The 144179-nt window shown below is 39.0% G+C and overlaps 1 protein-coding gene across 2 annotated transcripts; it reads left to right on the plus strand.

Annotated features, from left to right (window-relative positions):
* Positions 1-16636: 16636 nt before the first annotated feature.
* On the plus strand, positions 16637-118101 carry RYK (receptor like tyrosine kinase). Of its 2 annotated transcripts, none has more exons than XM_045503589.1 (15): positions 16637-17072; positions 48200-48321; positions 61631-61730; positions 63888-64022; positions 66182-66235; positions 71522-71666; positions 75900-76000; positions 79985-80119; positions 81714-81800; positions 87944-88013; positions 93876-94008; positions 95264-95373; positions 95530-95689; positions 114685-114821; positions 115975-118101. In XM_045503589.1, exons 1-15 carry the CDS (start codon positions 16844-16846, stop codon positions 116084-116086), a joined length of 1830 nt encoding a protein of 609 aa, XP_045359545.1. In that variant the 5' UTR covers positions 16637-16843; the 3' UTR covers positions 116087-118101. The 2 variants fall into 2 exon arrangements, with proteins under 2 accessions (XP_045359545.1, XP_045359546.1); XM_045503590.1 differs by having other exon boundaries at positions 79994-80119.
* Positions 118102-144179: the final 26078 nt, after the last annotated feature.

Here is a 144179-nt window from a genome sequence, read left to right on the forward strand (position 1 = left end):
TCGGGGACTGTGAGGGGTAAGGGGAATTGAGCCCCACCCCTGGGCACAACATCTGCCAGCTGCCACTGGGGATCTTGCTACCACCACCCACACAGTGAGTGCCCTGAGTGGACAAACCCTTAGAGCAGCCTTGAGATGGAACAGCCTGAGCAGCACTTTCCACCTCAGAATTTATGAGCAGTGCAACCGTTGTCCCCTCACCTTCTCACAAGGGTAAAGCCAGAACTGTCCCTGATAGCTCCAATCACCCATGGGGGGCTGCTTCCCTCACTAACAGAAGCAGCAGAGGTGGCATCTCCCCCACCCATCCCCGTTTTCCAGTGAAGGCAGGTGCAGAGAGGAGGGGACAATAAACGCCTATTAAAAAGCCACAGACCTCATCTTTCTTATCCATTTATTTTTTTAAATGTTTATTTTTATTTATTTTGAGAGAGAGAGAGAGACAGAGACTCCCATCTTATCTATTTATTTTTAACTAACCTTAGTGGGAGAAACTGCCTGACCTGAAAGGTAAAGAAACTTATTTTGAGTTTTGAATTCCAAACCCAAGACACTACATAGTATGTTCTTCTTGATGGTGAAGGATTAGAGAGAAGTTTGATCCCATTTCAAGAGAACTGAACTATAAAATATGACCACCTCTCTGGCTCCTGCTTGTTGTACCCTGATGGCTCTTTAAAAGTTTCCTTCTCAGACTATGGGCAGGGACTGCTTGGATTGGCATAAATTTCTGTACTTTAGACAAGGAAATGCAACATTCATTTAATGAGCAACTTCGGCTGCTCTGTGACCACACTTCACTCAGAGGTACATCCAGAACACACACAAATCCATCTCCAAAAGCTTGCAGGGTGAGACAGCTTTTACTGAATGTCCTTCCAAAAGGGGCAGTGAAGGGGAAATTATGCCACCCAACACAGCAATCTCTCCCAGTCCCTCCTCTTGGGAAGAGGAGTCGTCTCTTTCATAAAATGGCCTCCTCTGGCCACTGGATCCTCACTGCCCCCTCTTCTTCCTCACTTTCTCAGGAAGGCCTGCTATCAGCTTTGGCCACCTTCCTCTCCACCCCTCATCCTAGCAGTCCTGACTGGTCCTGACCAGAGATTTGCTGCTCTTGAATATTATCAGTCAAAGTGGTGTATGGGCCCACTGTCCCCTGCGACAGGACTCCCATTTTAATCACCGAGGCCCTTTGAGTTTGTATTAGTTTCCTATTGTTGCTATAACAACTTACCACAAACTTTGTGGCTTATGACAACACAAATTTACTATCTTCACTTCTGTAGTTCGTAAGTCCCAAATGGGTCTCAGAGTGTCAGCAAGGCTGTGTCCCTTTCTAGAGGGTCTAGAAGAGAATGTGGCTTTTGCCTTTTCTAGCTTCTAGAGGCTGCCACATTCCTTGGTTCTTGGCCCTCTGCCACCTTCAGAGCCAGTGAGCACATCACTCCAACTTCTGCTTTCATCGCTGTATCTCCTTATATGGCTCTGGCTGTTCTGCTGCCTCTCTTCCACATTTAAGGAGACTTTTAAATACACTGGCCCTGCCCTGATCATCCAGGATATTCTTCCTCTCTTCAAGTCAGCTGATGAGTATCTGCCCTCTGCAAATTTATTTCCCCTTTGCCATATAACATAACATATTCACAGTTTCTGGGGATTAAGGACATGGATACTTTTGGGAGGCCATTGTTTGTCTACCACAAAGTTCAAAGGCTAGTGTGGCTGGTGGTAGCTTGTGAGAGAATGGTCTCCTCCTCCTGTAGCCAGAGGCTATACAAGAAAGCGGTTGTGCTGGGCCCTAAATTCAACTCAAGTGGGTGGCTAAGGGCTTAGCTAAAAGTCTTTCTCCAAGGTAAGCATCGTGCAACCCTTTCTCAAGTTTAGCTCTGCTGTAATCCTTGTCCTTTACCCCCACATTAGGGGTGGTTGGGCAAAGATGGGTGGCAAATGATTTTCAGAAGAAACACAAAGAAACAAATGTTTTATCTCTAATCCAGAGACATTTTCTCTCCATGACCTCTTCCATCCTCTCCTGGAAACCTCTTGGCTCACAAACACTGAGCCATCCAGATTTTGGTGGACATCTTGGCATTTGAATGTCTCACCCATCCCAGGTTAATGCCAGACTAACAATGAATTCTAGTGGCTGACTCAGAGAAGGGGAAGCACTGTCTCCCTGGGGCTCTGGTTTGTAGATGAGGAAATGCAGGATGGCAACTTGTTTTGATCTGGGAGTGACCATCACTCCAGATTCCATGTTTACATGGTTTGGTAAGGTAGTCTCCGAAGATGACTGTCATTAATTCCTTATCTCCTTGAATGTACCTACTGCTTCTCACATCAAGATGTAGAGTCTAATTCCCCTGCCTGGGCTGGCCTTAGTGACTTGCTTTACCAATACAATGTGATGAGAGTGATATTCTAGGTCTCTTGTGGCTAAGTCACAAGCTTTTTAATTGATGACCCTCTGGGAATCCAGCTATAATTATGTAAGCCCGTGCCACATGGAGAAGCCAAATGTAGGCGCTCTGGTTAATAGGACCTGCTGAGTTCCCAGGTAGCATCAGCTGCAAGCCACAGGAGTGAGCCATCCTGAACATCTAGCCCAGTCAGGCCTTCAGCTAACTCCAACCCCAGCTGTTATCTGAATGCAACAGGATTCAAGGCCATAAGTGAGAACCATTCAACTGAGACCAGCCAACTCTTAAAGCAGTGCAAGCAATAAAAATAGTTGTTTTAATCCACTAAATTTAGAGGTAGGTTTGTTACAAAACGATAGAAATTTAGGGTATATCTATACCCTTGGGGAACCCAGAACAAGTCTAGGCAGTGTGACAAATGCTGGGAGGGCTATCGAAAAGTGTCAGATATTGGTAGAGAAGATATAAAATGTGTGATCAATAAATAATAAAGACTAAGTGCTACAGGATTTTGGAAGAGGAAGATATCACTTGTGGGGAGCTGATCAAGGAAACCTTCCCTGGAGAAAATGAGATTTAACCTGAGTCTTGAATCCTGTGTAGGCTTTTAACAGGTGGAGAGTGGGGATAAAAGACAATATATATCTGAAAGAAGTAATGTGGACCAAAATGGCAAATCAAAAGAATGAAGGGTAAATGGGAAATGTGAGTAGATTTGCTGAAAACACTCACCTTTCAAGATTCAGGGCAAGGGTGCTCTCTCCCAGGAAACCTCCTATGCTTTCTCCCATTTTCCTACCTTCTGCCTTACTTGAACTGATTCTTCTACTTTTGTCATAGCACCAGGAATTCTTTGGACTTTTTTTTTTAATACTCCTGTTATGACTAGGCTAAAGGTAAGTGTCTATAACAAAGAGTTCCCAAAATACAGTGGCTTAAATCATGTGGATATTTCTTTTTCTTGCTCGTGTTAGCAGTTTTCAGAGGAGGTCTGCCCCTCATGGTCATTCAAGGACACGGGTCCTTCAAAGTCATTGCTCTGTTCTCCCCTATGTCACTAACTTGCATGATAGAAACTTGGTCACCAGCAAATTCAGGCTCCAGCAAGTCTGGGAGAAGGAAGAGAGGTAGAGGAGGCAGGCCTGACATTCCCAACCTAGAAGTGGCATGTATCACTTTCTTCACATATCTTTGTCAAGAACTTGGTCACATGACCTCACCTAAGCCCAAGGGGGGCTGGGGAAGTATGGTGCAGCTGGGCAGCCATATGGAATACTAGTGCTATCATTAAGGAAGAAGGGGATTCAGGGTAGGCAGTGGCAGCCCGTGCCACAGATGCTCATCCTCCTCTGAGTCTAGGAGCTTCTTGAGGGCAGGAACCACATTTTCCTCAACTCTGGTCCCCAGCACTGCACCTGCTGCCTGACCCACAGTAGTGTTCAAGCCACACCTGCTGAATGGATGAAGCTATTGCAGTGGCATAGGTTGGATGTGATAAAGGCACAAGGCAGTGCCGGGACCTGAGAAAGAGAGGACAGATGTGGAAGCATTTACTAGGGAAATGCACGGGCTTGATGAAGCTTGCCAGAACAGAGAGCTTTCAATGTTATGATCTTTTGTGATCTAAGTTGATGGCTCTTTGGCACAGGTTTAAAGAACTTGAACTGAATACCTCACTTAACAGACATTTATTGAACACATTCCAAATTTAAGAAATTCCTCAACTGTTTTAAAATCACTTTTGGAAAAAGCATGCCTGAGGCTTGAAGACTTTCAGGGTTCTTGTTCAATACTTTCAATACAGGGCTTTCCCCTGGCAGCCATTCCACATCATCAACCATACCTTCCTGGAGTGCTAACAGACCCCCAGAAAGTGAATGTGTGCACTTACTCACTGATGTCCAGACACTATCTCCTTTCTAGAAAACCAGGCTCTGTGGCTGAGTGCCATCTAAACATGTTATTCTTCAGTGTCAGCACAGGTTTTGGAATTAGTCCAGACTGAGTCTGAATTCTGGCTCTGCCATTTACTACCTACTTTGATAGTAGTTTCAAATTGCTTTATCTACTTAAATCCCAGCTCCTTTACCTGTAAAATGGAGATTATAATGGGGCTACATCCCTGGGTGTATGACGATTTAATGAGGTTCTGGGTATAAAGCACTTGGCCCTTAGCACTGCACTCAATAAACAATAGCTCTTCAATTATTAGGACAACTAGGTTTTCAGGCCTCTGTGTCTTCTCACATAAAAAGATACTAACAGGTATAGCAGAAATAATAGCCAGTTATGGCTGTGAATAAAACTCAAGTGTGCAGGGCGCCTGGGTGGCTCAGTTGGTTGGGCAACCGACTGCACTCAGGTCATGATCTCACAGATCATGATTTCGAGTCCCACGTCAGGCTCTGTGCTGACAGCTCAGAGCCTGGAGCCTGCTTCGGATTTTGTGTCTCCCTCTCTCTGCCCCTCCCCGCTCGTGTTCTGTCTCTCTGTCTCTCAAAAATAAACATTAAAAAAAAAAAAAAAAACTCAAGTGTGCAAATTGGAACCTCACTAGTTTCTTGACCTGGCCTGAATTTCTGACGCTGTGGCTCTGTCCTAGCCTCCAGAGGACAATCTGATCCTGGTGCAGGCAGTCCCATCCTAAGATTTCTTGACCACATTTGGGATAATTACCACACTGGAGCTCAGAGCTCCATTTTAACTTCCTCTGCATTCCTCCCTGGTCCAGCATAATCTGAGAACTCATCAGCCTAGTCACCAAGCAGAGGGACAACTGGGTCCCTTTTTGGGTCTCTATGATTCTGGGATCCATGCTTTTGTCAACACTGACATCGTGTCGTTGTGATGCTCTCTCAGAGATGACAACGCTGACAGAGGTGGCAGCTCTAGTCAGTAGCACATTCAATTCCATCCCATGGATCAGGCCCGTCCCTCTTACCTCCTGGGACGAGCCGAGTTCACTCCCCACACCCTGCCGGCCTAGCTTGTCATGCACTCTAAGCTAACTTGTGGCTCAGTACAAGCTCATAGAAGCTCTCCAAGCCATACTTGGTCTTGTGAAGAACTGTGGCCCACTCGTGTCCACATGGACTATGCCATTACCCCTCTTGCTTCCTATTATCAGAAGGGGCAAGACTCATTTGAGCAACTGCAGCTGGAAAACTGAACCCATAAGTCCTCCTTCCTGTTATAATCCCTCACCCTCAAGGGCACTGTTCCTTCTTCCCTCTCCCTTTCTCCTCTCCAGAGAACTCATGCTGAGAGGAATGTCTGACCCCTTACTATTCTGGTTCTTCCTCTCTAGTTCTGCCCCTCCATCTCTGTTCTCCACAACACAAATCTCCTTTCATATAGGTGGAAGGGGGGGCACCTGGGTGGTTCAGTCGGTTAAGCATCCAACTGCGGCTCAGCTCATGATCTCAGGGTTCCTGAGTTCGAGCCCTGCATCAGGCTCACTGCTGTCAGCACAGACCCTACTTCGGATCTCACTGCTGTCAGCACGGAATCTGCTTCGGATCCTCTGTTCCCCTCTCTCTCTGCCCCTCGCCCTGTCACGCTCCCCCCACTCAAAAATAAATAAACATTTGAAAAAAAAAATATATATAGGTGGAAAGGACTTATGCTTGTGTGCAAACACAGACACACACAGACACACACACACAGTAAAAGCAGTTCTTCGAGTTTGTGTATACTTTCCAGACTGTTTTGTCTCCCATCCACCAGAGACCAGAAGTTCTTTGAAATGACATGCTAGGGAGTCTGCTAACAGTCTAACCCTGTTCGCAGGGATTTTTTTTTTTTTTTTTTTTTTTTTTTTTTTTTTTTTTTTTTTTTTTTTTTTTTGTGGTGGCTGAGAGGAGTGAACATGCTATTTGATGTCTCAGCTATCAGTCTGCCACAAATTAATACTTCATGTTGTATCCTGTCTCTTGAGTGACATGGCTTTTTACCAAGTTAATGTAGTCACAAAGAGGTCTACCAGGCTGCTTAATCCACGGAGTGGGCAGAACCCTCTTCATCATGCTCCCATTGGCCCTTCTAATTCCCATTCCACTCTTTTAATTTAATTTTTACAAGTTACACACCTACTTTTAAAAGTCAAATATAATTCTCCAGAACTTTAGAAAAGCAGCAGTCTCCTGGGTTCCTCCGCTGTCCTCCATTCCATTCTCATGTTAGTCCCTGAGCTGTCTTTTCTGATATTTGCCTCTATATTGTTCACATTGGGATCACATTGCCACTTCTTGACTTACAGGCATTATTTGTGGATTTCCAAGGAGGGAGGTGAAGGTATCACTCCCGTTAAAGACTCCCACACATATTTAACTTACCCTCCCTCCACCAATACTTCGGGTTTACTTTGTTTTGATGCTGTAAATGCTAGTCACCAGTGAGCCCTATGAAGCAGTTTAATTAATTGCCTTTCCTTTCTCAAACAACTTTTAGTTTTTCTCGGAGCTAATAAGTGGCCTCTTCCTCTGTGTCCTTCTGTCTAAATTCCTGTCCTCTTCTTGGGGACTTTGCTCCCAGACCCTTCTACCTAACCTTCTGGCAGCTCACTAGGCAGCCCTTCAACCTGAAAGGCAAAGACCAAAATGAACAGGGAAAAAAGAAAAAAAGGAACCTGTATCAATAGAGACAATAACATAGAATCTGTGAGATAAGAACAGGTTGCTTTAAAAAAGAAAAGTCAAAAAGCAAAGAGCACTCTGAAAATAAACTATGACAATAAAAAAATTATAAGCCAGTATAAAAGTTAAAATAAAAAGCCAAAGAAATACCCTAGAAAGTAGAACAAATGTCTAGTGATCCTTGCTTTGCCTTTATTATTTAGGAGCGCAGGGCTAAAAATCTGATTGTTGGTTGGTGACCTTGTCCTAGAGTAATAAAGGTGGAGTGAGCACCAAATGTCTTTTGTGTTTTCTATCTGTATCTTTTGATAGTTTCTTCTGGGCTGCTCAGATTCCCTGCAGAAAAATCTCCAATCTCCCACTGGGTTCCCAGCATCCTGGGAGCTGAATGTAGGAAGGGAACTAGAAAAGAAACTCTGATCAGTATACAGAATTTGACTTTATGTTCCTACTTTTAGTATGGCATCGCAGCTCTCATCAGTACCTGATGTCTTCCAGTCCAAAGACCTCTGTATAAATGTTTCGTTTTGTGCTCATATTGGGGAGAAGACCCCAGGATCTAAATGCTTCTCAATCAATCCTCCTATTCTTAGCCCATCCTGCATTCCCCCATTCAGAGCTACCTGGTGCCTCAACTCCTGACTTAGGTTTTAGCTAAGTCAATTGCCACTGATCATCTGCTTTCAGCTTCCAAAATGTAGTTACTGTGGTCTCTACTGCCATTTCTCTTTGTTATTTGGGTTTATACCCTTAAGAAAGAAATCCCTTTCCTGCCATGTTAGTAGGGGTGGGAGGCTAAAGAGATTAAAATGGTGTTCTATCTGCCATCTTCAAGCAGAAGTGTCTCATTCTACTTTAGCTCTTTCTGGTTTCACTTGGAACCATTCAAGCTAGATGCCATGATGTAGCACTTTAAATATCCTCTACAACTTTGTTCCTTTTTCCTTCCACTGCTCTGGATCTGCATCCAAATATGAATTATTCCACAGGCCATCCTCTTTCCTCTTGCAAACAGAGTGCTCACTACACAGATCAGTATGACCTCAGACACTTTACTTCTCAGTTTCAGCCTCACTCTCAACAATGCCCAGAAGAACTTAAAGACCCCTGGTCAATACTATCTTCCACCCACCTCGCCAGCAACTGCATACATTCAACCCTTTTATCAAACCTCCAGTTCTACACTAGTTCTTGGTGCTCTAATCCAGAAATGACTCTCCTCCAGATTAAAAAAAAAAAAAAAAATAGAAGCAACCAAATGTGGATTTTCTCAACTTCCTTCCCCTATTTGTCTACCCCATGAAGGTATCTGTGTCTGAACCCACCCAGGCCCCCTTTTCCACACTCAGTAGCAGGCTCTGCTTCTGAAGCTGCCAGAGGTGCCCCTCTCACCGTGTTGACCACACTGTGGCTTTCAGAACCAGCTCTTCCTGCCTCTTTTAGACTTAACTCCTCCTAGTCTTTGCATCTTTGACCTCTCTCGCTTTTTGGCACATTCCTCTCAGGTTAGAAGCAACTTACATTTTTCCACTTTAAAAAAATTCTATGCAATCCCCATTTAGATATTATGTTCTCTCTCTCTCTCCTTACTCTTTCACCAGGCTTCTCAAAGGCATTGGTACTCATTATCTCCACTTCCTTGCCTCTCCTTACTGCTTTGACCCGTGCACTCAGTCTTCTGCCTGCTGCTCTCCCTCACTGATGCAACTTTGGTTGACAGATGTGTTGGGTATGCCTCAGTGCTTGGTTTACTCAGCAGTATTTAACATGCCGGGGTCACCACCTTCCTGACATACCACTTTCCTTGGACTACACTACTTTCCTGGTTCTCCCCACTCTCTGGCCATTCCTCTTCTGGAGCTTCTCTTCCTTTCCTGTCCTTTAATGTTGATGTGCCCAGCGTTCCATCTCAGCCCTCCTTTCCTCTCCTTCTCCATAAGCTTCCCCCATTCCTCCCACACTAACCACCTGGTGTCTCTTGCCACCTCATTGTGGATGGATGTACGTCTACTCCAGTTTTTCTGCAGAGCTTGCACCTGCATTTTCACCTGCTGGCAGGACATGTCTGCCAGGATATTATGCAGGAACCTCAAACTCAGTGTGCCCCAAGCTAAAATCACTGTTTCAGAACCAAAACTTGCACACAGTACCTTTTGCTATCTGTGAAATCTTGGGGAAGTTACTACATCCTCATCTGGAAAACTGGATAATAATACATTCCCTATAGGATTAAATGGTCTCATTATGTCTGATGACGTATGTCCAGCATTCATCAGAGTGTCTGACATACTGTCCATGCTCAACAAATGGCCCCATCGTTAGTAGTAGCAGAAGGAGAGGGAGGATGGTGAGGAACATCAGACACCACTTCTACCTGCTCCCAGTCCAAACACTTGGGATCCATCCCAGTCCCCTGCCTCCCCACCCATACCACCACCTCCCTGCCCGTCAGCCAACCATATTCAATCTATCATCAAGCCTACTGATCCTATCCCATAAATATCTCTCATATTAGTTTCCCTGTTCCCATCCTCACTGCCCTGCCCTTCCTGTTCAATCTTCTCTCACTTAGGTACTGAAAAGTCATGCTGCCTGGTTTCCCAGGTCTTTCCCTTTTTCCTCCAGTGCATCCTCTAAATCTTCACCAAAATGATACATCTAACATGCATGTCTGAGGAGGAAAGCTAATATTTAAAACCATAACAGACTGCAGCTGCGTCTCCCCCTAAAGCATGCATTCCTCCTGAGCACAAGGCTCTCTGTTTGGTAAAATACCTGCATACTTGGCTGCAGAAGATGAACAGTTGAGAATATATAATAAAGAGATAGCTTAACTCCTCTGCAGAGGAAACAAACTGGAATTAAAGGTTTGGAAGGGATCTAGAAGGGAAAGAAAGTTGAGGAAAGCCTTGGGGGTGGGGAGATTCTAGCTCACTATCTCAGCAGGTGGCTGGAGAGAATTAGGCTGTGGTGGGGTAGGGCTGTCATGTAAAGATCAGAGGTGACCAATACATTCTCTCAAGCTCTGGACTGTTCTGTGCTGCTCTAGACCCCCTCCTATTCTGCCCTCAACTTCACTGCACTTCACCCTGTGTGGAGGCAGAGTTTTGGCTGGCATGGCTGAAAATGGGGATTTAGGGTAGAGATTGGTGTGTCTAGAGCTGAGCTTTCAGCAAGCAGGGCCAAGAGCTGGCTTAACAATGGAAAGACTGAGCAAATAAGCAGATGCATTCAGGATAATGGGAGTTAGGTTTCTTACTGTCAGGGAATGGATTTACAAATAGGTAATGAGGAAGGAATGGTGTGGGATTGGAATCAGAGGTATTGATATGAACTCATAGATTTTACAAATGTATGTGTATTTGCACACACATAAGTACACAGACATATACATACATAAATATGTTTATTTCCTTACTCTGTCTCCTGAGAGGGCCTAGAATCGATTACATTACAGTAGCAATAAACACAACTAGCTCCCAAATCTTGGTTTCTAAATACCATTCTCCACTAAAAGGAACAGGGGTTCCTAAGAAAAAGGGCTGATTGTAGGCTGCAACAGAAATGTACAAGAGAAGACAGGAATATTGTTGTTTCATAAAGTAAGAAAATGCTCAATGAGTGCTAGAGACATATCAAAAGAACACAGGAACAAGCGGAAGGAGCTCCCACTGGCCAAATCTCAAATACCTCCAAATACATTTTGAGGATGAACATATGAATGATAGTAATAGATTGCAATCCATTGAATACAATAAGAATTCATGAATCTACACAGATAAAAATAAATGAAAAAAGTAAATAGGAGAAAAGGAAAAAGTCTCCCTATGGTTGAATCCAACTAAATATGAAAGGAATAGTAGTAAGAAAATCATCAGTGGGTGATCAAATTTGTGGATAAAAGTTTGAGGACGAACCAGAAATTTACATCATTTCAAAGTATCTCCCCCTCAAATTTCTTATTAATCACAAAGAAAAAAACAGTAACTTTATAGCAGGGAAATGTATAAGACAACACATTAACCAACTGGTCAAAGATAACAGCACCAGTAATAGGCCAGACTGACATCATGTGCCTTTTGACATAATCTACAGAGAAGACATCACTTCAGTGCTTTCCTGTCAAAATTGCATAACCTGAATCTAATCACGAGGAAATGTCAAGCAACACCAACTGAGGGACATTTTGCAAAATAACTAGTTAAGGCAAAATAGCTAGTTAAGGCAAAATAACTAGTTAGGCAAAAGAAAGGTTGAGGAACTTTTAAAAGAGATGGAAAAAAGACATAAAAAGACATGAGAAATAAATGCAATGTGTGATTCTGGATTGGATGCTGGACTAGGAAAAAATAGTTATAAAAGACTTTATTGAGACAACTGATGAAATTTAAATATGGACTGTGGATTAGGAAATAGTTTTTTTTATCAATGTTAAATGTCTGTATTTTGAAAATTGAACTGCGGTTATGAAAGAGAAAATCCTTGCTCTTAGGAAATGCACTGGGAAGTATTTGGGGGAAACAGAGTACAATGTCTCTGACCTATTCTCAAATGGTTCAGAAAAAAATGCATATCTGTCTGTCTATCTACCTACCTACCTAAGAATGTCTTGGAATTTTTAGTATTATTATTATTATTATTATTATTAATTTTAATGTTTTTATTTTTTTTTTTGAGAGAGAGAGGAAGAGAGAGAGAGAGAAAGATAGGGCATGAGCAGGGGAGGGGCAGAGAGAGAGACACACACACACAGAATCCGAAGCAGGCCCCAGGTTCTGAGCTGACAGCACAGAGCCCCACGTGGGGCTCAACCTCAAGAGCCGTGAGATCATGACCTGAGCCGAAGTCAGATGCTTAACTGACTGAGCCACCCAGGTGCCTCATGTCTTGGAATTTTTAAAAGACATCAGATCCAGGACTCTCAATAAATTTCAAGCAAAGCAAATGGAAAGATATCCACACTCATATATATCCCAATGAAACTGCACAATACCATAAAAAAAATCTTAAAACAGCTATAGAAAATAGACAGATAATGTGTCAAAGTGGCACTTAGAATTACAACTAAATTTCCAATGGAAATAATGAAAACCAGAAGACAGAAGAATATGTCTGGAATACATGAAATCTGTAGGGGGTCTTTTAGTTTATCATGCCCTGTGATTAAGGTTAATGGCAAACTATGACAATTCAACCCAGGTAGGATTAGTGATGGCCAGACCCTTTAAGAAAGAAGATTCGGGTCACTCCCACCAGGTAAAGAACTAGGACCAGCTGAGGAAGTGTATGCTGGTAAAGTTTTTAGGAGGTCAATTCCATCAACATTTGTAACTCCTTTTGATTCAGCAATTCCACTTCTAACAATCTACCCTACCAAATATATACAATATGCATGAAGATACGTGTGCAAGGATGTGTGGTCTATCAGAACCACGAAATCTATCATGGTCCATTCCAACCAAAAGAACACCATGGATATGCCTCTGCATGCTCTGTCATGCAAGCATCCTCAAGACCTCAACTTATTTTGATCAGTGAAAATATCAAATCATGTGACCATTACCTTTTGTACAATTTCATTTCTATAAAACTGAAAACATGCATAAACACACAATTGTGTGTCTAAATACATACACATATACATGTATGTGTGTGTAAATATTGAGAGAAAGGGCTTATATATAAGAACATACACCAAACCGGGAACAGGGGGAGAGGATGATGGTTTGTATCAGGAAAGATGTTCATATTTTACTCTCTGAACTTTTGTGCTGCTCAAGTCTTTCACAACACAATGGGTTAATATATTACTTGTGGAAGGAGAACGTTTAAAAAGCAAATCAGGCCCAGGGTGCCTGGGTGGTTCAGGGACAGTTGCATCTGACTTTGGCTCAGGTCATGATCTTGTGGCTCGTGAGTTCGAGCCCTACATCAGGCTCCGTGCTGACAGCACAGAACCTGCTTCGGATCCTCTGTCTCCCTCTCTCTGTCCCTCCTTCTCTCTCTCTCAGAAACAAACAAACATTTAAACAAACAAACAAACTGCTCTATAGTACACAGAGCAGCATTCCCAACTGCTCCTTGCAAATAAAGTGGACGTTTCCAAAACTTAGAGCCACCCCTTTCTAGAGCCCTTCCCTAGTTGGGTGAACTCAAGGTCAGGGTGAGGAGTTGTTTCCAAGGCTCTGTGTGTAGGCATGTATCCTCGAGTGGAGCATCAGACTCATACATGAACACCCAGCCATTTCCATTATCTGGGAGGCCCCACCCAGCAGTGCCCAGTTCCTGCTGGCCCAGGGCTCCCATCCACCCACCCTGCTGCATCTCAAGCCCATGGTTGGCCTTTTTTAGGAAGAGCAAAACAAGCCCTGATGATAGTATTTTCCAGGCTTTCTGAAATTTGTCTCCTGGAGCAGCAAGGTAAGGTCAACCACAGTGACAAGCAAAACCAAGAAAGAGGGCAGTGTGTAGAGTATGGTGATGATTTCGGCTTTCATTTCCTCCAGACAGAGAAACCTCAGGAAGCTGAGGTCAGGGATTCCCAGCATTTTCACTCTGAGACTTATTGGGAAAATTCAAAAGTTTACCCACACCTTGGTGGAGGATTGTGAGGGTGAGGGGTGGACGATTCCTTCTCTAGGGATAGGATGGGGCTTTTGGGAGGATCGTTGTGTGGGAATTTGTTTGTTCTCTGAGGAGTTAAAGTGTTGGGAAGGTCACAATTTTAATTTTATTTAGAGGTCAACATTTGAGTATAGGGGTGCTTGGGTGGTTCAGTTGGTTAAGTGTTCGACTCCAGCTCAGGTCATGATCTTGTGGTTTGTGGGTTTGAGCCCCACGTCGGGCTCTGTGCTGGAGGTTCAGAGCCTGGAGCCTGTTTCAGATTCTGTGTCTCCCTCTCTCTCTGCCCCTCCTCTCCTCGCACTCTGTCTCTAAAATAAATGTTAAAAAATTTAAAAAAAAAATTTGAGTGTAAATTTGAAGAGGTAAGAGATGAAGCCACGTGAATATCAGAAAGAAGAGCGTTCTAGGTACAGGGAATAGCAGTGCAAAGTCCCTAAGGTAGGATTGTGTCTGGTGTATTGGAAGCACAACAAAGAAGCCATTGGGGCTGGAACTAAGTGAGTGGGGGTGGGAAGGGAGAGTAGAAGGACATAATATCAGAAGGGGAAGGAGGAAGGTGGAGTGAGAACTGCCTTGATAGCTTCTAAGGACTTTGTCTTTTATTCCAGATGAATTAGAGAGCCATTAGCAGTCTAAGAATCAAGTAGCAACAAGATCTGGTTGCATATAATAGGATAGTTTTGGCTGCTGCTTTAAGAACAGACTTAAAGGGGTAAAGGAGGAAGGGGAAAGAAAGCATGGAGGCCAGTGAGGCAGCAAGTACAACAGTCCAAAGGAGAGGTAGTAGAGCTGAGGTTTTCTTGACAGAATGGTCAGCATCACCTGGAGGGCCTGTGATGCTCTTTGGGGGACAGGGACTCTAGAGCAAACGACATGTTTATACCACTTCTCTATGTGTTCTTTCCCTCCAAAGTTGATACTTATTAGTCTGGGGTAAGGCCAAGGAATTTCCATTTCTACAAGTTGCTAGGTGAGATAGTACTGCTGGTCTGGGGAACCATACTTTGAGAACCACCAACTTTTTCTTCACAGCACTGATGAAAATGTGCAACGAACATGTGTTTATCATATGTCCTCAAGGAATCACCTTGCTTACCCCTGTGTCTCAAGGCCAAGCATGATGTCTGGCACAAATGCACTGAACTCAGCTCTGGGCTAGGCATGGTGCTGCATTGAATGAAGTTTTTGAGGATCTCTGGTTTGAAGGGTTTGGAGGTAACTGGTGATTAAACTCTTCAGGAAATGGTCATTACAGGGAAGGGATTCATTATAACAACAGTAATAATGGGTGTGACACTTACCCAGTCCAGTGTTGGTCTCAGTGTTTTACTCAACATCTCCAATTAAATCCTGTGAAAGCCCTGTGAATCTGGCATTATCACCCCTGTTTTATGAATGAGGAAACCGAAGCTTGGGGAGTTTAATGTTCCCGAGGTTACACCATTAACCAGAGCAGGGCCAGGCCTGACTGACAAGCCCTGCTCTGTTTACAGCACAGACTACTTCAAGAAGTCACTGATTAAGAGGAGATTGCCTTGAAGACGAGCTTCCTCACTTGGGGACTGTGAACTATTTTTAAAAATGCAGGGCATATGCCATCTTTAAAAAAAAAAAAAATGACTCCTTTCTGAATTGAGAGCCCTGTTCACACAGCACATCTCCAGCCTCAAGCTCTTCTTGACAGAGCCCTGATTCTCTAATAGGTAGCAGTGGCTGCTCCAACCTAAGGATTTTTGCTGACCTTTGTGTTTTTTATGCTTGTCTGGTGGAGCACGTTTCTTCAACTCTCACCCTCTTCTCTGCCTCGTCCTGTAGGATGACAGGCACAACTCAAGGGGCTGAAGCTTGACAAATCGAGGCTGGCTTATCTCTAAATGGAATCCACGGCTCTCCCTACAGAACGAGAGAAATGAAGTTCCAGGACTTCCGCCTCATCAGAACCCCCCCCCCCCCCACCCGCTTCCCTCAAGAGGATAAAAATAGCCGCCTCCCAGGGCCTCTCTGCGGGAGCAGCAACTGCGCTCAGAAACCCCGCCTGCCCCTCGAGCAGCTGGCGGGGGTCGGGGCTTGGACCTGCCCGCAGGGGCGAGGTGACCCGGCCGGGCTAGGACGCTTGGAACTCTCAGCCGAGAGAGGGGGCACTTGGAGCATGTTTGAGCACGATGGTAGGTGCTCACATAAATGCACCCCGAGACCTGGAGGTCCGAGCACGGGTTGCTTAGGCTGCCTTTCAAAAAGCAGAGGCGTATTCCCGATTCTTAACCTCTTTGGGCGACAGGGTCTCGCTAGAACAAACGATGAAACGTACAGAGCACTTCTCTGTGTGTGCTCAAGCACACGCAGAGAAAAACAGACAACACACTACTGCGCACCACAGGTTAACAACCCCAGATAGGGTTGATAACGGGGGCGCACAACGATCATGAAAAATAAAACTTCGTAAGGTTCTAAGAATAAGGTTACTAAAGTTTGCTGAGCAGGATCTTTTTGGAGAATAAAAGCATATAATATTTATACATGGAAACTGACACAGAAATGTTAATGTTACCTCCGATGGTAGGATAAAAGGTGCTTTCCATTTTTCTCCATTTTCTCACTAAGAAAAAGCTGGTTTCTCTTATGCAAACCTGAGCGACCGCATCAAGCATTTCCCTGGAGCTGGGACCCCACTCAGCCGCAGACGAGGCCGGGGCCTGCCTGCCTGCCTGTCTGGACTCTGTGTCGGGGCGGAATGGGGAAGCGGGGGTGTTACAGACAACAGGCAAGGAAACCTCAGGCTGGTGACAACGTAAGGTGGGGATAGGTTCCTTTCAGACGGTGCCCAGAATGCCCCGAGCCCGCGGCGGCACTTGAAAATCAAAGCGCTCCCAGCCCGGCCGCGGCCAGCACAGAGCGGAGTGTGCGTGCGTACGCGCTCTCGGGGGGCGGCGGCGGCGCGCACGGGCGCGCCTCCGCGGCCAGCCCTCCACAGTGGACGATGCTGCCGAGGAGGCGGCGGCGGCGCGCTCCGGCGGTCTGAAGCGGCGTCCGGCTGCCACGGGCCGGCGGCGCGATGAGCTGGGCGACCGCCCCCGGCTCGGGGCTGTGAGGGGCTCGGAGCCGGGGGTGGGTGGTGGCGGCGCGGCGGGAAGCCAAAGCTGCTCCGCGGCGGCGGCGGCGGCGGCCATGCGCGGGACGGCGCGATCGGGGCCGCGGGGCCGGGGCCGCCTCCCCGGGACCCGCGGCCTGAGGGCCCCGCCGCCGCCGCTGCTGCTCCTGTTCGCGCTGCTGCCGCTGCTACCCGCGCCCGGCGCCGCCGCCGCCCCGGCCCCGCGGCCTCCTGCGCTGTCGCCGGCGGCCGCGGGGCCCAGCGTGAGCCTCTACCTGAGCGAGGACGAGGTGCGCCGGCTCATTGGTGAGTAGGGGCCGCCTGCTCCGGGGTGGGCAGGTCGGGCCCGACCCCGGCTGCTTCCGGCTGCCTGCGGCCCAGTCCGCGGGCCGGGGACCGCGAGCAGGTCACGTCCCAGTACTCGGGGTCGTCCCCGGGCCTTGGCCTTTGCCTGCCTCGCTGGCCGGGAGGTGTGGTCCCTGCCCGGCCCCCGCCCCAGGTCAGCCTTCCGGCCTACCCCCTTCGCCCTCGCTGCCCCGCCGCGAAAGACCTGGGATCCACCCGGTTCCGTTCTCCTCACAGCCCCTTCAGCCTTTGGCCCTATTCCGCAGTCAAGCGCCCTAACTTTTCTTCCCTGCCGCATCAAGTTTCTTTGACCATTCCTGATGCGTGTCATTCTAGGGCCCTGGATTTTGGATACCTCGAGTCCACGTTTATTTAGACCAAACCTGCACATTCTTGCCTGTGGTTGTGACTACCACAATACTGTGCTCTTACTTTCTTGTTACCATACTTTTTTTTTTTTTTTTTAAATGAGGCGGGAGGGGGGAAGGGAGAAAGGGCACTACACGTTAGTGGCAGTCTCCAAATCTTGTGACCGAAAAGCATGATTTTAAATGGTGAACGAATCTTCCGGTAGCAGACCTGCTAACTTCTCCAGTATCTTTTTGGTTCTTGTCTTGGATGTGTTGGACTGTGGACTGTTTGTTCAGGGCCTCCTTTGAATACCTTGTAGGGAAAGGAGAACTTAGCTTTGGGTCAGTTGGTTGTTCTGTTGTACGTAATTAGCTTTGTCGTTTGGGGAATTGATTTGAAAAATAATGGTGTTCTTGTGCTGAGACTTTGTGGATTCTGGAAATGAGCCTTAGAGGAAGGTCTGAGAGAAATGGCCCCAAATGGGAAGTCTTTGGTAGTTGCAGATACCTAGACATTTCTTTGTGTGTTAGACTTTCTTTTGTGTGTTGCGGCACAGAATAACATTTACCCCCTCTTCATTTAATCTCGAGTTTGTGGTGTGTCTGTGTGATGGGGGGGGGGGGGGGGAGAATTTTTTTTTTATCATCCATTATCTGTCAGTTTTATTCTTTTTTTTTTTTTTTTTTTTTAAGTTTATAAGACTTTCTTGAGGTCGACTCAAAGTTGAAATGGTATTGCTTGCAGCGGTCTGTTTACACGTTGTTACATATATGGGTTTGTAGTCTTTAATGAAAGAAGAATGCTGAGTTTCTGTAATGTCCTGCCCTTCTTAATCCTCTTTTTAGTCTAGTTGAATAAGCTAAATTTAGTTGAGATGAATTAAAACTGCAAATTAGGTTAGTACTTGGAACATAAAACTAAGATTTAGGAAAAATACTTATAAATCGACTCGTATCACACAATTACTTTTAAAAATTAATGCATTATGCATGGGTTTTAAAGGTTTCTGTTTTTGTTTTTGGTAAAAGCATATACTGCATATGATTTGTGGCTTTGTTTATATATAAGAATACGTGTTAGAAACCAGCCAGGTGGGGATGAGGGACAGGGAACAACCAGAGGCTAACATTGATTGAGTGCCTGCCATTTACCTGCCCCTTTATGTTTTATACACATCATTTCCTCTAATTTTCTTATGACCCAGTTAAGTAGACACCATTATTTCCATTTTAGAGTTGAGAAAAGTGAGGCTTTAAGTAACTTTCTCAAGGTCACACAATTTATAATCATTAAAAAAAATTAAACATAATGTTGACATAGGCCACAAAGTTTTATTAAGGGTAATGAAGATATTGTTTGTATAGAGGTTTTATTATGGCATGGTGGAAAAGAAATCATTGCTAATTAATACTTCAAATGATGTGTATGTATTTGTCACCTGACTGATGAGCATCCAGGTTCTGCCCAGGAATGGGCTGTGGGGAGGAGGGGAGGGAAGATTGCCTCACTGACCAGCCTCTGGGGCAAGAGGGACCTCCAGTAGTATTTTCTTTAATGCAAATAGAGTGGACTTGTTACCGGGAGTTTGACTCTCTTTCTTGCCAGATCCATGTCCATCTCCCTCATCCATTCTACTTTTAAAGTATTCCTTGGCTGCTCCTGGGGGCAGAAGAACAAGTGCGTAGGGTTCAGATCTGTACGAGGCATATTGAGTTCTCAGACTGCAGTTTCTCACAGAAACTCTTACAGTGTTTAAGACTACTTGAAATAATAGTTTGTACCATATTTTTGTATCATGATGGGTTAAATGCCTCTGAACGCTGACTTGGGAAACTAACCATCATTTTGTAATATATCTAAGACAATGAGTTTGGAATTCCAAATAAAAAACTTGTAAGTGAAATTGATAATGACAGCTTTATAAATTGAACTAATTGTCCTTGATATGAGAATAGGTTGTTGTTTTAATCCAATTAATATATATGCACACAGTTAAAAAATCAAATAGTGCTAAAAGGCTTAACATAAAACAGCAGTGTTCTACTCTTAGCCTCTTTATCCTCCACGTCCTATTTTACAGTGGAAGCCACCATCTCACACCAGTTATAGTTCTGTTCATTTATTTTCCTGGTTTTTACTTTCATATTTTGAAATTAATGTAGAATAGGGACTTGACTTTCTAGTATCATAATTGATCACTTGCCCTGTTCTCTCTCAGTCCCTCAGTATAGCTACATAACAATTTTTAGTAAAACCAATCATCAGAAATTACATTATTGTATAAAAATTTATTGCTCACTTCTGAGTTAAATAGTGATGCCAGATTATGTGGGGGTTTTTCTCTGTTTTTTTTGTTTTCCCTGGAGCAAATAATTGCCTTCAAGTTTTTGATTAGTTTTTCGTGTATCTATGGCTACATTCCTCAAACACTCCAAGAAATATGTTCAGTGCCTTTTGATATTTTTTCCAGGTAGCACAAATCATCCCTCAGTTCCACTTGGTTTCCTCTTAGAGACTCCCTTGCTCAGGAGCCTTCCATTCTCTTGCTCCAGTCTGGACAGTAGTATTGTTTTTTTCTGTGATTTCTGTTCCCTTCTCTTCTGCCTTGGAGCCTGTTTCCTGGATCACTTGTTTTCTTTTTCTTGGTTTGCCTCATTTGCTAAAGGGTACCCTCAGTGGCTTCCATGGTAGGTAAATTATTTGAGGCCTTGCATGTCTGAAGGTGTCTACGCTAGATACTTTCTAGATGATTTATAGATGTTTTATAGATGATTAGGCTAAATTTAGAATAGTAGGCTGAAAATATTTTTTTCCATAATTTTGATGACATTTTCACAGTTTCTGGCTTTATAAAGGTTTTTTTTTTTTTTTTTTTTGAAGTTTATTATTTATTTTGAGGGAGCGAGAGCAAGAGCGAGCAGCAAAGGGGCAGAGAAAGAGGGAAAGAGAATCCCAAGCAGGCTGTCACTGTCAGTGTGGAGCCCGATGTGAGGCTTGAACTCACGACCTGAGCCAAAGTGGACCAGCTGAGCCACCCAGGTGCCCCTGGCTTTAACGGTTTCTGATGAAAAATCCAGAGCCATCTGATTCCTTTTATTTTTCTTTGTTTTCTTTTCTTTTCTTTCCTTTTTTTTTTTTTTTTAAATTGAAGGTAAGCATCTTTTTCTCCAGCATTCTGAAATTTTGTAAGTTTTTGTGTGGGTCCTTCTCACCTGTTGTCTATTTTATTTTATAGGCCCTTTGGCCTATAGACTCATATTTTTTCAGTTTTCGAGAATGTCTATTACTTTGATAATTTCCTACCCTTTATTTTTTGTTTTTTCTTTTTGAGACACGTGTTGGTTTGATTATTGAATATCCTGGAATTGATCTTCAGATACTCTTAACTTATGTTGTCTGTTAGTTACATCTTTGTATTTGGATGTGGAAAGTAGCAAGGGGATCTTCTCGATTTTACAGGCTTTTATTTAAAAAATTTTAATGGTGGTGTTTTTAAATTTCAGAAGGTTTTTGTTCTCTGGTTTCATTTCCATTTAATTTCATTTTCTGTTTCCATTTTATTCTTATTTTATGGATATTTTATCTTTGAGGTATGTGTCTATTTGATTTTCATTTTTTCTATATGTTTAATATGTTTTTAATATTTCTTCTGCTCCCTCCAGTGTGCTTATTCATTTCTTTTTATGTTTGTTTACATCACAAACATCTGGTGGTCCTTGGCTGTCTACAATTAAGAATGAGATGCTGGAAAGTTGATCAGGAGAGAGAGTGTGTGTGCTGGTGGTCTCACAACTTCCCTTGGAGTACAGGTAGACTTTTTATGGGGCATCTACCTCACATAACAGTACCTTCACATCCTCCTTGGGACTAGTGTCTGCAGAGAAGGTATCTCCAATGGCCTGCCTCTGGTGTGTTTGGCAATACACTGATTGTCCGGGTTCGGGTTACCTGGTTAAGGAGGGATGGAGGGTGCCACCATTCCCGGTATAGATTTGGACTTCTCTTTATTGTTCTTCTGCCTCTGTGGTTCAGTTTCTTCAGAAAAAACTAAGGTCTCCTGCTGGATCTGGGAGCCCACCCCTTATAGAAGCTCCTCTTTGTTAAGCCTGAGCCTCAGGCTGGCCTTTGGTGCCTGAGGGGTCCTGAGGAGCAGTGACCACTTCTTCACCTGGCTCCCCTCCTGAAGAAGTTTGTTGAAATTTATGATGTGTTGTTGTCTTTTTCCCCTTTGTGTTTGTCTTTGTGGTTTAATGTCTTTGTGATTTCATTAGTTTCCTTTCAGGGAGTTGGGGAAGAAATGGGGATAAAGGTGAGTGGTCATTTCACAATATGTAAATGACAGGATTGGGCTTTTTTTTTTTAATGTTTTTTTCTAACGTTTATTCATTTTTGAGACAGAGGGAGACAGAGCATGAATGGGGGAGGGTCAGAGAGAGAGGGAGACACAGAATCTGAAACAGGCTCCATGCTCTGAGCTGTCAGCACAGAGCCTGATGCCGGGCTTGAACTCAAGGGCCGCGAGATCATGACCTGAGCCAAAGTCGGACGCTTAACCAACTGAGCTACCTAGGTGCCCCAGGATTGGGCTTTGACTATTGAAGAGCTGTTGATGTATAACAGGTTTTTTTTTTTTTTTTTTTTTTTTTTGAATAATATTTAGAAGACTAGTAGTTGACACTTTTTAGATTGCTGCTGACATGTAGCAATCTTTTCCCTCTGTCAGGCACAAAGGTAATTCCTGTTTTAAATATATATTGTTATTTCCATTTTATAGATGAGGAAACAGGCTTGGCGGAAGTATGTAACTAACCCACTTCCTTGATTGTAAGGCATACAGTCCTGATGGAAGTCTACGTGTACAGAGACTCCAAAAGCCTCAGGAGGTTTTACTCTCCATGTGGTGGCATCCCTGTTTCCTCAGGCCTAGTTTCATTGCTCTCATTTACTCTTCTTAACAGGCTGCCATGTCCATTTCCCCATTTTTACTGTTGAGGACTTTGATTTGGGACCCTTTGGTAGAGGGTCAGGTCTTGACTTAGTCATGCCTGAATCCAGAATCCATCTTGCCTCCTTGTGAGCTTTGGAGGAGCAGTGATTAACCAAAAATACCCAAGAAGTAGATTCTGAAAGCCTGCTGCCACATGTTTGTGGTCTTGACTATTACCTGCATCCTCCCATGTTCTCTCTCTAATTGATAATTCTAATAGTACTCAGTTCCCTGGAAATCCAGGACTTGTGAAACTGGCATGTGACTGGGGCAGTGCTAAGGGTTTGGGAATAAAATGCTGAGGGGTGAGCAATATGGTATAAACTGGTTATGGCAGCAGTCATGGTAGTGATAGGGATTTGTAAGGGTCAGGGGTCTTCTAAGAATAGATTCTGCCTTTCACCAATTAGAAATTCAGTTTGGGTAACTTGCTTTTCTTTTAAATAAATACCCTCTGAAAGAATTAAGCATTGTTCATATCTTATTTAAAATCAGTTTAATACAAGATGAGATCAGTGCTCTCCAAATCAGTCCAGTCAAAATTTTTGAAGCTCAACCAAGTACCATCTATTGAGGGAGAAAATAGCAATTCAGAATTATTAAATTCCTTTTCTTGAAGAATTGGGAATTTTGTAGGGGAGACTTTTATATTGATAACTGTAACACTGAGATAAGAGTTATACTGCTGATTGACATAAGTAAGAAGTGATTACTTTTATTGGAGGAGTGGGTACTTTTATATTGTAGGAGTGATTACTTTTGACTTTAGAAGGGGAAGAGGAGAGAGGCTTAGAGAGTTTAGGGAAAGTGTTCCAGGAACTGAGGCATTTGAAATTCATCTTCAGGATGGGTTTGATAGGCAGAAAAGAGGAGCAGTTCACGCCGGGTAGAGAAGATAGCTTGAAAAAGCTATAGATGTATAGAAGCAGATGGGTGTGAAATCAGGAAGTAGGAAAAATCTAATATGGCTAAAATGAGAAAAATTGGCAAAGCCAGGGAGAATATAAAGCTGGGAATTAGGTTAAGATTGGATTAGGAATTTGAATTTTATCTTGTAGGTAATGAGGAGCTGCTGAATTTAGGAAAGGAGAGTGCACAAACAGGACTGGGTTACAGAAAAGATGACTGGCTCCAGTGAAAAGGGGCTTGGAGACAGATAAGCTGGATCTGGGAAATGGGACAGAGTCAGCCTTGTTGTGATAAGAGGGATCAACTAGGGCAGTTGAAGGAGTGGCATAGATTGGTGAGGAATTTGCAGGGAGTTTGGAAAACCACGTAGTGGGGAGAGACCTGAGGGCTAAAGAAAAGAGAGGAGTCACAGAGGACGCTAAGGTTTCAGAATTGGGGTGCTGAACTGAGGGACTCTTCTCTTTTGGGAGGTGGTTGATGGAAAGAAAAATGAGATGAGCCATGTGTTCCACTCCTCCCAGCACCTCTCTTTCCTCTTAAACCTTAGGCCAAGTGCTTGGTCAGGGAGGGCAGTGAGGGTGTCCTCCCTACCGATGGGTCTGACATGACCTGAGGAGGTGTGGGTGATTGTTGTTGGAGTTGAGTTAGCACCCTGAAGCAAACTCTTAGACCTGGGTGTTTTGGGTGTGGTTGGTGGCATCGAGGCAGCATTAATTTGAGTCCATGTGTTCTTCATTGGGAGAGTTAGGCTGAGACATTGTGCAATTGTGGGTTTTGAGTTTTTCCCCCCCTTCTTCATGCTACACATGTGGGAGAACTCTATCCAATTATAGCTAAACCTGTCCCCTGTGAGTCACATCCTGAGTTGACTACTCAATTTTGGAGGTGCTGCCTAAAATACTGTTTGGATTTTAAGGGTCACTTTAGAAACAAATGAAACATGGGTATTTCTTTGAGCACCCTGAATTGAGAAATTCCATAGCATTACTTTTGTGGTTTTAATGCACTTAAGCCAGTGTTGTGACAAAACTTGCCAGTTATACATACTAAAACAAAACAAAACAAAACAAAAACTTGGACATGAAATAGAGCCTTTGGCTACTCTGAAATTGTATTACACTTAAAAACGTATGCTTTTATTGTGTTACCCTTGTTGATGCAAATCAAGTACAATATTTTCTGATCAAAATGTTATTAAACAACTTTGATTTATTGTGGGACCCCTTAAAATCTGATGTGCCAAAACAAATGTGTGTGTATATTGCTGAGTTACATAATATATACTTAGTGAATGATTCTTTGTATTGTGCCCAGCAAGTGATACTGCTGAGTGGTAGAATATTTCTTCTTTTTTTTTTATTTTATTTTTTATTTTTTAAAATTTATATCCAAATTAGCTAGCATATAGTGAAACAATGATTTCAGGAGTAGGTTCCTTAATGCCCCTTACCCATTTAGCCCATCCCCCCCTCCCACAACCCCTCCAGTAACCCTCAGTTTGTTCTCCATATTTATGAGTCTCTTCTGTTTTGTCCCCTTCCCTGTTTTTATATTATTTTTGTTTCCCTTCCCTTATGTTCATCCCTTTTGTCGCTTAAAGTCCTCATATGAGTGAAGTCATATGATTTTTGTCTTTCTCCGACTGACTAATTTCACTTAGCATAATACCCTCCAGTTCCATCCATGTAGTTGCAAATGGCAAGATTTCATTCTTTTTGATTGCCGAGTAATACTCCATTATATATATATACCACATTTTCTTTATCCATTCATCCATCGATGGACATTTAGGCTCTTTCCATACTTTGGCTATTGTTGATAGTGCTGCTATAAACATGGGGGTGCATGTGTCCCTTCGAAACAGCACACCTGTATCCCGTGGATAAATACCTAGTAGTTAAATTGCTGGGTCGTAGGGTAGTTCTATTTTTAGTTTTTTGAGGAACCTCCATACTGTTTTCCAGAGTGGCTGCACCAGCTTGCATTCCCAAGAATATTTCTTAAAAGTAGTTTCTAGGTCCCATGTTTGTTCATAAAATAAATGTTATGTCTTGTTTATTTATTTTTTTATTTTAATTTTTTTTTTCAACGTTTATTTATTTTTGGGACAGAGAGAGACAGAGCATGAACGGGGGAGGGGCAGAGAAAGAGGGAGACACAGAATCGGAAACAGGCTCCAGGCTCTGAGCCATCAGCCCAGAGCCTGACGCGGGGCTCGAACTCACGGACCGCGAGATCGTGACCTGGCTGAAGTCGGACGCTTAACCGACTGCGCCACCCAGGCGCCCCTTATGTCTTGTTTATAAATAAATATATTCTTCTATAAATATGTGTGTTTTAGTATACCTCTTGCTATACCTCTTGTTCACATGTGAGCCAAGTACTTCACATGTGTTCTCCTTTAGTCAGTCATACAAAGTAGGTGGTGGCATTGACATTTTTTTTAAATAGATAAAGCTGAGGCTCTGGGAAATTACAGAATTTGCTGGAGGTCACAGAGATGTCTGGGGCTATGTGACTCCAGAGTGCATGCTTTCTTTCTGTGCTGCCTCTGAAGGCTAGCAGTTTACTTAGTGTTTATCTAACCAGAATCATCTGAGAAACTCAAACAAAATATGAATTCCTAGACCTATCCTGAGCAATTTGTTTAGGAGATCTGAGATGGGGCCCAACTCATGAACTTTTTGAATGCCATGTTTCATTCATTATATGATATACAGTTTTCCCATGTTTGGACATCTCTGAAATTGGAACCATTTTCTACTCAATGGTAAGTATTCAATTAATTGACAGTTCTATTTCTTTCTTAGTGCCGCAAAAAAATAATGGTACACTTTGCATGAAATGAAATATGGTATTGTAAAATGGTGACCACCTTTCCTTTTTTGGGGGGAGGAGGGATACCTGTCCCAACTTTCTTTCAGAGTTGTAAAATTTACTGGTGGTATTTATTATTTGCTTATGGTAATGGCTGTGTAGTAATCTCCTTGCAAGGAAAGCAAACGACAGTGAGATATTACCATTAAGTTTACAAGCAATAGTAATTCAGTTTTCACATAGAAGTTGCTGGCAAAAGAAATATCAGGGATTCTCAGCCTTATTTTGTGAAAGTCTTCAGCCCTATCCCTAGACAAAGGGATGGATACCCAACCATATTAAATTTTGCATACTGTGCTGACTTAGACCTTGGGGCTTTGTACTTTATAGATGAAAGCTTATGGATGCATTTGGGTCCCACAAAAGCTGGTTCTGGAAAGAGTCATATTATATTCTGTATTTCACCCTGGTATTCCTTGACCTCCTACATGATTTTTTTTTTAATTTGCATGCTTTAAAGTTCACTTTATTGTAGTTATATGGGTTTTGACAAATGCATAGTATCATGTATCCACCAAAGTATTGTATAGAATAGTTTTATCACCCTCAAAATTCCAATTTATTTTAAATCAATTTGCTTTCAAAAATGTATTTATTATGGAAAAGTTCAGACATTCAGAAGTACACTAGTATAACAAACCTCTGTGTACCCATCATTCAGCTTCAACAGTTATCAACTCATGGCCAGTTTTTTTGGGTATATACCACTCCACTCCCCAGTCTACTCCTTTGCTCTTACTTCCCTGATTCCCCACTTGGATTATTTGAAGGAAACTCAAACATTAATTTTTTTTAAGTTTATTTTTTTTATTTTGAGAGAGAGTAAGCAAGGGAGGAGTAGAGAGAGTGGGAGTGAGAGAAAATCCCAAGATATAAGGCTTGAACCCATGAACTGTGAGATCATGACCTGAGCTGAAACCAAGAGTCAGACACTTAACTGACCCAGGCACCCCTCAAACATAATTTTATAAAAAAAATTTTACTATGTATCTCTAAAAGATAGGGAATCTAAAAATTTATAATAACCATTATCACACCCAAGAAATTAACAATTCATAAATATCAAGCATCTAGGCTGTTCAGATCTTTCTGATTTATAGGTCAATGTTTATATTAAGAGTCTTGCTTGCCACCTCTTTCCTCTCTTATCCCCCTCTCCCCCCATGTGTTTAGTTCTTAGTTCCTCTGGTGCTAAGCTCTTTCTCACCTTAGGGTCTGCCTTTTATGGTTGCTTTGCCTCACATACTTTCCCCAGATCTTCACAAGGCTGGAGACTTCCAGATCTCAACTTAAAATGTCACTGCCTATGGGGTACCTGGGTGGCTCATTCAGTTAAGCATCTGACTCTTGATTTAGGCTCAGGTCATGATCCCAGGGTCGTGGGATCATTGGGGCTCCACGCTAAGCTTCAGATTCTCTCTCTCCCTCTGTGCCTGTACCCTGCTTGTGAGCTGTGTCTCAAAAGAAAAAAAAAGTCACTGCCTCAGCCTTGCTTTCCTACGTTTGACCCCAAGTACCAATCTGTTCTTATCATCCTGTTCTATTTTAAGCATCTAATACTCGTTTTTGTCTCCCTCTATAGAAAAGTTAATTCTGTTTGATTAAAGACCTTTTATATCATTCCACTCTATATCCCTAGCACCTAAAACAATAGCTGGCATGTAGTAGATGTTCAGTAAAAGTTCAATGAATGAATAAACCAGACTTCTTTTTAGAGGAGATTCACCATCTTATGCCTTTTGGGGGTCATCATTCTCTTTATCATTTCCCATTGTCTGCTGAGTTATTATCCAAAAAGGGAGTTGGACTGGACTTATGCTTATGGATGGGAGTTTAAATAAATTGGTTGTTAATACTTTATTTTCTTTGAGGTTGCCTAATTTTCTCAAGTTTCTGTTCCTTGTACCCTACTCTCTGGATTAAGTATATCCCATCTTGGCTTCCATAGCTCTACATTCTGTGCAAACTAATCAGTATCACTGTACCCATCATATTCTGTCTTTCCCATATACTGCACTAAGGCCACCCCACGGCTTGACATGTGGCAGTCTCTCCGCAGACTGTTGGTCTGCACTACAGTTGAAGGATGTGAAGTATTCGAGAGAGATTCTGGCAGAAGCATTTTCCAGTTGTTAAAAGCTGGGAAATACGATTTCTCATCTTTTCTTCTGAAATGCTTAAGCTTCTATTAATTCTGTCCAGTGTATTTTTTAATCACATGCACTGTAGTTTTTATTTCTAGAAATTTGATTTGGGTCTTTTTATGTCTTACATATTTCTTAACTTTTGACCAATGAAGTACAGCTATAATAATTGTTTAAATGTTTTTTCTACTAATTCTAACATCTCTGCTGGTTCTGGGTTGGTTTCAGTTAGTTTATCTAACATCTATCTATTTAATTATTTATTTTGCTTTTGTTTTGTTTTGTTTTTGCATGCCAAGTAGTTTTTGATTGGATGGGAGGCATTGGGAATTTTACTCTGGTGGGTGCTGAATATTTTTGTATTCCTATAAATATTCTTGGGTTTTGTTCTGGACTCAGTTAAGTACTTGGAAACGGTTTGATCCTCCAGATCTTGCTTTTAGGATTTGTTAGATAGGACAGGAGCAATGCTCAGTATAGGCTAATTATTCCCCACTACTGAGTTAAAGACTCTTTTGTGTACTTTCTCCAGTGACCTGTGTGAATCATGAGGTTTTCCAGTCTGGCTGGTGGGTGTAGGTGATATTCCAGTTACTATGTAAGTAAGATTGTACATTTTATCCTCTCTCTGTTCTCATGCAACTTCCTTATGCATCCTCTGATGAGTACTTAACTGAAGACTGGAGGGCAGCTCTGTGCAGATTTTGGAAGTTTCCTGTGTAACTTTCTCCTCTCTGTTATTTCATCCTGCATGCTCTAGCTGTCCTTGTCTTTGTGAACTCTCATATTTTGTATGGTTCTTGGCTATCTCAGACCAGAGAGTCTGGTCCTATTATTCTATCTTGTCTAGAAGTGGAAATAGCCAAGGATGATGATGATTATTTTTTAGTTTATTGGAGACAGAGCAGGGGAGAGGGAGAGAGAGAATCTCAAGCAGGCTCCACAGTCAGTGCAGAATCTGACGCGGGGCTAGATCTCACAAACTGTGGAGATCGTGACCTGAACCGAAATCAAGAATTGGTCGTTTAATCAACTGAGCCAACCAGGTGCCTCGCCAAGGATTATTATTTTTTGCATCTTTTCTAACTTAAACTATTTGTCAAAGGAGAGAATTTAGTCCAACTTAAAGGAAAATATTTTAAGGTTTGTATATGTGTGCATGCACATGTACACAAATTTGGGAATAAACAATATGGAGGTTCCTCAAAAAGTTAAAAACAGAACTACCCTACAGACCTAGCAATTGCACTACTAGGTATTTACCCAAAGGATGCAAAAATACAGATTTGAAGGGGTACATGGACCCTGATGTTTATAGCAGCATTATCAACAATAGCTAAACATTGGGGAGAGCCAAAGTGTCCGTTGACTGATGAATGAATAAAGAAGATGTGGTATATATATACAATGGAATGTTACTCCTCCATCGAAAAGAATGAAACCTTGCTATTTGCAACAACGTGAATGGAACTAGAGTGTATTCTAAACGAAATAAGTCCGTCAGAGAAAGACAAATACCATATGATTTCACTCATATGGAATTTAATAAACAAAACAGGTGAACATATGGGAAGGAAAAAAAAGAGAGAATGAAACCTTGCTATTTGCAACAACGTGAATGGAACTAGAGTGTATTCTAAACGAAATAAGTCCGTCAGAGAAAGACAAATACCATATGATTTCACTCATATGGAATTTAATAAACAAAACAGGTGAACATATGGGAAGGAAAAAAAAGAGAGGGAAGTAAACCATGAGATTCTTAACAATAGAGAACAAACTGAGGGTTGATGGAGGGCTGGGGTGGGGGATGGGCTAAATGGGTGATGGGCATTAAGGAGGCCACTTGTTATGATGAGCACTGAGTGTTATATGTAAGTGATGAATCACTAAATTCTACTCTAGAAACCAATATTACACTATATGTTAACTAACTAGAATTTAAATAAAAATTTGAAAACAAAAACCCAAGCACATGTGGGAGTATAGTAGATAATGTGGTGTGGGACAATACTAAATTTGAAATCTTCATATTTAAGTTTAAATTCCATCTTAAGATACAGGTGTTTAATTCCTGTTTCTGAGTGTTGGTTTTCATATATAAGATGAGATACTTTTCAACTACAACAGGATGTCTGTTACCACAGTTACTATAATGTATATGAAAATGCTATGTAATCCTCAAAACTGTTTAGTTTAGTTGTTGGTGAGGGATTTGCATGTTTTGGAAGGAAAACCAAAATGATAGAATGTTTGGAAAAGAGGTCACTTAGATATCTGGTTGATTGATTGCCTTTAGTAGCAACACTTTCAATTCTCCAAACAGTTATTTATTCATTGTTTACTAGGCCTTATTTTAGGGGCTTAATATGTTTTGGTGAGTAAAACATAAATATCCCTGCCTTCATGGGACTTTTAGCAGAGAGCTGAATGACTTGGCTAAGAAGAGAATTCACATAGTTTTGGAACTGGATTTCAAGTTAGCACTTTGCAATGCAAGTTGCTGGCAGGGAAAGGGATATTTGTGAGTTCTCCATTGTGCTTTGAGACACTGGACATAACAGCCAGCTCTAAGTTACTAACAGCCTCCATGGCTGACTGAGATCAGAGATCATACTCCTATTGGGAGTTGGCTATGAAAGAAGTTAAATGGTGACCAAATCAAACAGTAACTTACTCCATCTCTATTACAGAGATGTACCTGCAATCCATGTTTGAACTAGTCAGATTGTTTTCTTATTTAAATAGGGCAGGTACCAATGACAAGTTATTTTCCAGAGTATCTTTTGCCAGATACTGGAACATTCTAGCACAATGGCAGGGCATGCTTCATATGTTATGTTATAATGCTGGAGATTATGGGTTGTTTTTGTTACTTACTAATACTTGGATAGGATTTGTGAAGTACCTTTATTGTCTCTGCAGATGTGGCATAAGTCACATCTTTGGGAGAATTCTTTTATGGATTTTTTTTATTTTTTACTTTTTAGTTTTTAAAAGTTTACTTATTTTGAGAGAGAGAGAGAGCATGCGTGAGTGTGAGCAGAGAAGGAGCAGAGGAGGAGAGAGAGAATCCCAAGCAGACTCCTCTCTGCTTGACTTGGGGCTTGAATTCTCAAACCATGAGATCTTGACCTGAGCCAAGAGCAAGAGTCAGACACTTAACTGACTGAGCTACCAGGTGCCCCAAGTGGATTGTTTTTAAGTGAACTATTGATTTTGACCGTATTATCCTGTTTTCTTCCTAAAGTGGCAAAGTGGGGAAAGGTGCTTTGTGATTGCAGATGCCTGGCTTTTCCTCAGGGGGATCAGGAGATTCCCTTCCTTGAAGTTGACTCCCTAGCCTCTGAGGTGGGCCTGCTTGCCTTTCCTTGGAAGAGGCCAGTCTTGGGCAGGAGATGAGACGGCCTGGCCAGGAAGGGGGTGGAGGGAGAGGGGCATATTTATATTGTCTTCTGTTGTCCATTAGGCATATCGTTTTTCTCTTAAAAGCTCACTTTTATTCTTTTTATACTCTCTGTGCGTACATGTATATGCTCTCAGCTAAATTCTGTGGAGATGCTTAAGGTTATAGGAGAAAGTTTGGAGGAAAATGGTGAATTGGTAGAGGATTATATGAAAAATCTTACTCTGTAAGATTATTGTTTGAACAGTTATAGGAATTGAAGATTTATGTGCTTTTTCTTTTTTAATTATGAGGAAAGAATGCCTCTTTCCTACAGTCTAATATTTGTAAATTCTTTGTCTTACAATGCAGTTAAACAGGTCTCAGCTAATTTTCTAGTTGTAATTTGATTACAGCTAGTTTTATTAGATTCTGATGGACTTACTATTATTTTAATATTTTACTTTTAAACAATCTCTGTACCCATTGTGGGGCTCAAACTCACAACCCTGAAATTAAGAGTTGCACACACTACCAACTAAGCCAGCCAGGACCCCTGCTGGACAAATTATTTTATTGTATCTATTTCAGCTTATTAGTTTCCGTAAACTTGGATATTTGAAATAAGATCTTCTTATTTATTTATTTATTTTCAGTGTGGATTAAAATACGGAGTATTTAGTGGTTTTATACATAATAAGTGATGTTGGCTTTTTTTTCTCCTGGCTCATGTACTACACTGTACTAAGAAACTGGAAGATTATCTTGACTAAATAAATTTTTTACTTAAGTTTTGACTAGCATTTAGAAACTCTGGATGATATCATAGAATATAATAGAGGTTTGGCTGACATTTGGAAATCATAGATGATATCATAGAATAGTAGAAATTTGTGGCTGGGGAAGGACATTAACATCATCTGGTTTAACTCTCTTGTTTTATTAGTTGAGAAAATTGATGCCTTGAGAAAATAGTTAAAAAATTGATTGCCAAAGTTCACTCAGTTACTTATTAGCAAAAACTCTGCTTTAGTTCTGTTTCCACAACATCACTTTTGTTTTTCTGCCTTAACTGATTCCTGACAGTTTCTTTAAAATACCATTTCCCTTTAGATTCATCTTTGATGTAGTTGATTTTTCCAACAGGCTGCCATTCATGCATCTAACATTTGAATAGCTACAAATATTCTAAGACCCTAGCCCTGCTGTGAGGTGTACATTGTAGTGGGGAAGACAGACATGTGAACAGCTTCCTGGAATGTGTTTTAAGTGCTTATAAAGGTGGCTCTTTTTATAAAGGGAGATGGTTTGCTCATTGGCACTGTTCAACCATTGTTGTGGCCTTGGGAAACCAATAGTTAACTTTTAAAGTCATCTGGAAAAATTTTTGAACTATTGAATTATTTGAACTTGAGCTAAACAGGCCAAAACATGTAGGACACGGACCTTGAATTAAAGTTTGAACTTAAGATTGTATAGCGAAAAATGAAATTTTCTTGATGGGAGTTGAGAGTTTTGGGGAACAACTTTGGTTTTTCAGCTTTGAATTTGGGTTGTTTAAAAATAAAATTATGAGCAAATGTCATATTTTCTAATAAGAACAACATTCCTAGTTTGCTGGAATTGGCAGTGAAGAATTTAAGTCTGGTTTTTGTAGTCGAACAACTGAAATGTTTTTCATCCTTTGTTAGAATAGGAAAATTATACTCATTTGAATAACAAAATACTGCCTTTTTTCACTCTGTGGTTGTCCACTCTTGGTCCTGTCCACCTTCCAGCAGAACCCCTCCACCCACTCTGCTTTGCCTGCTCTGTGCTCTTTTTTGCTGACCTTTTCACATTATCTTGCAGGATTCCAGTTCCAGTTCGGTCTTGAGGTCTCTTGATTGTTTTCATAATCTCTTTATCTCTTTAGCTTAATTGAGACTTGATTTCTCTTGTAAGTGATAATTTCCTCATAATTCTTTCTAGTCACTGAAAGCCAATTTTATTACAGTCCCTTCCCCATTTACAGGGCAGAGGCCAGCTTTTTCTTTTCTTTTTTTTTTTTAAATGTTTAATGTTTATGTTATTTTTGAGAGCGGGGGAGGGGGAGCACAGAGAGAGGGAGACACAGAATCTGAAGCAGGCTCCAGGCTCTGAGCTGTCCACACAGAGCCTGATGCACCGTGAGATCATGACCTGAGCCGAGGTCTGCGCTTAACCAGCTGAGCCACCCAGGCACTCCTCTTTCTTAAAAATAATTTGTTGAGGTGAAATTCATGTAATATAAAACTATTTAAAGTGAGCAATTCAGCGACATTTAGTTGTGTATGATGTGCAGCCACCACTTCTTATTCCAAAAACATTTCTGTTACTCCAAAGTAAAACTCCTTACCCATTAAACACTCTTCTCCCCCTCCCTCAGTCTCTGTCTGGCAGCCACTAATTTGCATTCCATCTCTATGGATTTATTTATTCTGGATATTTCATATAAATGGAATCATATAATATGAGACTTTTGTGTCTGGCTTCTTTTATTTAGCATAATGTTTTGGAGGTTCATCCACATTATAGCATGTATCAGTACTTCATTCCTTTCTATGGCTGAATAATATTCTATTCTATGTATATATCAGGTTTTTTAAATCCATTTATCTGTTGATGGACATCTGGGCTGTTTTCACGTTTTTACTACTGTGAATAATGATGCTGTGAACACGGGTAAATGTGCTTGACTGAGTGCCTTCAATTTTGGATGTATACCTAGAAATGGTATTGTGGGTAATTTTGTAGTTAACTTTTTTTTTTAAGTAAGCTCTGTGCCTAATGTGGGGCTTGAACCCACAACTCTGAGATCAAGAGTTGCATACTTTACTGACTGAGCCAACCATGAGCTCCAATGTTTAACTTTTTGAGGAACCACCAAACTGTTTTTCACAGTGGCCGAACCATTTTGCATTTTGCATCAGTAATGTATAAAAATTCCATTTCTCCACATCTTTGCTAACATTTCCTATTTCTGTTTTTTTGTTTTGTTTTGTTTTGTTTTTGCTTAGAGCTATCCTAGTGAGTGTGAAGTGATACCTCATAGTGGTTTTGATTTGTATCTCATGACTAATGATGTTGAGTATCTTTTTATGTTTCTTGGCCATTTGTGTATCTTCTTTGAAGAAATGTCTACTCAATGCCCATTTTTTAACTGATTTGTCTTTTCGTTGTTGAGTTGTAAGAGTCCTTAATATATTATGGATACAAGACCTTTATCAGACACGTAATTTGCAATATTTTCCTCCATTCTGTAGGTTATCTTCAGCTTCTTGATAATGTCTTTTGATGCACAGAAGTTTTAAATTTTTATCAAGTCTGGTTTATCTACTTCCATTGCTCATGCTTTTAGTTACATATCTAAGAATCCATTAATAAATCCAGGGTCATAATGATTTATTCTTGTTTTTTTTTTTAAGAGTTTTATAGTTTTGGGTCTTATATTTAGGTTGCTGATCTATTTTGATTGTTTTTATATGGTATGAGCTAGGGGTCTAATTTCAATCTTTTGTTTGTGGTTATCTAGTTGTCCCAGCATAATTTGTTGAAGAGGCTGTTCTTTCCTCATTAAATGGTCTTGGCATCCTTGTCAGAAATCAGTTGGCTAGAAATATATAGGTTTGTTTCTGGATTCTCAGTTCTAGTCCATGGGTTTACATGTCTGTTGTTATATTGGTACCACACTGTTTTGGTTCCTGTGGTGAGTTTTGAAATTAGGAATTGTGAATTCTTCAGCTGTGTTCTTTTTCAAGATTGTTTTGGCTATTGGGGACTCTTTGCAATTCCATACTAATTTGAGAATCTGCTTTTCCATTTATCTAAAAAAAAAAAAAAAAAGGTAGCTAGAATTTTGATAGAGTTTGTACTGGTAGATCCCTCTGGGTAGTAATGCCACCTTAACAATAGTAAATCTTCCAATCCATGAAGATAGGATAACTTAACGCTTATTTAAGTCTAATTTACTTTCTTTCAGCAATGTTTTATAGTTTTCACTGTTAAGTCTTTAATCTCCTTGTTTAAATTTATTGTAAGGTACTTTATTCTTTTGGATGCTATCATAAATGGAATTGTTTTCTTAATTTCCTTTTTGGATTGTTATTAAGGGACCAGTTTTTATCATGCATGACATCCTTCCTTTCCTATTTTGATTGTTTTTCCCCAAGACAGTGACTTAGCATCTTCTTCTCTTTTGACATCTGTGATATTTACTTATATTATCTTTGACTTATTGGGGTTGTTGTAATCACCTGACCTTTATTAGATGATCCTCCACAACTTCATACCCTGAGTTGCTTATATTATTTCCCTCCCTTTATCCCTCCTTTGACCATGCTGGTATTCTAGTTCCCAGGTCTCTTTTCCAAATAAGGCACTTATTGAAATGGCCACTGAGACTTGGTCTTCTTCTTAGCCCTTGGAACTTCCTTTTTCTCACCAGGGCACCCCAATCTTCTTTCTCAGTCACTGTCCTCTACCAAAACCAGTCTCTGTTTCCTGGTCTCCTAAAGAGTTACCTATTTCCTGGCTTGCTGCAGAGTGGCTCAGTAAAGCATTACTGAATAGATTGTCTCCCTTATTGCCTGTCTAACCATTCCTCATTGCCCACTTCACCTCTTTGGAGCCTACTTGATTTGGAGTGGTAATACTTCTTCCATCTACTACCCTTGCTTTGAGGCTGCATTTAATTGCTATGGTCATATTTGAAACACTAATAATTAGTAGCAATTAGAAAAGAATAAATTATTTAGATCCCATCTTCATTTGTCTTTTACTTTTTCTTTAAATCTTTGTTTTGTGACCATATGTTGGGGAAGGGAAGAGAAAGATTATATTCAAAACTAAAGTATGATATTTCCACTGATTTCATCTTTTTCAAAATATCAGCTTGTTGAAAATTCTTTTTATTTTATTTTCTGATTATCAAGGTAAAAACATGCTTATTTTAGGCTATTTGGAAAGTGTATAAGACCATAAAGAAGAAAAAATACATTATTTAATCATGCATTTATAATTTTTGGCAAATATCTTTCCAATATTTTTTCCATGTTCTCACTTTTTTTTTTTAATGTAGTTGCACTCTTATGAATAGGTAACTTTTTGAGGTAGATCATACTTCAAAATCTGTAGTGTTAAGTTTTCCCTCCCTCCCCAACTCCTTCCCACTGCCCTGTGGTGAAATTGTGGCTTGTACATTTTCTACTTTAAGAAACTGATTATGCTTTTCTAATGGCTGATCACTTTTTGATAAATCTCTTATAGATGCTTTCAAAGAGTTAACTTTCTTATAGAGTGCTATCTTGATGTGTGATTATCTACCATATTAATTATGGCTATGTATATATATAAATTATATCCTCTACATGCTAGCATTAATCATAGACTGATAGTTTTGTATCATGATTATATAACTTACATTGGGTTCTCTCCATATTTCTAATATTTGGGGAAAATTGTATTTCCATGGGGTTCTCTTTGTGTTTCTAATATTTGGGGGTTTTTGGACTTTTTACATTTTGATTTAGAGCTGTCAAGATTGAAGATTATTATACTTCCATCGTGAAGTATACTTCTTTTCAGTATAAAATGCTTTCTTCTGTTAAAAATAAAAGTGTTATTGATGTCGCAGAATGTTTTGAAGTAACTTTTTGGGGGAAGAATGCACAATTGGTATATTTTCTGAGACCTGAGAATCTGTCGTTTTTACATATGATGAGTTTGGGAATACAATTCCTGGCCTGCTTGCTATTCCCCTGAAAAATACCACTTTATTGCATTCCCTGTCATCTTCAGGGTTTCCTGTGTTATTGTCATTAAGATGGTGAGCATGGATAGTCCAAGAATTTTCTTCTCATTTAGCCCCAGTGTCAGTGTGGCATGTGGCATGTGGAAATTCTTTGATGTTGTCTTTTCAGTTCTTAGTGTTTTGCCAGATTTTACCTTTTTTGGTATACCTGGGTATTTTAAGGGAAGGTTAGAGGAAGGTGTTTTAGTCACTAATAAGTTATCATTACTGGTGTTAATATCGGTATATCAAAGATACTATCTTTACCAATGTGATTTTTATTGAATTTCATTACTTGAGGGCATTCTTTCTAGCTCTTATAGGCCTTCGTGGATTACTTTAGTCAGTAACTGGATTTTTATTTAGTGAATTGCTGAGCTTTTATGCATATTTCTTTAAACATGTTTTTGAAAATGATTTTTTTCCAGTTAATTTTTGTAGGAAATTTAAGAGAAGAAAAAGAATAAAAGCATGCAATAAAAAATAATCCATAATCTACCGTTTATAAACAGCCACTATTAATATTTAATATTTCCCTTCTTTTCTGAGAAATGGAGCACACATCATGCATATACATACACATTTAACTTTAGTCCACTGTACATTTATTGAACACCTGTTATATTCATGATGTATTCAGGTGTCAGACATTGTTAAAATTTACTGTATATGGTTTGTATCTTGTCTGCTTTTATGTTATAGTCTAAGCAAAACCCAATTTATTAAATTTATTTGTAATAGTCCTTCCTGTTCATGATTTCATAGTCTTTTTAAGTTCATTTTGATCATTAAAACCTGTCCTCAAAGGTGAACCTCAATCTATCACATAGATGAACAGGGAGAGATTTGATTGAAGGGGTATAATGGCTTGGGGTACCACCTCTGTCCTCTAAAGAAAGAGAAACTCTTGAAACTTACTGTTCTCTCTTATGGATGTACAGTATTATAGTTTATTGATTACAGATTTGTTGGTCATTTATCTTGTTTCTTGTCTTCAATTTTAAATAATTTTGATTAAAATCCTTATACACATAAATTTGTATCTATATTTGATTTCCTTAGGGTGGATTTTTAGAAGTGGAATGAAGGGGGTCAAAGAGTATAAATATTTGTAAAACTTTGATATATATTCACAAGTTGTTTGCTTGCTATACTCTAACATTCAGTATTATATTTAAAGAATATAAACGTTTCTGTTACAACATCAAATGCATTCCTAAAAAAAAACATTCCAAGATTGCCTGTTCCCTAAAAGTAATAGGACTTATGGGAAAAATAAGGTTAAGGGCAAACCACTCAAGACCTCTGCAATTTTCAAACCAAGTACTAACAAAAGCATAATTGGTACCTTATGAGATAACTTGGACAGCCCAGTCAAACCACTTAGCACAGCTGAGGCTGCCTCAGAGGATAGTTAAAGATATTAAAATGTAATAAGATGGAAATCGCTGGCCTGCATGATCTTGAGATAGCACAGACGTAAGTAGATTTCTAAGTCAGTGGAGCTGCCATAGAGGAGGGCATATGAGGAAGTACAGCTTGCTGTGTTCCAGGAACCGTGTGTAGGCTGGCGGTGCTCCTCTGAGCAGGAAGCCCTGGTTGCAGGTGCTCATTTTTAGTTTTCTTAAAATAGGGCAGAGAGGGGGGTGACTGGGTGGCTCAGTCAGTTAAGCATTGGACTCTTTATTTCAGCTCAGGTCACGATCTCACGGTTTGTGGGTTCCAGCCCCATGTTGGGCTCCATGCTGACTGACAGTGTGGAGCCTGCTTGGGATTTTCTCTCCCTCCCTGCCCCTCCCTCACTCATTCTTTCTGTCCTTCTCTCTTTCTCTCTCTCCCTCTCCCTCCCTCCTTCTCTCTCTCTCTCTCTTTCTGTATCTATCTCAAGAATAAATAAATTAATTAAAAAAAAATAGGGCAGAGAGGGTTCCTGCCTGACAGTAGCTGAGCCTGAGTGAGGGTCTTTCCTTTCCCACAGAAAGTTACAATTCTTTACCTCCTATTTCAGTTCCCCTTGGCTGGGAAAATTCAAATGTAAGTCATAATTTCTGTGTTATACTGGCATTGTTATTTTATTTACTAACCACTTATAAATTAATTGGTGTTATGGGAAACTGTCTTGTGACAAAACAGACTGTTTTTGCTTATCTGATAGGTGAAAATTTGAATCTCACTTTTTAAAAAGTGTATTTATTTTGAGAGAGAGAAAGCATAAGTGGAGGAGGGGCAGAGAGGGAGAAAGAGAAAATCCCAGACAGGTTCCGCACTGTTAGTGTAGAACCCCATGCAGGACTCGAACTCATGAACCATGAGATCATGACCTGAGCCGAAGTCAGATGCTTAACCAGCTGAGCCACCTAGGTGCCCCAATTTGAATCTCATTTTAATGGTTTCTTCAGAAAATTTGAAACCCTTTCAAACTAGGTATAATTACCTTAGTTCATAAAGAATGTCTATTTCAAAACAAATATTTTCAAAATCTGTAGTCAGAAAACATCAACTCTGTTTAATAATTGTATTAGAATTTAAACACCTTAATCTAGAGTAGTAAATTTCAAATTTCCAATTTATTTTGGTGGCCATTAAGTGTTTATAGATATGGATCACAGGGATCCAAACTATCAGCAGCTTATAAATATTAATTTATTTGTTGAGAATAGAAGTCATGGTTTTGTAGTGACTCTCATTTTGGGGAATGGCTTCATCCAAGAATATGCAGCATTAAGTTACAAAACCAGAGAAGGCAGAGAGTAGGGGAATCAAGTCAGTTCAAGATTGGCTGTTTTGGGGTTGGGTAAGCCTGTCCAAATTAGTCTGGTGGGAGAAAGTTGAGCGTACTAGTAAAGTAACTGAAGTAATTGGGGTCAAAGCCAGCAAGAAGAAAATGAGGAAATGATTGGTATAATAAAATGGAAGAAACAAGGATTTTGGACATTAGAGATTGAATGAGCCCCGAAAACAGCTATTGTAACAATAATGGGGACAGAGCTGGAGAGCTACTAGCTATGGAGATATTACAGTTCAAGATTTTGGAAGTAGAGCAATTTATATATTGCTGCTGCCTATAGAAATGGGTTGCTTTGGTATATGTGAAGGTTATTGTTGGAGTTGAGGAACAAAAGGAACATTGAAGGACAGATTGAGAGAACAGTGGTCTCAAGGACATTGGGAACCTGCCATAACAATTACAGAATAAGGATGTATAGAAATTATATAAATTGGTTTCAGAGTCCTCAATGAATGAGGTAATTATGATACTGGGAAAATTATGATGTGATGGTATATATCTAAAAGGAAACAGGACTTTTGATAAGGATACTTCAAGTAATCATCTGAAGTGGTTATAGAGATTCGGGGCAGTGCCCACTGAGGGTGGGAGAATGGTTCCTTCAAGGTCTCAGGGCCAGCTATGTATGCTTCAAGGGGAGTGGGTTGGTGGAAGTCACAGTGGTATTAGGGTATAGAGAAGAGTCCTTGAAGAGAGGGGGTCATGGATGGATGAACAGGGTAATAAGCATGCTAGCATAAATTGAGGTCCAAATGGGTTTTAGAACCTTGATAAAGTTAGCAGAGGCCAATCTTGGCTCAACCTTTGTTGGAATGTTGTGGAGAAATTGCTGTCGTGTTTTCAAAGAGGGCGTTTTCTAGTTAGGAACCTTGGTTTCTGTCTAGAGTTTGAATTGGTAGAACTGGAGAGATCTTGAGCAATTTGGAGAGAGGACAGATGCCCCTAGGATATTAGAAAGGGAATTGGCTATATCCCTCAGTCTCATCTTATGAGAGGTAAGAACTCAGAGAATTTTTAGTAGGACTAAAACCACAAATTATTAAAGACTGCATGCATGGCTCGGATGTGTTTGCTTTTTTGTTCTTTCTTTTCTTCTTTTATAGCCCTTTTTCATCTGGTTTTATAGGGAGTTGAATTTACGGAACCCCTAGATGTTTTTGATACTTTGAACTATACCTAGAATACGTAAGCATTTATACATTATTGTTATTATTACCAGTAATAGCATTATAGCTGTTATTTATTAGGAACAGAGTTCTTTATTTCCCTATGAAGGATTTCTTTTTAAATTTTTAATGTTATTTATCTTATTAAATTTAATTTATTTTTTTAATTTACATCCAAGTCATTTAGCATATAGTGTAACAATGATTTCAGGAATAGATTCCTTAATGCTCATTTAGCCCATACCCCCACCCACAACCCCTCCAATAACCCTGTTTGTTCTTTATATTTAAGAGTCTCTTATGTTTTGTCCCCCTCCCTGTTTTTATATTATTTTTGCTTCCCTTCCTATATGTTTATCTGTTTTGTATCTTAAAGTCCTCGAATGAGTGAAGTCATATGATATTTGTCTTTCTCTAATTTCACTTAGCATAATACCCTCTAGTTCCAACCACGTAGTTGCAAGTTGCAAGATTTCATTCTTTTTGATTGCTAATATTCCATCACATACACACACACACACACACACACATATACTACATCTTTTTAAAATAATTTTTTTTAATGTTTTATTTATTTTTGAGACAGAGAGACAGAGCATGAGCAGGGGAGGGGCAGAGTGAGAGGGAGACACAGAATCTGAAGCAGGCTCCAGGCTCCGTGCTGTCAGCACAGAGCCAGACTCAGGGCTCGAACTCACAAACTGTGAGATCATGACCTGAGCTGAAGTCGGACGCTTAATTGACTGAGCCACCCAGGCGCTTCTACCACATCTTTATCCATTCATCCATCGATGGACATTTGGACTCTTTACTTTGGCTGTTGTTGATAGTGCTGCTCTAAACATTGGGGTGCATGTGTCCCTTCGAAACAGCACACGTGTATCCCTTGGATAAATACCTAGTAGTGTAGTTGCTGGGTCGTAGGGTAGTTCTATTTTTAATTTTTTGAGGAACCTCCATACTGTTTTCCAGAGTGGCTGCACCAGTTTGCATTCCCACCAGGAGTGCAGAAGAGATCCTCTTTCTCTGCATCCTCGCCAACATCTCTTGTTGCCTGAGTTAATGTTAGCCATTCTGACAGATGTGAGGGTTTTCTCATTGTGGTTTTGATTTGTATTTCCCTGATGATGAGTGATGTTGGCCATCTGGATGGTCTTTGGAGAAGTGTCTGTTTTGGAGAAGTGTCTATTCATGTCTTTTGCTCATTTCCTCACTGGATTTTTTGTTTTTTGGGTGTTGAGTTTGATAAGTAAGTTCTTTATAGATTTTGGATACTAACCCTTTATCTGATATGTTGTTTGCAGAGATCTTCTCCCATTTTCTTGGTTGCCTTTTAGTTTTGCTGTTTCCTTCACTGTGCAGAAGCTTTTTATTTTGATGAGGTCCCAATAGTTCATTTTTGCTTTTGTTTTCCTTGCCTCCAGGGATGTGTTGAGTAAGATGCTGCTGTGGCCAAGGTTAAAGAGGTTTTTGCCTGCTTTCTCCACGAGGATTTTGATGGCTTCCTGTCTTACATTTAGGTCTTTCATCCATTTTGAGTTTATTTTTGTGTATGGTATAAGAAAGTGGTTCAGGTATTTCTGCATGTCGCTGTCCAGTTTTCCCAGCGCCACTTGCTAAAGAGACTATCTTTATGCCATCGGATATTCTTTCCTGCTCTGTCAAAGATTAGTTGGCCATATGTTTATGGGACCATTTCTGGATTCTCTGTTCTGTTCCACTGATCTGAGTGTCTGTTTTTGTGCCAAATGTTTATTTATCTTTGAGAGAGAGAGTGTGAGAACCTGCTCACGCACATGAGCAGGGGAGGGTCAGAGGATCCAAAGCCAGCTGTACGCAGCAGAGAGCCTGACACGGGGCTTGACCCCCCAAACCACCAGACCATGACTTGAGCTGAAGTCGGTTGCTCGACCAACTGAGCCACCCAGATGCCCCTCCCTATGAAAGATGTTTTAAGTTTAAATTCGGAAGTTGTTGATCACTTAAGATTAATTATTTTTTTCTGCAACTCATATGTTAGTGCTAGTGACATTCTATGGTATGCAAGCTTTCTGAGATTAGAAAAGAGAGGTAAATAAAACCTATTGACTTTTTTCTTCCTCTTTTGAAAATTTTAGGGAAATGTTTCATATAATGAATGTGCAAATTTTAAATGTACAGTTGATTGAGTTTTGAAAAATGCATATAGCTGTATAAACACTACTCCAATTAGATATAGAATATTTTTATCACCCTAGGAAGTTCCCTGGTGCCCCATTGCAATCAGTTCACCAATTTCTCTCCCACCCCCTTTCCCAGGCAACCACACTGATCTGATTTCTATCACCATAAATGAGTTCTGCCTGTTCTAGAATTTTCTATAAATGAAATTATATAGTATGTAGTCTGTGTAGCTTCTTCTGTGTAGTTTGTGAGATTCATCCCTTTTGTTACAAAGTCTCAACAGTTTATTTTCATTGCGGAGTAGTATTCTATCCTATGAATGTACCACAGTTGGTTATTCATCATGTTGGTGTACATTTGTGTTATTTCCAGTTTGGGTTCTTCTGAATAAAAGTGCTATCCACATTCACGTACAAATTTTTTTGTGGACATATGTTTTCATTTCTTTCGGGTAATTACCTAGGAGTAGAATTACTGGGTCATAGAGTATGTATATTAACTTTATACAAAACTGCCAGTTTTCTGAAGTAATTTAACATTTTTATACTCCCAGCGATGTAGGAGAGATGCAGTTGCTCCAACATGCTTGCCAACATTTCATAATTCTTATAGCTAGAAATGGCATCTCATTGTTTTAATTTGTAGTTCTCTGATGACTGATGATGTGTAGCACCTTTTCATGTACTTATTGTCCATTTTCATATATTTTCTTAAAAGATATCTGTTTACATCTTTTATCCAATTTATTTAATGGGACTATATTTTTGGTTTGTAGGCGATCTTTGTATATCCTAGAAGCAAGTCTTTTACTTATTTACTTATTTATTTATTTAAAATGTTTTTATTTATTTTCTGAGAGAGAGAACATGAGCAGGGGAGGGGCAGAGAAAGAGAGGGACAGAGGATCTGATGTGGGCTCCACGCTAACAGGCTGACAACAGCAAGCCCAACATGGGGGCTCGAACTAATGAACCACGAGATCATGACCTGAGCTGAATTCCGACATTCCACCATCTGAGTCACTCAGGTGCCCCAAGTTTTTTTTTTTTTTTTTTTTTTTTTTTTTAAGAAAGATGTGTTGTGAATATTTTCTCCCAGTTTGTGACTTGAATTTCATTTTCTTAACAATGTTTTTCGAGGAGCAGAAGTTTTTAATTTTGATGATGACCAGTTCATATGTTTTTTTCTCTTTTGATTCATGTTTTGGGTGACCATTCCAAGAAATCTTTATGTACCCTAGGTTGTGAAGATAGTCACCTATATTTTCTTTGAGAAGCTTTATAGTTTTAGCTTTTACATTTAGGTCTATAATTGATCCCAAATCAGTTTTTGTCTGATATGTAAGATAGGAGTCAAGACTTTTCCCCCTATACTTTTATCCAGTTGCATTAGCATCACCTTAACTCAGTTGCCTTGGTGCCTTTGTTGAAATTCTATTGGCCCTGTATTTGAAAGTTTATTTTTGGATTCTGTTCTGTTCCATTAGTATGCCTGTCTTTATGTCAATACGACACTGTCTTGATTACTATAATTCTTAATCATGTTGTAAAATCAGATAAAGGAAGTCTTGCAGCATTATTTCTTTTTCAAGATTGTTTTGGCATTTAAATTTCATTTTAGAATTAATTTGTTTCTTAAAAAAATCTGTTGGGATTTTGACTAGGATTACTTTATATCTGTAGATCAGTTTGAGAAACTTGACATCTGGGGCATCTGGGTGGCTCATTTGGTTAAGCATCTCACTTTGGCTCAGGTCATGATCTCACAGTTGGTGAGTTGAGCCCCATGTCGGGTTCTGTGCTGACATTGAGGAGCCTGCTTCGGATTCTGTGTCTCCCTCTTTCTCTACCGCTACCCTGCTTGTGCACATGCGCTCTCTCTCTCTCTCTCTCTCTCTCTCAAAAATAAATAAATATTGGGGCGCCTGGGTGGCGCAGTCGGTTAAGCGTCCGACCTCAGCCAGGTCACGATCTCGCGGTCCATGAGTTCGAGCCCCGTGTCGGGCTCTGGGCTGATGTCTCAGAGCCTGGAGCCTGTTTCCGATTCTGTGTCTCCCTCTCTCTCTGCCCCTCCCCCGTTCATGCTCTGTCTCTCTCTGTCCCAAAAATAAATAAAAACGTTGAAAAAAAAAATTAAAAAAAAAAAAAATAAATATTTAAAAAAAGAAACTTGGCATCTTAAGAATATTGAGGCTTATCTAAGAGAATGGTGTCTCTCCACTTATTTAGGTCATCTTTAATTTTTCTTAAAAACAATTTTTTTTTAATGTTTATTTTTGAGACAGAGGGAGACACAGCGTGAGTGGGGGAGGGGCAGAGAGAGAGGGAGACACAGAATCTGAAGCAGGCTCCAGGCTCTGAGCTGTCAGCACAGAGTCAGACGTGGGTCTCAAACTCACAGACCCTGAGATAATGACCTGAGCTGAAGTTGGATGCTTAACCGACTGAGCCACCCAGGTGCCCTGTTTTTCTAATTTTTAAAAGTTTCGTTCCAGGTGTGCCTCTTGTAAACAGCATCAGTCTAGACTAGAATAAGACATAGACTTTAAAAAAAAAATTATTTTTTAATCTTTATTTATTTTTGAGAGAGAGACAGAGTGTGAACAGGGGAGGAGCAGAGAGGGAGCGAGACACAGAATCCGAAGCAGGCTCCAGGCCCTGAGCTGTTAGCACAGAAACCGACACGGGGCTCGAACTCACGAACTGTGAGATCATGACCCGAGCCGAAGTCGGACGCTCAACTGACTGAGCCACCCAGGCAACCCCCCTTTTTAAAAAAAAAAAACAAAAAAAAACAACAAGCACATTTAAGCAGTTTACAATTATTGTGATTGCTGATGTTTTCTTTGTACCCAGCTTTCTTGTTGCATTTTCCCCTTACCTTTCTCTCACCTTCTTACCTTCCTTTTTCCCCTTCTCTAATACCACCAGTTCCTCCTCCCAGTGTTTGCTGGCAGTTCTTGTCCTGCTAGCAGTGAGGGTCTTTTGCAGAAAACCTCTAATTTTGTCCCATTGCATTTGGTATCTCTACAGAATAACTGAATAAAGCAGTGTTACCCAGACAGTGCTCCTTTCCCCTATGTAAGCTTCAAATCTCATTTCTGGATTAATGATTTGTTTAGATTCAGTTCAGAAATGAGAAAACTAATTTTACAGGAGACATACCTGTAGCAGAGTTATTGGTTTCTGTATCTATATCATAGAAGGTGTGGAGATCTCCATATTGACCTCTGCATCAAGGTTTTAGGCCCACAGTATAGACTTAGTAAAAATGAGATTTACATTTTGATTGGTCTCTCCTGTACCCTTTCCTCTAGCATATGGAATATATATGTCATGCAGTACTAGAGGGACACCTAGATGCAATTTAAATAACAATAAATCAATTGAGTTACCCTGCTTTTATTCATTCAGTTCTTTTGGGTTATCATGAAAGAAAGCATCTGTTTGATTCTTTACTTTTGTCAAACACTTGCTGATAACCTCCCTCCTTACTTTTTTGTAAATAGTGAACTGGACTTAAGTTCACTCACTGCCTCCTTAGGCACTAGTATTTAGCTAGAATTTAGTAATACCGTTTTGTTTTCCTTTTAAGTGATTTCTTTTTGTTACCTTGTATTTTTTCACAATAATTACTAATTTCCCATTCAAGATAATGATTAAATTTTCCTTTAAAATTTTTGTTTTAAAAAATTGAATCAATTTCAAAGAAAAATGCTAATTTGAGAATGTGGTATATGTTGGGAGGTTAGATGTGGCCCTGATGGAAAAGGTAATATGGGAGTGAGTGAGATTTGGGAGTTGCTTCTCCAGCATTTCTCAGGCATCTTGGTTATTTCTGCTTTATCTGCAGAACTAACTTGTTTAACAGTTATTTACTGAGCATCTGCTTTGTTTAGAGAACTGTTCTGAGAATAGGAGGAGAAATACGGTGTTCACCTTGTAGTCTAGGTATGGGAGAGGACATGTGTTGATGTGGCAGCTAATGTGAGTGTATGATGGTAAATGCTGTCAGAGTGGCCAGGACGTTGTGCGGATGAGGAAGTGGAGGCCATCTCTGGCTGGGGTCTTGAGGCTTTGGCTCAAACTAATGTTTTCACCTATGTACCTTTCTCTTTTCCATTTTGAATCTCTCTTCCTAAATCCACATCAGTTTTGCGGAGAGAAGAGGCTCTTGTGTGTAGGCATTACTCTGAGAAGGATCGGGTCCAAAAGGAGGAGTGTCACATTGGTCCTCAGGAGACAGAATGTCTTCCAGAGTTCTGGATCTAACACACCTGTGTTTAGCTGGATAGCTACCTAATTGTTTTTAGTCCCATCTTCTTCATCTTTATTGATGATGATGAAACTCATTGTCCTACCTGCTTCATTAGACATCATATGTGAGAGACATTCATGATATACACTTGTATATCCATATTATTTTATTAGTATTTGAAATCCTAATGGTTAATGATTTTGACTGTAATTTTATGTGTTTAATTCTTTTCTCTCTATTTTTTTTTTCTAGGTCTTGATGCAGAACTTTATTATGTGAGAAATGACCTTATTAGTCACTACGCCTTATCCTTTAACCTGTTAGTACCCAGTGAGACAAATTTCCTGCACTTCACTTGGCATGCAAAGTCCAAGGTAAGAGAGTAGTCAACCAAAGATGTCAAGACAGGACCACTCAGGCCCAGATGCCAATGCAAGGCCTATATCTGAGGGATGGACTGCCATCTATACAAAAGGGCTAGTAGGTGGTGGGCTGTAGCAGTACTGAGTCTTTTCAGATTTATATTTTAAGTCTTTAGCCTATTCCTTTAGACTTTCTCAAGTCCTATAAAATGAAGGTAGCCACCATTTATGTCAGGCTTATGACAGAACGTTTACATCCTTTCGGGCTTTTCAAGCAGGGATGCAGATCTAATGTGAAGAGAGAACAGTTGAACTTGCTGATGTTCTGATATTTTTTAATTTTTTTAAATGTTTATTTGTTTTTGAGAGACAGAGACAGAGAACAAGCAGGGAGAATCTGAAGCAGGCTCAGGCTCTGAGCTGTCAGCACAGAGACTGATGCGGGGCTCGAACCCACGAACTGTGAGATCATGACCTAAGCCAAAGCCAGTTGCTTAACCGACTGAGCCACCCAGGTTCCCCTTGACTGCTGTTATTGTGAAGCAATAGGAATGGAGGATGGGGAAGTTGTTTTAGGCGTGTTTGATGTAATGGATATAGTTCTGCCATTTATGGAGAAATGGTAAAAGTAGGGTACAGCAGATGCAGGCACCCACGTGTGCTGTGGCCAAGCTCCTTTAACTGTAATGAACCTCTTGCCTGGCTTACTTGTAGCTGAATTCTTCACATTTTCTCTGACTGAGCTCCACGAACATGAAAAGTTTTTTCATACGTCAAAAGTGGGAAGCTGAGGGAAGAGCCCACCTCCTCCAATCAACTTTAATTTCTTTTACTAGCATTATATATGAACTGAGTAGGATTTTATTTGGGAAATAAAAATAGTTTTGCTACTAAAATCTCTAGCAGAGTTTTTTTTTTTTTTTTTTAAAGTATTACAAAGTGATATTTGTCCTGATATTTGTTGCAAGTCATTTAAATTTGGTGACTTTAATATAGATCTTTTTATCTACTTAGAAACAATAATGAGTACTAGGAAAACCAAGTATTAATAGAATTATTTAAAAAACTACCAAGACTTTGTAGATCTATACCCAGAAATTATTGTTTATAGTTTAGTATACTTCAAACTCATTTTTTAAAAATGTTTATTTATTTTTGAGAGAGAGAATGAGAAAGAGAGAGAGAAAGAGAACGTGAGCAGGGAAGGGCAGAGAGAGAGGGAGACAAAGAATCCTAAGCAGGCTCATGCTGTCAGTGCAGAACCCAATGTAGTGTTCGAATCCATGAACCGTGAGATCATGACCTGAGCCCAATCAAGAGTCAGATGCTTAACCCACTGAGCCACCCCCACACTGCCAAACTCACTTTTTTTTTTACCTTTTTAAACAAAAAGGGGATTTATGACACCTATGTTGTATAGTATTTTCCCCCTTACCTAATACTGTCTTTTGGCATCTTTCCATTTCACTACTTACAGATTTAACTCATTCTGTATAATGGCTTATTATAATATGATATTGTATGGATGCATGATTATTTCTTTTTAGTTTATTTTTATTTTTGAGTGAGAATATTTTTAAATTTAAAAAATTTTTCATCTCCTTTTCCTTATTTGTTTCTGGTGACCATGCTGTTCAACACTAAAATGGAAAACAACGTACAAAAAAGGAAAAGGTAAAAGACAACTTTGACAATTATCTCTACACTGGATATAGTGGCAGAGAATATAATATGGTCAGATTCTAGTTACTTTTAACAGCTTTACTGAGGTGTGATTTACGTACAATAAAATTCACTCATTTTGAGTACGTAGTCCAATGATTTTTTTGAGTTTGTGCAGAGTTTTCCAGAGTTGTGCAGCCATCACCACAATCCAATTTTTGAACATTTCCGTCACTCCAATAGGGTCCCTTGTGCCTGTTAGCAGTCACTCTTCAGTCCTACCCCCAACCACAGGCAACTACTCATCTACCTCTGTCCTTATGCATTTGCCTGTTCTGGACATTTCATATAACTGGAGTCATAGAAAGTATGGTCTTTTGTGACTGTTTTCTTTCACTTAGCAAATGTTTCTAAAATTTATCCACGTTGTAGCATGATATCAATACTTCATTCCTTTTTATTACTGAGTAGTATTTCTTTAAAAAAAATTTTTTTTAATGCTTATTTTTGACAGAGACAGAGCATGAGTGGGGGAGGGGCAGAGAGAGAGAGGGAGGCACAGAATCCGAAGCAGGCTCCAGGCCCTAAGCTTTCAGCACAGAGCCTGATGTGGGGCTCGAACCCACAGATCACGAGATCATTCCCTGAGCCGAAGTTGGACGCTCAACCGACTGAGCCACCCAGGTGCCCCGAGTAGTATTTCTTTTTAGTGGATAGACCATAATTTGTTTATCCATTCACCAGTTGAGGAACATCTGGGTTGTTCTGTTTTTTTTTGGGGGGGGGGGTTCTACTTTTTGACTAGTTATGAATGATGCTGCTGTGATCATTTGTATACAAGTCTTTGTGTAGGCTTATGTTTTCATTTCTCTTGGGTATTTACCAAGGTTGGAAATTGCTGGGTTGTGTAGTAAAATTGTGTTTAATTTCTTAAGAAACTGCCATTTCTTCCAAAATGGCTGCACTATTTTACATTCCCATCATCAAAGTACAAGGGTTCCAATTTCTCTACATCCTCACCAACACTTGTTATTTTCTGGGTTTTTGATTATATCCATCATAGTGGGCATGAAGTAGTATCTCATGGTGGTCCTGAGACAGTGAGAATCTTAAGCAGGCTCCACACTCAGCACAGAGCCTGATGTGGGACTCGATTTCATGACTGTGAGATCATGACCTGAGCTGAAATCAAGAGTCAGACGTTTAACCAACTGAGCCACCCAGGCACCCGAATGTATGATTATTTCTTAAGTGCCTCGTTGACACATGTATTTTTAATAGCATTTCACTATTTCAAACAATGCTTCCTTTCTGTGTTAGAGATAGTTTCCTTCCCTTCATCTGTCAGGCAAAATCCATAGTACAGAGATAGTGAAAACAATTGGTAGTTCATCTTTTGTTACTGTTTCTACCTTTGTTATTGTTGAATATAGAAACACAGAAAAAATATGTGTGTGAATGTGTACTTGGGTGTATATATATGTGTGTGTGTGCATACATTGAGAACATCTTTGTTCAAAAAATTTTGTGCACTTGTGGCATAATTTTTGAATAGTAAATTATCACCAAGTAGTGAAATGGCAGGGTCAGAGTGTTTAAAGTTTTGATTAACATTGCCAAATTATTTCTCCTTCCCTCTCCCAAGATGGTACCAATGAACCAATGTTCCTTACCAAATGAATAGGGGTGTTTGTTTATTTCTTCAATTCACTCCTTAACACTAAATATTTTAAGTATAGTTGTTTGCTAATCAGTGAGTAAAAATGATTATATAACTATCCATATATTCCTATTATTATTACAGTTGACCCTTGAATAACGTGGGGGTTACAGGGTACTGATATGCTCCCCCTGCAGTCGAAAATCCACATAGAACTTTTGATTGCTTCAAAACTTAACTACTAATGGTCACATATTTTGTATGTTATAGATATTTAAAAAAATTTTTTTAAATGTTTATTTTTGAGAGAGACAGAGCATGAGTGGGGGAGGGGCAGAGAGAGAGAGAGAGAGAGAGAGAGAGAATATGAAACAGGCTCCAGGCTCTGAGCTGCCAGCATAGAGCCTGATGTGGGGCTTGAACCCACAGACCACAAGATCATGACCTGAGCCGAAATTGGTTGCTTAACTGACTGAGCCATCCAGGTGCCCCATATGTTATAGATATTATATACTGTAATTCTTACAAAAAGTAAGCTAGAGAAAGAAAATGTTAAAAATAATCATAAGGAAGAGAAAATCCATTTATAGTACTATACTATAAAAAAAAAATCTGTGTGGGACGCCTGGGTGGCTCATTCAGTTGAATATCCCACTCTTGATTTTGTCTCAGGTCATGATCCCCGAGTCATGGGATTAAGCCCTACATTGGGCTCCATGCTGAGTGTGGAGCCTGCTTGTGGATTCTGTCTCTCTCTCTGCCCCTCTCCCCTACTTGTGCTCTCCTAAAAAAAAAAAAAAATCCACATAAGTGGGCTTGTGCAGTTCAAACACATATTGTTCAAGGATCAGCTGTATATATACTCAAGCATATGTTACAGAAACATTATATACACATATACATACAGGCATTAAAATATAAACTGCAGTAATGTGATTAAAGTTGACTTAGCTTGGATTCTGAGTAAAACATATGTGCCTTGTTGGAGCACCTCAACTGTCCAACACTGTTGCCTTGGGGTATCCAAACATGGGCTGCTTTTTTAGCAGTAGATAGGTCTCTTTAGGGTGAAAACTGCAAAAACAGAGGTCAAGAGAGAGAAGTCATGCGAAACAATTAAGAACATGTAGTAAATGGTAACCTGGATATGCTGAACTGCCAAAATAAATGGTACAGATAATTCAGAAAAGGTTCACCTGAGACATTAAAATTTTTTTAATGTTTATTTATTTTTGAAAGAGAGAGAGAGAGAGACAGAGCACAAGTGGGGAAGGGGCAGAGAAAGAGGGAGACACGGAATCCAAAGCAGGGAGACACAGAATCCAAAGCAGGCTTCTGTCAGCACAGAACCCGACACAGGGCTCAAACTCATGAACTGTGGGATCATGACCTGAGCTGAAGTTGGATACCTAACCAGCTGAGCCACCCAGGTGCCCCGACCTGAGATATTTTAATATGAGCTGTGTCATTTTCAATGAATAAGCATCTGGACTCTTCAAGGAAACTGGACTAACACATTTTCCAGTATTCTTACATAACATTATGTGACCTTATTATTTAGAGGTGGGGGTAACTTTTAATTATATGATTTCAAACATAAAGGAAAATTATAAGAACAGTACAAATAATTCTCATATATCCTTTACCCACATTCACCGATTATTACTGGTTTGCTTCATTTGCTTACTTTATCATTCATTGTTTCTTTCCCTCCACTCTCATGCACACACCCTTTCTTCTTGAACTATATGAAAGTGAATTGCAAGCATCCTGCCCATTTAGCCTTGAATACATCAATGTATATTTTCTAAGAATAAGGGCTTTCTTTTTTTTTTTTTTTTTTTTTTTTTTTAAGAGTGGGTAAGGTGCAGAGAGAGAGAGGGGGACAGAAGAACTGAAGCAGGTTCTGCACTGACGGCAGAGAGACTGATGTGGGGCTTGAACTCATAATCCGTGAGAGCACAACCTGAGCTGAAGTTGGACACTCAACCAACTTAGCCACCCAAGAGCCTTAGAATAAAGGCATTCTTTATAAAGCCTAAGTACAATGATCAAAATCAGGAAACTAAACGTGGATATAATACTGTTATCTAGTATCTAATCTGTAGTACTCACATTTCACCAATTAACATGATGATGTTCTTTATAGCTCTTTTTTTCACCTGATTCAGGATCATGCATGCAGTTGATTAAGGTACCTTTAATCCTCTATTAACCTGGAACATTTCTTTGGCCTTTCTTTGTGTGCTTTGACCTTGATGATTTTGAAATAAATAGGCCAAGTATTTTGTAGAATGTCCTTCAATTTGAGTTGTCTGAGGTTTCCTCATGATTAGATTCAGGAACGTGTCTTTGCTAGTAACACCACAAAAATGCTGTCCTTCACAGGACACATGATGTCATCTTATCCTATTACTGGTGATCTCTGATCACTCAGTTCACTAGGTTTCTCTACCAAAGTGTTCTCCTTTAGGATGAGTAAGTAATTGTGGGGAGATTTTGTGAAATTATATTTAAAAAATTCCATTCCTTCATCACCCTTTAAACTACTAGTATTTGCATCTGTGTTTAGAACTAGGTTTCACTTTTTAGCCAGTGCTATTGATGAGTAGTAAGTTTCCTCTCGCTGGAAGAGGTCAGATCTATACTGGGTAACTATTTCGTGGGAGTGTTGTAGAGGGAATTCAAGGATTTGTGGAGCAGTGGGTCTTGAATTTTAAGTTCCCTTGCAACTCTGAGATCCAGTGTTTCTGTGAACATCTTTTAGGCAGAGAATCTTTTTATATTCTCCAAAAAATTGATAATAAATCCTTTGTTACTTTTCCTACCTTTAATGTTGGTAAATATAAAAGCAAATAATACATATATTTTAAAGTAGCGAAAAATCGAATGAAATAGTAGAGAATCTATTCTAGTACTCCACTGCTGTTGAATAGGGTGTGATTATTCCTGGGCCTACTTAGGAAAAAATAATGATCTAACCTGGGCAAGTATATGGTTAGTGACTTGTGAATAAAAATTGGCAGTGTGCCATGTGGCAGTTATAAGTGAAGAGAATTAAACTCTCTTAATCATTCTTTTTAAAAAATACACATACGTTAGATGTTTTTTATCTGGAGGGAGTTTCAGGGATCTGACATTGCTAATAGTGGATGTCTGAGGACTTTTAAAGCCTGTCACAGAAGGAAGTTGGAGTGGAAGAGAGTAGATAGAGGTAAGGGTTCAGATGAATATATATATTTGAAACAGTACTTGGCCTGGGCACATGTTGGGTCAGGAGGAGCCTTGGCATAGCTCTTATGGTACTTCCATATTCTTCACTCATAAATTCTAAACTACTTCTGTGGCAGGTTTTAAATACCATCACTAGTGCACATTTGGGCTACTGTTGCTGATAATGATATTCCTGGGAGGGCAGAAGTTCCCTGACTTGTTGGAGGGCATTGCCACCTGTTTACATATCTAGGACAGAAGCCTAGAAGGGGTCCAGTACTTCTTCTCCTGCACTTGCCAGGTCCAGTTGATTGTCTTTCATAATTATACCTTAAATTCATCTCCTACCTCTCTCTGGACTTAATGCCTCATCTGTAGTTTGGGCCTTTTTTGTTTCTTAACTAGATGGGAAATAGTTTTCTAACTAGTTTCCTTGCCTCTGGACTGACTTGTTGCTGCACTCCTGCCCTGCCCTCACCCCCTACTCCCACCCTCAGAAGCAACTCTAGGGCTCCCAGTTGCCACCAGAATAAAGTTCTGATTTTTTAGGAAGCCTTTATGATCTTGTCCCTGCCTTTCTTTTTTCCTTCCTCTCCAGCTAGTTATTTAGTGCCATTTTGTTTGGCAATTTTTTGAATGGCCTGGACTCTGTTAACATTGCTGCTGTTTATATTGCAAGAAATTCCCTTTCTCCATTCTTTATTTACCTCACTAACTCCTGTTCGTCTCATAAATCTCAGAACTGGTGTCACCTTTCCTTCAACTGTGTCAGGTGCTTTCTGTACCCACGGCACCTTTCTCTTTCCTCCCTCATAACCCTTAGCATAATCTAACAGTATTGTGGTGGTTGATTTTCTTTTCTGTCTCCCTCCTAGATGCAAAACACTTCAAAGTGAGGAACTCCTTTTCGTCTTTCTCTGTGTTCCCTGTATAGCACTTGGTACTTACGCTTGGTTACAGGTGCTCTTTTACTGACTACAGAAGAGATGCATAGATAGAAGCCACAGGGCACAGCTCAACAAATGGGGATCTTCTGAGCACTTAGAGCTTTTTAAAGTTGGAATGTACTGCTTTCGGAGTGGTGAATTTCCTGTTTCTAGAAGTGTGAAACATAGCTGGGTATACTTGACACTAGTTGTCCATCTGGGACTTTTCACGTATTTCACTATGAATAAAGTTGTAAATTTGGAGGAATAGATGAAATTCATAGATTGAATATATAGCAAAACTAATTTCACAAGTTCATGTGTAACAGGGTTTAGAATTTAGGGGAAAGTAATCATCTTCTATCTTATAACGTTTTATAATAAAAAACTAAGGAATATGTTTGTATTCAGTTTCAGGCTTTGGCCACCAATGCAACTCCTAATTCCAGTTTTAGGTTATAATCTCTTTGGTAATTAATTTAACTTTGCTTATTTTAAAATTTAATCTTTTGAGTATTCAATTTATGTATATGGTACAGAATTCAAAAGGCATAAGGGAAGGGGTAAACAGTGAAAATTAAGTCCTCTACACCTTCCTAGTACCATCCCCAAACAATCCAGCCACCGAGTTTCCCTTCCATTGGCAACCACTGTTACCTGATTCCTGTCTTCTATTCTAAGGATAGTCTGTGCATGGATAAGCACATGTGTATATGTATGTGTGTGTGTGAATATATATATATATATATTTTTTTTTTTTTTTAACAAGTTATACACTGCGTACTTTCTGCAGTTTGCAGAGCACTGAACAACATATTCTGATAAAGGTTCTCTGTCCCTGCATATAGACTTGAACTTTTTTTCCTTCAAATCACTAAAAAATACATTAAATGGTTGCACTTTGGTTTATTGATCACTTACTATGAAAAAAAAAAAAATAAGACCTAGATTTGGAAGGAGACTTGCTTAAGGTAGTATTGGAAGCAGAAGACACAGGAAGTAGAGATGACTTCAAGTGGGAAAGTCATACAAGGGAGCAAGAGAGACATGACTTCTTCACCTGGGGAGATACAGAGGGTTCTTCACCTAATCTTGTTGGCTCTGAGATGCGATCGTGAACTTTCTGGAGGAAGGCTGTGGCTCCTACACTCTAACCCTTTATCAGAATTTCTCAGTTCTTGCTTTTTAAGGTGAGCCAGGAGGTAAAATATTCACTTCCAAAAATCTCAAGGTTCTCCTTGATATGTCCGTTCACACCATAGATACTTTAACGTTAGTTTTCACACATCAGAGCTTTTGCTAATAGTGTTGTTCTTCAGTGTTTACTTGGCTTTTGTCTTGCAAAACAGACTATGGTCTTCTCAGAGGCTGAAGCTGTATCTTATTCTTGACATCTGTGTCAGATTGCTTTAGTGAGTGGTTGTTAAATACCATTGGTTAATTGCATTTCCAGGTGGGATAAAAACACTGGTAATTTCTTCTCTTTCACAAGGCCACGTGGTCATCAAAAAAAAAGCAAAGATTACTAGGTGGTTTTAACAAATAATTAGGTTCTTCTGTATTCTGGAACATTCTCTGATATCTAGGGGAAAAAAGCATTCCATTGCATCTATTAAGTGTCTGTAGGTATTTTAGAGAGTTGGAAGGCAAAAATATACCAAAATGTAGCAGAATATTCCTCCAACTCACATCCACTCTGTATCTCTTCTCAGGTTTCAGGAATTCTTCATCATTGTCAGGTGGTTTTGTAGGGAACTTGTCCAGAGTTCCTGCAGCAGCCCAAGGGAGAGCCAGCAGTATCCCCTGCAGAGTGGGATTTCTATGAAAAAGGAGCACTTCTGGTCAATTCAGAGAAATTAAAAGGCTATCCAGCTGTAGGCAAATGTATTCGCTTTAAATCTGTACTGTGTTCCAGAAGGAAATGGCTTTACTCATCAGCTGCCTATTGGCAATTGCCGTTTGTTTCCAAGTAAGGGAAGATTACCAAAAATGTTTATTTTTTAGCTTATTCAAATATTTATATTTTCTCTAGCTTCTTTTCTGAAATATTTTGGCTCCCTCTTTTTTCTGATAAACAACTGCTGTTCACATTTTCTTTGTTCTACTAGTTTATGAATGTTAGCTTTAGAATGGATCTGTTTCTTCAAGGATCACTGGAAAGTGAGATTCCACGTAGATCGATACGTGGCAAAGTAGAGAAAATTTACAGTTCTCTGACCCCAGAAACTGCAATTTAAAAATTAATATCCTAAGGATTTCAGAGGGAGAAGAGAACCGCCCTGTGAATGCCTCACATATGTAGATAGTCCCTCAGAAAGGGAGCCAGCAAATGGCAGGCTTCTGTGCTCTCATACTCCTTGTTCCTCCAGGCTGCTGTTCTGGCCAGAGGTCAGCCTTCTCAAACTTGCTACCCAGTCCCTTTGCCACCTCTCCCTAGCTCCACTCACAAGCTCATTTCCCTTCCCCCTTACTTCCTTGAGATACGTAGGTGTTAGTCTTGCCCCCTGCCCTCCACATTGCCATTAGGGCCTGTGACCCCATTTGCTACTCTCTGCTTTCTTAGAAGTTCTGGTCTCTGGTTAGCTGTGCCTCTGCTTACGATAACTGAGACCTAGAATAAAAGAGATAGCAAATGTGGGGAAACATACATTTGGCTTTGAATCTGTTAGATTTGAGAGCTATAAGATTATTAGACATATATGTCTAGTAGGTAATTGCACCTATGGGAGAGATTGAAGTTATAGGAGAGTGAGAGACCAGTGGATGATACAAGATCCCATCGGTGATGAAACGGGTTAGAACCTAATATACTAGGAGAGGAGTGTTTATTATTTGGAGAGGAGAATATGTCTTTCCTTGGGGCTGGAGGGCAGAGGTTGAGTACTCTAACAGATCTCTCTGGTGCTGAAAAGAAATGAAGAAGGGGGGGGGGTCCTTGTGTGCTAGCTAAAGGAGATAAGAACATTGAGAGTGAGGAAGTGGGGAGGGCAGCAGGTAGTGAAGTGGTGAGGTCCTGTGACATTTGGAGTGAGTAGACTAGGGAGAGAGAAGAGGCTGTGAGGAAGGGCTTGCTGATAGGATTATGGGTCTGTCTTGAACTTAGGGGTCATTCTTGTGTAGCAGCACCCTTTTCTCCAGGAATGGATTTCCTCCATCCATGCTGGGCAACATGAGAGTGAGAGGTGGTTAGGGTGCTGGTGCGGCCCTCTAAGAGTATGGAGGGGAATGAACCAGTTATCATGTCAGTAACCTTGTAGTCTTCGGGGCATAGTCTGTAGGAAAGTGAAACCAGGCCACTGGCTGGATCAGAGAGAAGGGAAATAGCTGAATTGTCCACTGTAGCCCAGTTCTGTACACCACCATTGGCTTACACATGTGTTTCATAAATGTTGGCTGAATCAGTGATGGAGACAAAGTTTTATAGGAATCAGAGGTAGTGATGGGGTCTTTGATAGGGTGGGATTTTTGTGTTTGTTTTGGTTCTGGAGTAATTCTTTGTCATGTAGGTTTACTGAATACTGTAATATTGAAGCCCACCCAGGAAGGTGACAGGAGACAAAGTGAGCCAAGGGCCAAGGCCTCTGCAAAGTTTTTGTCTGTTGTTGATGTTTATGGCATGAGAAATAGCCATCTTGAGTAGAATTTGTGAGCTTCAGGGTATAGGGGATTTCTCATGAGGGAAGGATGTCTAGAAAGGACCTAATGACCCTAAAAGAATGCAGACCCTATTGTCTAGACCCTAAGGGTTAGGTGTTGTAAGAACTAATGATAGGCAGGGAGAAGAGATCTGAGGAAAGCCAGGTTGTAGGAGAAGGTGGAGAAGACATTTGTGAAAAGGCTGAGAGTGTAGGGGGCTGTTTAGAATAGTGGGGGGTCCCAAGATGGAGGACAAAACAGAAGGACTGCAGCACGTTCTTGGCAGAGCACTGGAAGGCTTACTTGTGTCAATCTCTGGGGTTAGTAGTAGGCTGGTGCTTATAGGGGAAGCACAATGGGGCAGTCGGGTAGCTACTCTGGAATGACAGCTGATGCCACTGCGGTCTGCATTTGTCAGGGGACCTGTGCCAAGCTGACAGGTGTATTGTCTTAATTATCCTCTTTGATCCTCATAATGTGTTACCTCATTTTACAAAAACTGAAACTCAGGAAAGTTAATATACCTAAAGGTCACACAGTCTCATGGTTCCTATCCAATTCTTACTGATTATACTTAATTTCTTTTGTGCACTTGCACTTCATGTATTGTCCTATTCAAAGACAGCATAGATACAGGAATATAGTCAATGCATTCTGTAGTGTTATAGTTAGTGAGTGTTGCTGGAAAGTCTGCTCCTTCTTGGCCCAAACACAACGGTGTAGGTAGCTCTCTAGCACCCCCTGGTGGCAGTGACAGAAGTGTAGTGTGCTAGGGTAAGAGTGAACACTGACTAGCCTGAGGTACCACAAAGTCAGTGATAGGCAGCAGCAAGACCATTTTCTTTGTTGTGAACATGGCACTTCCCAAATACAGCCTTTAACAGTTGTTTGTCTATGTATCTTAACTGTAAGGTAATAATATGATTTATACCCCTACAGTGTTTAGGGACATTCAAGTATGAAAGTGTGAAAAGACACCCACAGTGAGAGTTAAATCCATTGGCTTGAACCCTTCTTATCCGTTGATAAACACCCTTTGCCCCAGCCAATGTCCAGGTCCATCCCTTTCCTTATAAGCTAGGATGGTACTCTCTTCCTATTTCCTTTCATCTTTATTATGTCCCATTTCGTTGGCTTTTTTCATTAGCATATGAACACATTTTCATACTGCCCATTGAAAGAAGAAAGAAAAGCTTTAGAATCTGTCACCTCTTTCTCAAACCACTCCCAACCTGGTTCCATTTTTCCTAGTTAAATTTCTTAAAGAATGGTTTCATAAACCTCTTTCCTATCACTCTTTTCCCAATCCACTGCCCCTTGCCTTCTGCCAATTCTGTCTCTCCACCAAAACCACCCATGTGACCAGTGAATGGGAGAGGAGTACCTGTTCTTACCAAGACCCCAGTGGGCTGTTCAAAGAGTAATGTGAAATATAAGGCCTCATTGAAGGTCTTGAAGGTGGCAGCTATTCTGAATTTCAGCTATTGTTTTGCAGTTTGAGTTGTTTCTTTCATGACTATCAATCTAGCAGTAGGGCTGTATTATTCGGGCTGGCTGGTTATGTTAAGCCCCCAAGTAGGCCAGGTATCGATAGTTAATATTGGTGTTCCAGTGATGCCTTCATAGTCACCTCTTTTCCTTTCTGGATACCGACTCACTTGAAAAATAGATTCAGAGATTAGATGGGTATCCAAACATAAACTTTCTTCATGGTGAAAGCTGGACTAGAGATACTCTGTGAGAAATCTGTGCTTTGTAATCTTGTGTAGTGAGTGGGTCTATAGAGTAGACCTTCATCCACCAGCTACATGGAAAGCCTTAGAGCCTGGCACTTATTAATTAGAGAAGACATTGGTGACTAGTCAGTGGTCTGTAAATTACACATCTCAACAACTTGGCTTTTCGTATCTGTCTCTCCAGGGCTCTTCGGTCAGTGGTAGTGTAGTCTTCAGCAAGATTTCTGAATCCTAGTTGGCAGACTTTATAGGAGAATGGTGGTACTGTTCTGGACATGAAATAGAGGGGTGGCTTCACTGGGTTGAGTTTTTATCCAGTTGAAAACTCCTAGGACTGTTTCTGACAATTTGGATTTTGTTAGAGCTAGATTTGTACATAATAATAAATGCTCATGCATTTATTAGTTAATGAGTTAATCAGTAAAGCCAAATTGTTAGTGTCCTTTCTGTTACCACAGATTCAGTTTGTTTATTTCTACATTTTACAGGTTGAATATAAGCTGGGATTCCAAGTAGACAATTTTGTGGCTATGGACATGCCCCAGGTCAACATTTCTGCTCAGGGGGAAGTTCCACGCACTTTATCAGGTGAGTCTGAAAGAGTGAACATACTGTTTTCAATTGTGTCCCCCATATCCCAAAAAGAACAGCTTAACAATTGACATATAGTGTATTCTACTTGATAGGCATAGATGTATAAGTACTTTGAAAAGTAATTTTTGAAAATACTGATTATTTGCACTGTGTTTTAAACCATTCCCTCTTTTCCATCCTTTTCAGAACTGTCTATACTCAGCACTTCCTTATCTCCTTTTTCTGCATTGCTGGCACTGGCCTCCACATGGATCTCTGTGTCTGGTCTTGTTTGTTTTTGACAAATTCCCACACCATGGCCTGGATGATCACTGAACACTCCTATCTGACCAAATGATATCAAGCCCATCAGGGCCCCTTACTCCCATCAACTGAGTCCACTGCAGACTCTCCAGCCAGTGTGCTGTATGTTTATTCTGTCCCCTTACCTGCCTGTCTAGCTGTGTTGCTGCATTTGCCCCAGCATTCCAGTGGTGCCATACTACATGCAGTTTTGACATCCTTGCCTTTGCACGTGCTTGTCAGTATATTTGGAACTGCCTTTTCCTCTTTTCTGCTTATAAACTCCTACTCATACTACCCTGCAGGATCTTGTTCTTCCTACCCTGCAGGATCTTGTAATTTAAATGTTTTTGAACTGATCACGTTATCTTGTAATTCTTTGTGCTTGTCTCTCCCTGCTGGCCTGTGGTTAACCTGAGGACAGGAGCTCTCTTTTTCAGCCATCTAGCATTGGTGCCTGGAACAGCATCTGCACAGAATAGTCACATAATACCTCTGACTAAATGATTTAAGTGTCATATATATACCAGTTTAACTACTATTGAGCCAGCCTTTTGAGAAAAGCTCCTAAAGATGTGAGATTTTAAGAACAGTGAACTTCTTAAAATTTGAAAGGGTAAGCCATGTACTTTCCACAATATTGTGGAACTTTTTCTGGCAGTCATTCATTGTTATTGGTGACATACATTAAGCTTTAGGAAAGCATAGGGAGGCTTACTCATTTTTATGGGTCAGTAAAGAAGTTCAGAAATGCCCATATTTTTCATATGCTCATACAGATAGAATGATATTGTAGGGGCACCTAGGTGACTCAGTCAGTTGAGCATTCAACTCTTGATTTCAGCTCATGTCATGATCCCAGGGTCATAGGATTGAGCCCCACATTTGGCTCCATGCTGAATGTGGAGCCTGTTTGAGATTCTCCCTTTCTCTCTCTTCCTCTTCTTCTACCCTGCTTAGTGTGTGCTTTCTCCCTCTCTCTCTCTGAAAAGAAGAAAAGAATGATACTCTAAATTTATAGGAAAAGAATCTTAAACTGAAAGATTGGAAAAAAATGGTGTGCACCAAAGTCTGTTACCTCATTGCTACAATAATTGATTAAAGTCAGTTTCTGTTTAGAAAGGTTTTTTTGGGGGTGCTTGGGTGGCTCAGACGGTTAAGCATCAGACTTCGGCTTGGGTCATGATCTCGTGGTCTGTGAGTTCGAGCCCCGTGTGGGACTCTGTGCTGACAGCTCAGAGGTTGGAGCCTGTTTCAGATTCTGTGTCTCCCTCTCTCTCTCTGCCCCTTCCCCGCTCGTGCTCTGTCTCTCTTACTCTCAGAAATAAATTAAAAAAACAACACAACACATTAAAAAAAGAAAGGTTTTGTTTTGAAAGCTTTGTATTTTTTAAATTCACAGTTGACTGATTTATCAGGTTATCAGTTTATGGGTTTATATTTAATCTTTGTTAAGAGCAATACATAATTGCATTTTGGTGATAAATTGTCTTTCCTTTTTATCAAGTAATTTTTGTTATTGCTGATGTGACTGGTAAGGTAGCATGGTTTGCCTTATTCAGTAGCTTAACTATATTATAATGAGAGGACTTATGAGACAAAGTAATCTATTAAAAATCATGAGAAAAAGTTGAAGATAATCTCTTCTTTTATGTCTTGGCTTGTTCTTTAATGTTTAACTTTTATATCTATAATAAATGAATGATGTCTAAAGGTATGTAGTCTGAAGATAAGTTCTCTGAAAATTTTAGTATTATGTAAATATTCTTTTAGTTTTATGCAACAAAAATAAAGAACTGTAAAATACTAGGTATTAATGTTGATTTTTTAGAAAATTAAAATATTTTTTCTTTTTTGTTTTTTAAACAGTGTTTCGGGTCGAGCTTTCCTGTACTGGCAAAGTAGATTCTGAGGTTATGATACTAATGCAGCTCAACTTGACAGTAAATTCTTCAAAAAACTTTACAGTCTTAAATTTTAAACGAAGGAAAATGTGCTACAAAAGTAAGGAATTTATTCACCAAAGTATGTGTTTTATATAGATGTGATAAGGTCAAAAATACATTTTGTCATCTTTTTCTAGATTTGTGACCAAATCTTGATTATAGTAGCAAATGAGAAAAGAAAAAGCACTAACAAATGAAATTCTGAGAAAATTGCCTGATAGCTACCTTGTTGCCAGGAATCTCACTCAGGCCCTGCTTTCTCAAAATCTTTTATCAGAATTGCTAATTCCATTAAGAATGTGAAATAGTATTAAAGAGGTAAAGAAGTCAAGTAGTTCTGATAGGGGCCCCTGAGTAACTCAGTGTTAACTGTGTTTGTCTTATAACAATACTATGGCTCAGTTGTCCTGGGGCTGGATATACTTGGCAGGATATTGGGACAAGTTGTTTAACCTAGGTCTCAGTTTTTTCAGTTGTAAAATGGGCATGATAACCTGTTTCAGAAGTTGTTCTTATTTATTTTCTTTTTGGTTAATTGAATCAAACCTAAATCTTAGAATACTGTGTATGGGTACTTAATAAATGTTAATAGCTTTGGGTTTGAATAATCTGGTACTCAAGAAATGACAGTGGCTATGAGAATTCCCATGGGCAATAGATGAAAGAATTTGAGAGTTTTCCTGAAAGATTGTCCAATCCATTCACTTTAAGTTGCACAGAGGTAAAGTGACCTGAATTTGCGCTTTCTTTCACTTAATGTACAGATGGTTACTAAGATGTGGGGTGGGGGGAGGGAACTAAAATAAAGCCCTCTAAAATTGAGTGCCTCGTACTGTGCATTTGTACTATGTTACAAGTGCTTTTACATGCATTGAACCTATTTAGTCCTTGTGACAATTCTAAGCAGCAGTTTCTGTCATTATCTCCATTTTCTGAAGAGGAAACTGAGGCTCAGAGAATCTGACCAACTTGCCAAGGTCAGACAGCTAAGAGGTGCAGCTGCATGCAAACTTGTGCTCTTAGCTCTGTTGTTAAATTCTGTCTTAACACATTTCCTAATTGAAGTTAGTGCTAAGGGTTAGGAAAATACTTGGGGCCAGCAAGTGAGTTATCATGGCTAATGTCGAGATAGATGCCAATAAAAGAGCTGTACTGCCTTAGAGTGGACATTTTTTAAATGGAAAGTTAGCAGGCACCTTTTATTTTCACTGTTTTGATATATTTTATAGTTCTAGTATATTCGGTTATGTATGTACTTTCACAGAATTTTAAAGCCAAAGAGGACTTTAGAGACTAGTTCAACCTAGTCATTATATAATTGATGTGAGGAGACTTGTCCCTGGAGAGGCCACCTAAGTTTGCACAGCCAGTCAGGAGTGTAGAAGCCTGGTTCCTGATGCTTAGGGAGGGTGTTCTGACTGTACCATGGTGCTTCATCTCTTAATATCTAAAGGCAAAATGATGGCCAAATATGATGTGATCAATGGAGCCCACCACTGTTAGTATCCACGGAGGTTAATGGTTAGATGACATTCAGAATGATCTCATACTTTCTCCATTTTCTTTAATGTGTACATGAAAATTAACATTAACAGCATAATTTTCTATTCTGTTTTAACTTAAGTTTAATATAGTGCCACCCTTTTCATTTTGTCGTCATACTTCTGGCTACCCCAGTTATCCAATTTATGACTCTTACTTTAATATGTGATCCTAATGTGTTTGTGTGGTTTTCCACCTACTACATTTAAAAAACTGCAACAGAAAACATATCTGTACTATATCAAATGCTAATGGGTGTTACTGGCAAGAAAATGTTCCTTTTTTATGTGAGAGTGGGGACCGCTGGCTCAGATAAGTTTCATTACTTAAGCATTTCTTAGAGCCTTTATACTCTGCTAATGTGAATTGTGAATCTCCACAGATGATATAATACTTGGCTTTCCCCAAACTTCTTGACCACAGAAATCCTTTTTCATTGAGCATCTATAAACAACACCCATAGACTAATGATTGGTGATTAGAGTGATGATGATCAGAATAGTAATGTAGGATTTATTATCTTGCAACAAATACCTTGTTAATTAGTTCAGGCAATGTTCTAATAGAACTAAAACTATGTTAGAGAAAAATTCAGAAAGTGTATTTTAAGTATTTAAGGATTTCCATGGAAAAGAAGGAATTTCTAAAAGCATCTTTTATCTTTTTTAAATTCAGAACTTGAAGAAGTAAAAACTTCAGCCCTGGACAAAAACACTAGCAGAACTATTTGTAAGTGTTAATGTATTACCTTTCTCCATCATGAGGAATAAAAACTGCCTGATTGTAAATGTACATGATTGTATGAGGCTTGGAGGCCTAGTAGTGTCCAGTTTGCCAAAAGATACATGAGGCCTTGCTGTTTATTTCACTGATTGGTATATAGTCAGATGAAACTGTTAGAATATTGAAATATTTGTAAAGCAAAATTCATACATATTTTATAACAAATGATCTAAAAATTTTTTATAGGCAAGAATTTATATCACATCATTTCAAATGGTAATAATTAAAGTATGAACATGAAAACGTATGTAAGATCCTCATCTCAATAGCAGAAGGTTAGAAAATCTGATTTGTGGCCTGGACCGGTTAACCCTCAGCTAATTTCATCCAGGTGAAAATGCAGCTTAAGGATACTTAAAGATACTTACTTAAACCTGCAGAGCAGAAACTCAAAGTAGATTTTTATTTTCGTAATGGTTGTGTTTAAATGGTATAACTTAGACTTCTTTTTTAGTTTTCTGATGTGGACACATTGAGTCCTATTCTTCCTGAGAGAGTTTTAATAGCACTATCTTAAAAGGATACTAGATTCTCTTCAAAAAAGTAAACTTTAAAAAAAAAATTGTGGAAGGGAAGAGTTTCAAATATGCAAAAGCTGAGAGAATGCACTGATGAACCTTTGTTCATTTGTGTGACCATTACCCTCCTTCAGTAATGATCAATGTTTTGCCAGTATTGTTCCATTGATTTCCTCCTCCTTTTCTGGATGAGTAAGTGGGGTGGGGAGGGTTGGGGTATTTTAAAGCACGATCCAGGCATCATTTCATGTATAAATATTCCAGTATGGATTTCTTTTTAAAAAGGCAATTAAAAAAACAACCCACAAACACCCAGCACCTATTCACTTATATTTGATTTATCACAAAATTAACAAAATTAACAGTAGTTCCTTAATAAATTATTTGGCTAGTTCATGTTCACATTAACCTGATTGTCTCAGAAATATCTTATACTTTCTCCTCCACAGTGGGATCAAATGAAGCCCACACACTGTTTTGTTGACAAATATTTTATATTAATCAGAGATCACCCCTCTCCCCCGTATCACTTTTTGTTGACAAAATGGAATCACTTATCACATAGAATTTCTCACTTCTGCATCCTTGTGGCATTATTTAACATATTTTTCTTTCTCCTATAAACTGGTATTAGATTTTGTACTTGATTAGATTTAGGGCCAACTCTTGGCAAGAATAGTTCATAGATAGTAGTATGTGCTTCCTGTTTTATCTTTTTCTCACCTCAGGAGGCAAAGAATATCTGGATATCCCAACATACGCCTTTTTTGAAGATAAGATAATATGAGATGTTGTCTACTTTTTTAGAATATTTCATTGGATTTATCTCTGAGAAGAAAGAAAACCATTTTTTAAAATATCACTGCTTCTCAAATTTACTTTGAAAATTCTGGTGACTTTACCCATTTCTTTTATGTTAATAGGATGTTATTTCTAACAAAGAGAATAGAATATTGCATATTCTTGGTCTCTGGCTCTTTTTCTTGATACCTCTCTCCTTCCCTCCCTTTCTATCCATCTATCCAGCATTTTTTGAGGATGTGTGGTACGCCAGGTGGTATGATTGGAGGCAGAGGATCAAACTGTGAGCAAAACAGTCCGTGCCCTCAAGGGCTTATGATGTAGAGGATGAGATGGACAAGGCAATAAGGCTGCGATAATAACAAGAGTGTGGCAAGCTATGGTGCTTTGGGAACCCTGAGGAGGGGCATGTAATCTCTGACGGAGTGAGGGACAGCTTCCTGAGAAAGTGGCATCTCATCTGAGACTTGAAGGGTGACCAGGTGGTGGCAAGTGAAATGTCAAAGTGAAGGAATAGGAGCAGTGCATACACAAGCCTGGAATTTGGGGGGTGAACAAGTAGGATACATTCAGGGGACCTGCCCGGCAGAGCAGTGTCTTTCCTCTTCTCTGCCCTGGTGTGTGTGCTTGGATAGGTACTGCCAACACCAGCCTTGGCGACCTTCCTTTTCTGCCCTTCCCAGGATTGACTAGCCTGTGGCATTCTTCAGGAAAGTCAGGCCTTCGTTCAGGCTGTAGTAAAGTGTAGCTGCTCTAGAAGCTATTTGGTTTCTTTGCTTTAATCTGTGCTGATTTATTGTTTGTTGATTCAAAGCTAAGTTTAAATTTTAGAAAGCAACCTGATTCCCAAGTTTTTCAAAGCTATAGCTTTTATCTTTTGTCCTTACCTATCCCCAGAACTCCACTTGTATTTCTTGTCAGCTTGACATGTCCATGTAGATGTGTACTGGGTACTCTTAGTCACAACAAAACTATTGATTTTTTCTCTCTTCCCTCAACTTGCCTTTTTTTTTTTTTAATCTTTGTAAAGTTACCATTATCCACCTAATTCTTTAAGCCAAAGTTTTGATTCTTCTCTTTCTTTTTACCCCAGTATCATTCATAAGCAAGGTCTGTTAACTATACGCCGGTCCATTAATTTATCTTCCATAACACTCTTGCCCACACCACTGCTGTCTCTTTTTTAGACTACTGCAGTAACCTTCTAACTTCTTCCCTTTCCCTGTTGTTGCTCAACACTCATAGCATTCTTTGCACAGCATGCAGTTGGCTTTGTTTTTTTTTCAGCTGTCATAGTGTATATCATTCCTTTGCTTAGTAATGATTTCGTGTCTTATTTAGGATAGAACCCAAATTTCTCAGGTTTTATTCAGTAGAATTATAATGTGAGTGCTCATCATCAAAACTTACTTGATGCTTCAGTTACACCAGTTCTGCTTCTATTTCTCTGTCTTCACCTGTCCTCGCTTAGAACGTATGTATCTCTGTCTCCGTGCATCTCTTCCTCAGTTTGCCTGTGTGTAGGTGTGTGTGTGTGTGTCGGTCTGTCTCCCTGTCTTTGAGTTACTTCCTCCAGCGCCAAGGCTTGCTTTCTCTTTCCCTCTGTTTTGAATAATAGAAAATTGAATACTGTTTACTGAGTGGGGTCTTGTTATCCTGCTCTTATTTTTAAAAATAAGCATGGCACAAGAACAGACACTCAGATCAATGGAACAGAATACAGAACCCAGAAATGGACCCACAAACGTATGGCCAACTAACCTTTGACAAAGCAGGAAAGAATATCCAATGGAATAAAGACAGTCTCTTCAGCAAGTGGTGCTGGGAAAACTGGACAGCGACATGCAGAAGAATGAACCTGGACCACTTTGTTACACCATACACAAAAATAAACTCAAAATGGATGAAAGACCTAAATGTTAAGACAGGAAGCCATCAAAATCCTCGAGGAGAAAGCAAACAGAAACCTCTTTGATCTTGGCCACAGCAACTTCTTACTCAACACGTCTCTGAAGGCAAGGGAAACAAAATAAAAAATGAACTATTGGGACCTCATCAAAATAAAAAGCTTATGCACAGCGAAGGAAACAATCAGCAAAACTAAAAAGCAACCGACAGAATGGGAGAAGATATTTGTGAACGACATATCAGATAAAGGGTTAGTATCCAAAATCTATAAAGGACTTATCAAACTCAACAGCCAAAAACCAAATAATCCAGTGAAGAAATGGGCAAAAGCCATGAATAGACACTTCTCCAGAGAAGACATCCAGATGGCCAACCGACACATGAAAAAATGCTCCACATCACTCATCATCAGGGAACTACATCAAAACCACAATGAGATACCACCTCACACCTGTCAGAATGGTTAACATTAACAACTCAGGCAACAACAGATGTTGGCGAGGATGTGGAGAAAGAGGATCTCTTTTGCATTGTTGGGAATGCAAGCTGGTGCAGCCACTCTGGAAAACAGTATGGAGGTTCCTCAAAAAATTAAAAATAGAACTATCCTATGACCCAGCAGTTGCACTACTAGGCATCTATCCATGGGATACAAGTGTGCTGTTTTGAAGGGACACGTGCACCCTCATGTTTATAGCAGCACTGTCAACAATAGCCAAAGTATGGAAAAAGCCCAAATGTCCACCCATGGATGAATGGATAAAGAAGATGTGGTATGTATATACAATGGAGTAGTACTCGGCAATCAAAAAGAATGAAATCTTGCCATTTGCAACTACGTGGATGGAACTGGAGGGTATTATGCTAAGTGAAATTAGTCAGAGAAAGACAAAAGTCTTATGACTTCACTCATATGAGGACTTTAAGAGACAAAACAGACGAACATAAGGGAAGAGAAACAAAAATAATATAAAAACAGGTGGGGGGGGCAAAACAGAAGAGACTCATAAATATGGAGAACAAACTTAGGGTTACAGGAAGGGTTGTGGGAGGGGGATGGGCTAAATGGGTAAGGTGCATTGAGGAATCAATCCACTTCTGAAATCATTGTTTCACTATATGCTTACTAATTTGGATGTAAATTTTAAAAAATAATAAAATAAAAAATAAATAAGCAAAATAATCTGTTACTCTCATAAGAGAAGACTAAAAGTTTGATTTTTTTAAAATGTGTGGGGTCACTGTGTTGTATATTCCTTCTGTGAATCAGTGGTTGGTAACAAAGATGTCTGATCTTTTCCACTCTAGATATAATTGTTGAACAAATATGAATGATCTATACATCTGTTGTCCACTATGGTAACCACTAGCCACATGTGGCTATTTAACTTGAAATTAATTGGAAAAAAAATGTTTTAGTGTTTATTTATTTTTGAGAGATAGAGTGTCAGTGGGAGATGGGCAGAGAGAGAGGGAGACACAGAATCTGAAGCAGGCTTGAACTCATGATGCACGAGATCATGACCTGAGCCAAAGTAGGACGCTTAACCGACTGAGCCACCCAGGCACCCCAAACTTGAAATTAATTTAAATGAAATAAAATTAAAACTTCAGTTCCTCAGTAGTACTAGCTACATTTCAACGGCTTAATAGCCATAGGCAGCCAGTGGCTACTGTATTGGATAACACACTAGAGAACATTTCCATCACTGCAGAAAGTTCTGTTGGACAGCACTGCTACAGATGGTTTATCATATGTCTAGCACTTGTGACTTTTATATTCATTCATGAAAAGTTTTGTTTAAAACCATTTTTAAAAATTCCTTCAATAACATTAAAACAATTTGAGAACTTCTATCAATACACCATTGGTGACTGATCTTATCAAAGAATGGACACATGAAATGAAAATCTTTCTCACAAAGAACAGGATACTCATTGTGTCACAAAGCAATTGATAATATTTGTTTAGGAAGCTTAATGTGCTTTTTCATTTTTATTTCAGATGATCCTGTACATGCAGCTCCAACCACTTCTACACGTGTGTTTTATATCAGCGTGGGGGTTTGCTGTGCAGTAATATTTCTTGTAGCAATAATATTAGCTGTTTTGCACCTTCATAGTATGAAAAGAATTGAACTGGATGACAGGTATTATACCTATTTTGGGAAAGGAAAAAAATTAAAGCAGTTATCTGCATTTTCATGGGAGCCCACACAGCATGCACAGTGGTGCACAGGGAAAGGAGGGAGGGTGATCAGGTCTTGCCAAAAGAACAACTGTTGTCTTTGTGATTATTTATGTTTCTCTGATTTTATTTAAAAGATATTTTGAAGACAAATTATAGTTTATTAGTTTATGGGTAAGAAGTGGTGAGCACACTTTTATTCCCTTCCCCTTTGACATGACTCTATTCCACTCCTAGTACCTTTTTAAAATAGCCCTGTTTCTTCCTCCTAGTTCATCCCTCCATCATTGTCATTATATCCATCCATCTATCCATCCTTCCATCCATCCATCCATCCATCCATCCATCCAGTAAATTTATTGAGAACCTGCTGTGCTTTAAACCGTTGGTTCTCAACCTGGTTGCACATTATAGTCATGGGTAAGCTTATAAAACATGGGTCCTACTTTCCAGAAATTCTGATGTAATTGGTCTGGGGTGGTGTTAGGGCATCAGTATTTTTCTTAAAGCTTCCTGGATGATTCTAAAGTGTAGCCTTGGAGATACACAGGGTTAGATATGCTAAGTGCTGGGAATATTAAAAAAAATAATGATATACCTTGTAGCTTCAAGTATTTATTTATCTTTGACAACCTATAATTATAGAAGTTTATAAATCTGGTGATTATGATATGTGTAGTATAGTGTGAGAATAGAAAAGGGACTTGTCCCAGCCTAGGTGGATCAGAGATGACAGGGATGACTTTATAGGTAGGATAGGGTAAGAGGTAAAGATGGAATGATAGGTTTATTTTCCCAGTACACAATTCTTGTTTTTCTCCTCAGTGATTTCCACTTGCTGACTGAAAGACTTCCAACTTCATGACTTGCCTTTCAAAGCCTTTCTTTCGGTGGAGAGGTATTTTCCAAACTTGTTGAACCTTTCTCTTTTTCCCTTACTGTACCCTTACTTATGCTGTAGTCAGATGATTACTTGTTCCACAGTTTTGCCCTATATTTGCCCTTTAGGACTTTAATTCATGCTTTCCTTTTGCCCACAGGGTTCCTAAACCTTGTTCTTTCTTCAGATTTCAATTCCATTGCCATCTCTTACATGAAGTCTTTTCTAAGCTTCCCAACTGCCCATTTCTCCCTCCTCTGTCTCGCTCTCCTGCTTTCTGCTTCTCCCTCTCTGTCTCTCTGTCTTTGGTGGCAGTTATTCTACTTTTTTCTCCAGTAATCATGTTTGTGTACTTGTCTCTGCTGCTAGACTATAAGCTTTTTGCAACTAGGGAGCAATATGTCTTCTTGATTACTGAATCCTCAGGCCTACACAGTGTTATACACACAGTGGGTAAGCATATGTGTGGCATAAACAACCAACACAACTTGGTTGGATTCAGTATCTGCCCCTAAGTACTCTTTGTCCCCTCTGTTTTACTTGCTTTATCTGAGTAGAGAAGGAAGAGGAAGAAGGTAAGAATAGGAAGGGAAATACTTGGGAGATGTGTTTCAGAATAGGTTTTGTGTATATGGTGGTGTTAAAGTTAGCATTGGGGTTTATAGAGGAAGAAATGACATTTGGAAGCCTCTGAGTGGGAAGTAAGGTAACAGGGACATTTAGATAGGACTTTGAGAGGACATACGCACAGTTAAAGAGGTCACTGAGGAACCTGGCATTTAGAAGTCTTGATACACACATTTTCCTTGAATGCTTACGTGCGTGCTAGGGCTGTGAACACACATAAGCCAGAATTGTGCAAAAACTTACAGATTCAGTGGAGCATATACCTCAGCTTGCTAAAATATATATTAAATCAGTTACACTCATGTGTTAGGTGTTCTGGTTCTTTCCATTTTTGGGCAAAGGTTTCCAGACATTGCCTGAATAAAAGCAACTTACATTATCACTTATTTTCAGAGCATAACCTAGTGGTTAAGAGCCAAACAAAGCATCTCTGAATTCTTGCTGTTCTACTTACTAGCTTGATGGCTAGTAATGTACTCTTTGTAGGCGTTTCAAGAATTCTGAAGTGGTACAAGAGTGCCACCTACTGTTCAGTTACTGGAGAGAAACAAATGACCAGTAAATAGTTTGGAGTTTGGCCACTTATTTAACTATGTTGGTTGCAGGTAATAGTTAGGTAATAGTTTCACATATATTATACAACTGGGGCCTCAAAAAACTCCTGGGAGATAAGTTTTCTTAATCCTATTTTATGGGTAAGTAAATTGAAGTCCTTTATTTTCCACTCTTTGGGGATGGTAACATTTCTTTTCCCTCCCCTGGACTTTCAACAACACTGATTTTTAGTCTGATCTTTGAGTAGTACCCAGAACTCCAAAAACAGGTGTCCTGTGGTTCCTTATAATTCTAATATTACTAATCATATTAGTAATAATAATAATTTCTAATAATTTGTAAGTATGTTTGAGGACAAGGCACTCTCCTAAAAGCTTTCTTTCTTTCTTTTTCATATAATCCTTTTAGCAACCTTGTCAGGAGGTAGAATCAAACTCATTCTAAACATGAGGAATTCGAGGCTACAGAACCATTTGTTTGCCTGAGATCATACAGCTTGTAAATGGTGCTGGCAGTTTTGATTTTAAGGTTTATGTTCACTGTACTGCCCCCATACCCAAGGTTTATGGTCTTCATCTCTTCACTGTACTGCCCCATACCCACTACATGTGTAGACTCACAGAGATCAGTTCTTGAGTAGCAACTTTAAAAAAAAAATTTTTTTTAATGTTTTTATTTATTTATTTTTATTTATTTAAAAAAAAATTTTTTTTTTAACGTTTATTTACTTTTTGAGACAGAGAGAGACAGAGCATGAACGGGGGAGGGTCAGAGAGAGAGGGAGACACAGAATCCGAAACAGGCTCCAGGCTCTGAGCTGTCAGCACAGAGCCCGACACGGGGCTCGAACTCATGGACTGCGAGATCATGACCTGAGCCGAAGTCGGCCGCTTAACCGACTAAGCCACCCAGGCGCCCCTGTTTTTATTTATTTTTGAGACAGAGAGCATAAGCAGGGGAGGGGCAGAGAGAGAGGGAGACACAGAATCCGAAGCAGGCTCCAGGCTCTGAGCTGTCAGCACAGAGCCCGACGCAGGGCTTGAACTCACAGACTGTGAGATCACGACCTGAGCTGAAGTCGAACGCTTAACCAACTGAGCCGCCCAGGCACCCTGATTGAGTAGCAACTTTTTGTCATTATTTTTTTCAATCACCAGGTTTTGAAAATACAGAGCTATTGTGTGGGGCCTGGTCAGTTCAAAGATATTGCATATTTAGGAAAGTTGGGAGCCTCTGGACCCTGCTGATCCTACAGCTAAGGAAGGCATGAAAAGCCTATCCTGACAGTTTGGTATGACTTCCTGCCATCTGAGTTCACTTTTCATGTTAAATTTCTATCCCTCACCCGTCTACTACAGAATTCAAGGGCTGAGGTTGTGAAATTGAAATGTGCCCAAGGGTAACCTGGGGTAAGGTTTTTACCCACAGAAAAGACAAAAGCACATACTTAACGAGGTATTAATTTGTAAAATCTTGAGTATAGGGTTAACAGTTACTTGAGCCTGTCCTTTTCTGGATCTCTTATATTATTTAAAGGATATGGTATAATGGAATGCTTCAAATACTAGAAAATTGTAATAAGTTCCAGAAATTCTAAAAAGGTGGGATTGATTTGAACCAGAGATGATACCCCTTAAAAAGCCTTGGGCATATTGGCATATTTGATATGCTTTTATATTCTTTATTAGGCCATTTGATTTTGGACCACTAGTAAAAGAGGCCTGTCATTCTACTCCTCTTTTTCTTTTTTCTTTTTTTAAAGCAATCTAATTGGATGACATGGGCTCTTTTCCTAAGAGATGACCCATAGATCCCTAACATATCATATCTCTGTGTGAGGTTAAGGACTGCTGTCTATGGTGTCTAAGGACTAATACCTGCATTTCTGAATGATTGATAAGATGAACCTGCTTAATGATTATGAGGATAGAAAGGAAAGAAGAAGTGGCTCTATATTATGAGATTAAAATTTCAATATGGCATGTTTGTGATGGAGATCCATGCATTATTGTGATTGCCATCAGGATTTTAAGCTGGTTATACGGGTTGGATGCGTTTTTGCATACATAGAAAAAGGAGGGTTTTCACTGAAGCTGACTTACCAAATATTTCTCTTTTAAAACTTGTTTGCAGCATCAGTGCCAGCAGTAGTTCCCAAGGGCTGTCTCAGCCATCTACCCAGACGACTCAATATCTGAGAGCTGACACACCCAACAATGCAACTCCTATCACCAGTAAGAGTTAATTTAATTCTAAAGATGATTTACTATTGCTGTCTGTGGTCTGTCTGCCAGTGGTTCCTGTGTGCTTGGTTATTTGTGGGCCATGTGTACCATCCCGTGTACATTGTATCTAACGTGCGCAGAATTAGGCTTGATCTTCAACTTCTGCTTTCTAGAGCATTGAGTGAAACATTCTAAAATTGGAATACTAAAAATATAATTTAAGTTCAGTTGCTAGAATTAATTTTGGGGAGATTTCCATAGGTTAATTACATTAAAAGGGATACTGAATCACTTCTGTAGAAATTCAGAAGAAATATTTTCAGGTAGTTAGATAGAATAAGCCATTGAGCTGTATGAAGATGAGTCTTAGATTTTAATGAATTGTGTGATAATCTGAAGGGCAGTGGTAGGGATTTTACATTGTTTTTTAATCATGATAGAATAACTTCCTATCCTGTAGGATAGCTGCCATTAGAATTGAGAACATGAAATCTGATTTCCCCCCTTTTTTTTTAACAGGATTTTGATAAAAGTTTTTACACTGTAACATGTTGATGTGGGGGAAAATAATCATTCTTAGAATATAATTTAGACGCAATGAGGAATGAGTCTCCACACAAATAGAAAACAACATAATCCTCAGGATAAACAGTGGACCATAAATCAGGGCTCAACTCAGTACTGCTATCGATTAATTAGGTCTTACAGGCAGTTAGCTGGTATCTTCCTTGGACTGGCATTTACTATCTGTTCTTCATCCAGTGCCCTGTTGTGGTCTTCCAGTACTGTTTCCCATTAAAAAGAACCAGGATTCTTTGGGGAAATGGAGGATTTCAGGACTAGGTCAGGAATGGGCAAGATAAACCTGGGGCAGGTTGAAATGGGACATTTGAGCATCAAAAAGAATGACTGCAGTGGATGGAAACAATGTGTAAAAATCCTTGAGTTTGTGATGATAGTTATTGAAGAAGTTAATCAAGATGAGAAGTAACTAAGGCACCAAAAATCCCTCTTTCTGATGACTGGCTATATGAACTGTATTTCAGAGTAAGCAGATAGTGCTGGTTGATGAGGGAAAATGCTTCTTTACAGAAGAATCCTAGCTAATAAATGTGGAAGGAATGATAGAATTAGAAAATCATAATTACAACCTCTGTTAAAATAATTGATTCAGAAAAAGACCATCAGTGTTAAAACCCTGTGAACAAAGGGAAATGGGATCATTTGAGGGAGCAGACTGTCATGGTGTGACTCCTCTAATGAAACTTTGCATCACGGAAAGTAGGACAACTAGATATTTTGTACTCCCACATGTGATATACCACCCATGGAGTATTTTTTGTCTCCCTTCCCCACTCCTAAGAGGTAACCTGCACCTAATTATGGCTGTGGAACTGGTTGGCAGTTTACAAGAAATACAGGGATCGAAGAACAAGTTAAATGATACTTGAAGAAGCAGATGCTGAACATTCTTCAGAATAACAGAACTGGTTTCTTTAATAAGAGTGGCAAGAAAAAGAAAAGGGGGAAAGAGGGAATGCTCAAGATTAAATGAAATTTTAAAGAAATCATCAGTAGTTACCATCACCGCCAATGAAAGAAAGAATTATATGCTCTTCAGAAAACACAATGATAGATATGAAAGTAGTCCAGACTATTCAGAAGAAACACATCATTGATTTTAATGTTTAAGTGTCAAGATTTGCTCAGTAGAGTCAATTCTTGATTGTGGCTATAACCTTAAAGAGATAGAGATTCAATTATTATATGCTAAAAGCAAAATGCTTTTTAAAAGTCACTTGAGGGGCACCTGGGTGGCTCAGTTGGTTAAGTGTCCGACTTCAGCTCAGGTCATGGTCTCACAGTCTGTGAGTTCGAGCCCCACATCAGGCTCTGTGCTGACAGCTCAGAGCCTGGAGCCTGCTTCAGATTCTGTGTCTCCCTCTCTCTCTGACCCTTCCCCACTCATGCTCTGTCTCTCTCTGTCTCAAAAATAAATAAAAACATTAAAAAAAAAGTCACTTGAAATTACTTATTAAAAATATTGTTAGTTACTATTGATAAGAAATGTACTTATTTTTGTGGACATTATCTTGAGATAGATGATTCATTTATTATGTAGGGCAAAAACATTTTTTTAAAAATCCAGTGGAAATCCACTTGTATATAAATAAAAGAAAGACAAAGAGAGGAGTAAAAAAATATTTGAAGACACAATGGCCAAGAATTTTCCAAAATAACAAAACAACAGACCATAGATCTAAGAAACTCTGAGAACTCCAGGTACGATTAAACATATACAAATACAGATACTCACACCTGTGTGTATCCTGTTCAAACTGCTGATCAGTAGAATCAGGTGTATCAGTAGAATCAGTAGAATCAGCCTAATCCTTTGGTTACAGAACTCTCCAAGCCTTTCGTCTAGATCTTGTAGCAACAATTGATGACCATTGTCTAGGTCTTTTATCTCTCCAGGGAGTTTTCTTACCATGTGTTTACCAAAGCGCATAAATCTTAGAGAAGCCATTCCGGTTTCTACTTGCTAACACTGAATCTTCCTTCTATTCTAACATTTTTTTCTTGGAATGAAAATTTTAAGTTATAGCTAGAAATTTTATTTTTGCTGTCAGTAAGAATGAGTGGGAAAATAGCGGAGCTGAAAAACAGATGTATCTCACAATGATACAACTAGGCTGTATAAGCATGAGATTGATTAAATCAACCAGATGTTTTGTTCGAAAAAATAGTCTTTTCATTTGAAAAGTTGCTTTGTTAGGAGATTATATTAGAAAATCTTTTGGGGGAAAAAAACAGTCCATAAAGGGGAATAAGTTAAATTCTGTGAGTCAAGGGTGCCTGGGTGGATCAGTCAGTTGAGCATCCAACTCTTATTTTGGCTCAGGTCATGATCCTAGGGTTGTGAGATCGAGCCCCATGTCAAGCCCCACATTCGTGCCGAGCATAGATTCTGCCTAAGATTTTCTCTCTCTCTCCTTCTGCCCCTCTCTACCACTTGTGCTCGCTCTCCCTCTCTCTCTCAAATGAAATAAATAAAAATAAACAAATAAAAAAAGGGGTGCCTAGGGTGCCTCTGTTAAATGTCCAACTCTTAATCTTGGTTCAGGTCATGATCTCAGGGTTTGTGAGATCGAGCCCCACAATGGGCTATGCACTGACAGCACAAGCCTGCTTGGGATTCTCTCTCCTTTCTGTGCCTCTCCCCCCGCCCGCCGCACACTATAAACAAACAAATAAACATTCTGTGAGTCAAAGCTTGTTTCATTTGGGTGAAAGGCAGTTGAAGTGGTGGTAATGGTAATACTCATTTTAGTGTTTCTTGTCTTAATTATGCATTTTAAGGATTTGGGATAGGTAGAAAGTGTTTCTTTAAAATTCTGTGTGGCCTTGCAGCACCTGGGTGGCTCAGTTGGTTGTGTGTCTCACTGTGATTTCACAGTTCATGGGTTCAAGCCCCACGTCGGGCCCTGTGCTGACAACTCAGAGCCTGGAGCCTGCTTCAGATTCTGTGTCTCCTTGTCTCTCTGCCTCTCCCCCTTTTGTGTGCGTGCATGCACATTTTCTTTCTCAAAAATATATAAACATTGAAGAATAATTTTGTGTGACCTTCATAAGTAATTCTCCCTGTTCATGTGTGTGCCTTTCTCTTTTTTTTTTTAACGTTTATTTATTTTTTGAGACAGAGCATGAATGGGGGAGGGTCAGAGAGAGAGAGGAAGACACAGAATCTCAAACAGGCTCCAGGCTCTGAGCTGTCAGCACAGAGCCTGATGCGGGGCTCGAACTCACGGACTGTGAGATCGTGACCTGAGCCGAAGTCGGACGCTTAACTGACTGAGCCACCCAGGCGACCCCCATTTTGTGATTCTTACATTTATTCATTCCTGTGACTTGAGTCCTGAGGTTTGAACTGTATTAGTTGACCCTGATGGCACAATAAGGGTATTTATATTTCTTGGTCTGGCTTTGTTGGCTCCTCAGGTTATCCTACCTTGCGGATAGAGAAGAATGACCTGAGAAGTGTCACTCTTTTGGAGGCCAAAGCTAAGGTGAAGGATATAGCAATATCCAGGGAGAGGATAACTTTAAAAGATGTACTCCAAGAAGGTATTTATTTTCTTAAAATCGTTTCTCAAGCAAGATTTAATGTTAACACTATAAATTTTTTTTTTATTTCAGATTGTAAGAATTTCATGTCTTTGTGTCTAAGGATAGAAGTATACAATTTATTTCCTTTCTAAAACTGGTTTTTATTTTCTCTTTCTTTAGATCTTTAATTTGCCGTAATACAGCTTTGGTGTAATTCTTGATTTTTCAGTACATTAAAGCATTAATGTACTTACCAATGTACTTATGTATTAAATGTATTATGTATTAAGACATAATGTACTTATGTATTAAATATGTATAGAAATATACATATTTGTATATATTAGCATTTAAATACTACCTTTAAATATATTTTCTGTTCTTGTTTAAAGATGATCACTACCTAGCAAGCCTGTTTCAAATATTCTAAGTAATTTTCTCTGTGACAGATAGTATGGGGATGGAGCAGATGGAACAAGCATGGGCTTTGGAGTCACACCCAACTTCCATCCCCGTCCCATGATTTGTCACCTGTGTGACCTTGGAGAACTCATTTAATGTCTTCCACGTCCAGTTTCCTTTTCTGTAAATTTGCACTGCATTGTCTGCACTTGGACTAGTAGTGAAGATTAGATGAAATGATGTACATTAAATGAACTTACGCATAATAGATGTTTGGTAGATTTTAGTACCCTTCCCTTTCCCACCTGTTGGTCCTTGTTTTCTTTCTTGAATTTTAGGGTATTGATTGAGGAGATGCTGAATGAGGACCAAAACTAACAATAAAGTACTTCATTGAGTTGAGTCCCTCAAGTTATTAAAGAGAGAATTACCTTTTCCCCTTTCCACAATCCAGTTTGTAATGTTTTGAATGCATGTGAGTCATTCTGAATTCATCTCTTGGTTGAGATGCTTATAGGTCAATCACAGCTGAGAGGTTTGAACCGTCCCCAGTGACAAGTAGTAATTAAAAGAAGCAAAAATTTTTGGTCTGTTTTTGAATGCATGAGGGGAGTCCATTGTTCTCTTTTGTTACTGTTCTGAAGCTAAGCTTAGAAACTCATAAATGCCTCTAATGGATACCCCATTACTGAGTTCCAGTGTTCCTGGCTATATCATTCGTTTATTTAGGATGATTCAGAAAGGATTCTCATATACTTAGTTTAAATATGGTATTTCTAAAAGCAAGTTAAAGGGTGCCTGGGTGACTCGGTTAAGTGTCTGACTTTTGGTTTCTGCTCAGGTCATAATCTCATGGTTTGTGAGATAGAGCCCTGTGCTCTCAGCACGGAGCCTGCTTGGGATTTTCTCTCTCCCTGTCTCTCTGTCCCTCCCTGCTTGTGTGTGTGTGTGTGTGTGTGTGTGTGTGTGTGTGTGTGTATGCTCTTTCTCAAAAAATAAACTTAAAAAAAACAAAAGCAAGTTAAAATATTTCATAGTTACAAAGAATTTCTAATAGTCATTAAAAAACCAAAGATTTAGGTGAGAATAATACTGCTGATCACATATGTCCTTGTTATGTTTAAGTTATATTGTGCCAGGAAGTTTTGTACTTATAGTTTTATGAAGGTTATCATATGATGATCTCATTAATTATTATTTTTCCTTCTAGGTACTTTTGGGCGTATTTTCCATGGGATTTTAGTAGATGAAAAAGATCCAAATAAAGAAAAACAAGCATTTGTAAAAACAGTTAAAGGTAGGGTTTTTTTCCATACTGTTACCAAAATGTTTCCCTAAGGTAGATCATGCCAGTGAGATTCTGTCTCAGATTCTGAGTCTGCACCAGACCTTTAAGTCAGTTCATGTGAGTTTAGCTCATATGAGGCTAACTTTTGAGGATATTTGGCTTGTTTTCATAAGGTATAGAAAAAAAGGTCTAATAATTTAAGATGTTAAACACTTAGTAGGTATTACTTGAGCTTGTAGTTAAATTACATCAATTTGACTTCATTGTTGCTATATGTACTATTGTGTTTTTCTTAGGTAAAAGTTGTTTCTTTCCTCTTAAAAACAGTTACTTATTTTTCCTCCTCCCCACTCCCAATACTGCTGTCTACAAAGAATTAAAAACACCCTGTCCCCCCTCCTCCACCCCAGACTCATAGTACCTTACATGAATAGGCTTGTTTATCTTCCTCCCACTTCCCTGCCTTTTTTTTTTTTTTTTTTTTTTTGCTATTATATGTAATGCTGCAGAAAATATCCATGTGTGTATGTATCCTTCTTGGCTTAGTTTTATAGGTATAGCCATAGTTGACATTGTTGCCCCAAGAGGTATTTGCATTTAAAATTTAGATAGATGTTGTCAGATTGTTTTCTAAAGGGTATATCACACTAGTTAATGTTATCATGAACAGAATATCTATTTTCACATATTCTTTTGGAGCAATATGATGCCTGATTTTTCACTTTATAATTGATATTTGTAAAAGCTTAAATTTTAGTTAAATTTGGTCATTTTAAGAACAAGAAAAATGTAATTTATAGGGTGTTTAATGTCTGACAGTGTCTGATATGGACTGAGATGACAAGATGTGAATTTTGAAAAAAACAAATAATAGCATTTTGATGCAGAAATTGAGGAAAAATTTAAATTCCATTTTATATGTAAGAGGGTGACATTTTATGAAGTTTTCAAAGTTAATTTATAAAAACTTATGTTTCTAAATCTACTTAAATGAATTGATGGAAAAGTATGAAGGATTTATGTTGTTTCTAAAAAGTTGTACTAACCTTAAAAATAAGGGTAATTTGATTTAATTTAGCAAAATTGCTTGCTTAACACACACTTGCCATTCACGCATTGTTTTCTAAACGGTTTAACTTATTATACTGTTCAGTATATATTTTATCTACCTACCTCTCCTAGCCCCAAAGCATTTTTAAAGGTTAATATTTAAGTTTGGTCCGTTAGGTTTTCTGACTTTGAAAGATATTTTACATATTACCGTTTATAAATATAGAATTTGAACCCTTAGTTTAATACTGTTGACTTTTGTTACATTTTCCCCCATTTTTAAGGAAACATTCCTCTGTGATTTTAATATTTCTTCTGGAGTTTATAAATCTGTGGTTAGTTTACAACTAGGCTGTCACTAATTTGTTCTGAATGAATCTTGAATTAGCAAAAGAACTTTCTATGTATAATTGGGTTGACTTAGGGTTGGAAAGGAGAAAAAAAGGAAATAATAGTGATAAGAAAACACAATGCAGATTCTGGGACTGTTTCACAAGATAAGATTTCTCCTTCCGGATACACTTGAAATTGTAGTCAATTGGTTGTTTCTACGCCTTAACCACTGTGATTGTAATGTTCCTTCTGAGCTAGATGGAAACCAGAAAGCACAGTGAGTCCTTAGCCAAGATATAGTTACGATTTGCATGAGAAACAAAGAGGAAGTGCATTGACCACAGTCGTTGGCGCAGAATTGTTAGATAACTCCATATGATTGGGTATCTCGAGATTTATTTTTTTGGAATTTTTTTTTAATTGAAGCTATGAAAATCTGGCAAATTTCTTTCACAAATCTGTATGCTTTATTACTTGCCACACAATTAGAAATGTAGCTTAAAATGTAAAAAATAATTTTTTAAAAGATTATTGACCTTTACCTTTAGACATAAGCAAGAAATTAGAATTTGGCTTCATAAAAAATTTGTAAATTTGCACAGAGACTTAATAGACATTCCAGTCTATTATTTATGTTGTTTCTAAAAAGTTGTACTAACCTTAAAAATAACAATAATGTTATTATATATGTATATTATATATAAAACACAAGTTGTGTGTGTGTGTGTATAATGTATAAGAAAGAAATTTCCAGAGATTGAAATTAAGAATCTGAATCTCATACAGTGAATATTGTGAAATTGAATTCCATGAAGGAAATTAATTAATTTGAGGTTATTGGTGTTGGGTTCTTATTTTGTTTTATAGTTGCTACTACTTTGCAATTTGGAAATAAGTTTTTTTTAATCATTTGTTCTTCTTGTAACTTGGAATGTAAATATTTTATAGTATTCTTTTCAAATGTGCACATCTTAAAATAGATCTTTCAGTATTTAAAATTAAAAGACTTGGAGTAGACTGGGAAGGGAATCCAGGAAAATGGTTTTTTCTTACTAAATGGATAAAATTATTTTTTCTCCAACTCCAGCTGTTCTTAGATCATCATCTAGTTCAAGTGTCCCTTGCTTAATAGAGTATGCTTATTAAAGTTAATAATTTGAAGAAAATTAGGCATAAAATAACATGTCCTGAAATTGACTTTTATTTGTATCTTCATGCCAGTTGACAGGAAGGTCACCACTTATTAACTGGGTGCAGATTTCCAAATATTACTAGATTTCAATCTGAAAAAGACCCTAACAGTCCCCAAATCGTCCTGGTCGTAATTTGATTAAAATTTATTTAGATTACAGAAAAAGAAATAAAGGCACATTCTGCCATTCCTAGATGGTCCTAAATTTTGAGCAGTTTTTAGACAACTAGAGTTTATTCTGGCAGACTTCAGTGTGATGCGTGTTTTCCAAAGAAGTTTCAAGCCCTTGGCTTTTCGTTCGCCCATTTTACATTCCTACAAAGGTTTAAACTAAGTGAAACTGTCTGGAAAAGTGGACACTACTAGCAAGTTGTGGAAGAGGGAGTGATTCCACTAGTTAGTCTTGGAAGAAAATGAAGTTTGTGATTGCTTAGCTTTGACTGTTGCACTTTTAAGGAGTAAATGTGACACATACTCATAGTACTTGACTTCAGTGATCTGGATTTTACTCTTGGTTTGGCATTTTACTATGTAGGGCTGGGATGTGAATCTTGGCTTTGCCAGTCTTTGTATCTTTTTCTCCCTCTTGTTGTGTTGATCAGAAGCTTTCCAAGTTACTACTATTTTTACTGTTGACATACAAATTAGTTATTGGTTTCTTTGAAAGTGTTGTTGTTGTTATTATTTTTAGAGAGTGCTAGCAGGGGAGGGGGCAGATGCAGAAAGAGAGAGGGAATCCTAAGCAGGCTCCATGGTCAGCACGGAGCCTGACGCAGGGCTCGATCCTACGACCCTGGGATCACGACCTGAGCTGAAATCAAGAGTTGGACACTCAACCGATTAAGCCACCCAGGTGCCCTTGAAAGTGTTTTTAAAGATACACTATACTCAGGGTGCCTGGGTGGCTCAGTCGGTTGAGTGTCCGACTTTGGCTCAGGTCATGATCTCATGGCTCTTGAGTTCAAGTCCCGTGTTGGACTCTGACATCTCAGAGCCTGGAGCCTGCTTCGGATTCTGTGTCTCCTTCTCTGTCTCTGCCCCTCTTCCACTCGCTCTGTCTCTCTCTCAAAAATAAAAACATTAAAAATAAATAAGTAAATAAAAGGTACACTATACTCATAATTTTGTTTTTGATATCTACAGGCCAGTTTTTTTTTAATTTTATTTTTTATTTTTTAAAATTTACATCCAAATTAGTTAGCATCTAGTGCAACAATGATTTCAGGAGTAGATTCCTTAGTGCCCCTTACCCATTTAACCCATCCCCTCTCCCACAACCCCTCCTGTAACCCTCAGTTTGTTCTCCATATTTATGAGTCTCTTCTGTTTTGTCCCCCTCCCTGTTTTTATATTATTTTTATTTCCCTTCCCTTATGTTCATCTGTTTTGTCTCTTAAAGTCCTCATATGGGTGAAGTCATATGATTTTTGTCCTTCTCTGACTAATTTCACTTAACATAATACCCTCCAGTTCCATCCATGTAGTTGCAAATGGCAAGATTTCATTCTTTTTGATTGCTGAGTAATATTCCATTGTATGTATACAACACATCTTTTTTTTTTTTAACGTTTTTTTTTTTTTTTTTTTTATTTTTGAGACAGAGAGAGACAGAGCATGAACGGGGGAGGGTCAGAGAGAGAGGGAGATACAGAATCGGAAGCAGGCTCCAGGCTCTGAGCCATCAGCCCAGAGCCTGATGCGGGGCTCGAACTCACGGACAGCGAGATCGTGACCTGGCTGAAGTCGGACGCTTAACCGACTGCGCCACCCAGGCGCCCCTGTATACAACACATCTTTATCCATTCATCCATGGGTGGACATTTGGGCTTTTTCCATACTTTGGCTATTGTCGCTAGTGCTGCTATAAACATGGGGGTGCATGTGTCCCTTTGAAGCGGCATACCTGTATCCCTTGGATAAATACCTAGTAGTGCAATTGCTGGGTTGTAGGGTAGTTCTGTTTTTAGTTTTTTGAGGAACCTCCATACTGTTTTCCAGAGTGGCTGCACCAGCTTGCATTCCCATCTTCAGGCTGGTTTTTAAAAAACTGAAACTCATTTCCAATTTTATAATGAAAATATGCCATTCACTTAATGGAAATGTTCTTTTTAAATAGTGGAGAAAATCCTCATTATTAAAGTAGTGGCCCCCGTAAGATGAAGAATGCTTATAGATTTGTGCAGATATTTGCTGACTTAAAATTCCTTTGGAGGCGCAAACTAAAGATACTAGTAAATTGCATTATTGTGTTTTGTGTTTCAAAAACATTGAACTAAAAGCCAATTATAGTTCTGTTACTTTGGACCAAAAACCATAAGTTCAGATGCTAAAAATAAAATGGAATAATCATACTAGTTTTGGGTATTATATGATAATTACATTTTTTTCTATTAATTTAATATCAGTTCTTTTTGTTTGCTAGCTTTTAACTCAGACAGGTAAGAAGAAAATAAAAGGGCCACAATCTCCCTTCAGAACCCCTGTGGTCATTTTTTTTTATAGTTTTATGTTTCTAAGGTTTGAACATGTAAATTGAAGAGAAAGGTGCAAAATTTAAATTCTCCCATCTCTAAACCTAACCATCATTAACAATTTATTATGATTCTCTTCATGAGTAAGAAAAAAAATGTGTCCAGATGTATCTAATTTTTCAAATAATTTGTTTTTAAAACATAACTGGTCACTCAAACAATTTGTCACCTTGGTTTTAAAATTTAATATATCTTGGAGGTCTTCTGTCATACATAGAGACTTAAATCTTATTTTTTAAAAGTAATTGCATAGTATCCCAGTGTGCTAATTTAACTGATTCTCTTTTGATGGGCACTTTGGGTTGTTTTTAATTTTTTGCTATTATTCTTGTTACATTATATGTAGATGAACTTTTGTGACTATGTCTGTAGATTATGCTCTTAATAGTGGGCTGATGATGTAGAGTATATGTATTTTTACACTTTGTTGGGTATTGCTTCCCTCACTTTCCCAAGATGCTATTGATGAACCTGTTTCATCACACTCCTGCCCAAACTGGCAGGTAGCTGATTGTTTTTGTCCCACTCTGACCAAGAAAATGATACCTCTTAATTTAGTTTGTTTATCTTTACAGAAGGGTGAGGCTAAAAGTCATTTTGTAATTTTTTTGTCATTTGTGTTGCTTTTTTTCAGTAAAGTGTATGCTTTTATCTTTTGACTCTTTAAATTTTTTTCTTGTTGGTTTGTAGGAGTTCTTTAAAGAAGGGGAAAAAATGAAATTAGCCCTTTATGTATATTTTTCCAGCCTGCTACTACTTTCTTTACTTTTTTTATGGAACCTTACTTAATTTCTAAATTTTACATACTCAAATTTATTCTTCATGGCTTCTGTTAATGTTCATCTATTAAATGAAACACTGCCTGTTGCAATAGAATTTTGTAATATTTTATTTGTAATAGAAATAAGCTAGACCTATGTAGATTTACCTGTATCTTATAATGAAAATTCATCCTATAGTTTGAGATAAATTTTTGCTAATAGCAGAATAGGTCTTGTCACATATATAGTGTTAACATCCATGACAATGTCCTTTTCTTTATATAGATCAAGCTTCTGAAATTCAGGTGACAATGATGCTCACTGAAAGTTGTAAGCTACGAGGTCTTCATCACAGGTGAGAGGAAAACTACCCAGCATTTAAGTGTTAAGCATGGTAACATTGTATACTACATTTTTATTTAAGAAAGTTGTGATATGTTCTGAATTGAAAGCTTTTTGGAATGCCCTTATTTTTTAAATAGAATATCAGTGAAAAAAATTAAAAAATGCAATAGATTCTAAGGAAGAAAAGAAAACATAGCTGGATAAAACATAGCTAAACTTTTGAGAAAGGGAGTTTTTACATATTTGTGTGCATATTATTCTTTAAAAATTAGGATAGTGATATATATCTGCTATACTCTCTGTCAAAAATAAATAAACATTAAAAAAAAAAAAAAAAAAGGCGCCAGGGTGGCTCAGTTGGTTAAGCATACGACTTTGGCTCAGGTCATGATCTCGTGGTCTGTGAGTTCAAGCCCTGTTTCTAGCTCTGTGATGACAGCTCGAAGCCTGGAGCCTCCTTCAGATTCTGTGTCTCCCTCTCTCTCTTCCCCTCCTCCATTCATGCTCTGTCTCTTTCTCTGTCAAAAATAAATAAACATTAAAAAATTTTTTTTTTTAAATATCTGCTATGAGGGGTGCCTAGGTGGCTCAGTCGGTCAAGCATCCAACTATTGGTTTTGTCTCATGGGTTCTCACAGTTTGTGAGTTCAAGCCCCTACATTGGGCTTCAAGCTGACAGTACGGAGCCTGCTTGGGATTCTCTCCCTCTCTTGCTCATTCTCTGTCTCTCAAAATAAATAAATAAAAACTTGAAAAAAAATATTAAAAAAATATTTAAAAAATACCTGCTATGAAATTCTTTAACATAGAATACCAGAGGTAAGAATAATAAACACCAGTAATCCCATCTCCTAAATTTAGTGAAAGTTAACATTTTACCACTTTTGTTTGGTGTATATAAATGTCTATTATCTACCTAGATGATACATAGATATTTAGGAGTGTAGAAATAGTTTAAAGTAAACTAGACATCTCAGCACTTAAATTCATTTCCAGCCTGCAATTCCCCTCCCCCATGAAGATTTTTTAAAAAAATATTTACTTATTGAGAGAGAGGGAACAAGTGGGGGAGGGGCAGAGAGAGAGGGAGGGAGAATCCAAGCAGGCTCCGCGCTGTCAGCGCAGAACCCAATGTGGGGCTGAACCTCACGAACCATGAGATGACCCAAGCTGAAAATCAAGAGTCAAATGCTTAATGACTGAACCACCCAGGTGCTCCGAAGATGTTTTAATATAATCATAATACCATTATTATCTTCAACAAGGTTAACAGGCTTCTTAATATAACAGAGCAATGTAACTTTTTATGTAAGTAACTATGAATTCATATCTACATTTAAAAAAGATTTGGAGCAGTTCATTGAATGGTTGACCACGATCTTGTCATTAGGTCATAGTATGGTTTTTAAGAAATACTTGTAGTTCTGCATGAAGAACTTTAAAAAAAAAAAAACTCATATCAGTCCTCTTACAGAGCTATAACAAAAGCTCTATCTTCTGAAACAAAAAGGACTTAAATATTGTATCTCAACATGCTGCAGTATCAGTATTGGGGCAAGGTTTTTAAAAAGAAAAAAAACTACATAGAGTCAGCTTAATTTGTATGCCTATTGCAGATTTGGTTGCATATGTTTAAAAAAATGGGTCAGTGACCATCCCTGTTGGAAGATATTTATGGACTTCTGGGGAAACACACACACACACACACGCACACACACAAGTGACGCATGCAAAAGGCATCATGCATTTTAATTTCTTTGTACTTTGAGCAGTTACTTGAGTTCTGCCAAAAAATAAGATGACTATGCAGAGTTTTATTTTTGAGTTTCATTTATACTTTGGTTCCTATTTGAAAGAATTTGAGAACCTAAAAAGAAGGCAGCAGTAGTGAGAGCAATAAAATGGTAATGAAAGTTGAGTTTTATGGCTTTGTGATGGTGGGGGAGAAAACAAATAAGCCAACAATAAGGATACAAATAGTTTTGCTGTGATTGAACATAAAACATCTTTTAGTTTCTGGGGAAACATTAAAAGTTGATAAATCTCAGTATTAGAAGGGAAAGAAACAAATGTTCTTTGGGGGAGGAAAAAAGTTTTCCTAGTTTCAAATTCTCAAGTAGATGTCACATTAGGCTTATCATACTTGGGGCATTGATTAATATAATGAACAGATACACTTTTTAGTTTCATTGAGCATAAAAAAGCCCAGGGTGTTTGAAAAAATTGGACATACAGTAATGGTCAGACTGAAGATGTCCCATTGAAGGGTTAAAGTCAAGTGATTGAAGAATGTTACCTTCCATTGGTCTGATTCAGTCCAAGTATAGAACGTATTTACAGAGGAATGCATGGATAACATTCCTGAGATTATATTTTATAAAAAATACATTTTGTTTCTTTTGAGTAACAAAACAAGAACTGGATAATGGTCATTTAGAAATGTCCTTCTTGACCAGATTGGAAGTGCTTGATGTTCTATTCTGCTGACTCTGAGAGGAAGAGCCAAAAGTGTTTAATACTAGTATGTAATGTCAACCTAGTATTTAGGTACCTACCTAGTATTCTTACCCTGATAAAAGGTCTGTACACTTCACAGAAGTGGGAAACAGGGATAAATGTAGACAAAGCCAAGATTTTCCCAAGAAGCAGTTTTATATCCACTGTAGCCTAGGTGCTTTGGCTGAATAACGTTCAGAGCAAGTATTTGCAGCATTTCTCATGTGGCTTTAGCCTGTACGGTTTTCCAGCATCCTACCAGGATGAATTAGCAGCCCAGGACACCTTAGGTGATGGAATGCCACATGCTGAATAGGGCTCATACTGGACATTCAGCGATTGGGGAAAGTCTTCTAAAGGCAGATTGTCTAGTTTGGTCATGGCTGATTGTTCTTCCTGGCTGTAGAGTAATACCAGGACTCCTAGTTTTTAATGAGTATCATGGGTGCGTGTGTGCATTTATTTGTTCATTCTCTTATTCTAATTCATTTAGCACCAGTTTTGTACTTGGAACTCTGCTAGGCCTGAGGGACAAAAATGAACTAATGATCTTCAGTGTTCATATTGTACAACTTATCAAGCCAACAAAATACACTTAGTAAGAAATGACACCTCATTTCAGAATTCAACTTTTTAAAACTGGTTGTGGTACGCAATTCCACATGCAAAGCATGTTTACTTCATGTTTTAACATTCCAAGAGTAAGAATTGTAAAGTGTTGATATATTTTAAGTATTTTGAAATTCTTTTTATTCCTTTTTCTACTGGAATTTATGAGAATAATATTTACTGTAAATTGAAATAGCTGTATAAATAAAAAGATAACCAGTTTATTTTAATTACATCCGAAGTGCTTCATATTAAAGTACTCTTGAGTTATTTCTGTGTGCAGTTTGGCTCTCCATTGGCCTGAAGTTGCCTGGTGGTGACCTCACACTGAGTGCCTCCCGGCCCTCACTCTGCAGGCACGCTTGGCAAGACTGAGAACTGCGTGCAGTTCTTGTCTCATGTCCCCACAGAACCTTCCCTGTTTCTACCTTGTTCTTGCCTACAGCACCAGTTTCTACTCTCATCCGCTCTTCATCTAGGTCCCAGATCTTCCTTTTTATCCTCCTTTCCTTTATAAAATGAATAGAATGAAGGCCAGCCATTTGTACTTTAAAACATGTTCATGCAGGGGTGCCCAGGTGGTTCAGTTGGTTAAGTGTCTGACTTTAGCTCAGATTATGGCCTCACGGTTCGTGGGTTCGTGCTCCACGTGGGGCTCTGTGCTGACAGCTCAGAGCCTGGAGCCTGCTTCAGATTCTGTGTCTCCCTCTGTCTCTGCCCCTCCCCTGCTTGCGCTCTCTGTCTTTCAAAAATAAATAAAATATTTAAAAAATTAAAAAAAAACATGTTCGTGCAATTTGTTACCTCTCCTAGAGGGCTTTTAATCCCCTGGTGATAGAGCAAATGATTTGATCTCCAACAGCAAACTTACTGTGCCTGGATAAAATGCCTTTAACTCTGCTCAGTGAATTTCAGACCTGAGGAGAGGAGCAGAGAAATAATTTTGGGGATGTTAGATCAGGTAACTCTTCACATTACACCTAAAATCATTGTGTGCTCAGTTAAACCTGAATGCAAACTTGTTGTACTCATTTTAGTGTGCATGGGACTTGGTAAGAAAAGAGGCACTGTCACTTCCCGTGCATTCCTTCTTGCTCTCCCGGGAGGGAATATCCAGTGAGCCAGGGAAAAGCAAAGGGTTTTGGAACTGGATGAAGTTTTGAATTTTCTTCTCCATGCACTTGTTGTTTGTGCTTGGCAGATAACCTAACCTCTCTTTGCATGGGTTTCTTCACTCACCTGAGTGGGACTAATCATCACTGCCACTCTTAGGCTGTAATGGCAAGCAGAAGCTGTACTAGGAGGCTTTTTTGTGCAGGTCTACTAATCTCTTGAGTCCTCATTTTCTGCTGCTTAGGGGTCAGTGCTTTCCCTATTAGTTAAGTCCTACATAGCAGTAGAGGAGTCCGCAGCTTTCACTTGTGCACCGTTGGGTCAGAGTTGTGTGACTGTGGTTTTAAGAGAGACACATGCTCAATTGAAACAATTTAGAAAAAAACAAAACAGAAAAAGCAAGATAGAAATGATCTAAAGCCCCACAACTCAAAGACAACAACCTTTAATTCTTGTCATATTTCTGTGCAGAGTTTTATTAGTTTTTCTCCCATCTTTGAAATTACCCTGCAAACATATGTAAATTTTGTATCTTGCTTTCATATAAGATAAACTTTTACTCTTCTTTTCTTAACATCTCTTTGTGACCATTTAATTGTTATGTACTATCCTGCTATTTGGGTGTGCTGTTAGTTGTTTGTAACTTTTTGCTATTAATATTTCATTAACTATCTTTGTTCATGTAGCTTTTTAATGTTTGATATTATTTCTTTATTAAATATAGAGGCAGAATTTACTAAGTTAAGGAGTAGGATCGTTTTTAAGGCTGTGATACTTGTGTTATTTATCAAATATTTATTAAATGCTTATTTTCTATGGCACAGAATACAAAGCATTGGGCATAAAAATAAGAATTCACGTTTTTGCCTTTTTTGGCATAGTTGGGAAAATGAGATAATTATGTAAAAAGTTACAAACCTTGAAGAAAATTAAATTATTTCCAGGTATCAATGGAAAGAGGTGTCGTCAGGAAATAGGATGAAAGTATTTATGTGTGCCATGGAAATTTAAAGAGAAACAATACTGCTTACTACATGGTTGGCTTTATCTTGTACATCATAACAACATTTATGGTTGGTATGATGCCATGTTAGAGGTATGGGAACTAAGGCCAGGAGAGATGGTTGCACAAACAGTACATGGTAAATTTAGGATTTGGAAATCAGATTCTAAGTCCCATGGGACCAGCTAAGGGCATCTTGGCTTTTGTGGCAGTTGCAGCCTCTCCGAGGCCTTCTTGATAGCATATTCTGGTCCATAGTCTGCATGGGGTCTGCTTTTCTTTAATGTGTTGATGGACTAAAGAGGATGTTATATAAACGCATCAAGTCATTTTTTAGATGTCTCTGATTACCCCATAAGAGTAAAGTTTTAGTGTGACTAGAGAGTGTTTTCAGAGAATCCAGTCCACGGGAAACAACTTTGAGTTTACAGCTTTTCCCTATCTATCCACCAAGTGTATATGTGGGCAACACTGATGTCTAGTTTTAAGGGGCATTTATAACATTATTACATTTTTAATGGTTATCATGTTTTTAAGTATGTTTGAGATTTTCTGGTTTTGTTTTAGGTTACCTTTATTGCTTTTTATTAAAAATAAGCCCTTGAGGTTTTAGATTTCACTTGTCTTTCTCCTGATTTCATTATTTTGTAGAAATCTTCTTCCTATTACGCATGTGTGTATAGAAGAAGGAGAAAAGCCCATGGTGATACTGCCTTACATGAATTGGGGGAATCTTAAGTTGTTTTTACGGCAGTGCAAATTAGTAGAGGCCAATAATCCGCAGGTGAGAAAAATTTGCCCCAATACTAATTATTTGCCGGGAACTTCTGATATTATCCTTGAAAATAGATGTTAACCTTCCTATATATAAACTGTTTAAGAACCTATAAAAAGAAACTCAAAATGAACTAGAAGATATTTATACCTTGTTGATTTAGAGTAAGATCGTTTATGATTCCTGTCTTAAAGGTTGCACTTCACTGATGGCTGAACTTTCTCCTTTTATCCATTGTGTGTTTATTTATAATCACCTCAGACCCTCTCTAACACCATCTCAGCCATTTTCCTGATAACTCTTTGAAGGCACTGGTACTAGATCTCCCTTGTAGGAATGGAAACACACTTGACAGAGTCATTTGGTCCATATTATACCAAAAGCTGGTCGTGACTGGAGGTCTAGATTATGGGGATAATGGATCTGTTTTTAATATGCTTGGCTATAAGATATCGATCACTTAGGAGTTTCCTTCTCTTTGCTGCTTGTGCACATGGCTGTGAAGCATTTGGTTATATTCCAGACACATTATGATGGTAGTGGTAGTAAAGCCTAGCTGGTGTTTTGTTGCCTACTGTAACTTGTAGCTGTATTGTTTGTTTTAGAGTTTATAATGATGTACTTACTACAGTTGCCCAGAGAAAGTGGATTCAAATGCTGCATCGAGTGACCTATAAGTCAATATGCTTTGTAAATTGACAGGATTAAAGCCAGGGTTCCCCAAAAATTGTTGGAGGCTGCAGCCCATCAACATTACCTGAGGAAGAATTTCACTCCTTAGCCCACAGTACTAGCATACTGGCTCTAGAGGAGCATATCAGTAGTGAGAGCTATAGACTTATATTAGTTTGAAAATGGTCTCCAGAGATAATCTCCTAATAAAAACTTTTGATTTTAAAGAACAGGTTATCAAATAATAAACATTTGAAATATTATCTTGAGAATTTGGCATTCATGGAACAGATATTTATTGGGCACCTATTGTAAGTCCTAGTTGTTGGGGAGATCTACCTAACAGATGAGAGAGACAGTGTGAAGTAAATGGTAAGTTACATTACAGAATGATAAGTACTAGTAGATACAAATATTAGGGAGCCATGGGAACATATTCTTGGTCAAGAAGTAGCTTTTTAAAAGTTAAGTGTAGGTGTAAAGAAGTATTTTGGGATGGAGTAGGATTGTGGAATAAAATAAGTAGCTGCCATCATAATTTTTGTGCTAACTACAAGCAATGTCATTTTTTTTTTTTTTTTTTTAACCACAGGCAATTTCTCAACAAGACCTGGTACACATGGCCATTCAGATTGCCTGTGGAATGAGCTATCTGGCCAGAAGGGAAGTCATCCACAAAGACCTGGCTGCTAGGAACTGTGTGTAGGTGCCATGAGCTTGTCACTGTCCTTTGATGTTTAGTTTTCCCTGGATTTGGGCTCTTTCCAGGAGTCACTGTGTGGGAATTTTAAGAGTAACCCTGATTCATATGTTTTAAACAGTCTGATTGCATTTGATGCTCATGTCTTTACTTTTCAGGATTGATGACACACTTCAAGTTAAGATCACAGACAATGCCCTCTCCAGAGACTTGTTCCCCATGGACTATCACTGTCTGGGGGACAATGAAAACAGGCCAGTTCGGTGGATGGCTCTGGAAAGTCTGGTTAATAATGAGTTCTCCAGTGCTAGTGATGTGGTAAGTGCTGGGAATCTTGGATATCAATAGAATGGTGAAGAGGCTTTATGTTTTAATTTTTTTTCTATATATTTTTTTAAATTTAGTAACTGTTCCCTGAAATGTTTCATTGAGAAAGCAAGTGTAGTTAGCTCCAGTCAGCCAGTTCATGGAAAGATGCTGTGACTCAGACCATGGGCCATCAATGTGTGTACTCACATTTCATCCTCAGAGTAACCCTTTGAGGGGGCTGTTAACACTATGAAGTAGCTAGACACGAATATCCCAGTTTTAAAGGTAGATACTAAGGCTTAGAGAGATTTCAGTATTTGGGTTTTTTTTTTTCTTATGTAAGTCTCAGAAGAACCAAGTGATTGCCAGATCATAAAGATTTATTGTTCCTTTCAAACATCCTCTTCCAACATTATGAACGGTGTTATTTGTAATTCCCCAGATGCCACTCTCTTCCCTTTTGTCTGTTTCTCAGTAGTTCTGCCCACCAGAGAAGATCATATAGTGGGATCCTTTATACTTAGTGATGAATAGTTTCAGTAGCCACGTTTACTTGTGGGTATTTTGTAGACATTTTAAATTGCTTTTAATTTCTCACTTTTTAGTCTCATTTGAAAGATGGATTTATTTTCCTATCTCAGTACAGTTTGTTACTGTAGCTGAATAGACATTAGGTAAAACTTTTGCTTATAGGGTCGCCCTCTGTGACCACTCAATGATACGTTAGTATTAAATATAAAACCATAAGAGACTTGAATGCAGAGAGCAAACTGAGGGTTGATGGGGGGGTTGGGGACGGGGAGAAATGGGTGATGGGCATTGAGGAGGGCACTTGGTGGGATGAGCACTGGGTATTGTATGTAAACGATGAATCACAGGAATCTACCCCCAAAGCCAAGAGCACACTGTATACACTATATATTAGCTAACTTGACATAAATTTTTAAAAATAAATAAATATAAAATCTTATAGAATTGTTTGCTTTGAAGTTTCAACTGTAAAAATTGGGCTTACTATATCCTTGTATCTTGTGGTTTACATCAATAGATTTTATTTATAATATAGGGTTACCCTTTTACTTCTAAGTTTGTGTGCTTTAAGGATTGCTCTTTTAATGCCCTCATTTCCTTGGTTGTATTAGTGTCCTCTGGATGCTGTAACAAATTATGCAACCTTGGTGGTAAAACGAGAGGTTTATTCTCACAATTGAATTCTGGAGGTCAGATGTCTGATATGAAGGTGTAGGCAGGGCCATGCTCCCTCCAGAGCCCCTAAGGGGGAAACTTTCCTTGTTTTTTCCAGCTGCTGATGGCTGTTGGCATTTCTTGGCTCATGGCTGCATCTCTCTGCTGCATGTTCCTATCACCTTCTCTTCTGTGTGTGTCTGTCTCTTAAAACTCCTTCTGCCTCTCTCTTATAAAGATATTTATGATTGCATTTAGGACCCACCTATATAATCCAGGATAAGCTTTTTTGGGGGTGGGAGGGAAAGGTTGTATTTTCAGTTTTGATACCGATTTTTCTCAAATAATATAAAATAGGAAAGCAGAGTTTGATTTTAGTCTAGCACACAGCTCCTGTATGAATATCAGTAAGGACAAATTATGCTCTTACTGATATGTTTTGGAGGTTGCCAGATCTTTATTTAGAAGTTCCGAATTGTAGCTGGAATTCTTTGCCAGCTTCTACATTAAGCAAAGCTGTTTTCATGGGAGTACAAATGAGTTTAACGTTTTTAGCACATAGCTTAAAACATAATATCAGTTAAACTAGAACTATATGGTTTTCAGATCTACTCCTTTAATAGAAAGGGGTAGAAATCTGAACATTTTTGAGTGAAGAAAAGTAACTTTGTTCAATATAGTTTTTTTAAATTCTTACTCCATTGTTGATTTAAAAGATTAAGTCACTCATCTCTTTGGGATATTACTATTTTTTTCCATGGTTGATTTTTAAAATTTGTGATTTTGTTACTCATTGAAATATAGCATAATTGCCTTAGCAGAAATGAAGGGGCAGTTGGGGTGAACCCAAAACTAGTCTAGTGGGCAGGAAATGGAAGATGTTTCTTAAATAACAAGTATGCCATGTAACTTCAAGAGATTGGGAATTGTTTGATTAATCTCTCAGTAAAAGGAGTAGTGATAGTTTCTATTTCAAGGGAATATACAAGATGGCCAGTAGTGCTGTTTGCTCTTACAGTGGAAGCCCCTAGAAAATGCACTGCTTAATTTAATGTATTTAGCTGCGTAGGTTATTCCACTCTAAGTTTGAGAAGTAATGGAATTATTTTTTATAACATTTATGATTAAATATTTCACAGGAACTCCTGAGTGAAAGTTAAATTAGATAATATACTTTCAACCAATGAAACTATAGTTAATAATACATCCCTAGGTGGGGTGCCTGGGTGGCTCAGTCGGTTAAGCATCCGACTTTGGCTCAGGTCATGATCTCATGGTTCATGGGTTCAAGCCCCGTGTCGGGCTCTGTGTGGACCACTCAGAGTCTGCAGCCCGCTTGGATTCTGTGTCTCCCTCTTTCTTTGCCCCATCTCTGCTCCCGCTTTGTGTCTCTTACCTTCAAAAATAAACATTAAAAAAAAAATAATACATCCCTGAGCAATGTGATCTACATCTCTTCAGCTGAGTACACTGTCCTGTATTAGCTGGTCATGTCCCAAGTTGAGGATACATGGTTTACTTGAGCAAACATTTCAAAATTATATTTAGAATTAGTTACTTTTATGGTTATGGTATTTTATAAATTTTGCGAGAGTTCATATATTTTATGTAAGAATCTGTCTTCTATCAGAATGTAGTTGTACTAGATACCTTGTTGCTTGCTGCTTGATCACTTGACAGCTTTATTTTTAAAAAATCTCCACGAACTTAATGGTGAGCAACTTAACAGCAGACTTACTTTAAAATCATAATTACTTTTAGTGTATCTTGGCATAAACTTATTTGAAATCTCTGTGTGACCCAAATTCTTCTGGCTGTACTTAGAATGTGATAGTGAGAAAACCCATGGATTTACATTTAATATGGTTAGCTCCTAAAACGTTCAGATTTTTCTTCTTTAGATTCTTAGAAATTCATTTCTTTTAAAATATATGTGTGTGTATATATTTTCCCTTTAAATATCTTTTGTCTTGGATAGTTAAGATTAAAAGGAATAGGAACACTTTTCTGTGTCCTATGACTGTGATGTCACACTCACTATTAGTGTATTCAGTTTTGTGGGATTAAATACTTTTTGAATTCTTACATTAAAACACAAATGTTAAAGATTGCTTGTTAACACTTGTATTGAAAATCTTTATGCATAATCATTGTTCTCTGTTCCCACTTTTCCATTATGGATGGAGTTGGGGGTTCAAAAGCTCCATTTGAAATACTGGTTTGGGGCTGAAAAGCTTTGTGTGTAGTCATATGCAAGATAAGTAATGTAACTCCACTCCCAACAGAGTCCTACACATGTAAAATACACATTTCAGGTGTAAATGTAGCACCTAACAAATGATATAACTGCCTTGGAGGGGGCATTTTCTCTGTCCTTTAAAAGAGCCTTAACATTTTTGCTTTTTTTTTTTATAGTTGAAAATTCTATGTGATTTATTTGGAAATACATTAATGTTTTCTATCTTAAAAATAATACATTGCATCTCTTGATTGTGTTTCCATAATTTTTACTGAAAAGATTCAATATTTCAGTATGTCAATATTCTTATAATGTTAATATCAGCTTTTAACTGTTGAACTTAGGAAATATGCACAACTAGATTTGACTGGTTATAAATCTGTTTTATTATTCCAAGATATGACATCATCTTAGGCATTCTTAAGAATTTCTGGATATTGTTTTTATTCTGTTTTCATCAGATATAGATACCACCATGGATTTTTTTGTGTGACTTTCTTTTCCTTTATTTGAAAATAGATTTCTTGATTTATATCTTCTTTCAATTATTTAGGTAATTATAGTAGCTAACATAATTCTGCTATTAAGAGACTACCTCCTATTAAGAGACTAAATGCAATCAGGAATGCACAATTAAGAGTTTCTTTCTTAGTACTTTTTTGTGTTTATAGTATTACATTGTTTTTAAAAAACATTTTCTTGGCAAAAACAAGTCAAGGAAATGATTTCCATGCTAATCTTATCAGTATGACTTACTGTAATGAGACTCTTTAAGGTATTTGAACAGTTTTAGGGTACAGAGTAAATTAAAATGTGTTTCTTGTGCCTTTACAATATTTATTTTGTGAACATTAAAGATGACCTAGAAGAAGGAGGGAAATTTAGTTATCTAGATCTAGGTATCTAGATAACTATATAGCAGAGTGCTTCTTACTGCTCATTTGCCCAGTGTCATGGAAAGTCATTGCCCATGCCTTGAGCAGAAGAAATTCACATTGGTAATACACTCATGAAGAGTGGTCTTCTGAACTACTGTGGTATCAAAGAGAAAGGTATGGTTTTCAGAGAATATGTAGCATTTGGGGGAGGAGGGGTTTGAGAACTATAGCTTCTACGTTTTTTGTTTTTGTTTTATTTATTTGAAAGTTTTATAATTTATTTTTTAAATTTATATCCAGGTTAGCATATAGTGCAACAATGATTTCAGGAGTAGTTTCCTTAATGCCCCTTTCCCGTTTAGCCCATCCCCCCTCCCACAACCCCTCCAGCAGCCCTCTGATGGTTCTCTATATTTAAGAGTCTCTTATGTTTTGTCCCCTCCCTGTTTTTTTTTTTTTTTTGCTTCTCTTCCCTTATGTTCATCTGTTTTGTCTCTTAAATTCCTCATATGAATGGAGTCATATGATATTTGTCTTTTTCTGATTAATTTCACTTAGCATTATATCCCCTAGTTCCATGCACGTAGTTGCAAATGGCAAGATTTCATTCTTTTTGATTGCTGAGTAATACTCCATTGTATATATATTTACACATATATATTTATATATATACCATATATATATACACATATATACTTATATATATACCACATCTTCTTTATCCATTCATTCATCAATGGACATTTGGGCTCTTTCCATACTTTGGCTAATGTTGATAGTGCTGCTATAAACATGGGGGTGCATGTGTCCCTTTGAAACAGCACACCTGTATCCCTTGGATAAATACCTAGTAATGCAATTGCTGGGTCATAGGGCAGTTCTATTTTTAATTTTTTGAGGAACCTCCATACTGCTTTCCAGAGTGGCTGCACCAGTTTGCATTCCCACCAGCAGTGAAAAAGAGATCCTCTTTCTCTGCATCCTCGCCAACATCTGTTGTTTCCTGAGTGGTTAAGGTTAGCCATTCTGACAGGTGTGAGGTGGTATCTCATTGTGGTTTTGATTTGTATTTCCCTGATGATGAGTGATGTTGAGCATTTTTTCATGTGTTGGTTGGCCATCTGGATGTCTTCTTTGGAGAAGTGTCTATTCATGTCTTTTGCCTATTTCTTCACTGGGAGAATACCTAATGTTTTTAAAAGTATGGAAAACTTCCTATTTTATATTGTTTCTTACTAATTTTAGAATAACGTGTAGATTCCCAGTATTTATTCATTTCCATTATAGTTGCAGATTTTACACATCAACAATCTTAGACTCATGATTTAAACATAAAATTCACATTTTAAGAGGAATAGAGTTGCATTGTATGGTGACAGATTGTAGCTAACACTTGAACGTAGCATGACGTATAGACTTGTCAAATCACTATGTTGTACACCTGAAACTAATTTGATATTTTGTGTCAACTATACTTCAATAAATATAACTAAATAAAAATTAGCATTAAGAGGAATTGATAGGGGCGCCTGGGTGGCTCAGTCGGTTGAGCGTCCGACTTCAGCTCAGGTCACGATCTCACGGTTTGTGAGTTCAAGCCCCGCATCAGGCTCTGGGCTGATGGCTCAGAGCCTGGAGCCTGCTTCCGATTCTGTGTCTCCCTCTCCCTTCTGCCCCTCCCCCATTCATGCTCTGTCTCTCTCTGTCTCAAAAATAAATAAACATTAAAAAAATTTTTTTTTAAAAAGAGGAATTGATATAAAGATATTAAGAAAAAACTGGAGAGGTGAAAGGATCATTCAGACATTAGGAAATAAAGATTTAAAGCTTAATATTATTAATATTGAAATATTGCTTAGTTGTATTTAATAGTATTATTTTAATAGTCCTAGTAGTATTTCCTGGGAAAGAGGAATAAATGGATTTACTTTAGGAACAGTTATTATTTTCAGAGGTGACTGGTTGCTGTCTTGTGATCAAGTATTGCCCTTGATACATTTTCTGTATTAGGCTTTCCCTAAGAATAGCTATTTTTTTTCAGGAGGTTTCATGAACATCCCTTTCCCTTTCCTTTCCCTTCCTTGTCCTTATCATTGTATTTAACATTCCCTTCAAATAGCCTGTGTTTTGATGGGGCAGTGTCTAAGCAGCTGGTACTGTAAAGTGTCATAAATAGCAGATATGTGTAATGGCCTGATAGGCATCCAATATTGGCTCTGCTGTCTTTCTTAATCACAGATCCTAGGGCAGTTTCATAGTAGAAGTCATGTCTTTTCAATCATGTATGACACTGTGTGCCTAAAGATTGCCAGTTTTTGAAGTTGAGTTAGCAGCATGTACTAAATTTGATATTTGATGCAGTCAGTGCATTTTGTATACAGTCATTGTGTATCTGGGTTTGTTTAGCTGGGATAAAAAAAATACTTGCCACAATGATAAATCTGGAAGAGTGTCAAGATTTTTAGGTAGACCGTTAACCTTGAAGAATTGTTGAAAGTTCCATTTTAAGGGTGACTTGTATAAATTTGTTAGTTATATCTTAAATTTTAAATATTTAAGTTTTTTTAAAGTAATTTACTCCTGTACATATGTATCAGTTATTGAAAAAGACCTAGAAACTATGTGTCTGAAAACTAAAATTCATAGAATAATAAAAGCTTTAAAAATTGGATATTTAGGAAGGAGTATATAATAATAACACCTGTACCTTGTGGACAGTGGATATCAGTTTTGAAAACTTGTGAAAATCAATTAATGTTAGTAAGTTAAGTGAACACTAGCTTTCTTTCACTGCTAGGAATATTCCTCCATGATATTTTGATCTTCAAAGTGAACTCTTGATCACAGGGAGTTGGTAAAGAAAAATCCATGATCCTTCCCCTAGTTTTCAGAGCCTTCTGTTTCTTACCTCATCTTCCATTTTTAGCTTTATATTTTCCGTTGTACATTTCCTTATAGTCCGCATTTCATCCAATCTTGAATTCCTGCTGAGTCCAAATACACAAGGTACTTTTATGCTCTTTAATTTGGTCTTCTTTGGATATCCAGAAAGTCTTGTACCTGTCTAACGGCACCTACCACATGCTGCATTATATTTTTATGCATAAGTCATTCTTTCCAGAATGGGTAGTAGAAACTCTGCTTTACTTACTTTCCTTTAGCAGATGTTCCATAGTTACAGAATTGAAGTTGATGTATATAGATATGCCTTTTTGGGTCATTTATTTTAAGAACATTCACAGCCAACTGTGTTAATCTTATCCTTAAGAGAGCTGTGTACTTGAATGTGTAAAAGAATCCTGAATGGCTCACACTGACCTCTTATCCTCTCTATTTCCATGCTGAATCTCACATTTCTTCTTGTCTCACTCCCACAGACCTTACTTCAGAGATTCCATCTGCTTTGACTACAGTTGTTATTTATGAGTAAATTTACTAATTGACTTTTGTCACTGAGGCTTCCTTCTTAACCATTAGGTCTATTGCATAGATGTTTATTCTGCCTTTCTACTTGAGGCCCATATTTCCAAAAACTTCAGTGAAATCTTTGTACTATTCTTTAGTTCTGCTGTTGAGGTAAATCTTAAGTCAGTGTGAAGATATAACACAATTGAAGACAACAGGTAGAATATCTGGTTTGGGGGAAAACATGATTGATTTGATATGTGGGGCATGTTGAGTTCAAGATACTAATGGATCAAATGTGGGTCTGGAGTTCTAGAACAACAAAGAAGCAAGATATTAGAAATTGGACATAAGCTTCATTAAAGTGAGGATTGAATGAACAGGAGCATTTGATCCCAGAGGTAGTGAATAGAGAGAAAAGAAAACCAAGGGAAGAATATAGGGAATATGTAGTATCAGTTAGTGAAAAAAGAAAGATGAATAAAGAATTAAATTGAATGTTGCATCACAGAAGCCAAGGAAGGAAATAGTTTCAAGGAGACTTTAGTCTATAAACATACCTGCAGTGGTCAGAGAGGATTAGGAAATCATTGAGGACATTTGAACGAGTGGGTTTAGTAAATCATTAAAGATATATGTGATTGTTGTGGGGTCTGTGGGAGATGAGAAGGGGGGGCAATAAGTAGATTACACTTGGAAGAAGTACAGCTGTTAAGAGGAATGAAGTGATCTTAGCTTGATGGGATGGCAGAATTAACAGAGGCTTTGTTACTTCTTTGTTTTGTTTTTTATTGCGTTTGTTTGGTTTGGTTTTTAGGCCAGGGAAACATGGAAATAAAGAGATTGATGTGTGGTTTTTGGAGGGGCAGTCCAAGAGATGATAGGTGAAATGGGCTCAGGAGGCCAGGTGAAGGTGTAGTCTTGGCATGGGAGGAGGAATACCTTTCTTCTGAGATGGGAGTAAAGTGAGAAGTAGAAGGAGAGAGAAGATACAGGAAGTTCTTGAAGAAAGATCTCTCATTGAGCTGTGGGACAGCTTCAGGTTGCTGAATATATGTGTAATTGGTGTCCACAGAGTGAAGGAGAGGGACAGAAAGAATGAGAAGTAAAGACAAATGTTTCCAAATTTGGTGAAAACTGTAAACCCACAGATCTAAGAACTGAGCAAACCCCAAACCCAAGAAGCAAGAAGAAATGAAACCACAGTACATTATAATCAAATTTCTCAGAACTAGTAGCAAAGAGAAAGTCTTAAAAGCAGCCAGAAGAAAAACATTAATATACAAAGGAAATAAGTAAAGGATGGCAACAAATTTCTTACTGAAAGCAATGCAAGGGAGAAGACAGTTAATGTTTTTAAAGTACTGTAAGAAAAAAATCCTATGAATATAGAATTCTATACCCAGTGAACATATCTTTCAAAAATGAAGGAGAAATAAGGACTTTTTAGAAATACCAAAGCTGAAATAATTGTCATGAGCAAACCCACACTACAAAAAATATTAAAAGAAGCCCTTTAGGAACCAGTGATACCAGATGGAAATATGGATTTATACAAAGGAATCAGAGACAGAGGGGCGCCTGGGTGGCTCAGTCAGTTAAGCATCTGACTTTGGCTCAGGTCATGATCTTGTGGTTTGTGAGTTCAAGCCCTGTGTCTGGCTCTGTGCTGACAGCTCAGATCCTGGAGCCTGCTTCAGATTCTGTGTCTCCCTCTCTCTCTGCCCCTCCCCTGCTCACTCTCTCTCTCTCTGTCTCTCAAGAATAAATAAACGTTAAAAAAAAATTTACAAAGGAACCGGAGAGCACCAGAAATGGTAACTATATGCATAAATATGTAAATTTTTTCTTATTATTTGACTCTCTTTAAAACATAATTGAACACATTTCAGTGTTCCTCTATCATTGATAAAATAGAAAATTGGTAAGGATATAGATTTGAATGACAGTGTCCACCAACCTGGATCTCATTGACAACTACAAAACACTCCACCCAACAACAGCAGAATCCATATTCTTTTCAAGTGTACATCGAATATTTGCTGAGATAGACCATATTCCAGCCCATAAAAGAAATCAATAAATATAAAAAGATTCATTTCATGCAAAGTAGAGTTTTGTGAACACATTGGAATTGAATTAGAAATCAAAAATAGGAATCTAGAAAATTCCCAAACATATAGAAACTAAATAATACATTCCAAATAACCCATGTGTCAGAGAAGAAATCAAAAGAGAAATTTTGGGGCACTTAGGTGACTCAGTCAGTTAAGTGTCCGACTCTTTATTTTGGCTCAGTTTCTGAGATTAAGCCCCATGTCGGGCTCTGCACTGACAGCCCAGAGCCTGATTGGGATTTTCTCTCTCCCTCTCTACCCCTTCCTGACTCGCATATGTGTGTGTGTTCTCTCTCAAATAAACTATTAAAAGAAGGGAATTATGAAATATTTAGAATTGAATGAAAAAATATATTTCAGAGTTTGAGGGATGCTACTCAAGGAGGAATCTATACACTACTAAACATCAATATTAGATAAGAAAAGTCTCAAATTAGTGATCTTAGTTTTCACCTTAACAAACTAGAAATAGAGCAACTTAAACCCCAAGTAGGTAGATGATAAAAGATAATATTATAGACAGAAGTCAGTGAAATATGAAATAGAAAAATAATAGAGAAAATTAGTGAAATTGATTTTCACTGTGAAATTGTGAGAATACCGTTTATGATAAATCTCTCACCAGACTAATCAAGAAAAAAGAAATAAGTTGCCCATTAACAATATAATGAATGAGGAAGGTGACAGCATTACAGGTTCTTTGCAAGTATTAAGTAGTAAGAATATTATGAACAACTTTTTCCCAGTAAATTCACACACTTAGGTGAAGTGGACAAATACTTTGGAAAATAACTTTCAGAGCTCACTCAAAAAGTAGATGACCTGAGTAGCCCTATAAAGAAATTGTTTAGTTAAAAACCTGCCTAAAAGAGAAGACTCTGGGTCCAGAGTGAACTCTAGGGCACTGGTGTTCCAGACATTTAAGAAAGAATAATACAAATTCTATACATTCTCTTCAAGAAAATTGAGGAGAGGATACTTTCTAATTCATTCTACGGGGTCAGCACTACTTTGAAACATCACCAAAGATCAGAAGAAAAGATACTAGATTATTATTTCTCATGATCATAGGTGTTAAAATTCTAAACAAAAGTTTATTTAGCAAGTAGAATCCAAAATATATTTAAAAAATCACTTTATGACCACATTGGCTTTAGCCTGAGTATACAAGTTTGTTTACCGTTTGAAAATCAAGCAGTGCAATTTACTGTATTAATATACTAAAAAAGAAAAACTATATGATCATCTCAATAGATGCAGAAGAAGTATTAGGGGAAAAAATCCTCAATTCATTCTTAATAAAAATTCTCAACAGTCTAGGAATAGAAGAGAACTTCCTCAATCTGATAAAGGACATCTACCAAAACAAAAACACCTATAACTAACATAATACTTAATGCTGAAAGACTGAATTGTTTTTAGCTAATAACAGGAACAAGACAAGGATGCCTACTCTCCACTTCTCTTCAGTGTTGTACTTGAGGTTCTAGCCAGTGCACTAAGGCAAGAAAAGGAAATAAAACACAAGGAAAGATTGGATAGGAAAAAGTGATTATTTGTGGACAACATGATCATCTATGAAGAAAATCCAGTGTGATATACGAAATAGTTACTAGAACTAATAATCAAGTTTAAAAAATGTTAGGATACAAGATCAATGTGTAAAAATCAGTTGTATTTCTATATACAAATAATGAAAAATCAGAATTAAAAGTTGTTTTGGTCATTCTTATTTTATTGCATATATTTGACATAACATTGTAAATGTAAGGTTATAACATGTGACTTTGATACATTTATATATTGTAATATTGCTGTTACAGTGATATTTATCATATAATTACAGTATTATAGTCTATACTTGTTATACTATGCATTAGATTACTATGGCTTATTTACCACTCATTGCAAGTTTGTATCCTTAAACAACGTCAGTTTTATCCTCTCACCCGTCATCCCCTGGTAACCACCATTTTACTCTATATTTTTTATGAGTTTGCCTTTTTTTGGATTCCACACATAAGTGATAGTGTATATAACTTACCTTTCTCTGACTTATCACACTTAGCATAATATATTCAAAGTCCATCCATACTGTTATAAATGGCGGGGTATCCTTTCTTATGGCTAATATTCCATTGTATATATACCACCTCTTTGTTATGCATTCATCTGTTGATGGGCATTTAGGTTGTTTCCATATCTTGGCTATTGTGAATAATGCTACAGTAAACATGGGGGTGCATTTATCTGTTGAAAATACTGTTTTCATTTCCTTTGGCTGTACCTAGAAGTGGAGTTACTGGATTGTATCCAGATCTATTTTTAATTTTTTTGAGGAACCTCCATATTGTTTTCTCTACCTAGATTTTTAATAAACATATAAACATTAAAAAACATGAAATTCTTAGGAATACATGTAACTAAAATATGAAATATCTACACATTGAAAACTATAAAACGTTGTTAATAGAAATTAAAGACCTATATAAACAGAGAGTTATACCTTGTTTATTGATCAGAAGACTCAATATTAAGATGTTTTCTCCAAGTTATCTATAGATTCAACATAGTCCCAAACAAAAATTTTGCAGGCTTTTAATTTTTTTGGTAGAAATTGACAGATTGATTCTAAAATTGATATGGAAATGTGGAGGACCTAGAGTAGCCAAAAGAGCTTTGGAAAAAAAAAAGTTAGAAGTCTGATTTCAAATTACAGTAATCAAGACCAGGTAATGCTGGCACTAAGTATTAGGAGAATGAAAAGGCAAGTCACACTCAGAAAATATTTGCAAATCATATGTCTGATACAGGAAATACATGCAGAATATATAAAGAACTCTTAAAACTCAGTAACGGGCACCTGGGTGGCTCAGTCAGGCATCTGACTTCAGCTCAAGTCATGATTTCGTGGTTCGTGAGTTCGAGCCCCATGTCAGGCCATGTGCTGACAGCTCAGAGCCTAGAACCTGCTTAGGATTCTGTGTCTCCCTCTCTCTCTGCCCCTCCCCTGCTCACGTTCTGTCTGTCTCTCTCTCAAAAATTAACATAAAAAAAAAACCCTCAGTAACAAAAACAGGCAAAATAATTGAAGAGACACTTTACCAATGAAGATATATGGCAAATAAGCACATGAAAATATCAAGTTAATTAGTTACTAGGAGAATGCAAGTTAAAACCACAGCGAGAGGGGCGCCTGGGTGGCTCAGTCGGTTGAGCGTCCGACTTCAGCCAGGTCACAATCTCGCGGTCCGTGAGTTCGAGCCCCGCGTCAGGCTCTGGGCTGATGGCTCAGAGCCTGGAGCCTGCTTCTGATTCTGTGTCTCCCTCTCTCTCTGCCCCTCCCCCGTTCATGCTCTGTCTCTCTCTGTCTCAAAAATAAAATAAAACGTTAAAAAAATTAAAAAAAAAAAAAAAACCACAGCGAGATAGCATTACACACCCATTTGTATGACTAAAATTGAAAAGACAAGTGTTTACAAGAACATGAAGAACTGTAGTGTTCTTACGCTACTGGTGGGAATCTAATACATAATGGTACGTTCGCTTTGGAGAACAGTTTGCAGTTTCTTAAAAAGTTAAACGTATCTACCATATGCAGTCATTTTGCCCCTAGATAGATGAAAGCAAGTATCCTTGCCAGTACTTGTACACAGATGTTTATAACAGCTTTCAGTAACTAAACCAGAAAATAATCCAAATGTCCATCAACAGGTAAATGGATGAACAAGCTGCTGTATTCATATAATGGACTACTATTCAACAATGAAAGGGATGAACTGTCAGTACATGCTGTGTCCTAGATGAGTGCCAGAATCATTACTCTAAGTGAAAGAAGCTAGGCAAAAAAGTGTACTCTTTGAATGATTCCATTTATAGAAAATTCTAGAAAATGCAAACCAGTGACAGAAAGCAGTTAATGATTACTTGGGGATGGTAGGGGTAGTGGTGGGGAGGGGCAGGGGGAAAGGATTAGAATAGAAAGAATCTTTTGGAGGTGATGGATATGTTCATTATCTTGATTGTGGCAATGGTTGCAGGAATATATACATGTATCAGCTTACCAAATCGAGCACTTCGTGTGCAGTTTATTCAGTGTCAGCCAAACTACAATAAAAATAAAAATAAAAATAAAAACTATCTTTGTTACCTGACCACCATTTGCTAACACATTTAAAATTAATTCCTAAATTTGCTGGATCTTAAGACTGAACAAGGACTCTTGTTTATAATACTGAGTTCCAGGGTGCCTGGGTGGCTCAGTCATTGAGTGTCTGACTCTTGGTTTTGGCTTAAGTCATGACTGTGGGATTGAGCCCCATGTGGGGCTCTGCACTGAGCATGGATCTTGCTTAAGATTCTCTCTTTCTGCCCCCTCTGCCCTTCTCCCCTGTTCTTGTTCTCTCTCTCTCTAAAATGAATAAATGAATGGATGGAGAGAAAGAGTGAGTTCCGGGCTTCAAAATGATTAGGATAGGACTGGGGAATGTGTACTTGTCACAGACACCCTAGATGATTCTTCTCATTAGTCAAGCTTGGAAAACACTTGACCCAGATTAAATTAATTGCACTTTGGTCATCTGAATCCATTTTCATACGTGAGAAGGGGTTGTTAGGTTTCTAGTACTAACAGAAAGGCCAGCCATAAAATACCTGATTGTCCTGCTTTTATTGAGACCCTTTAAAAATGGACAAAATTCTTTTCTCAGCAGTATATAGTATACTGAGGTCAGCCTTGCCTTATAAATTCCTGAAGTAACAGAATGGAAATCTCTGAATAGACCCAGCATTAGTTAATATTACATTTAAAAAGCAAAAAAAAAAAAAAAAAAAAAAAGAATCTTATTTGTATACCTTAGCTCACATCAGTATATGTTGTTAGTGAAAAAAAAGTTTCATGTCCTATATATTAAGCTATAAAATAACACAAGTTGGGGGAAGAGAATATGACGAATAAAAGAACACTTGTTATTCTCTAAATGTTCTTTAAACGGATATAGCAACAGCCTTTCATAAAACTCTGGAAAAAACAGCTTGACCTTCTTATTGCCCCCTTTCCAACGACGTCAAACAAAAGGAAATTATAGAATAAGTCTGTCTAAATTTTAAATGGCTTAGTTATCGGAAGACTTTAGAGAGCAATTTTTCCACAAATCATCCTTGTGCTGTTTGGTCTTGATTTTTTTTTTTTTTTAAAGGTTGGTGAGCCAACATGTAATTAATCACTTTTGTTGGCTTTTAAGGAAATGAAACTGCAGTGTACCCTTTGGCTTTATTGTTCTTTTTTTTTTTTTTTTTTTTTTTTTGGTGTTTATTAGTGTTGCAATATGTAATATGAGAACCTTAGGTGGAAGCTTAGTGAAAATAATGTGAACAGAACAATGCGAAAGAAGTAATTTTTTTAAAGTCAGCTTATGCACATTATACTATTTTCATAACCCGTGTATGTCCAGATCTCAGATACCAGCAGCATTACTGTGAAAGTCCCTTACAGTCAGAAATTGATAGAATGTACCTCCATTGTCAGTGGGTGGGGTTATTCCTTGTGTACAAAATGGCAGTATCCACTTGTTACTAATTCCCATTGTTTATTCCTCCAAAATCTAGTTTGGATTATTCCTTTCCCACAGCTGCTGCCACAATCCAGTGAGTAAGAACAGGCCCATCTCATCTCATGAAGAAAGGGTGAGAACACCCAACCAGTTTTATTTCTTTGGGCTCTATTGCATCAGGGTGGTGAACTGCCTTCCATATGGAAATTGGACATGATTTTTAAAATTATGTACTACTAATTATTATCATTATTAAAAGTTCACCTAGAGTGAGCCTTTAAGATAGATAAATACCTAGATGTATGCAGGCACCTTCCTTTAAATTTTATTAATTTGAAATCATTTTTCCATTTTTAAACCAGCAGTTTTAAGGAAAATTCCAGTAGGCTGTCTCTATGGAGATTTTAAAATTATACATCCCTCCCCACCTGTCCTCCCTTTCTCTCCACTCTCCCCTGCACTCTATCCACCTGTCGTCCCTTTCTCTCCACTCTCCCCTGCACTCCATCCCCCTTCAAAAACCTACACCTCAGGGATGGGCATTGCTCCACCCTAATGATCTGTTAATGAAAAGGATACTGAGTTCCAAAGGCTTATTAACTCTTTGGTTTTGGTATTTAAGGGTATGCTAGCCTCAAAATGAGTTGGGAAATATTCACTTCCTCCATTTTCTGAGAAGAATTTGTATGGGATTGTGTTATAGGTTGAATTGTGCCCCCCTAAAAACTAGGTTGAGGTCCTAAACCACAGTACCTTAGAATGTGACATTAATTGGAAATAGGGTCATTGCAGACATAGTGTTAAGATGAGGTCATACTCAATTAGGGTGTACTTTAATCCAGTATGACTAGTGTCCTTATAAGAAGAGACACAGACATGGGAAGGGAGAATGTCAGTGAAAACAGGCAGAGTGAGTTGCCACGGCTATAAGCCTAGGAACACCAAGGATTTCTGACTGCCACCAGAAGCTGAGAATAAGCTTCTAGACTCTAGAACTGTGAGATAATACATACTGTTGTGTAAGCCACCCAGTTTGTGGTGCTTCATTATGGCAGGCCTAGGAAACTAATAAAGGTTTGTCTTTTTGTCTTTCAAATTTGGTAGAATTCACCCAGTGAAACTGGATGCAGTTTTCTTTGTGGAAACATTTTTAACTATGCATTCAATTTCTGTAATAGATATAAGCTACATACATTTTCTGTTTATTCTTAGGTCTACTTTGATAATTGACATCTTTTGAGGAATTTGCTCATTTCATCTAAGTTAATTGAATTTATTGTCATAAAGTTGAGTTCATATTTTTTGATGTAATGATGCTCTTTCATTCCTGGTATCAGTAGTGTGTGTCCTTTCTTTTCTTTGATTAGTCTAGCTTAGTGGTTTTCACCTCCAGCTGGGGGCATTTTTACCCTCCCCACCAGGGGATATTGAGTAAGATCTGGAGGTAATTTCAGTTACCACACTTGGGGCATCTAGTGGGTAGAGGCCAAGGATATTGCTAAGGATCCCACAAGATACAGGATAGCCTCTCACAGCAAAGAATTATGCAGCCCACAATATACATAGTGCTGAGGTTGAGAACCCTCTCCTGGAGTTTACAGTGTACACCTTCGACTTTCAAATAATATTCTACCACTCATGTTTAATAGAAGCATTTATAATATTTCCACTTAGTATCTCCTTCCATCCTTTATGCTACTGTGGACATACATTTTACTACTACATACATTATAAGCCCCACAATACACTGTTACTGTTTTTGCTTTAAACAATCTATTGAAGAAACTTTAAAATAAAAAAAATCTAGTTGTTACTCATGTTTTTAGTATTATTCATTTTTTTGTGTAGATCCTAATTTCCATCTCAGCTTCTATTTGTCTAAAAAATTCTGTATTTTTGCCTTCATTTTTGAAGTATATTTTGGCTTGGTATAGAATTCTCCATTGATAGTTTTTTAAATATCCTAAAAGATATCTTTCCACTGTTTTTTTTTTTTTTTTTTTTGCATAGATTATAATAAGAAATAAAGCTATTGTTCACTAATATAAGGGTTTTTTTTTAATCTGTATACTTTAGGGAGTATTTCTCGATTTTGTTATTGAAAAATAATTACTTAAAATTTAATGCACTATGCTCAGATTTTGTACACAGACTCATTTTTGACTCGTGTGTTTTTCTTAATTTTTTTTCTCCTTCACTCAAAAAAATTTGGTTTTTGGGGCCAGTTATTTCTCTGGCCTCAGTTTTTCTTACCTGTAAAATTGGGCTACCAGTGCTCCTCATAGGTTTTTTGTGAGAATTAGATAAGGTAAAGGATTCAAAATGTCTAGAACAGAAGGGACTCATAAACACGATACCATGGTACACAGATACCTTCCTCTTCATCCAGCTTCAGCTGTTCTGACCTCAGTGTTCACAAGTGGCAGTGGATCAGCGGGAGTCCCTGCTCTGAGCCCTTTCTGACCACATGGCAGTAACTCTGTGTAGACATGTTGCCTGCCTGCTGCACAATCCCTGTGAGCCAGGGCCAAAATGGGGAGTCCTGCTTGGACCATGAATAAACACTGTTGCCACTGCTTATGATTTCTGTTCTTACTGACAGTTCACATGTTGATATTAAATAAATCTGATCTTTTACTCAAGCGAGGTCCAAAGATGTTTTTTCAAGATACTTTCATTTATTAATTTAAATTATTTGAATATAGTAAAAATCCATGACATCTTATATTTAAATAGTTTACATATTTCGCGTCTTCAGAATGCCCTTCCTGCAGTTAGGCTTAAGTTTTATTCATTTTCCACTTTTCAATTATGGACACTAGCTATAGTTATATAATGTAACAGATTTTTCATTTTAGGAAAATCTTAGATATAATTAATGGTGGTGGGTGGTGGGTCTTTTTTTTTTTTTTTTTTTTTTTTATGTTTACTTATTTTGAGAGAGAGAGAGAAAGTGTGAACAGGGGAGGGGTAGAGAGAGAGGAAGATACAGAATCCAGAGCAGGCTCCAGGTTCTGAGTGGTCAGCACAGAGCCTGATGCGGGGCTTGAACTCACAAACTGCAAGATCATGACCTGAGCTGAAGTCAGATGCTTAACTGACTGAGCCACCCAGACGCCCCTAGGGTGGTGAGTCTTGTAATCAACAGTAAAAACAGTTCATTCCAAGGGATCTAATTACCTTAGAATATATAATAATGATATTCACATTAAAGGGTGCATTCATTAAAATGCTCTTTTCTTTCTTTCTTTTTTAATGTTTATTTTTGAGAGAGAAAAAGAGACAGAGTGTAAGCAGGCTAGGGGCAGAGAGAGAGGGAGACACAGAATCCGAAGCAGGCTCCAGGCTCCGAGCTGTCAGCACAGAACCCGACACAGAGCTCAAATTCACTAACTGTGAGATCATGACCTGAGCTGAAGTTGGACGCTCAACCAATTGAGCCACCCAGGCGCCCCAAAATGCTCTTTTCTGTCTCAGAGAAACTAAGTAGCTATCATAGACTTCTTTTGGTAGATGTTTTGCTTCCTCTAAGATTGGGTGCTATTTTCGGTTCATCCCTGGTCATGGGCAGCAGCAGTCTGCCCATGTTGTAAATGTTGCCTCATCGTGTTTCTCCTCCTCTCCTTAGTGGGCCTTTGGAGTGACGCTGTGGGAGCTCATGACTCTGGGACAGACACCGTATGTGGACATTGATCCCTTTGAGATGGCTGCGTACTTGAAAGATGGCTACCGAATAGCCCAGCCAATCAACTGTCCTGATGAGCTGTAAGTGTTTCTGAATTTGAAGACATGGGTTTCACTCCATTTATGATACTGGGATAAAAGAAGAGCCAGTGTCCGTATTCATACAGAGACTTTCCTTTAGAGAAGAATGACTCTTTGGATTTGAATTAGACTCATAGAGAATCACAGAGTAAACCAGACTCATTCACTCTTTTTTTTTTTTTTTTAAACGTTTATTTATTTTTGGGACAGAGAGAGACAGAGCATGAACGGGGGAGGGGCAGAGAGAGAGGGAGACACAGAATCGGAAACAGGCTCCAGGCTCTGAGCCATCAGCCCAGAGCCCGACGCGGGGCTCGAACTCACGGACCGCGAGATCGTGACCTGGCTGAAGTCGGACGCTTAACCGACTGCGCCACCCAGGCGCCCCACTCATTCACTCTTTAATACATTTGTCATTAGAACATTTTATTGTTCTTCTATTTGTAAGTCTAATCTGAGAGACTAATAATGTACATAGTAAGACAGTACTGAATACTGTGTCAGTTATTCTATGTAGAGTGAGTATCTGACTTTTATTTATACAGCCTTAGTTATAAAAAGCCTTTCTCACTGTCATCTTACCTTGTCAATTGGCATCAACTGATATGTAAGGAAACTGCTCCAGGCTAGTGACTGAGATAGTTCCTGTTTCCTGCTTTCATCATGTAACTTCCCATATAAATTATGGGATTGAGGGGGGCAGGAGGCTATTCAGGGGTGATTGGGTGCACACGTGACTCTGGTCTCAGTTCCTGAATCCCCCGAAGCTTTATACACCAAGGTGAGGTGGCAGCTTTTGCACTGATTTCACTGTAGATGTAGGGTGCTTAGAGCTTAGATAAACTTTCTACTTCCTTCAAGTTCTTTCTCTCAGAAAACATGGGTTTTAGGTATTTATATGAAATCTCTGTATTTGCTGATGTATTTTGATATGACATCATGAAGAATGGAAATCCACACATAAAATCCAGGTAACTTGTTTTAGTTTCTTTTCATTTTAGAACTGCCAACATATAGTAATATTCATTGGTTTTTAATATCATTTTTTCCATGCCCACCTTTAGACAAAAAACATAACTGGCATCAAATTGACCAGAAGATTAGGAGTACTGTATTATCATTAACCCAATTTTCCATTTGTGTCACTCTGCAGGTTTGCTGTGATGGCCTGTTGCTGGGCCTTAGACCCAGAGGAGAGGCCCAAGTTCCAGCAGCTGGTACAGTGTCTCACGGAGTTCCATGCAGCCCTGGGGGCTTATGTCTGACTCGCTTCTCACAGTCCCACAGCATCAGGAGCACTGTGCCTGTCGGGGCTCACTTGGAACCAGTCATAGATGCTTCGTATATCATACAACACCAGCAGAAGCACATGTCTTCCGGAACACCGTGCCTTAGGAATGCTTTAGAATCTGAACTTTTAAAGACAGACGTAATAATGTGGAATATTTTCTAGATATCATTTTTATTAGGTTGAACTGAAAAGCCTTTTGTAAATTTTTTGGCCCCAAATTTTTTAAAACATAGTTACTTTGGACTAGGGGTACATTCTTACAAAATAAATAAACAGTTTTAAAAATTGTTTAAACACAGATATTTGAAATAGCTATCTTAGTGCCAACTGCTTTTTATTTTTTTACTTCGTCAAGGTAATATAGGTGATTCACCTTTAAAGTTTTTTTGTTTTTTAATATTTATCACTAGTCTTGGGAATGGTTTGTCTTCAAGATACATTACTTTTTCCTTAGGAAAAGGAAAACAGCATAAAAAGATGTCTGGTTTGCCTTGTACAGGAAAAGGCAATATTAGAGGAAGAAAACTGTGGGAAAGCTACGGGGAAAAAAATGAAAAAAATTTAGAAATAGAAGTTGTCCTTTTGTGGGAAACTGTTCTTTTTTTAATTTTTTAATGGAAATTATTTCTGCTTTCTTATTTTGGGGAAAGTAGAAGCTGAGTTCATTGAAACATCTTCAGTTTGGCAGGAATTAGTGTTTCTGTGAGCTGGAAGTAGATTTGGGGCAGGTCAGTAGTAAATGATGGCGATTTTATTTATTTTACTCTCTGAGAAAGGAGATAATACAGTTCCAGAAAGTGAAATCATGTTTCTAAGATTAAAATCCCTTTTATTGCACCTAGGGTAGTGCTATGCACAGAGTGGGTGCTTGAGTTGTTCTGGGTAGTGAAGAAAAAAGAAAGTAAACTGGTAAATTTTGTGCTAATCTTCAAGACCGGTTTAAGTATAAAGTTATTTCTTAAAACACTTGAAAAATTAAAGGATTTGTTTTATATTACAACAGTATTGAACATATTGTTCGTAATGAACAATTGGTTGTGTTTGATAAGTCTTTGAACATGTAGCAACCAGCTAGACATCCATGTAATCAGGCTCTGAAGCCCTAACAACAGTTACAGCTGACTCTACTTAACCTCCAAAGTCTAATAAGATGTTGGGGTTATTATTACAAGGAAGTATTACAACATTGAAACTTTTATCCAGAGCCATTAAATGAGGGGTATGTATGTATTTATGCTTGGTTGTAGTTGGCCTAAGGCAGAGTTGAATGGGCTGCCTAAATAGCTAGGCCTGCAGGTGCCTGCCTCTATTCCCATCCTTACAGGTTATTAGGGAGAATGTGTAGCAGTTGGAGGCTTGTGCCATTCTTAAAGAAGTTTTATGAGTCAGCACATCTGGAAAAGTAGCTCACCCAGCACATGCTCTTCCAAAAGCAGACCAAGAGTATGATTTTTCTGAGTACCATTTGTTTAATAACAGTGGTTCTTTGGTTTTATGAAATACTTAGCCCCCTGAATGCCCAGTTTTTTAAAAGCTCTTTGAACTGTTTGTAAGTTACAAATGATTTTGTTCACAACCTGTAATCTTGGCATTCAATCAACAAATATTTATTTAGTTCTTTATATGCATTATATACATAGAATGGTTCAACTCTAGCATCCCTTCCAACATTCACTTCATTCTATTTTGTGTTCAGGTTATTGTTTAGAAATATATTGTTTAGAAATCACAGTTCTATTATGTACAAGATCAGTTTAAAAGAAAAAGTGCTGACATGTGACTTACTATCCCAAGTTAGCAGTTGCTCTTGGAGGTGCTCTCAGTTTTCTGGGATGTGTGATGCCTTTAACCTTATCTTTTTGTGTTTGTAAGCTGTTTTATGTTATATATGTGTTTTTGTTTTAGTAGGTGGTTTAAGAGTTTAAATAGATTTTTCTTGCTGAGCTACTTGGAGTCATTGACTTCAATGAAAAGAGCAGTTATAAGATTTCCATGGCTGGTCTTCTAATTGTTTTGTTGTAGGGTGTGAATATTACTGAAGAGATTTTGCAGAAAAGGTACTTTTTATAGGGAAGAAGCAAATTAACAAAGCACTGATACGGTTTTATAAGTTGGCTCCAAAGGCCTAGCGCTCTATTACAGTCTGTCCTTTCTTATAACACTCCCATTGTAAGAAAATTTTATTTGTAGAAGCAAGGAGGATTAGGTTATTCATTCAATACATGTATATTTATTGAGTGTCCATTGTATGTCTGGCTCTCAAGATAGGCAGGGAATAGGACAGATGGGGCTCCTCTAAGTCTTACATTCTGGTTGGGAAAAGCAGATAATGGACATAAGTAAGATTTTGGTAAGTGCTGTGGAAAAAAAAATAGGTGTATCATAGAGAAAAACTTTAGGTGTAATATTTAGCCAGGCTTCTGTGAGCAGGTGGCATTTGAGCTGACATCTGAATGACAGGCCAGCTATGAGAAGATCCAGGCTGAAGGGACATAATTGCAGAGGCCTCAAAACAGAACAAACTGTCCTCTGGACATGGCCTTTTCTGCTTATCTTCCAGCTGCTGCTGCTGGAAGATGAGGACACAGGCCAGCATGGCTGTAATATAGTTAGGGATAAGAGGGTACCAGATGAGGTCTGAAAGACACAGGAACAGATAACAGCAAGGCCTTGTAAGCCATGGGGCACATATTTTCTAAATAAAATGGAATTTTTCATTCAGGCATTTTTTTTTTTTTTTTTTAAATAAGGCAGTGACATGATCTGATTTGCCATTTAAAAAATACTATGCCAGGTCTTTTGTAAAGATTGAATTGTAGGGAGGCAAGGGGGAAAGTAATAAGACTCATTAAGAAATGTTGCATAGTTTAGGAAATAAAGGACAGTGGTTTGGGACCAATTTGGGTAGTATGAGAGATTGGAAGCGGCAGATTAGAGACAAGTTTTGAAGGTAACAGACAGCATCTAGATCTTTTGGATGTTGGAAGGTTGGGTGGAGAATGAAAGAGTAATCAAGGATGACTAGTTGGTTTGGGGCTTGAGCATCTTGTTGTATGGCCAAACTATATATTGAGATGGAAAAAAAAAAACTTGAAAAGGAATAGAATTTTGCTTTGGCGAAGGGAATCTGTAATTTGTTGTAGGCCGTGTTTGAGATGCCAGTTGGTTATCTTTGTAGATAGATAAGAGTCTGCAACTCAGGGAAGAGGTCTCATCGAACATGTTAATGTAGGAGTATAACATATAGACTATATTTAGAGTCATGGTATTGGATAAACTTACCTCTGGAGAGAGTTTAGATGGAAAGAGGTTTTAGGACTGAGTCCTATGCTCTCTCAACATTTAACACTTTAGTGAAGGAAGAAGAGATGGCAAAAGAGGACTGAAAAAAAGCCACTCTCATGGGAAAAAGCAACAACAGAAACAAGAAAATGAGTTGTCATGGGAGCCCAGTAAAGTAAGTATTTCAACATGGAGAAAGAAGCCTCTATGGAATTTGGCATTATGGAGGTTATTGACAAAAGCAGGAGGGATTGGAGCAAGCTGAAGTATGACTGAAGTGGGTAGGTGGAGACGCTGCTGTAGTCAGCACTGTTGAAGAGTTCTTCTTATGAAGGGGAATGGAGCATTTAACTACAGGAGATCAAAGAAGTATTTGGGGGTGCAGGCAGGGGGACTGGGAGGAGAGCATGTTTGTTTTCCAGATGAAGATACAGTACCACAAAATGTTCCAGAGGCTAATGGGAATGATCCAGTAAAGGGAAGAAGTCCCTTTAGGGTATGGGACACCTTTTTTCATGTTATTTGGTCTATAAGCATGAAAGACTCTCGACTCCTGCCCCCAGTCTCTTTGGTTGTGGTAAAGGTGATGTTTTAATTGGGGAAAAAATGTGAAGGGGAGGGGAGGTGGTCCACAGAACTTTAAATGTTTCTGTTATATGAAAACCAGGCTCTGTTGAGTTCACTTCCTTAGGACTTCAGACCCAACATGGTTGTCTTGCTCACCACCATCATCTTTTGCTCCATTGCCTCCATAACTTCCTACTGGCGTTGACCCTTAACCCACCCACCCAGACTCTGGCAGAGTAATGCTTCCTAAAACAGAGCTGCTGTCCCTGCTTAAGCCCTTCACCACTTTCCCAAAGCCTTCAGGATAGGGTTATGGACTCCCAAGTGCGCAGTCTCCACTGAACCCTGCAGTTTTACCTACTGCTTCTCCAGCTCACTACTCTTGCCCGCATGCATTGTGTCATTTCATGTGTCCTTTCCTTTGCATGTGCTGCTCCTCTTAGAGTGCCACACTCCACTCCAGATCACCCAGGTGTGCAGGAGACTGCTCTGACACCTTACCCTGCTCCTCCAGGCTTTGTAGTTGCTTTTCAGCCTTGTTCCTGGGTTTGCACTGTGACAAAGGTAAGATGTGGGCTTATTTTTACCACTTGGCTGTGCATCCCTTGAGGATAGGAATTTGTATGTCACTCACGTCTGAATCTCATTTGCTTAATTAGTGCTTGACACATGGTAGGATTGAATATTTAATGAATTGAGTAAAAATATCTATTTGCACGAGAGCAATTAGGCTTTAAAAAAAAGTGCTGATTCTTTAAAATCATTATCTCATATTTAAAATACTGTGTTCTATTATCAGTGTGATATTTATATTCAAATTTGAAGAGTTTAAGATTTATGTAATATAAACCAATATGGCATGAAATAAGAAGAGACAGATTGGTAGGGAAGACTACCAGTATATCCCACCCCAGTGGTGGCTTAAACCACCCCCTCCCCCAAATCCCTTGGCCACTTTTTCACTTCATTATTCCCTGGTCACAGGAATAATTAGCCCAATGGCAGATTGTTTCACATTTCTACAAAGTCAACTTTGTCATTACACATGAAAATAATTACCCCAAATGAAGTAATTCATTGACATCAGTGATAGATTGTTTTCCTGGTCTACCCCTCATTCCCACCTCATATAATAAAAAGGAGGTGATATAATTTATGGGTCTAGAAAGGAAAAATACAGTTGCTTATTAAGTTAATTTTATTTCTACTTTTATTTTTGTGCTTAATATTTTAGAATAACATTGAACTTCATTCTTTGGGTGTTTTATATATATAGTGTTTTATATATATAACTTTTATATATAAGTAGACTGAATCTGCAGGCCTCTGTTTGCTCTCTGAGTGCTGCTCTCTAAGATGTTAGAAATTTATTTAAAAGAAAAAAGAAATGGGAATTGATATTTGTTTGAGCAAATAATAATATGGCATTTGTTCATACTTGGTTTATCCCATATTTCAAAACTAAAGCATTTCTTAGTGATTTATTTTTAGAGAGGGATAAGCATTCCCATGGGGATATATCAAGATTGGAGAAAACATGTATAGTTTGAAATAAAATAACTATTTACCCTTAAAAAAAAGAGAGAAATCAAAGCTGACTTCATGATGCCTGAATGTTACATTTGGAATCAACTTTTTTGTATCTTTCTGAGTCTACTTTTTTACTTTTTGTCTTCTTGGCTTCAAGAATAAGCACAGGCTGATGTTAGATAGGCATGCATCATGAGAGATAGCATTTGACTACAAGTGATAGAAATCTAACTGTAGGGACACATGGGCGGCTCAGTCGATTGAGCGTCTGACTTCGGCTTAAGTCATGATCTCACAGTTCGTGAGTTTGAGCTTCTCATCAGGCTCTCTGCTAAGAGCAAGGAGCCCGCTTCAGATCCTCTGTCCCTCTCTCTCTCTCTACGCCCCCCTGCTCTCTTTCTCAAAAATAAAAGAAAAAGAAACCTATCTATAATCACTTAACTAAATACAGGTTTATTTCTCTCCCATAACAAATCCAGAGAGAGGTAAACCAGGGCTGGTGTAGTGATTCCAGGATATCATCTATTACCTGGTATCCTCCATTTTTGCTGCTCTGCCATCTTTAGCATGCTTTTGCTCTTAGGGACCCCCAAGGGCCTAGACCTGGGAAGATGGGGAAAGGATGAAAGGATAAAGGCATGCGTTAGCAGAGTCCTTTTTATGAGGAGACTGTTAACTTTCCCATAGTATATTTCCACCAGCATCTTAGAGTGGCCAGAACTGTAGCATATGGGCACCCCTAGCTCTTAGGCATTATGGGAAATTAGAATTTATGGGGCTTTTTTCAATAGCTTTATTGAGAAATAATTCACATATCACTCATTTAAAGTGTACAAGTTAATGATTTTCACTATATTCACATAGTTGTGTAACCATCACCACAATCAAATTCATTTTTACCATTCTGAAAAGAAGTCCCATACCCACCAGCATTTCCCACTCCCAGCCCTAGGCAACTACTAATCTACTTTGTCTCTATATTTGCCTATTCTGAACCTCTTATATAAATGGAATCATAAAATATATGGCCTTTTGCATGTAGCTCCTTTTTTTTTTTTTTTTTTTTTAAAGTAGGCTCCATGCCCAGCCTGGAGCCCAATGCAGGGCTTAAGTTCACCACCCTCAAATCAAGACCTGAGCTGAGATCAAGAGTCAGATGCTTAATCACCTGAGCCACTCAGGCACCCCATGTGCTTCTTTTACTTAGCATAATGTTTTTGAGGTTCATGTTGAAGCATGTATCAGTAATTCATTTCTTTTTTATTGCCAAATAATATTCCATTGTATGAATACATATGGGTGTATGTGTGTGTGCACATACACTCATACACACACTTCATCATCATACGGATATATACTATTCACTCATCAGTTTATACCTGTTTGAGGAAATTGTGTTTTTAGTTGAGCACATTCTTACCCTGAACAAAACTGGGTTTGTATTAGTAAGGAAGTACCATGTAGCTGCTGGTGGGAAGCTAGCAATGCCTGTCTCTGTGCAGAAATGGAGTAATGGACTAGAATCTGGTCTCCTGTAGCAATATATTTAATGCTTCAGAAGTTCTGTCAGGTATGAGAGGAAGTACAGTGATTGTGAAGTTTCAATGAATGGAGGGAATGCCCAGTTGGCTTGTTTTAAGGTTCGTGAATACTCCCATATTTGAGGAGAAAGCCAGACAGGGATTACTATTACCTAAACTTCCAGCCTCTAAGTCTGTGTCCCAAAAATCTGCTGTTCCCTTGTGATTGCTGTTACTTTGGTCTCTAGCCCTATTTTCCACTGGGCTATGATTCTGCCACCACTTTATAGACTTGAGCTTGCAAGGATATTTATTTCTCCTCAGTATTTGCCCTGAAGTATCTCCTACTGAGTGCCTTTCCTCTAGCTTCATGGTCTAATTACCTAGTGCCTTTGGAAGTAAGTCAAAGATTGGCTATATGTCTCCATAAAAATTCTTATTAAAAGAGCTTAAACAGGGTCACCTGGGTGGCTCAGTTGGTTGAGCGTCCAACTCCGGCTCAGGTCATGATCTTGCAGTTTGTGAGTTCGAGCCCTGTGTCGGGCTCTGTGCTGACAGCTCAGAGACTGGAGCCTGCTTTGGATTCTGTGTCTCCCTCTGTCTCTGCCCCTTCCCTGCTCATGGTCTGTCTGTCTCTCAAAAATGAATAAACGTTAAAGAAAAATTTTTTAAAGAGCTTAAGCATTTATTTAATGCTATATGACATGAATTTATTGAACTATATTTTATATGCCTTTATTTAGACTACTTGCATCCATATAAGGTTTGTTAATTTTTGAAGTTAAACTGTTTGCCCACTCCGTTACTTAGTATACATCTAAAGAATGCCCTAGAAGTTGTCTGTATAACGCAGGGAACAGGATACTCTGGATACTTTGGGGGACTTGAGGAGGAATTGGACATAGGTCCTGGCTCCAGAAAAGCACCAGAGTTAGCATTTTTTTTTTTAATTTTTATTTTTAACATTTATTTTTTTTTTTGAGGGACAGAGCATGAGTTGGGGAGGGACAGGGTTGGGGGTGGGGGTACACAGAATCCAAAGCAGGCTCCAGGCTCTGAGCTATCAGCACAGAGCCCAACGCGGAACTCGAACTCATGGACCATGAGATCATGACCTGAGCCGAAGTCGGACACTCAACCGACTGAGCCCCCCAGAAGCCCCACCAGAGTTAGTATTTTGAATAAAGTTCCTTTAACTCTGACTTTGCTGAGAATGGGTTTGACTTGACCATAATCTCTTCACCAGGAAATGCAATGTCTTGACAAACCTGTGTTTTAAGTTTTGTGTTGGAATCTCTAGGCAGTGTCCCTCTGGCCTTTGCACTTTTTGTTCCCCCAGAAATACCCACAGATGACTTAGCCGAAAGAAGGGCAGCTTTATTTGACCTGACAGGCATTCTTGTCAGCTAAGCAGACTCTTGTCTTGTGATAAGGGCTCCCTAGGGTTCTTCTTGCCTCTTCTGGGAAGGCAGGAAAAGGAAGAGACAGGAGGCTGCAGCCTGGTGCTGCCAGGACCTGGGACTGGCTCCTCCCTGAGGACCTTCCTCTGTCTCCACTCTTCTTTCTGGCTACATTGGACCTCTTCCCACTTTCAGCATCCCTTTGTTACCAGCCTCACCATCTGGCTCATGTTTCATCTGTCCCTCTTAAAAGAGCCTCATTCCCTTTCCACAGGATGCAACATTTCAAGTGCATTTAAACAATATAATAAGGTTTAAAAATAGATATAAAGATTGCTTTTTTCCCACAGCCATTTTAGGATAGCATCACATTTTAGAGCTAAAAAGAGGGTAACCTAACTATATTATTTTTACAAGGAAGGAAACAAATTGAATTCAGTATCATTTCCCAGACTCAAGATGAAAATAGACTCTTTCTCATGTTGGCGATTTTTAGTGAGGTAGGTATTCTTTTCCAGAAAGGGGAATTCATTTATTAGGGTAATTGTTAATACTGCATAGGTGGGCATTTTAATGTGTATACGTCAAATGAGTAAACATTGAATTGATTTGAGTTTTTAGACCTGTAGTTAGTTTGGTATTATTGGAGCATACTGTTCAAGACAGAGAGGGGAAGAGAGAAGATTCAAGGAGTAGATGGCTGATGTTGCATGAAGGGCCTAACACTGAGAGGTTTGGATTTTGCCATATAGGTGATGGAGATTCCATGAAGGGCTTCCATGAGGTAGTGATGTGGTCACCTTTGTTTTAGCAATATTAGTAGCAGCTAGCCATTGCTTACTGTATACTAGGCATTGTGCTAGTTCCTTTACATGCATTATTTCTTTTACTTCTCACAATCCTTTAAAGTAATATTGCCATCATCTCCATTTTACTGCTGAGGAAAGGGAGACTGAGCTAGCTTGCACACATAGTTAGTTGAGCTGTAATTGTAATTACAGTCCTGTAATTGTAATCCAGGGAGTCTGACCAGAGCACAGAGGGAAGGACATCTATACCATTGGGATAAGAGGAGAGGATTGTAGGGGTGGCTGGGACATAGTGGGAGACCTTGTTTGATGCTTTCAGCATTTGTAGTGTCATAAGAGACAGCATTCTTGATTGAAAGTAAGAGGTTGGACGGAGACCTGATAAGTATCTTGAGACTTTGTAGCCTTTACTGGGTGGGTGAATTTGCAAGGGAGCTGACCAACATCAAGTGAAAGTGGAACTCAGCTGAGGTTGGAGACAAGGTATTTATGGTGGTACTGCCTTGATTGGTGGTGGCATTTTTCTCCACATATTTGACTATAGTAGAACCTGCTGTAACAAGGAGTGGATTAAATAAGTATTTATTTCTATCTCACATTACAATCCAAAGAGAGGAAAGTGGCCCAGGCTGGTGGACTGGCTCATTTCCTAGAACCACTCAGGGTTCTAGATCCCCTCTGTGTTGTTCCTTTATTCTGTAGACTGTGCTAATATGGCTGCATGGCCAAAGCTGGGTCTCTGCCACTTCCAGCTCCTGAAAAGGGCTAAGAGCAGAAGTGGAAAGCAATAATTTCTTTTTAGGTAAGAGAGAGGGAAGTTGGGCACATTGCTTGTGCTCAGCGTTCTGTGGGTGAGAACTTAGGCACTCACTGCAAGGAAGTCTGGGAAATAGATCTGTCTAGCTAGGCAGCCAAGTGCCGAACTAAAACTCTGTTATTGTTGAAGAAGAGAACATATTTAGGGGGCCAGATAGCAGTCTGCAGCAGAAGAGAAGGCTGACTGTGAGGTTGATAGGGGAACTGGAGTTTTTCTGAACAGGAAGGGGAACAGCAGTGAGGGAAGCTTTAGGATGTTGATAAGATGTGGGTCAGGTGGTCATTCGAGTTCTAGCTGGGCAAGGTAGGTAAGCCAGGATATTGGGGGCCTGGAATCCTTGAGTCTAGGAGGTAGTAGAATAGATGGCGAGACTAAAGGAGAGAGTGCTTGGAAAAGGAGTTCATGGTCTGATTAGAATGGGATCTGGGTTTGGATCTAGAGGTTGCTTCGTTCTGGAAGATGACAGGACCTGTGGTAGAGCCCGGGGTGAGATGGAGGTTTCTAGAACTGAGGTGATCACAGAGTATATTTGGTGTCCTCTGCACAGTGGTCAGACTCCCCATCTTAGCACACAGTATCCTTCATCATCTGGCCCCTGTCTGTCCTTCCCCTACACACCTTCTTTCTACCCAAGAATCTGTTTCTTAGAAAACAAATACTCCATTTCCCAGAGGTAAAAACTAAAAATGCCCCATCTTGTGGAAAGCTACATCATTTTATTTTTTATGATATGTTATTTTTATTTTGTGTTATATTGTTATATAGATATAAAGGGTGATTCCTGTTCTCAGGATTGTGAGAGGAGTCTGACCAGACCTCTGGGCCTAGATTGCCATGACTGTATCCAGGCTAGGACCTACCTAGAGAGGTTGGGGGGTCAGATCTGAGGTGGTCCTACCAGGCTGGACCTCCCACTGCCTCCCCAGAGCTCGCTCAGAGACTTTGGCCCTGCATCTTTGAGGGAAGTCCCTGCAGATGCTAGCCATGAGAAGTGCTCTTACCATGCTCCCATCCAGAGGCCCTGCCCACCCTCCACCCACTCTCAGGAAAATGGTATAATTGGAAGTCTGCTGTTCAGATGACAACATTCAGTGCTGCTCGGTATGAGGCCAGTTTTGGTTCCTCTGTTCCTCTCACCCCCACACTCAACCCACTACTTCTAAATGTGTCTCTGCACTCCCCACTGCTCTTTCCTCTATCACCACCCCTCTGGTCTAGGCTTCCATCACTCCTCCTGGACTGTCATGACCTCTTCCTAATGGGGCTGCCCTCTAGCTTCCCCAGTCCATTCTCACAGTTGTCTGAACCATCCTGTGACAGGGAATCCTCCCAGCCCTTTGATTGCCTCTGATTTTCCCATCTTTAGTGGCTTCCTCCTCTGTCTGTGTACTGAACCATGACTTCCCTCCTCTCTCCGTTCAATCTCTCACCTGCCTGGTGCTATCACACTGCCTGGAAAAGCTGATGACTCAACCACCCCTGGTCCGTCTCTTGGCTTACCTGGGGTGTCAGTACCTCCCAGCCTCGGACTAGTGTTCTTTCTGTACTTTGTGTATTTACTTTCTGGGGCTGCTCCCTCTGCAGGTCCTAAGAGTCCCAGACCTGCCAGATTCAGTGGTCTTTTCTGAGTCCTCATTCTCCTGACCCTCCCAACCCTATCACCCTCCTTGAAAGCCTCTTCTATCAACACTTCTCTCCTGGGCCTTTTCTTCCTCTTACCTTCTACACAGGCTTCCACCTCTCTCCCATTCTTGAGGTTCCTATCCCAGTCTTCTTTCTCCATCTTGCCCTTCAGTGATTCCATCTATGCTGAGGTAACTGCTCTATGCCCAGCATCCACACACATAGGTCTCTGGTCTAGACCTTTTTGAATATCTCTTTCTGGATATCCCCACCAGCATGTCACATAGCCATCTCATCTCCAACACAACCGACACAAAACTCACCCTCACCCTTCTCGGCTTCTACCAGGGCCTCCCCAGGGAGCCACCTTCACTCCTGTTGTGATCCTTATGGGATTATCTAGGGGAAGGCTTCTGACAAGGCTTCTCTAGTCGCCCCCCACCACCCCATCCTCTTGTGAGTGTCTGCAGGGTAGGTGGGCCAGCCTCTCCTGTCCCCTCTACCCACTCCCTCAGACTTTGGCAGTAACATCCTGTTTGGGCTTCCTGCCCCCATTTTCTTCCCACGGATACCCTGGCTGCCAGAGATACCTTCTTTTTTCTTTTTTGAAAATCACTCAAGCATTTATTGCAAACATCAAAAAATTGTTAAGAGGAATGTTTTCTTCCATGTGAATATGAAAGATGTATATTTTTTGATCTGTTACATTGTAAGCCCCCCAAGCAAAGAAGGACCAATCCACTCCCTCTTCTGCAACTTCTTCTAGCATTTAGGGTTTATTAAATATAATGATATCTTGGCACAAAGAGTAATTTTACCAACCACATAAAGGTAAGGCTTCCATCACACTGAGAAGTATACACATAGGGAAATCATTATTCCAAGAGTTCCTATCGGCAGAAAAAACCTAAATGTATTCAAAAGGCTTGATAAAGGTACGCCTTTATCTGGTCTAAAGGTCAAAAAGGTCTAGACCAGAGACCAAAAACAAGGTTACTTTCTAAGACACACATTCCTGAAAGAAACACAGAGAGACTGACTTAATTGTTAATGTTGATCTTAGGGGAAGATAGATGGCTATGTGTAGGGAGTTTCTACATGAACCTCACTGATGGGGTACTTTTCCCACAGCTATGTCCCCTTGGTGTTGCTTCCTGTCTAGCTCATATGTTCGTATATTCACCCAACCTACATTTATGCATGTGCATGATCCAGCTAAAGTCCTTGGAGTTGCTTTTAGCAGTGGTAACAACTTTGGCCCAGTGGACCTGACCTCTAGACCCAGACATGAGACCACAGGGCGCCTACTGGGGTTGGGCTGCAGCCTGTGCTATGAGCCACTAAGGAAATGACCCGTGACCTAGACATCACCAACTCCTTGCTCTAATTCACTGGCACAAACATCACCTAGAATCTCATTCTGAAGAGTTGACACTGTTGGCTGACCTACCATGAAAGGGAGGCACTGGCAACTGCCATGGTGACTTCATGACAAATGGCCTTCCCTTACTCCTTCCTGCCCCAGGAATTCAGTTCCTTTGTATATTTTGTTTTTTAATTTTTATGCAGTAGAATTAGAAAGCGCACAGTAATTTGTTACAAGTATACTTTCTCATCTAGGCACAGGATACTAGTAGGTGGCCTTGAAATTGTTTTTGCATATCTAAGGAAAATATATTTTTGTAACAAGGGTACTTGCTGTATAGTAAGCATTTGATTAGCTTCCTGTTTTCAGAGAGAGAATGCCCAGTGATGGACATAGGACTAGAGTTTGTTGTATTGATTAAACCCTAAAATAAGAGGGAGAAAAAAAATCTTTTTTGAGGGCTAATGTTGCCTCTCCTTGTTCCATCTTCCATGTCTCTTAATCTCACTTTGCTTTTTTTCCTTATTTTAACTTTCTGTACTCTATATTCTGGGTACTTTTTGTAACCTCCCTTCTGATTCACTAATTCTGTTTTTTTAGTTGTGGTGCTACTGCTTAATGGATTTGGGCTTTAAATTTCAATGAATGTATTTTTTTTCTAAAATCTTTCTTTTTTCTTATAAAAATATATCTCTTTTTACCTAAGTAGTACCTTATATTTATTATTGTATCTTTTGTTTCTTTAACCATTGTGCACATGCCTTTTTAAAAGTCTGGACCATTAGTTCCACTTTTTTTTTTTTTTTTTAAGGTAACTGTTTTTTTTTTTCTTCTAAGTTTTTATTTAAATTCAAGTTAGTTAACATACAGTGTAGTATTGGTTTCAAGAGTAGAACCCAGTGATTCATCACTTATATGTGACACCCAGTGCTCGCTCATCTCAACAAGTGCCCTCATTAATACCCATTACCCATTTAGCCCATCTCCCCCCACCCAACTCCCCTCCAGCAACCCTCAGTTCTCTGTATTTAAGAGTCTCTTACGGTTTGCCTCCCTCTCTGTTTTTATCTTATTTTTCCTTCCCTTTACCTATGTTTATCTGTTTTGTTTCTTAAATTCCACCTATGAGCGAAATCATATATTTGTCTTTCTCTGACTAATTTATTTCTCTTAGCATAATACACTGTAGTTCCATCCACATTTTGCAGATGGCAAGATTTCATTCTTTTTGATCACTGAGTATATTCCAGTGTGTGTGTGTGTGTGTGTGTGTGTGTGTGTGTGTGTGTGTGTATATATATATATATATATATATACCATATCTTAATCCATTTATCAGTCAATGGTAGCTCCATTTCTTGAAGTTCTTGGTAGTCTAAAGCTGGTAGTGCTTTTTCTGGCCCTCATTTATTGTTTCTTCTCTTCTCATGTGGTCCGTAAGTTTGGGTTGTGACCTCATGTTCTGCCTGGCCTTCTTTGTCAAAATCCCATGGGATAGTAAGACATGAACAAGAAATAATATTGGAGGAGCAAGATTACAATTATTTACAGATGATTTCATAATGTACCTAGAAAGTACAAGAGATTCAGTGACAATCAGAATTAATAAAACTTGTAGACAAACTTAGAATTAATAAAAAAGCAAAAATAAGCAAAAAACAAAGGAAAGAGGCCTACTACAGAATACCTTACTAAAATCACCAGCCTTCCAATAAGCTAATAATAACCAAAATGCCCATGGATATGAAGAGAAACTTATAGAAGAGAACATATAAATGGTCAATAAACACAGAGGCCGAAGTCAGAGATACAGTGAAATGCAGCTAAAAGGATCTTTTATTTTTACTAACATTTATCAAGAATTAAAGTCATAATATCAAGTGTTGATGAGGGAAATTGGTACCTTCACACACTTGGTAGGACTGAAATTTAGTACAGCATTATTTATAATTGTAAAAAAAAAAACAACAAACCCATTGACAAAAGACAGGTAAAGTATGGATACTGTGTAGTAATTAAAGTAAATTTGGAAGAAATGATGGTGGGAGGGGGACCTTCCTCTTAAATACAAAAACTAAGTTGCAAAACACTATGTACAGTAAGATGAACTTGATAAAAAAAAAACAAAACGACAAGACTGTATTTATACAGGTGTAGAGAAAGGTCTAGAAGGATACATGCCAAACACACAGACAAGGGTAATAACAGTTACTGAGTGCTTGCTTTGTGCTGTGAGAGGTTATAGATTATTTACACCCATTAGGTCTAATCTTCCCAGCAATTCTGAGGGCATAAAACTCAGACTCTTAAATCTAATGATTTGTATCTTAAGTTGAAGGACATTTTCTGAAATTATGTATTTGGTAGTTTACTCCCCATAAGTCTCTGTCTTCCCTTTCCATAACTCTTCCTTGGCTGATTCTCTAGGTCTTTACAGTTTTCTCTCAGGTTTCTCTCCTCTTTGTCTTTTTGTTTTATGTTTTAGGTCAGTGATTCTCATTCTTGAGGTATATCCCAGTCTTCTTAAAGCCTTGTGAAAACACAGATTGCTGCCCCTTCACCCCAGTTTAAGGTTTAGTAAGTTCAGGCTGGAACCCACAAATTTTCATTTTAAAAAGTTCCCAGGTGGGGCACCTGATTGGCTCAGTCAGTTAAGTGTCTCTTGATTTCAGCTCAGGTCATGATCTCCTGGTTCATGAGTTCGACCCCTACATCAGGCTCCGTACTGCCTGCTTGGGATTCTCTCTCCCTCTCTGTCTCTCTCTCCGCCCCTTCCCCATTCATGCTCTTACTCTCTCAATAATAAATAAGTAAACTTAAAAAAAAAAAAGTTCCCAGGTGATACTAATGCTGCTAGTGGGGATCATATTTTGAGAGTCACAGTTCTCAGGTATTTCTTTCATATATTTGCATTTTTTAGTTTGAGTTACATGTTTTAATTTCCAAGAAAATTTTCTATTTTCTTTTTTCCAGTGACTTTTTTTCTTCTTTGTCTATGGAAGAAAAATCTCCTAGAATCTCATGGAGAATACTAAGTGGATTTTTTTTTAAGTTATTTCCTACTCTCCAAACTATCTCCATTTCTCCTGAATTTATTGTTCTGCTTACCTTGGTTCCTTTGTGAGCTGTTTTACTCAAAGATCTCAGAATCATGGCTATCCATTAATATCTGTGGATGAAGGATTTGTAGTGTAACATAGGTGGTTGGTGCTGGTCTTCTGTACCATCTTGTGGATCTGTTTCTTCAACAACCCTCTCCTCTAAGTGGGAGCCTTAGGTATGTCAACCAGCAGGATGCCATTTAAGGGCCATGGTTGGGACACCATCCACCCGTCCCCTCCCTTCCCCACCCCCCCCCCCCCCCCGCCCCAGTAAATGAGAAAGCCTTTTCTTGTGATTCCAGCATAGGACCTAGGAGCCCCAGCCTTCCCAGAGATCCTGTCTAATGTCTTTTAGAGGGTACCCTCTGGTTCAGCCTAGGGTAGATACCATCTTGGCCTATTGTTCTGTCTACATAAGACATATGGTGGATGTACTCTTGGACACAACTCTTTCTACACCTAGGGCTCACCTTGATTTCTTCTCCCTACCATCTCTTGCCCTCTCTACCTGTACTTTCTGACCAGTCTTCCCAGGTCCCCCAAGAGCAGTGGTTCTCACCTCCTAGGCACCTGACTCCATGGCCACCTCCTCTGCTCTGCTTTGCCAGTCAGGATAGATCCATCTGATTTTCTTCAAGCTCCACTGGTGTCCCCCCTCTTCCATGCTTAATGCTGTAATTTTTATTTCCTTTTGCCATTTTTTAACTAGTGTAATCAGACACTTGTCTCATTCTTGAGTGAATCTGAGAAATCACAGATTCCTAGCAAGTCTAAGACAGACTACCACATGCAGAGTTTATAAAGAAAATGTCCAAGGAGTGTTCCATTTCAAGAATATGAGGGAAGAGCAAGCAAGCAAGCAAGCATTTGAGAGAGTTTCTTTGGAGATAGTCTTATTCTCACTTGTCTACAGGCCAGCCCCAAAAGGGCTGGGGCCACAGTACCCAAGAGGGAGAGTGAGGAGCAGAGAAAAAGAGGAGCTGACCAGCCCTCCAACCCTATTCCCTCTTCTTTCCTCCTGTTGGTCAGTAGGAGGCCCAGGAAGCAGCTGACCCCCAGCCACTTTGCACCCTCTTATGGGAAGGTTGTGGATCTGGGGAACTTGACCTTCACCTTCTGTCCTCCATAAAACCATTCTGTTTCTGGATCTCCACTGTCCCTTTCTCTCCCACCCTGCCTCTTCCATTTTACGCTTGCATTCCTTGCCTCTCCCCTTTCTCACTTACTGCAGATAATGCCAACCTCACATTGCTAATTCTCATGGCCATTTATAAAGACCATTACATTCCTCCCTTTCTCTTTCTTTTTTTCCAGCTAACAGCACTGCAGAATGTGATGGTGGATCTCAGGAGATGATAAGAACACACAAGCACGATGTGGTCAAGCTCCAAGAGAGGGCAGCAGGAAGGATGGGCCCCAAATTCAGCATGAAGGTGCCAGGAGGGCTTCCCAGAAGCTAAGTTTTGAGGAAGAATAGAGTTGGTCAGGGGAAGGGGATTTGGGAGGAGTTGTCAGGCCAGAGAGATCATTGTATGCAAAGTTTAGAGATATACTACAGGACCATACATTCAGGAAGTGACAAACTGTGAGCCTCTGTCCTCATTTTACACCTCAACTGCTGTGAGACAAGCAGTACAGCATGAAATACCTCTGTTTTAGGGTCAGAGAATCCATTCCATGAGCACTGTTTGCCTGGTCGTGCAGGAGAAGCTGACAGTAAAGAGAATTTGATTACTTCAGTAGATTGGTCATATTAATTACAAGATTCTTGAGACTAAAAGCTTTCTGTTTTTCAAGAGTGGTCAGAAAGTCATGGGTCCTGTTGGAGGCTTCGTGGAGGGGCAGGAATAAGGTGAATCCTGCTTAAACTGTCTGTAGTCTCACTTGTTAAAAGTAAAGGAGAAATTAATTACAGTGGATAATATATTCCACTGAAAAGGGTGCAATGCTCTGAGGACAAAAAATGAAATGACCCCACTCATGTCAGTGCCAGAATGTCTAGGGGCAGCGTTCTGGGTAGAGGGAACTGGGACACTTGTCATGAAGCTAGGTTCATATAGCAGGTGCTCGTTTCCTCCTGTGATCTCAGAGGTCCACAAAATAGCCAAGTTTTCTAAAGGCCTTTGGATTCATACCTTACAAAATCCTGAGAAAACCTCCAATTTCATGTGATTATCTCTGTTGCAGTGGATTGGGGTGGTTTGTGGAGGTGAGGAACTTGAGGCCTTCTACATACCCTTGGCACTGCCATGGCCCATCCGTGGCCTGGAGAGGAGGTGCCAGAAGAGCGGATGTGCCAGCTCATGAGCTAGATGTGGGACCTGACCATGGGTAGCCCTGGGATCTGCTCTGCTGGAAAGACACCGTGCTGGGAGCCACACACTCATGTTTTCTGATAGCTCTGGGACCTTGGGCAAATCCCATGGCCACCCCAAGTGTCTGCCCCAGGAGAGTGGGTATAGTGGGGCTAATAGTCGAGGTTCAATGTGATGACGTCTAACAATACTCTCATACTCTTCCATGGGGAGCACCTAGGCACCCAGTGGAGTGAACCGTGGGTGTCTGGAAGCATGCTCCTAAGGGTCTCTAGCAAGCATGAGAATTCTCAGTCTCTGCTCTAAATTCGAGGAAGCTTGCTTTTGCTTTATGTTTCATCTGTGCTTAACATTTTTAAAAAGTTTTATTGCTTAACTTAGCCCCATCTCAAATCTTTGAGCAGAAATTCATGTCGGAATTCCCTAAGCACAGATGGGGAAGGGGCACAGGATCCTGGGATGTGGGCAGCTCAGTCTAGGAGGCAGAGTGATGGGAGAGCCTTGGTAAGCCATGAAACCCCAGATGCTTGTTGCTGACTCGTTTATTGATACAACCCAGAAGAGAGAACGTGTGAGAGTGAGACACTTACCAGGTCTTCTCTGAGAAAGTGGAACAGGTGCCCAGATGGGTGAATCAGGCTTCCTGGAGAGGTATGGCCAGACCTTAGGGATGGGGCAGATCTTTTCTGCCCATCCAGGATTCCCAGCCCTCCCAGAGCTGACATGACCTCTGTGTACTGGGCCTGCAGAACAACCTGGAAGTCCCACTTGCTGGTGATGGGAATGTTGTCACATCTGCCAGTCACCAAGCTCTGGGACCAAACCCAGGCTGCTCCTTTCAGCTACAGTGGTGTGCTCATGTGAGAGGTGCAGGCTGGCTCTGTGGCCTAGGAGGTCTGACCTAGATTCCTGGGAACTGTGCATGGAGACTGATTTCAGTTAGCACAAGGTATCCTTGCCCAGAGGGGTAATGGCCTTGTGGGGCAGGGCCCAGTCAGACCCTAGAATCTCTACCTGGCTCCTCCCAGACCCTTTGGGCTATGAGGTCTGTGACTCATGGTGGGACATCAAGGAGGCATGAGGTATTCGTGTTTCTTCTCTCCAGGCAAGTGCCTTATGACATCAGTGCAAAAACTTCCTTTCCCTCTCTAGATCTTTCTCTAAGCCTCCTGGCTGAGAGAGTTGGGTTTCCAACTGTGGAAAACTGCAAATTGGAAGGCACTGGACCATGGGATGCCACAGGGAGCCAGATGCCAATGTGAGCAGAGATAGAGCCTGAAGTGAGACAGGGAAGGCCTGAGGAGGGAGCATCTGCAGGATGTGGGGTGGATTGGATGAGGGAGGAAAGAGGGTGAGTGTTGGGAAACCTCTCTTGCCCATCCACTCTTGCCTAGAGGGTTTTCATAGTAATCATGAGGACACTGCACATTATTCCCACTTTCATGTTCTTTTAAGACCTGATCAGAATAATTAACTTTGCAGCGTACAACTTGTGCCTTTACTTGGAACCAAACTTTCCATCCTGCGCTCGGCTCCCTGGCTCTGGCAGGGTGGTGTAGGTCTTTCTGGGCTTCTTTGTGCTAGCTGTTATAGCCTTGATGGACCCAGCTGCATTCCTTCCCTGGAAGATCAAGGACTTTTCATCACCATCAGTGCTGCTACCACCACCATCACCAACCATCTACCCTCACTGGCCTCCACTCTCCTAACCTGCTCTACTCTTCATCTTTGTCATCAACATTGTCTCTTCCACCAGCACTGGTAAGCACCACCATTATCAGTTCCCCTACCACTAGCCACCACACCACCCCCATCCTCAGGGCCATTGGCACCATCACAACCACCACCCTCACCACCCTCACCACCGTCATTATCACTACCATCCACTCAGTGCTCATTACATCCTATGCTGTGGGAAGCCCTTTCTAACCATTGCCTCAGTTGGCATTTCTCTGTCCTCTTACCTATTCTGGACTTCTGTGTCTTCTAATGGTCTAAATCCCTGACAGGAAGCCCATATTTGTCCTTTGCTTTCAAAAGTAGGAAACCTCTCTCAGAGTATTTGTTTCCCCCAACTTGTAGGAAGAGATAAGAATGTTCCAAATGTAAGACAAGTCACTTATTTGATTGGATTAAAAGGCAAAACAACTGGTTCCACTGGTTTCTTTACAAATTGCCTTGGTGTAACTAAAGGAACCATAACCAGCCTTTCTCTTATATTTCATTTAGCAAGAATCATTAATTCATCACACATACCTAGCAGAAGTCCTTCCCAGAAAATAAACTGGTTTTCACAGCTAATAAAAGGCTACCTTGTCCTGTCTACCTTCCCCTGTGAAAGGCCCATCTCACTGCCTGGGGCAAAGGAAGAAAACTCTGGTGCCCATGTCAGGGGAACTTTCTACAGTCTTCATGGGGCTGAATGAATGGGAGGGAATTTCAGGCTCTCCACCTTAGCCTTCAGATGTTGTTTCCAAGAACTAGGCCAGTTCCTTGAAGTGCTGTTTACATCTGAATTTGCATTCACGTGGGATAACTGGCTCTCTACAGTTGTTAGGCAGACTGGCTGTAAGCCAATGAGTTATTCCGGCATGGCCTTCATATTTCCCATCATCGGTTACCACTGTTTATTTGTTTAGTATGTATTCCATTCTGCAGCTTTTCATAATCTGTTGTGCACTGGTGATCTTTCTATCTCACTGATCTTGTGAAACTTTTACATTTCAACCAGTCAGATGGGAGGAGTATAGTGATGTCTCTATCACATATATAGCCCTTTGTCAGTTATATATTTTACAAATAGTTTCTCATACTCTGTGCTTGCCTCTTCACTGCTTGACAGCATCTTTTGATGAACAAATTCTTTTCCGTAATGTCAGATTTATCAATCTTTGCCTTTGTGATAGTGGTTTGTATGCCTTACTTAAAAAAAAAAAATCTTTATCCTGCAGTTAAAAGATACTCTTCTATATAATCTAAAATCTTCATTGTTTCAGGTTCAACATTTAGGTTCATAATCCACCTGAAAGTGATTTTTGTGCGTGGATTGATAGAGGAGTTCAGTTTCTTTTGTATTTCATATGGGCATTTTATAGTTCCAGAATAATTAATCAAAAGGACATTCATTCTTCATTGTTCTGTAGGACTACCATTGTCTTATATGTGTTAATGGACTCTGTATATACACTGTGCTAAAATTGCTTTGCAGTGTCTTAAATTCTGATAGGACAAGGGGTGCCTGGGTGGTTCAGTCAGTTAAGCCTCCGATTTTGGCTCAGGTCATGATCTCACAGCTCTTGAGTTGGAGCCCCACAGGCGGCTCTGTGCTGCCAGCTCGGAGCCTGGATCCTGCTTCAGATTCTGTGTCTTCCTCTCTCTCTGCTCCTCCCCCACTCACGCTTTGTCTCTCTCTCCTTCAAAAATAAGTAAACATTAAAAATTTTTTTTTTAAATTACGATAGGGCAAGCTTTTCTACTTTAAGAGATCTTGGCTCTTAGAACTTTGTATTTCTCTGTATATTTTAGAATTCGTTTGTCAAGTTCTACCAAGAAATTTGTAATTGTCCCAAAATTCTTGGATATTGTAGACTGCTTTTTTTCATTCTTTTTACTTTTTGATTTTCAGTTTAGAAACTTTCTATTAATTATTTTCATGCTCACTGATTCTTTGCTTGGTCATATCCAGTCTACTGATGAACCCATCAAAGGCATTCTTCATTTCGGTTAGTGTGTATTTGATTTCTCATTTCCTTTTGATTCTATCTTAGAGTTTCCGTCTCTCTGTTTACATTACCCATCTGTTCCTACATGTCCTTTTTTTCCATTAGAGCCCTCAGCATACTAATCATTATTTTAAATGTCTAGTCTGATAATATCAAAATCTCTGCCATATCTGAGGCTGGTTCTGATGTTTTCTTTCTTTTCAGACTGTTTTTTGCCTTTTAGCATGACTTGGAATCTTTTGTTGAAAGCCAGACATGATGCATTGTGTAAAAGGAACTGATAGGGCATTAGTATGAGGTGTTTCATTTATCTGGCCGGGAGTTTGGCTGTATTTACTGCTTGCTATAGCTGTGGTGTCAGAGGCTAAAATTTCCTCTAGTGTTCTTGTCTCCCCTGTTGATTTTAGATTTCCCCAGAGACTCCTTCAAGAGGATTTGAGGCTTGCAGTCTTTTAGCTGTAATCCCCTTATTGTATAGGAGTTCTGTTGATGTGGTGGTAAGGTGTGGGGAAGGGGGAAACACTTTGTAGTCTCATGGTTAGGTCTCAGTCTTTTAGTGGGTCTGTGATCCTGGGCTTTACAAGTATATCACAGCTCCCTAACACCTTAAGTGAGACAGGAAAGGTAGTGGGACTGGTGTTGGGTACTTCCCTTTCCCCAAGTCTGTTAGACTTTGGCAAAACTCAAGTCATTAGGCTCTTGTAAAATAGTTTCCCTTGATGGCAGGCCATGTTAAGGAGAACAGAGGACTCTGGGCATATTCCGGAATAGTTACTTTTCCTCCTCCCCACTGCCAGAAGCACAAAGGGGACCCTTCTCCAGTCTTCATAGTGAGAACCTGATGGGGTTCTGGAGGTAAAACTCCTAAAAGTTTGGCGATCCCAAGACTGCCCCCTCAAGAGTTCTTAGCTCTCCAGCTTGTCTGTTCAGGGCTTACAGAAATTTGTCAATTATATTTTAAGTGTTCCTACCAGTGCTGGCTCCTGCTGTAGACTTTTGCTCCTAGGATTCTTCTGGTAAGCTCTGATTCTGTATTCACTTCGTTTTTCAGGGCAGCAGTTTACTGTATGACCTCAGTTCTCTGTGGATCTAAGAACAGTTGTTGATTTTCAGCTTGTTCAACATTTTTCTTGTGTGAAATAGGGATGATGACTTCTAGACTCTCTGCACACCAAACCAGAAACTGGAAGTCCATCCTTCCAATAGAAGTTTTTAGCCAGTGATCATGACATTTCTTTTTAGGTCTTCTGATATTCTCTTAACAAAGTTTGATCATTTTCTATAGAGAGGTCTTGCAAATACTCTGTTAGATTTACTCCTAGGTTCTTGATATGTATTCATATTATTGTAAATGTATCTTCTCTTAAGATTTAATTTTGTAACTATTGCAGGTATATGGAGATACTGATTTTTAACAACTTTACTGAGAATTTGTATGACATAATGTTCATCTGTTTAATGAACATTCTAACAGTTCAGTGATTTTTGTGTATTTACAGGGTTCTGCAACCATTATCATAATCTAATTTTAGATCATGTTCATAGTCCCAAAAAGAAACCTTGAACCCTTACGAGTCATTTCCTATTCTCCCTTTCCCCCACATAAGCAACCACTGATTAACTTTTGTCTCTACAGATTTATCTAAATGAGATTATACAACATGTGGTCTTTTGTGACTGGCTTCCATAACAACATGTTTTCAAGGTTCATACATGATGTATCATGTATTATGTATCAGTATTTCCTTCCTTTTTATAGCTGAATAACATTTCATTGTATGGATATACCGCATTTTATTTGTACAGTCATCATTTGGTGGACATTGGGTTATTTACCCTTTTAGATATTATAAATTATGTTACTACAAGCATTTGTATACAAGTTTTTGTGTGGACATTTTATTTCTCTTGGGTGTATACCCAATGAGTAGGCTTGCTGAGTCATGTAGTAACTCTTTGCTCAGCATTTTGGAAAACTTTCAAACTATTTCTGAAGTGGCTCCATGATGTTACATTCCCACTAGCAATATGTGAGGGTTCCAGTTTCTTCACATCCTTGTTATTGTCTTTTTTTTTTGCCATTACTTTATTTTTTTAATTTTTATTTATTTTTAAAAATTTTAATTCTAATACAGTTAACATACAGTATTAGTATTAGTTTCAGGTGTACAATATAGTGATTCATCAATTCTATATATTACTCAGTGCTCATCATGATAAGTGTACTCTTAATCTCCTTCAACTATTTCACCCATCCCCCCACCAACCTCCCCTTTGGTAACCGTCAGTTTGTTCTCTATAGTTAAGAGTCTGTTGGGTTTTGGGTTTTTTTTTTGGTTTGTGTCTTTTTTTTTATTTGTTTTGCTTCTCAAATTCCACATATGAGTGAAATCATATGGTATTTTTCTTTCTCTGGCTTATTTTGCTTAGCATTATACTCTCTAGATCTGTCCATGCTGTTGCAAATGACAAGATTTTGTACTTTTTTATGGCTGAATACTATTCCATTGTGTGTGTGTGTGTGTGTGTGTGTGTGTGTGTGTGTGTGTACACACACCATATCTTCTTTATCTATTCCTCTATCACTGGACACTTGGGCTGTTTCCATAATTTGGCTACTATAAATAATGTTGCAATAAACACAGGGTACATACTCTTTTTTGAATTAGTGTTTTCATATTCTTTGGGTAAATACCCAGTATTTACCAGATCATCTGGTAATTCTCTTTTTAATTTTTTGAGGAACTTTCATACTGTTTTCCATAGTGGCTGTACCAGTTTGCATTTCTAACTGTTCATGAGGGTTCCTTTTTTTCCACATCCTTGCCAACACTTACATTTTTTATTTTAGCCATTTTGACAGGTGTGAGGTGATATCTCTTTGTGGTTTTGATATGCATTACCCTGTTGATGAATGATGTTGAGCATCTTTTCATGTGACTGTTGGCCATCTGTATGTCTTACTCGGAGAAATGTCTATTCATGCCTTCTGCCTAATTTTTAATTGGATTATTTGTTTTTGGGGTGTTGGGTTGTAGGGGTTCTTTATCCCACATCCTCACCAATAACTTGTTATTTTCTGGGTTCTTTTTTATTTTTTTGATAATCATCATTTTAATGACTGTGAGGTGATATCTCACTATGGTTTTGAAATGCATTTCTCTGATAATTCATGATGTTGAACATCTTTTCATATGCTTATCGGCCATTGTGCTTCATCTTTGGAGAAATATCTGTTTTAGTGCTTTGCCCATTTTTTAATTGGGTTATTTGATTTTAAAAAAATTTTTTAAGTTTATTTATTTATTTTTGAGAGAAAATGCAAAGCAGTGAAGGGACAGAGAGGGAGAGAGAGAGAATCCCAAGCAGGCCCTGCATTGCCAACACACAGCCCAACATGGGGCTGGAACCCACGAACCGTGAGATCATGACCTGGGCCACAATCAAAGTCAGACACTCAACTGACTGAGCCACTCAGGCACCCCTTGATTCTTTTCATGTTGAATTATAGGAGTTCTTTATGTATTCTGGAAACTAGACCCTTATCAGATAATGTGACTTGCAAGTATTTTCTTCTATTTTTTAGGTTGTCTCTTCACTCTGTTGATTATGTCCTTTGATGCACAAAAGTTTTGAACTTGGAGATAATCCCATCTGTCTATTTTTCCTTTTGTTGCCTATTCTTTTGATGCCATGTTTAAGAAATCATTGCCGGGTGCCAGGGTGGCTCAGTTGGTTGAGCGACCAACTTCGGCTCGGGTCATGGTCTCACGGTTTGTGGGTTCAAGCCCTGTGTCGGGCTCTGTGCTAACAGCTCGGAGCCTGAAGCCTGCTTCTCTGCCCCTCCCCCACTCATGCTCTGTCTCTGTCTGTCTCAGAAATAAATAAACATTAAAAAAAAAAAGAAATCATTGCCAAATCCAATGTCATGAAAGTTTCCCTAATGTTTCCTTCTAGGATTTTAATAGTTTTAGGTCTTACATTGAGGTCTTTAATCCATTTTTAGTAATTTTTGTATCTGTAAGTTCAAGGTTCAACTTTATTTTTTTGCATGTGGATACTCAATTTTTCCACCACCGTTTGTTGAACAGACCATCCTTTCCCCACATGAGTGGTCTTGGCACCCTGTCTAAGATCATTTGACCATATATATGAGCATTAATTTCTGGGATCTCTATTAATTGATTTATGGGTCTGCCTTTATGCTTGCTAGCATCACACTGTTTTGATTACTGTAGCTTTGTAATATATTTTGAAACCAGGAAGTGTGAGATCTGCAACTTTGTTTTTATTTTTCAGAATTGTTAGGCTATTCATGGTCTGTTGAGACTGCATATGAATTTTAGGGTGTATTTTTCTATTTCTCTAAAAATTCTGCTGGTATTTTGGTAGGGATTACACTGAATTTGTAGATTGCTTTGAGTAATATGAACATCTTAACAATATTAAGTTTTCTAATTCATGAACATGAGATGTGTTTTCATTTTTTTATGCCATCTTTAATTTTCTCAGCAGTGTTTTGTAGTTTACAGTGTACAAGTCTTTCACCTTCTTGGTTAAGTTTATTGCTAGGTGTTTTGTTCTTTTTGGTGCTACTGTAAAAGGAATTTTTTTTAAATATCTTTTGGGATTGCTCATTGTTAGTATATAGAAATGCAACTGATTTTTGTGTGTTGGTTTATATTCTGCAGCTTTGCTGAATTTGTTTATTCTAACTTTTGGGGGTGTGTGGAATGTTTAGAGTTTCTACATATAAAAGCATATATATTTCCTGGGGACAGAGGTAATTTTACTTCTTTCTTTCCAATTTGGATGCCTTTTATTTCTTTTTCTTGACTAATCGCTCTGGCTAAGACTTCCAATACTTTTTCGAACAGATGTGGTGAGAATGGGCATGCTTGCTTTGTTCCTGATCTTAGAGGGAAAAGCTTTCAGTTTTTCACTGCTGAGTATGGTGTTTGCTGTAGGCTTATAATAAGTGGCCTTTGTTATGTTGCAGTACTTTCTTTCTATTCCTAGTTTGTTGTATATATATATTTTTATCATGAAAAGGTATTGAAGCTTGTCAAATGTTTTTTTCTGCATCAGTTGAGATATCACATTGTTTTTGTCCTTCACTTTGTCAATGTATTACATTGATTGATTTTTGTATGTTGAACCATCCTTGCATTTAAGGCATAAGTCCTATTTGGTTGTGGTATATAATGCTCTTAATGTGCTGTTGAATTCAGTTTGCTAGTATTTTGTTGAGCAGGGATATTGGTGTGTACTTTTCTTATAAGTGTTTGTCTGGCTTTGGTTTCAGGGTAATGCTGGCTTCATAGAATGAACTTGGAAGCGTTCCCTCCTATTCAGTTGTTTGGAAGAGTTTCAGGGGAATTGGTGTTAAGTTTTCCATAAATATTTGGCAGAATTCTCCAGTGAGCTATTTGGTGCTTGGCTTTTCTTTTGGGAAAGGTTTTTGATTAGTGATTTAACCTTAGTTGTTACTGGTCTGCTCAGATTTTCTGTTTCTTCATGATTCAGATGGTATGCTGTATATTTCTAGGAATTAATCTATTTCTTCTAAATTATCCAATTCTTTGATATATGATTGTTCATAGAATTTTTTGTAATCCTTTTTATGTGGCATCATTTGTAATACCCTTTTTCATTTCTTGTTTTTGTTATATAGTCTTCTCTCTTTTTTTCTTAGTTAATCCAGCTAAGACTTTGCCAATTTTGTTGATCTTTCAAAAACCAACTCTTAATTTCACTGATTTTTTTCTATTATTTTTCTATTCTCTATTTCATTTATCTCTTCTCTAATCTGTATTATTTCCTTGCTTCTGCCAGCTTTGGGTTTAGATGTGGGAAGTTTTGTTTTTTGACTTTCTTCATGTGTAAATTTATGTTGTTGAATTGAGATCTTTTTTAATGTACACATTTAACATTTACAACTATAAACTTCCCCCTTAGCACTGCCTTCACTGCACCCTCTACATTTTGTTATGTTGTGTTTGCATTTTTATTTAT

This window comes from Leopardus geoffroyi, chromosome C2 (assembly GCF_018350155.1).
Source record: "Leopardus geoffroyi isolate Oge1 chromosome C2, O.geoffroyi_Oge1_pat1.0, whole genome shotgun sequence".
Taxonomy (NCBI): domain Eukaryota; kingdom Metazoa; phylum Chordata; class Mammalia; order Carnivora; family Felidae; genus Leopardus; species Leopardus geoffroyi.

Excerpts from the sequence above, each read along its gene's own strand:
- RYK (XM_045503589.1), top strand. The coding sequence starts at position 16,844 with ATGCGCGGGACGGCGCGATCGGGGCCGCGGGGCCGGGGCCGCCTCCCC. Across the intron at positions 48,322-61,630 it reads CTTGGCATGCAAAGTCCAAG|GTTGAATATAAGCTGGGATT; the intron begins GTAAGAGAGTAG and ends TACATTTTACAG. Across the intron at positions 88,014-93,875 it reads CTACGAGGTCTTCATCACAG|AAATCTTCTTCCTATTACGC; the intron begins GTGAGAGGAAAA and ends ATTATTTTGTAG.